The sequence below is a fragment of the Nerophis ophidion genome, linkage group LG03 (assembly GCF_033978795.1).
Source record: "Nerophis ophidion isolate RoL-2023_Sa linkage group LG03, RoL_Noph_v1.0, whole genome shotgun sequence".
NCBI classification, from domain to species: domain Eukaryota; kingdom Metazoa; phylum Chordata; class Actinopteri; order Syngnathiformes; family Syngnathidae; genus Nerophis; species Nerophis ophidion.
The window spans coordinates 4,395,743-4,539,921 of record NC_084613.1 but is presented as its reverse complement, the minus strand read 5'-3'; the positions used below and the strand labels follow the sequence as shown (position 1 = coordinate 4,539,921).

General features: G+C 40.5%; 8 protein-coding genes across 16 annotated transcripts in view; 6 read left to right on the top strand and 2 right to left on the bottom strand.

Annotated features, from left to right (window-relative positions):
* Window positions 1-7,197, top strand: part of LOC133549016 (uncharacterized) — a 15,458-nt gene extending 8,261 nt beyond the window's left edge. Inside the window, exon 2 of the mRNA XM_061894075.1 lies at window positions 4,212-7,197. The gene's annotated coding sequence lies outside the window, so the exon portion shown is untranslated. The remainder of the gene's footprint in view (window positions 1-4,211) is intronic.
* LOC133549014 (zinc finger protein OZF-like) lies at window positions 931-11,946 on the bottom strand. Its single transcript, XM_061894071.1, has 3 exons — window positions 11,547-11,946; window positions 6,874-7,056; window positions 931-4,452 (listed from the first exon to the last, which is right to left on the bottom strand). Exons 1-3 carry the CDS (start codon window positions 11,668-11,670, stop codon window positions 3,533-3,535), a joined length of 1,227 nt encoding a protein of 408 aa, XP_061750055.1. The 5' UTR covers window positions 11,671-11,946; the 3' UTR covers window positions 931-3,532.
* Window positions 11,947-15,358: 3,412 nt separating this feature from the next.
* LOC133549010 (oocyte zinc finger protein XlCOF6.1-like) lies at window positions 15,359-25,198 on the top strand. 2 transcript variants are annotated; one of them, XM_061894060.1, is made up of 3 exons: window positions 15,359-15,793; window positions 17,748-17,957; window positions 23,908-25,198. In XM_061894060.1, exons 1-3 carry the CDS (start codon window positions 15,670-15,672, stop codon window positions 24,987-24,989), a joined length of 1,416 nt encoding a protein of 471 aa, XP_061750044.1. In that variant the 5' UTR covers window positions 15,359-15,669; the 3' UTR covers window positions 24,990-25,198. The 2 variants fall into 2 exon arrangements, with proteins under 2 accessions (XP_061750044.1, XP_061750045.1); XM_061894061.1 differs by lacking the exon at window positions 17,748-17,957.
* A 4,429-nt stretch (window positions 25,199-29,627) lies between these two features.
* Window positions 29,628-41,111, top strand: LOC133549004 (gastrula zinc finger protein XlCGF57.1-like). 5 transcript variants are annotated; one of them, XM_061894042.1, is made up of 8 exons: window positions 29,628-29,690; window positions 30,000-30,098; window positions 31,889-32,415; window positions 34,763-34,864; window positions 34,986-35,094; window positions 36,029-36,193; window positions 37,554-37,736; window positions 38,813-41,107. In XM_061894042.1, the coding sequence occupies exons 3-8, from the start codon at window positions 31,966-31,968 to the stop codon at window positions 40,177-40,179; spliced, it is 2,376 nt and encodes a 791-aa protein (XP_061750026.1). In that variant the 5' UTR covers window positions 29,628-29,690; window positions 30,000-30,098; window positions 31,889-31,965; the 3' UTR covers window positions 40,180-41,107. The 5 variants fall into 5 exon arrangements, with proteins under 5 accessions (XP_061750026.1, XP_061750027.1, XP_061750029.1 ...); XM_061894043.1 differs by lacking the exon at window positions 29,628-29,690 and having other exon boundaries at window positions 29,697-30,098; window positions 31,889-32,138; window positions 32,202-32,415; window positions 38,813-41,109; XM_061894045.1 differs by lacking the exon at window positions 29,628-29,690 and having other exon boundaries at window positions 29,697-30,098; window positions 31,889-31,989; window positions 32,202-32,415; window positions 38,813-41,108.
* Window positions 41,112-50,594: 9,483 nt separating this feature from the next.
* Window positions 50,595-61,040, top strand: LOC133548700 (trypsin inhibitor ClTI-1-like). The gene is made up of 4 exons (XM_061893670.1): window positions 50,595-50,737; window positions 58,843-58,901; window positions 60,679-60,788; window positions 60,917-61,040. Exons 1-4 carry the CDS (start codon window positions 50,695-50,697, stop codon window positions 60,960-60,962), a joined length of 258 nt encoding a protein of 85 aa, XP_061749654.1. The 5' UTR covers window positions 50,595-50,694; the 3' UTR covers window positions 60,963-61,040.
* Window positions 61,041-68,044: 7,004 nt separating this feature from the next.
* LOC133548680 (zinc finger protein 391-like) lies at window positions 68,045-86,594 on the bottom strand. Its single transcript, XM_061893651.1, has 7 exons — window positions 86,547-86,594; window positions 86,177-86,248; window positions 81,802-81,886; window positions 78,580-78,762; window positions 74,243-74,425; window positions 72,028-72,210; window positions 68,045-71,852 (listed from the first exon to the last, which is right to left on the bottom strand). The coding sequence occupies exons 1-7, from the start codon at window positions 86,592-86,594 to the stop codon at window positions 70,849-70,851; spliced, it is 1,758 nt and encodes a 585-aa protein (XP_061749635.1). The 3' UTR covers window positions 68,045-70,848.
* Window positions 86,595-89,468: 2,874 nt separating this feature from the next.
* On the top strand, window positions 89,469-132,223 carry rnf17 (ring finger protein 17). 2 transcript variants are annotated; one of them, XM_061894008.1, is made up of 38 exons: window positions 89,469-89,595; window positions 90,745-90,857; window positions 92,029-92,126; window positions 92,228-92,291; window positions 96,040-96,129; window positions 96,206-96,309; window positions 98,870-99,038; window positions 100,937-101,013; window positions 101,077-101,151; window positions 101,231-101,484; window positions 103,308-103,391; window positions 103,740-103,898; window positions 103,980-104,151; window positions 107,703-107,844; window positions 107,920-108,107; window positions 108,173-108,302; window positions 108,381-108,543; window positions 108,656-108,771; window positions 108,859-108,976; window positions 111,772-111,889; window positions 112,164-112,379; window positions 112,623-112,770; window positions 112,844-112,956; window positions 113,044-113,134; window positions 117,506-117,627; window positions 117,820-117,970; window positions 118,040-118,151; window positions 122,799-122,962; window positions 126,686-126,805; window positions 126,880-126,960; window positions 127,038-127,154; window positions 127,215-127,271; window positions 127,352-127,462; window positions 127,530-127,650; window positions 131,261-131,396; window positions 131,463-131,649; window positions 131,738-131,840; window positions 131,926-132,223. In XM_061894008.1, exons 1-37 carry the CDS (start codon window positions 89,529-89,531, stop codon window positions 131,831-131,833), a joined length of 4,644 nt encoding a protein of 1,547 aa, XP_061749992.1. In that variant the 5' UTR covers window positions 89,469-89,528; the 3' UTR covers window positions 131,834-131,840; window positions 131,926-132,223. The 2 variants fall into 2 exon arrangements, with proteins under 2 accessions (XP_061749992.1, XP_061749993.1); XM_061894009.1 differs by lacking the exons at window positions 92,029-92,126; window positions 92,228-92,291.
* Window positions 132,224-136,044: 3,821 nt separating this feature from the next.
* Window positions 136,045-144,179, top strand: part of LOC133548999 (zinc finger protein 501-like) — a 14,030-nt gene continuing 5,895 nt past the window's right edge. Inside the window, exons 1-2 of one of the 3 annotated variants that reach the window (XR_009806017.1) lie at window positions 136,045-136,166; window positions 141,887-142,069. Coding sequence is in view for 2 of the 3 variants with exons in the window: in XM_061894006.1 (XP_061749990.1) it covers window positions 136,402-136,525; window positions 141,887-142,069 (307 nt within the window). In the remaining variant the exon portion in view is untranslated. The other 2 variants (XM_061894007.1, XM_061894006.1) reach the window with 2 other exon arrangements.

The following is a 144,179-nucleotide window of genomic DNA, read 5'->3' as shown; positions in this document are numbered from 1 at the left end:
GAAAAAACAGACGCTAAAATGAAGAATTAAATTAAAATGTATTTATTATTCTTTACAATAAAAAAATAATACAAAATTACTTGAACATTGATTTAAATTGTCAGGAAAGAAGAGGAAGGAATTTAAAAGGTAAAAAGTTATATGTGTTTAAAAATCCTAAAATCATTTTTAAGGTTGTATTTTTTCTCTAAAATTGTCTTTCTGAAAGTTAGAAGAAGCAAAGTAAAAAAATAAATGAATTTATTTAAACAAGTGAAGACCAAGTCTTTAAAATATTTTCTTGGATTTTCAAATTCTATTTGAGTTTTGTCTCTCTTAGAATTAAAAATGTCCAGCAAAGCGAGACCAGCTTGCTAGTAAATAAATACAATTTAAAAAATAGAGGCAGCTCACTGGTAAGTGCTGCTATTTGAGCTATTTTTAGAACAGGCCAGCGGGCACCGCGTTGGTGACCCCTGTTCTAGATCAACATTAAGTCATTCTGTCAATATAACGTTTCTAAAAATTTAAGTTGTATGCTCTTTTTGTCAAAGAAAACCCTGTTTTTTATGGAAAAAAACACAAAATATGCAATATTTTCACCCAATAAAATTTTTAAGTGGAATATTTGAGATTATATAATAATTGTAGCCTTAAAAAGGTCAATAACTCATAACACCATTGATTTTAATTCATTATTATTTTTGGAGCAATGACACTTAAAAACAAATCACACCAAAATTATTGGGGATCCAAAAGGGTTCTACTCATTAAAGTGTTAAAAAATATATATTTTTTTTTACTGTTTACTTTTAACATAATAATCTCGAGATCATCTTCAGATCTATCCGTTAATTATAAGTTGTATTGTTGTTTATGTTTTTTGTTTGGTTTTTTTTTGGCCCTTATTTATCAAAAAACAACAACAACAAAAAAAGCTAAAAAAAAATGTATGGCAAACACAAAAAAATGCCTAATTTCCCCCAAAAGATCTCAAAATTGAATATTTAATGTGACGTAATTGGAGCCTTGAATAGGTCAATAATTAATGACATTGATTTTGATTCATTATTATGTTTTAAAGACAGAAACAGCCCGCGTGGCAACTTTGTGTTATTAGAGTAAACATTGCAACATTTTCTTGTTACATTTCACCTGTTTGCTCTTTTATACCACTTTTTATGTTTTTTATTTTTTCAATCGTATTTTTAAAACGTGCCGTGGGGCCGTTAAAAAATGACCTGCGGGCCGCACTTTGGACACCCCTGCCTTCATATAAACATCCCAATGACATTGCAAACTTGTATTCTTGGGGATCTCCATCAATTTAGTAACAGATCATCAAAGAGTACAAATGCATTTCTTTTAATATGCATAATAACAAAAAGGGTACTATTAAAAAAATGGATAGATGTTGATAGTCCAACTCATACTGACTGCTATACACTGATGATATCAGTAGAAAAAACTGCATTTAGTTTAGATAATAATGAGTCATATATTGGAATATGGGATCCATTATTTAAATTTGTTTTGAGTATTAAATAAACCAAAATATGACTTATTATATCTTTGTGTAAAACAGTGTGTTGTCAAGCTTATGAGATGCAATGCAAGTGTAAGCCACTGTGACACTATTGTTCAGTTTTTGTATTAATGTTTTTAATGATAATATCAATGAGGGATTTTAAATCCCTGCTGTTTTAAAATTGTTTCTAATATTGATAACTGTCATGTCTGTGTGATCATGTTTTGTTTTTTGGACACTCAGTTCCTGTTTTTGCACTTCCTGGTTTGTTTTGTTACCATAGCAACTCATTAGTTTTCACCTTGTCCATACATCACGCACCTGTCTAACGTTTTGCACTCGCACACCTGTTTTCACTGATCATGTCACTGCTATTTAAGCCTGTCTGTTTCTGTTCTCCGTCCTGGCAACATCACCTCCTTCACACCATCTATCACATGGGTGTCAAACTCTGGCCCGAGGGCCAAATCTATATAATTTCATTTGGCCCTTGAGGTAATATCAAATTAAGATTAGAGCTGTCCCGCCGGTATTATACAGCGGCGATTCCTCTGTAACACTGCATTCACCGCTGATACTCATACTTGCCAACCCTCACGATTTTCCCGGGAGACTCCCAAAGTTCAGTGCCCCTCCCGAAAATCTCCCGGGGCAACCATTCTTCCGAATTTCTCCCGATTTCCACCCGGACAACAATATTGGGGGCGTGCCTTGAAGGCACTGCCTTTAGCGTCCTCTACAGCCTGTCATCACGTCCGCTTTTCCGCCATACAAACAACGTGCCGATTCCAGTCACATAATATATGCTGCTTTAACACACACAAGTGAATGCAACGCATACTTGATCGACAACCATATGGGTCACACTGAGGGTGGCCGTATAAACAACTTAAACACTTTTACAAATATGCGCCACACTGTGAAGCCACACCAAACAAGAATGACAAACACATTTCGGGAGAACATCTGCACTGTAGCACAACATAAACTCAACAGAAGAAATACCCAGACCCCCTTGCAGCACTAACTCTTCCAGGATGCTACTATATACACCCCCGCTACCACCAAACCCCGCTATCCCAATTTTTTTTTCCTTTTTATTTGATATGCCATTGATATTTTTTACTCATTATCATAATTTGAAACTCGATTTTGTATGTGACTATAAAGCTACATAATCCTTGCTTGTTCAATATTCAATGCGAAACTTGTTTGGGTCCCTATTAAAAGGTTAATCTGTTCAACCTTGGCCCGCGGCTTTGTTCAGTTTTAAATTTTGGCCCACTCTGTATTTGAGTTTGACACCCCTGATCTATCACCTACTGTGCCTTCCATGCCGATGATCCAGGTTACTTTCTTGTTCAAAGTAAGTTTTTTGTTATTCATGCCGTAGTGCTAGTTTTTGTTTTCATAGTCAAGTTTGTTCTCCGCCATTGTGTGCGCCTTTTGTTTGTTCCTGTTTTTTAAATAAAAAGATGTCTCTACCTTCACGCCGTTTCCACTCCATTCGCTTTGCACCTCGGGAAAACAATCCTCGCCCCGGTCAAGACTAGGACTTGGGCGAGGATTGTTTTCACTGACATGATCAGTGAAAACAGGTGTGCGGGTGCAAAACGTGAGACAGGTGCGTGACATGAGGACAAGGTGAAAACTAATGAGTTGCTATGGTAACAAATAGAACCAGGAAGTGCAAAAACAGGAACTGAGTGTCCAAAAAACAAAACATGATCACACAGACATGACAATAATATTCATTTTTTGTTTCACTACTTTTAGATTGTACCGTGTCATGTTTGTGTGTCCTCAATTGCTATTTTTATTGCTATTCTGAATGTTGCTGGGTCAGGTTCGGTTTTGGAATTGGATTGCATTGTTATGGTAATGTTGGATTGATGAATAAATTCATTAAAATATAAAAAAAAGAACAAAAAAGGAAACTTATGTTCAACGTAGCCTTAGATTTTTTTTTGTTAAAATAAAGCCAATAATGAAAAAGAAGAAAGGATTTTACCACAAACTGAGCAACTAAAGGGTTCTTCTCCTTTTGTGTGTCAGCATGTGTTGTGTCAAATTGTCACACCGAGAAAATGTGTGCGAACAAAGTGAACAGCCGTAGGGTTTTTCCCGCGTGTGCGTTCTCATGTGTGATACCATGTTGGACTTCTGGGAGAACTGTTCGGCGCAAACGGAGCAACGAAAAGGTTTTTCACCTGTGTGCGTTCTCATGTGTGATGCGATGTTGGACCGCTGAGAGAATTGTTTGCCACAAACCGAACACTTGAAAGGTTTCTCGCCATTGTGTGTTCGCATGTGTACTATCAACGTGTCACGCCGACTGAAGGTTTTTGCGCAAAATGAACACGAGTGCGGTTTTTCTCCCGTGTGCGTTCTCATGTGTGACGTCATATGGGACTTGACAGCAAATCCGTCGCCGCAAATTGAGCAACGAAAGGGTTTTTCCCCTGTGTGCGTTCTCATATGCCGAGTCAAATCAATCTGCGAGAATTTTTTACCACAGACTGAGCAAATGAGGAGTTTTTCTCCTGTGTGTATCCTCATGTGTCGATTCAAAGTGCCCTTTTGAGTAAATCTCTTATCGCAGACTGAGCAGGTCAGGTATTCTTCACGTGTTTCCTTTTCAGAGCATTCCGAGTGTTTGTTGTCAGTGGGAGTCCTCAAATCGCTTTCACACTTTGTATTGCAGCTCCACGGTCCTCGGATGTTGTCCCTGTCTCCGTCCTCAGAAGAGTGTGACGTTGTGTCGTCACCATCCGATAGCGGCGCGAGGAGGTCGTCCGCTTCGATCTTCACAGAGACACCAGTCAAGTGCAACTTAGTGAGATCTTGAACATGTGAGGGCTGTGGATCCTCCTGCTTCAAAGTGGCGCTCCCCACCTGCAGTTGAGAGAGACGGTCATCTCGACGGCCAATCAACTGCTGGACGTCTGCAGGACACAAACAAAACAAACACACTTTACGTCAAATATTACAAACCCCGTTTCCATATGAGTTGGGAAATTGTGTTAAAATGAACAGACTAACTCCATCCATTTTTTGCATGATTTGCAAATCCTTTTCAACCCATATTCAGTTGAATATGCTACAAAGACAACATATTTGATGTTCAAACTGTTAAACATTTTTCTTTTTGCAAAAAAATCATTAACTTTAGAATTTGATGCCAGCAACACGTGACAAAGAAGTTGGGAAAGGTGGCAATAAATACTGATAAAGTTGAGGAATGCTCATCAAACACTTATTTGGAACATCCCACAGGTGTGCAGGCTAATTGGGAGCAGGTGGGTGCCATGATTGGGTATAAAAACAGCTTCCCAAAAAAATGCTCAGTCTTTCACAAGAAAGGATGGGGCGAGGTACACCCCTTTGTCCACAACTGCGTGAGCAAATAGTCAAACAGTTTAAGAACAACCTTTCTCAAAGTGCAATTGCAAGAAATTTAGGGATTTCAACATCTACGCTCCATAATATCATCAAAAGGTTCAGAGAATCTGGAGAAATCACTCCACGTAAGCGGCATGGCCGGAAACCAGCATTGAATGACCGTGACCTTCCATCCCTCAGACGGCACTGTATCAAAAACCGACATCAATCTCTAAAGGATATCACCACAAGGGCTCAGGAACACTTCAGAAAACCACTGTCACTAAATACAGTTTGTCGCTACATCTATAAGTGCAAGTTAAAGCTCTAGTATGCAAAGCGAAAGCCATTTATCAACAACATCCAGAAACGCCGCCAGCTTCTCTGGGCCCGAGATCATCTAAGATGGACTGATGCAAAGTGGAAAAGTGTTCTGTAATCTGACGAGTCCACATTTCAAATTGTTTTTGGAAATATTCGACATCGTGTCATCCGGACCAAAGAGGAAGCGAACCATCCAGACTGTTATCGACGCAAAGTTGAAAAGCCAGCATGTGTGATGGTATGGGGGTGCATTAGTGCCCAAGGCATGAGTAACTTACACATCTGTGAAGGCACCATTAATGCTGAAAGGTACAAACAAGTTTTGGAACAACATATGCTGCCATCTAAGCGCCGTCTTTTTCATGGACGCCCCTGCTTATTTCAGCAAGACAATGCCAAGCTACATTCAGCATGTGTTACAACAGTGTGGCTTCGTAAAAAAAGAGTGGGGGTACTTTCCTGGCCCGCCTGCAGTCCAGACCTGTCTCCCATGGAAAATGTGTGGCGCATTATTAAGTGTAAAATAGGACAGCGGAGACCCCGGACTGTTGAAGGACTGAAGCTCTACATAAAAGAAGAATGGGAAAGAATTCCACTTTCAAAGCTTCAACAATTAGTTTCCTCAGTTCCCAAACGTTTATTGAGAGTTGTTAAAAGAAAAGGTGATGTAACACAGTGGTGAACATGCCCTTTCCCAACTACTTTGGCACGTGTTGCAGCCATGAAATTCTCAGTTAATTATTATTTGAAAAAAAAAAGGAAATGTATGAGTTTGAACATCAAATATGTTGTCTTTGTAGTGCATTCAACGGAATATGGGTTGAAAAGGATTTGCAAATCATTGTATTCTGTTTATATTTACATCGAACACAATTTCTTGTGCAGCCGAGTAGTCATGTTGGCATTTTTTTTTCCATAACTTAAGTTGATTTATTTTGGAAAACCTTGTTACATTGTTTAATGCATCCAGCGGCGCATCACAACAAAATTAGGCATAATAATAATGTGTTCATTCCCCGACTGTATATATCGATATCGGTTGATATCGGAATCGGTAATTAAGAGTTGGACAATATCGGGGGGAAAAAAGCCATTATCGGACATCTCTAGTTGTAGTTTTAGAAACTGTAGACTACATTGAAGCTGCACTTTACTTTATTAATAATATTTATTTGAAAAAAATAATTTAATTTATATGCTACATGTTATCCATCCATCCATTTTCTACCGCTTATTCCCTTTTGGGGTCGCGGGGGGTGCTGGTGCCTATCTCAGCTACAATCGGGCAGAAGGCGGGGTACACCCTGGACAAGTCGCCACCTCATCGCAGGGCGCTACATGTTATGTTCCTTTAAAATAGATAGTTATAACTGATTTTTTTATCTTCTTTTCAATAAAAACATTTCAAAAAAGCATATTTTAGAGCTGTAAGTATACAATCATTTATTATGAATAACTTAAGAATTGTATTAGGATGTTCTTATGGCTTGTGCAGCCCTTTGAGACACTTGTGATTTAGGGCTATATAAATAAACATTGATTGATTGATTGAAAGAATGGGCTGGTAAATATCCAACACTTTGCGGGTGTTGTTGATATTTACCAGCCCATTCGTTATGTTGTTCATAATTGACTAAATGATATCTGGATGTTGTGCTTACTTGGACTGTGATGAAGCTGTGAGGACTCAGGTGGTTTCTCCTCATGGTCTTCGGTCTTCACAGAGACAACAGTCAGTGGAAACTTGGTGAGATCAGCCTCCTCCTGTCCAAGAAGACACTCTTCCTCCTGAGTGATCCAGAGCTCCTCCTCTTCCTCTTTAATGTGGGGGGGCTGCTGGACATCTGTTGGATGAATAAGTAAAATTAAGATAGAACACAAGTAGTTATTTACTGACGCTGTTAACGCAATGAGATTATTTGCAGTTATAAGTACAGTCCTGGTCAAAAGTTTACATACACTTGTAAATAAAATGATGTCATGGCTGTCTTGAGTTTCCAATCATTTCTACAACTCTTATTTTTTTGTGATGGAGTTTTTTTTGTCTTTTCTTTTTTTTGAGCAATGGCAAAAAAATTAAAATAAAGAAAGACAAAAGAAGAAAAAAAACAGCCTGCATGGCAGCTTTGTGTCAACATTGCAACTCCATCCATCCATCCATCCATCCATTTTCTACCGCTTATTCCCTTTCGGGGTCGCGGGGGGCGCTGGCGCCTATCTCAGCTACAATCGGGCGGAAGGCGGGGTACACCCTGGACAAGTCGCCCCCTCATCACAGGGCCAACACAGATAGACAGACAACATTCACACTCACATTCACACACTAGGGACCATTTAGTGTTGCCAATTAACCTATCCCCAGGTGCATGTCTTTGGAGGTGGGAGGGGCCTAACCCCAGGTGCATGTCTTTGGAGGTGGGAGGGGCCTATCCCCAGGTGCATGTCTTTGGAGGTGGGAGGAAGCCGGAGTACCCGGAGGGAACCCACGCATTCACGGGGAAAACATGCAAACTCCACACAGAAAGATCCCGAGCCTGGATTTGAACCCAGGACTGCAGGACCTTCGTATTGTGAGGCAGACGCACTAACCCCTCTGCCACCGTGAAGCCCATTGCAACTCATTTCCCTTTTTTGAAGTGTTCTTTTTTATTTTTGCAATAGCATTTCCAGAATGTGTGGTGGGCCGATAAACAATTAGTTGCGGGCCGCACTTTGGACACCTCAGCTTTACCACTTTCGACGTGTGTTGGGGGTCATTGTCCTGTTGGAACACCCGACTGCGCCCAAGACCCAACCTATGAGTTTAACAAATAGTTTTTAACAAAATAGTTATTAAAAATAAATTGTTAGATTTTAACAAATCTAACAAATTGTTCTTAAGGTAATTTGCATTTGCTTTTTCAATGTGTATTGCACTTCTGTTTTAAATGTTGTTTTTTAATTCTGTCCTTTGCCTCTATTTCTTTGTAGTGTACAGCACTTGGTTCTTCAACTGTGGTTGTTTTTAAATGGCTTTATAAATACATTTGGTAGTTGGTATTTTAGGTTGTCCTGAAGAATTTGGAGGTAATCTTCTTTTTTCATTGTCCCATTTGAAGCAGCAGTTCCATTGGCAGCAAAACAGGCCCAGAGCATAATACTACCACCACCTTGTATGACAGTAGTATTGGTGTTCCTGGGATTAAAGGCCTCACCTTTTTCTCCTCCAAACATATTGCCGGGTATTGTGGCCAAACAGCTCAATTTTGGTTTAAGGCAGGGGTAGGGAACCTATGGCTCTAGAGCCAGATCCGGCTCTTTTGATGACTGCATCTGGCTCTCGGATTAATCTTAGCTGACATTGTTTAACACGATAAGTAATCAATAATTCCGCTGGTAATCACATTGTTAAAAATAACGTTCAAATTACAAAACATTCTCATGCATTTTAATCCAACCATCCGTTTTCTACCGCACCTGTTCAAGAAGTCGCATTATTGGTAAGAAGTGATATATATTTATTATTGGTTAGCTTTAATAACAATGTTATTAAAAAGAATAAGAGACTTATTATACCATATTTTTTGGACTATAAGTCTCAGTTTTTCATAGTTTGGCCAGGGGTGCGACTTATACAAAGGAGCGACTTATGTGTGAAATTATTAACACATTACCGTAAAATATCAAATAATATTATTTAGCTCATTCCCGTAAGAGACTAGATGTATAAGATTTCATGGGATTTATGGATTAGGAGTGACAGATTGTTTGGTAAACTTATAGCATGTTTTATATGTTATAGTTATTTGAATGACTCTTACCATAATATGTTTAATAAGTTTAACATAGCAGGCACCTTCTCAGTTGTTTATTTATGCCTCATGTAATATAATTATTCAGCCTGTTGTTCACTATTCTTTATTTATTCTAAATTGCCTTTCAAATGTCTATTCTTGGTGTTGGGTTTTATCAAATAAATGTCCCCAAAAATGCGACTTATATATGTTTTTTTCCTTCTTTATTACGCATTTTCGGCTGGTGCGATTTATACCCCGGAGCGACTTACACTCCGAAAAATACGGTACTCTAAAAATGTTGGTCTTAAAAATGCACACATTTAGTTGTATTCAGTGTTAAAAAATATTATACGGCTCTCACGGAAATACATTTTGAAATATTTGGCTTTCATGGCTCTCTCAGCCAAAAAGGTTCCCGACCCCTGGTTTAAGGCATCACAAAAAATCCCTTCAACTTCCCACAAAAAAACAGATTTACTGCCTGGAAATTGGAATATAAAGACAATATAATATACACCCATAAACGTGGATGCATAGGAAAAAGTGCAATATATTTATGTGTACAGTAATCTATTCATATCTGCACCTTATTGCTATTTCATCCTGCACTAACATGAGCTAAAGCAACAAAATGTCGTGCTCATCTGCACTGTAAAGTTCAAATTTGAATGACAATAAAAGGAAGTCCCTAAATCTAGCAATATCTCTTTAAAGCACAGCACCCACATTCACTTGCATTGCTTCAAAACTACGGAAAGTAGCAATGTCCAAAAACATGACAGAGACGAAGCAGAAGAACGAAGAACAGACATGGCGACCACGAGTAAGAGGAAAAAGTACGCTTGCAAGTTCCAAAATGATTGGAAAAATTTTTTTTTAGTTCATCCAGGACAACTCGAAGGGGGAGGGGTATGCTTTTGTAGATCAGACTTCTGCATTGAACACGGTGGCCGAACGGAAATATTATATATATATATATATATATATATATATATATATATATATATATATATATATATATATATATATATATATATATATATATATACTAGGGCTGTGAATCTTTGGGTGTCCCACAATTCGATTCAATATTGATTCTTGGGGTCACAATTCGATAATTTATCGATTTTTTCGATTCGATTCTCGATTCAAAAACGATATTTTTCCGATTCAAAATGATTCTGCATTCATTCAATACATAAGATTTCAGCAGGATCTACCCCAGTCTGCTGACATGCTAGCAGAGTAGTAGATTTAAGCTTTTATAATTGTAAAGGACAATGTTTTATCAACTGATTGCAATAATGTAAATTTGTTTTAACTATTAAACAAACCAAAAATATGACTTATTTTATCTTTGTGAAAACATTGGACACAGTGTGTTGTCCAGCTTATGAGATGCCATGCAAGTGTAAGCCACTTGTTCTTTTTTATTATTTTTTATAAATGTCTAATGATAATGTCAATGAGGGATTTTTAATCACTGCTATGCTGAAATTATAACTAATATTGATACAGTTGTTGATAATATTCATTTTTGTTTCACTACTTTTGGTTTGTTCTGTGTGGTGTTTGTTTCTTTATTGCAGTTCTGAGTGTTGCTGGGTCAGGTTCGGTTTTGGAATTGGATTGCATTGTTATGGTATTGCTGTGTAATGTTTTGTTGGATTGATAAAAAAAAATGTAAAAAAGATGAATACATAAATAAATTTTAAAAAAGTTTTTAAAAAATTTGATTTTTAAAAAATAAGAATCGATTCTGAATCGCACAACATAAACGATTCGTGTTCGAATTGATTTTTTCCCACACCCCTAATATATATATATATATATATATATGTATATATATATATATATATATATATATATATATATATATATATATATATATATATATATATACACACACCCCATCTCCTGAATTCAGAGGTCTCAAGGTTGGCAAGTATGCCTGATTTGTACTGCTTTTGTACTTACTTTGTATATTAATATTTCTTGATTGTTTGTAAATGTTGCTGTTTATAAATAATTATTAGATAAAATTAAAAAAAATAAAAACCTATGGATTATATCAATTACAATGTAAAGTATTATTAAGTGATTGCGTGTGTTTTGTGTAAACAAGTTCTTACACGTTGTTACAAACTAAGATGAACATCAACCTCTCATAAATGTTGTTTTTGAAACCGTCTCTCTTTGATTGATTGATAGATTGATTGAGACTTTTATTAGTAGATTGCACAGTACAGTACATATTCCGTACAATTGACCACTAAATGGTAAGACCCCCATAAGTTTTTCAACTTGTTTAAGTCGGGGTCCACGTTAATCAATTCATGGTACAAATATATACTATCAGCATAATACAGTCATCACACAAGTTAATCATCAGAGTATGTACGTTGTATTATTTACATTATTTTCATGAACAATATCAAAATAAAGCAGTGCATCCTCCTCACAAGATAATTCACCTTCCCACAGACAATATATTAAGGAATATTGTCAATAATCAAATATAATGTTAACACACTTATAAAAGTAAGATGTGAACATACCTGATGTGTGTAACACAACTTGATGTTTCATGAAAACAGCGTCCAGTAGTTGATGTTGTCGCTCCTTCTCCTTTTTTATTGTTGATATGTCCTTCCCGTACTCTGCCATCGTTCTTTCGCACATTCTCACGCAAACACAGCACTTTACACTCACGTAATCTCTGTCAAGTGATGTGTTTTGTTAACTTCCGCGTCTCTTTGTTAGCGGCTAACAAGGCTAAGCTAACTCACGAGCTAAGCTGGCAGAAATGCGGCCAAGTTTGCTCGGACTGATGTATAAATATATAAGCACTTGAAAACAGACTTTGCTCTAGTAAACGACATTTATGTGTACATGTCGGCACAAATTAGGAACACGGAACTGTAATACTACAAGAACGTCTTCATGGCTAGACGCCATTTTGCTTTTTCTTTGTTTTGTTTCGTCGGGGTCATTCAGACGCAGCATTGGCTGCTGTGACGCGAGAAATTAGGCCGCCATCTTGAAGTGGTGACGAGGGAAGCAGCCTAAACTGACATTCGACAGGTTTGAGTTTGATTTTATTTCGAACATGCATGCATACAACATGACAAATCACAATTGCCAGTTTCTCTTTTCAACATGTTCGGAAAGGAGTAGGAAGAAGCAGAGTTTATTTAATCCGACCCGTTTTCTTTTACATAACAGTTGCTAAAACTTTTGTTCACTTCCTGTTCTCAATTTATTCACAATATACTCCATAAATCCATCCATTCATCCATCTTCTTCCGCTTTTTTATTGTACATAACAGTTGCTAAAACTTTTGTTCACTTCCCGTTCTCAATTTATTCACAATATACTCCATAAGTCCATGCATCCATCCATCCATCTTCTTCCGCTTATCCGAGGTCGGGCCGCGGGGGCAGCAGCCTAAGTAGGGAAGCCCAGACTTCCCTCTCCCCAGCCACTTGGTCCAGCTCCTCCCGGGGGATCCCGAAGCGTTCCCAGGCAAAAAAAAATCAATGGGATGAAAGTAACTGTTGCTATATTTTATAATTATTTCACCTTTCTAGGTTTTCTTAAACCTTTACAAAGAACCACATGTCTTCGACTCATCACTGAGCTTTTTCCACCATTTAACTCCTAAAATTGAAATACTTTTGTATTTTACATTCCTTCTTACTTTACCTATTTCAAAACTCAATATCCCCCGTAAATTATAGTTTTTTTCCTCTTAATTTAAATACACTAAGAATACAAGCTGGAAGGCTGTTGTTCTTTACTCCAAACATCATTTCCATTGTTTTGAAAATTTTAACACGGGCCAGCTTGAAACGACTAAAGCAGTAGTTCTCAACCTTTTTTCAGTGATGTACCCCCTGTGAACATTTTTTTTAATCCAAGTACCCCCTAATCAGGGCAAAGCATTTTTGGTTGAAAAAAAGAGATAAAGAAGTAAAATACAGCACTATCTCATCAGTTTCTGATTTATTAAATTGTATAACAGTGCAAAATATTGCTCATTTGTAGTGGTCTTTCTTGAAATGTTTGGAAAAAAAGATATAAAAGTAACTAAAAACTTGTTGAAAAATAAACAAATGATTCAATTATAAATAAAGATTTCTACACATAGAAGTAATCATCAACTTAAAGAGCCCTCTTTGGGGATTGTAATAGAGATCCATCTGGATTCATCAACTTCATTCTAAACAATTCTTCACAAAAAAATAAATTTTCAATATTTATGGAACATGTCCACAAAAAAATTTAGCTCTCAACACTGAATATTGCATTGTTGCATTTCTTTTCACAGTTTATGAACTTACATTCATATTTTGTTGACATATCCAAAAATACCGCTTATACCCTTTGGAGTCGCGGGGGGGGGGGCGCTGGTGCCTACCTCAGCTACAATCGGGCGGAAGGCGAGGTACACCCTGGACAAGTCGCCACCTCATCGCAGTTGTTGAAATTATATAAATATATTTATAGAGGATTTGGGAATTTTTGCTATTTTTAAAAAATCTCACACACCCCTTGGCATACCTTCAAGTACCCCCAGGGGTACGCGTACCCTCATTTGAGAACCACGGGCCTAAAGGGCCGCATGTGGCCCCCAGGCCTGCTTTAATGCATAGTCCAGGGGTCACCAGGTCGCCCGTAAGGACCAGATGAGTCGCCCGCTGGCCTGTTCTAAAAATAGCTCAAATAACAGCACTTACCAGTGAGCTGCCTCTATTTTTTAAATTTTATTTATTTACTAGCAAGCTGGTTTCGCTTTACTCGACATTTTTAATTCTAAGAGAGACAAAACTCAAATAGAATTTGAAAATCCAAGAAAATATTTTAAAGACTTGGTCTTCACTTGTTTAAATAAATTCATTTATTTTGATACTTTGCTTCTTATAACTTTCAGAAAGACAATTTTAGAGAAAAAATACAACCTTAAAAATTATTTTAGGATTTTTAAACACATATACCTTTTTACCTTTTAAATTCCTTCCTCTTCTTTCCTGACAATTTAAATCAATGTTCAAGTATATATTTTTTTTATTGTATAGACCAGGGGTAGGGAACCTATGGCTCTAGAGCCAGATGTGGCTCTTTTAATGACTGCATCTGGCTCTCAGATAAATCTTAGCTGATATCGCTTAAGACGATATGCAATGAATAATTCCGCTGGTAATCGCAGTGTCAAAAATAACGTTCAAATTATAAAACATTCTCATGCATTTTAATTCAACCAACCATTTTCTATCGCACCTGTTCAAGCAGTATTATATTTATTATTGGTTAGCTTTAGAATAACAATGTTATTAAAAAGAATAAGAGACGTATTATACTCTATAAATGTCGGTCTTAAAAATGCACGTTGTAAGTGTTAAAAAAATAGTATATGGCTCTCACGGAAATACATTTTGAAGTATTTGGCTTTCATGGCTCTCTCAGCCAAAAAGGTTCCCGACCCCTGGTATAGAATAATAAATACATTTTCATTTAAATCTTCATTTTAGCTTCTGTTTTTTCAACAAAGAATATTTGTGAAATATTTCTTCAAATTTATTATGATTCAAATTCAAAAAAACTATTCTGGCACATCTAGAAAATCTGTAAAATCACATTTAAATCTTATTTCAAAGCCTTTTAAATTTATTTTAAAATTTTTGTTGTGGAAAATCTAGAAGAAATAATGATTTGTCTTTGTTAGAAATATAGCTTGGTCCAATTTGTTATATATTCTAACAAAGTGCAGATTGGAATTTTAACCTATTTAAAACATGTCATCAAAATTCTAAAATTAATCTTAATCAGGAAAAATGACTAATGATGTTCCATAAATTCTTTTTTTTTAGTTTTTTCAAAAAGATTCGAATTAGCTAGTTTTTCTCTTCATATTTTTCGGTATTATTTTGAATTTTAAAGAGTCGAAATTTAAGATAAACTGACTTTAAAAATTTAATTTAAATTATTTTTTTTCCCCCATTTTTTCCTCTTTTAAACCGTTCAATTAAGTGTTTTTTTTTTTTCATCATTTATTCTCTACAAAAAACCTTCCGTAAAAGAAAAAAATGTACGACGGAATGACAGACAGAAATACCCATTTATTTATATGTATATATATATATATATATATATATATATATATATATATATATATATATTAAAGGTAAATTGAGCAAATCGGCTATTTCTGGCAATTTATTTAAGTGTGTATCAAACTGGTAGCCCTTTGCATTAATTAGTACCCAAGAAGTAGCTCTTGCTTTCAAAAAGGTTGGTGACCCCTGTTATTGTTGGTCCACACTCCATATCAGAGGGTGGCGGTAATGCGCACTATAAGGCTGATGATTACCAAACGCCATTAAACCAACGAAGAAGAGGAAAAAGCCTGTCGGAGAAAGAAACACACAAAATGGCGTTTGATGGACAGGAGTTGTGTTCTTTATAGTTCTGTGTTGTTAATCATTGCCTGCATGTGCGAATACATGTCATTTCATAGAGTTACCGTTTGTTTGTATCCGGATATTTTAATCTGAGCAAATATTGCCGCTTCTTGCCTGCTTAGCTTAGCTTGTTAGCCACCAACTAAGAGACGCAGAAGTGATCAACACGTCGCTAAGCAGAGATCAAGTTTAAGTGTAAAGTGTTGGGATTGTGTGAAAATGTGCGAAAGAACGAAAGCAGAGTACCAAGACAAACTTTCTCCAACAAAAGAGGAGAAGGAGCGACAACATCAACTACTGGACGCTGTTTTCAAGCAACATCAAGTTGTGTCACACAGAACAGGTTTGTTTACTTCCTTTTATTAACGTTATATTTACTGCTTTGTTTTTTTTATATTGTTCATCCAAACGGGACAGTTTCAGACACACTATTTAAAGGCCTACTGAAAGCCACGCAGTCTGATAGTTTATATATCAATGATGAAATATTAACATTGCAACACATGCCAATACGGCCTTTTTAGTTTACTAAATTGCAATTTTAAATTTCCCGCGAGGTATCCTGTTGACACGTGCTTGTGACGTTATTGGTTGGAGCGAACATATTAGCCCAGCACCACACACGGCTAAAAGTCGTCTCTTTTAATCGCAAAATTACACAGTATTTTGGACATCTGTGTTGCTAAATCTTTTGCAATTTGTTCAATTAATAATGGAGACGTCAAAGAAGAATGCTGTTGGTGGATTGCAGCTGCCTTTAGCAACCGAAACACAGCCGGTGTTTCTTTGTTTGTTGTGAAGCTTTACCACAGAGCGGTCAAGCGATCATGTTTCTCGACGTCAACCTGCAAGTTTTTGGATGGGAAAATTCTGATATTAAGTCTGCTCTTACCGGAGACTTGCGTCCAAAGTTTTTTTTTTTGCTTTGTGCTATGTATTAACCAGGGGTCTCAGACACGCGGCCCGCACCTTAATATGAAAATTTGTCGGGGGGGTGGGGGGTGGTAGTGAGGGTGTAAAATGTAGCCAGGAAGAGTTAGGGATGCATGGGATTCTGGGTATTTTTTCTGTTGTGTTTATGTTGTGTTACGTTGTGGATGTTCTCCCGAAATGTGTTTTTTTATTCTTGTTTGGTGTGGGTTCACAGTGTGGCGCATATTATTAAGAGTGTTAAAGTTGTTTATATCACAACCCTCAGTGTAACCAGTATGGCTGTTGAACAAGTATGTCTTGCCGTCGTTTGAGTGTTGAGTCAGCGGCCACACACAAGTTGTGGCCGGCCGGCACTCAGATAGCATAGTATTAAAGCGGACGCGACGACATGGTCGAGAGGACGTTTAAGGCATTGCCATCACGGCACGCCCTCAATATGGTTGGCCGGGTGAAAATCTGAAAATGTTATCCTGGGGAGATTTCTGGGAGAGGCACTGAAATCCGGGAAATCTCCTGGAAAAATGGGGGGTTAGGCAAGTATGCAGCTGAGCCACATCCGAGTGATCCAAGAGCCGCATGCGGCTCCGAAGCCGCGGGTTGCCGACCCCTGATTTAGAGAAATGGGGTGGAGGGGGGGGTTGAGGGGTCGGGGTGTATATTGTTGGGTCCTGGAAGAGCTAGGGCTGCAAGGGATTTTGGGTATTTGTTCTGTTTTGTTTATCTTGCGTTACGGTGCGGATGTTCTCCCGAAATGTGTTTGTCATTCTTGTATGGTGTGGGTTCACAGTGTGGCGCATATTTATAACAGTGTTAAAGTTGTTTAAACAGCCACCCTCAGTGTGACCTGAATGGCTGTTGACCAAGTATGCCTTGCATCCACTTGTGTGTGTGTGTGTGAAAAGCCGTAGATATTATGTTTGTATGGAGAAAAAGCGGACGTGACGACAGGTTGAAGAGGACGCTAAAGGCAGTGCCTTAAAGGTTGATATCAGCACTTCAGTCATCAACAATTGCCTCATCTGAGAAGTGGACATTGAAACAGTTTAGTTCTGACTTGGTAGGATATGTACAGTAGGTAGTGGATATGTGACTTTTTAAGAATTTTTTGGGTCAATGCTGGCTTGTACCGAAAGGTTTTCAAATGACCCCTTTAAAAAAAAAATAAATCCATAACACATTTGTCACTGTACTGCTTTTAAAGTCATTTTAGTGGCTGGTAGAAAGAAACTTGGTTTCCCCTGGTTGTTCAGCTACATACTTTTGATACAAAACACGCAATAACACAAATTAACTTAGTGTGTTTACAGTTTCAGTGAAAAAAATATTTTCTATTCTCCCATAACATTATTTATTTACCCAACAAGACGCCCAGCAGCCTCCCCACTTTAAAGAGGACGAGGAGGAGTCACAGCCACCCCATTTTGAAGAAGAAGAGGAACTCTGGATTGCCCAAAAGTGTCTTCTTGGGCAGGAGGAGGCTGATCTCACCAAGTTTCCACTGCCTGTTGTCTCTGTGAAGACTGAAAACCATGAAGAGAAACCACCTGAGTCCTCACAGCTTCATCACAGTCCAAGTAAGCACAACATCCACGTATCATCAATACAATGTTTGTACCTCATGTTCATCCAGAGCAGGGGTGTCAAACTCAAACACAGAGTGGGCCAAAATTTAAAACTGAACAAAGCCACGGGCCAAGGTTGAACAAGTTCCCCTTTTACAAACCCCGTTTCCATATCAGAAACAATTTGAAATGTGGACTCGTCAGACCACAGAACACTTTTCCACTTTGCATCAGTCCATCTTAGATGATCTCGGGCCCAGAGAAGCCGGCGGCGTTTCTGGATGTTGTTGATCAATGGCTTTAACTTGCACTTACAGATGTAGCGACCAACTGTATTTAGTGACAGTGGTTTTCTGAAGTGTTCCTGAGCCCTTGTGGTGATATCCTTTAGAGATTGATGTCGGTTTTTGATACAGTGCCGTCTGAGGGATCGAAGGTCACGGTCATTCAATGTTGGTTTCCGGCCATGCCGCTGACGTGGAGTGATTTCTCCAGATTCTCTGAACCTTTTGATGATATTATGGAGCGTAGATGTTGAAATCCCTAAATTTCTTGCAATGTCACTTTGAGAAAGGTTGTTCTTAAACTGTTTGACTATTTGCTCACACAGCTGTGGACAAAGGGGTGTACCTCGCCCCATCCTTTCTTGTGAAAGACTGAGCATTTTTTTGGGAAGTTGTTTTTACCCAAGATCCAGAATGTTACATTCTCTCTCAGGGTGGATATATACTTGCTTTTTAACACGACCATCTCCATAAAGTATGCTTTCTTAAGCATCAAAGGTGCAACTACTTGGTTTTCACCAAGCGACCTCCCTGACCCCCTGACCTTACATGGTCAGCAAACATTCAATATAGCTACGGTTTATTTACCTTAAGCGGCGTATTTTAACGGTTTAGCGGTAAAAATGTCAGAAATCATAAAAAAAAAAACATCTAAATGTGAAGAAATATTTTTCATAAAATGTTAAAGTTTAACATGACTAAAGCGAACTTTTCAGACTAGCTGGTGGACCACTTTTCCTTCTACACTCACACGGAGTAGAGGTCCAAAAGATTGGTATACTTCAAGGTTAGTACCATCTAGGGTTGAACCATCTGTTTTAAATTATAATTAAAAAAAAATAATTATGATATTAAGAGATAATCGTTAAATGAACATTCCTTTTTAATATGTCTTGTGCCTCCAAGCTAGGTATTTGTTTATAGAGATGTCCGGTAATGTTTTTTTTCCCTGATATCTGATATTCCGATATTGTCCAACTGTTAATTAGCGATTCTGATATCAACCGATACATACAGTGGTGGAATTAACACATTCCATCCATCCATCCATCTTCTTCTGCTTATCTGAGGTCGGGTCGCGGGGGTAGCAGCCTAAGCAGGGAAGCCCAGACTCCCCTCTCCCCAGCCACTTCGTCTAGCTCTTCCCGGGGGATCCCGAGGCGTTCCCAGGCCAGCCGGGAGACATAGTCTTCCCAACATGTCCTGGGTCTTCCCCGTGGCCTCCTACCGGTTGGACGTGCCCTAAACACCTCCCTAGGGAGGCGTTCGGGTGGCATCCTGACCAGATGCCCGAACCACCTCATCTGGCTCCTCTCCATGTGGAGGAGCAGCGGCTTTACTTTGAGTTCCTCCCGGATGGCAGAGCTTCTCACCCTATCTCTAAGGGAGAGACCTGCCACCTGGCGGAGGAAACTCATTTGGGCCGCTTGTACCCGTGATCTTATCCTTTCGGTCATGACCCAAAGCTCATGACCATAGGTGAGGATGGGAACGTAGATCGACCGGTAAATTGAGAACTTTGCCTTCCGGCTCAGCTCCTTCTTCACCACAACGGATCGGTACAACGTCCACATTACTGAAGATGCCGCACCGATCCGCCTGTCGATCTCACGATCCACTCTTCCCCCACTCGTGAACAAGACTCCTAGGTACTTAAACTCCTCTACTTGGGGCAGGGTCTCCTCCCCAACCTGGAGATGGCATTCCACCCTTTTCCGGGCGAGAACCATGGACTCGGACTTGGAGGTGCTGATTCTCATTCCGGTCGCTTCACACTCGGCTCTGAACCGATCCAGTGAGAGCTGAAGATCCCGGCCAGATGAAGCCATCAGGACCACATCATCTGCAAAAAGCAGAGACCTAATCCTGCGGCCACCAAACCGGAACCCCTCAACGCCTTGACTGCGCCTAGAAATTCTGTCCATAAAAGTTCTGAACAGAATGGGTGACAAAGGGCAGCCTTGGCGGAGTCCAACCCTCACTGGAAATGTGTTCGACTTACTGCCGGCAATGCGGACCAAGCTCTGACACTGATCATACAAGGAGCGGACCGCCACAATAAGACAGTCCGATACCCCATACTCTCTGAGCACTCCCCACAGGACTTCCCGAGGGACACGGTCCAATGCCTTCTCCAAGTCCACAAAGCACATGTAGACTGGTTGGGCAAACTCCCATGCACCTTCAAGAACCCTGCCCAGAGTATAGAGCTGGTCCACAGTTCCACCACCAGGACGAAAACCACACTGTTCCTCCTGAATCCGAGGTTGGACTATCCGGCGTAGCCTCCTCTCCAGTACACCTGAATAAACCTTACCGGGAAGGCTGAGGAGTGTGATCCCACAAATGCATCGCAACAAAATTATGCCTAATTTTGTTGCGATGCATTAAACAATGTAACAAGGTTATCCAAAATAAATCAACTCAAGTTATGGAAAAAAAAATGCCAACATTGCACTGCCATATTTATTATTGAAGTCACAAAGTGCATTTTTTTTTTTTAAACATGCCTCAAAACAGCAGCTTGGAATTTGGGACATGCTCTCCCTGAGATAATCCTGATACTCACTACAACAACACTTTGACTTTCACAAAGTGCATTATTTTAATGCACTTTGTGAAAGTGCGTTAAAATCGTCAGACGGAGACGATTTTATTTATTATTTGGGCCCAAAATTGTGACGCTTGGGTGGCATCATGGTGAAGTTTGCGTTCTCTCGTGGGTCCAGCGGAGATGGAACACAGCGTGAAAGTAGGAATGATAATTTATTGGTACACTAAAGAACACTATTAAAACAAACTAAGAACAAAGGCACTTGCACAAAGGCACTAGACCAAACAAACAGAAAGCGCTAGCATGTAAGCTAGGGACATAAACAGGGCGGGAATAGCGTGGAAGCTAACAAGTATCAAAAGTTGGTTACCACAATGCGGGAAGAGCGACGTCATCTGTTGCATGGAAGCAAATAAGTGTCCGAGAACGAATGGCAAACAAAGGAAGTCTTAAATAAGGAGATAATCACAAATCAGGTGCGCGACGACAAACAAGACACAGGTAACACTAATGAGTTACTATGACAACAGAAACAAAACAGGAAGTGCCACCGGGAACTAAGGACGTCAAATAACAAACAGAAAACCGAACCCAAACCAGAACATGACATGATCCAAGTCGTGGATCATGACAAAAATGGCTCTTTCAACGTTCTGTGTTGCCTACCCCTGCGTTAGTGGAAACGCAGCAAATGAGTGAAAGCGAGAGAAACGTTGCCATGGAGACGAGGGTTTTCTGACGTGCCCGGCAGCAGTCACACCACCACACCTGTCCGTCGGTAATAACAGTCCCCGATAACATGGACCAATTCAAACCGTTGTTTGTTTTTTTGTTATTTAATTTGCATTGCCTCACATTACTTAATTCACATTTTGTTCATTTGTATTTTGATATTATTTTGTGTTGAAAATAAGAATAAAGACATTTAAAAATATTTTTTTAAAGGGGAACATTATCACTATTTCAAAAGGGTTAAAAACAATAAAACTCATTTCCCAGTGGCTTGTTGTATTTTTTGAATTTTTTTTCAAAATTTTACCGGTCTCGGAATATCCCTAAATAAAGCTTTAAAGTGCCTTATTTTTGCTCTCTGCGAAGACACTGGCCATTTCCCTGTGACGTCACACAGTGCTGCCAATGTAAACAAACAATGGGAATACCACAGCAAGATATAGCGACATTAGCTCGGATTCAAACTCGGATTTCAGCGACTTAAGCGATTCAACAGATTACGCATGTATTGAAACAGATGGTTGGAGTATGAAAGTATTGAAGAAGAAACTGAAGCTATTGAGCGAATAGCTATTGACGCTATTCGTAGCCATAGCATGGCCGAATAGCTGCGTTAGCATCGCCGGTAAAATGTGCGGACCAAACGATCAGGACTTTCGCATCTTGTGACACTGGAGCAACTTAAATCCATCGATTGGTAAGTGTTTGTTTCGCATTAAATGTGGGTGGAAGGAAACGTAATATAGTTGCAAATGCATCTGCAGGTTATCCATACATCTCTGTTCCATGTCTGCTTTAGCACCGCCGGTAAATAGCATGTTAGCATCGATTAGCATAGCATGTTAGCATCGATTAGCTGGCAGTCAACATCAACAAAACTCACCTTTGTGATTTCGTTGACTATCGTTGCAAATGCATCTACAGGTTATCCATACATCTCTGTTCCATGTCTGCTTTAGCGCCGCCGGTAAATAGCATGTTAGCATTGATTAGCGTAGCATGTTAGCATCGATTAGCTGGCAGTCAACATCAACAAAACTCACTGTGGCTCCAAAATGACAACACTGGCTCGGTTTCTTAAATACGGGCTCTTTACTTGAGTTTTAAGCCGTGAAAACTACAGGACAAGACATGAAATGCAATAGTTTTAGAAATAGTTCAGTCCCAGGCAAACAAGGTGCCAAACAAAAATAGCTACCTCGTGGCTGCCTGCCACTTCGGAGGTTCTTGGGCAGCAAACACTCCAGTGTTGTGCAACTACATGAGCGTACAAAAAAAATCAAACCAATGCACTCCACAAAAATACAGAAGATTACAACACAATATGACAAATACCTTGTTCAGCTAGCCAAATGTTCCCCACTGCTGCTGATGGCCCAAAGTCCTTTGCATGTCTGCAACTCCTAACAGCACACCAAATCTCGCGAGAATAGCGGTGTGACAAAGAAAATAAATTGCCATTTTTATAGTACACCCAATGTGTCTTATTTACAAAAATATAAAATGACTTCAGAACCATAATAATTTACAACAAAAAATATTAAGTGTAAGTTTTCAACAACACTTACACTCACCTTTGTGATTTTGTTGACTATCGTTGCAAATGCATCTACAGGTTATCCATACATCTCTGTGCCATGTCTGCTTTAGCACCGCCGGTAAATAGCATGTTAGCGTCGATTAGCGTAGCATGTTAGCATCCATTAGCTGGCAGTCAACATCAACAAAACTCACCTTTGTGATTTCGTTGACTATCGTTGCAAATGCATCTGCAGGTTATCCATACATCTCTGTGCCATGTCTGCCTTAGCATCGCCGGTCAAATGTGGAGAAAACTCCAGCACATTCAATGGGGGTCTGGCGGCAGACACTTTGGCATCTTGGGGCCAGTGGTGCAACTTGAATCCCTCCCTGTTAGTGTTGTTACACCCTCCGACAACACACCCACGAGGCATGATGTCTCCAAGGTTCCAAAAAATGGTCAAAAAACGGAAAATAACAGAGCTGAGACCCGGTGTTTGTAATGTGTTGAAAATGAAAATGGTGGGTGTGTTACCTCGGCGACGTCACATTCTGACGTCATCGCCTCCAGCGCGATAAACAGAAAGGTGTTTAATTCGCCAAAATTCACCCATTTAGAGTTCGGAAATCGGTTAAAAAAATAGATGGTCTTTTTTCTGCACCATCAAGGTATATATTGACGCTTACATAGGTCTAATGATAATGTTCCCCTTTAAGAAATCTTTTCTTGCGGCCCAGCCTCACCCAGACTCTGCATCCAGTGGCCCCCAGGTAACTTGAGTTTGAGAGCCCTGATCTATACATTGGCTCGTTAATACAAACTTGTGAAACCAATAATCATATTTAACAACAATTCTTGTTTGTCCTGCAGACATCCAACAGCTGGTTGGTCGCCGAGAAGAATGTCCCCCTCGGTCGATGGAATGGAGCCCCCCTTTGAAGCACATTAAAGAGGAAGAGGAGGAACTCTGGATCGCTCAGGATCTAAGGCAGGAGGCTGATCTCACTAAGTTTCCACTGACTGTTGTCTCTGTGAAGACCGAAGACCATGAAGAGAAACCACCTGAGTCCTCACAGCTTCCTCACGGTCGAAGTGAGGAGGTCAGAGTCGTGGAATCTTCCGGCAGCAGCTCACCACAACACATGACAGCAGAAGCTGATGGAGACCACTGTGGGAGATCTCAAGCAGGCGAGCTCTTAGCTCCACTGTCAGATGCTGACGACACGACGTCACACAACAATGTAAACATGGAATCCCACATGAGAACGCAGACAGAAGAAAAACCTAGTTGCTCACTTTGTGGCAATACATTCTCTCGGAAGTCCACTCTAAAGCATCATATGAACATGCACACGGGAGAAAGACCTTTCAATTGTTCCGTCTGTGCAAAAGGTTTCATTAGAAACTGGGATTTGACGCGGCACATGCGGGGACACACGGGGGAAAAAAGTTTCTGTTGTTCGGTTTGCGGTAAAACCTTCTCTGACAGCAGCGCTATAAAAATGCACATGAGAACGCACACGGGCGAAAAACCCTTCGTCTGTTCGGTCTGCACGGAAGTCTTCTTTCAAAGCTCTCATTTGACTCAACACATGCAGACGCACACGGGAGAAAGACCATTCAGTTGTTCAGTTTGCGGCAAAAGATTCTCTCACCAGCGCAGCATGCAAGCGCACATTCGATTGCACTCGAGGGAGAAACCCTTCAGTTGTTTAGTTTGCGCCAAGGGCTTTGTTAGAAACATCGATTTGACTCGGCACATGCGGACACACACGGGGGAAAAGCATTTCAGTTGTTCAGTTTGCAGTAAAAGATTCTCCAACCAAAATATTTTGCAAATACACATGAGAACTCACACGGGAGAAAAACCTTATAGTTGTTCAATGTGCGGGAAAAGATCCTCAAACAAAGGTAATATACAAAGACACATGAGAACTCACACAGGACAATAACGTATCCTTTTTTGAATGGACTTCTACACAGTCACTCATGGTCTACTGCAGGACTTTTCTAAAAGCAGGACTTGACCTCGCTCTATTCTTCCTTCTCTCTCTCTCTCTCTCTCTCTCTCTCTCCATATTCTGCTTTTAAAGATGCTGGATTTTGCCTGTGGAACACAAATGTTGGAATTATTTTCCCCGAATAAAACTACTGAACTCTACCTCGGACCGTTTCCTTTGCTTCATTTTGGATTTTGAATTTGGGACTTGGCCTTTCAACAGGACTTTCAGCTCTGGGAATATATTTTCCCTCTGTAAAAGCATCAAGCTGGAGCGGCATCGGAAATGTAAGTTTTGGGGACCGAGGGCAAATAATTTCATTCAGACAGAGGACTGGTTCGATATATCGTGGGTTTGTGTCTGTGCGATATAGAAAATGACTATATCGTGATATTGGAGTATACGTTCTCACGCAGTTGCTTTTGACTGCGGGCATTACACTGCAGGCTCTTCTCACTCTTTCTTGTCTCTCCTTCTCACAGAGATATAAAAACAAGCGCACCTTCTTACATACGTCACATGCGCAACGTCACACGCTCCCGTGGAGCAGAGAGATAGCGACATGGTAACGTTAGCCGTGATGCTAACGGTGAGGTGCGAGTGGTAATATGAGAGAGAGAAGGTGCGAATCTGGTAACAAATGAAGGAAGAATTAATTCCCAAGAAAAACAGCACGGGGTCCATCATTTGGCGGTGGTTTGTCTTCAAGCAGGGAATATGTCCAACATTAATGAGGCAAAAGCCTTGCTACAAAAAGTAGCCGCACTGCTAATCTGTAGCATCATTTAAAAAATGACCCGCTAGAGCAGGGATGTCAAACTCAAATACAGAGTGGGCCAAAATTTAAAACTGAAAAAAGCCCCGGGCCAAGGTTGAACAAATTAACCTTTTAATAGGGACCCAAACAAGTTTTGCATTGAATATTGAACAAGCAAGGCTTATATACATACAGTAACTTTATAGTAACATGCAAAATCGAGTTTCAAATAATAATAATAATAATTATTAAAAAATATCAATGGCATATCAAAATAAAATTTAAATAAAAATGTAATGTCTCTTTTGTATTTTCAGCCTTCTGAGGTAAATATCAAATTATATTGTAGCGTGCCGAAAGAGTTAGTGCTGCAAGGAGTGCTGGGTATTTGTTCTGTTGTGTTTATGTTATGTTACAGTGCAGATGTTCTCCCGAAATGTGTTTGTCATTCTTGTTTGGTGTGAGTTCACAGTGTGGCGCATATTTATAGTTCTGCCTATATGTGGAATGTGTGGCTCAAAGAGAGCGCCCGTGTTTTATGTCTTTTTAGTATGCTTGTCCATGAATCATGGTGACATTATAAATGATTCTGATCACATTTAAAACATTATATGACATGAATTAATGGTGGTAATAAAATGTAATGCTACAATTAATAAGTTAGGATAAAATCACAGTGTTTGATAATATGTTTCAGTTTCAGTTTATTTTCAGTCTAACAAAATCATATTCAAACATGGATCACGATTCAAAAATGAATAACATGACTGAAACAAGCAGAAGCAAAAAAGCTTATATGCCCAACATAAAAATGTTTACATTCAATTAAGTTACCTTTTCTAATAATTTTGTAATACAAAAATAAAGATAGTCATTCAGCATTTACATTTAAGTTGCCCTTTAACAAATAATACAAAAATATGTACTTACACACATGCACTTTTTTGTAAATAGATAAACATACATACCTTCTAAATACAACATTTAACCAAACAAACATACATTTCTGGTTCACATAACTTTTTAAAATACATTGTGACATGTTCTTTTTGAAATTAAATACTGAGTCACTCATTTTTATTTCTTTACCAACAGAATTCCACAAATTAACACCGAGAACAGATAAACATCTACATTTAACAACTAGTCTTGCTTTTGGTAAAATAAACTTAGATTCATCTCTTAAATTGTATTTGCTGGTTTGTAGAGAGAAGTATTTTTGAATTCCTTCTGGAAGAGTATTTATTTTTGCTTTGAACATTATCTGGGTTATTTTATATTAAACAATATCTTGAAATTTCATAAGTTTTGATTTAACAAATAATGGATGGGTGTGGTCATAATATCCTGCTTTGTTTATTAGCCGTACAGCAAAACAATATCATTAATTCTGGTTTTAAAAGTGGTTCCCCAGAGTTCTACACAGTATGTCATGTATGGAAATATCAAAGTATAATAAATTGTTAACAAAGAATTATAATTAAGTCATTCTTTAGTTTTATACAAAACACCAAGTGTTTTTGATATTTTTGTTTTTATATAATTTACATGTTGTCTCCATGATCATTTATAGTCAATTATAACTCCCAAAAACTTAGTATCAAAGACACGCTCAATTTTATCTCCATTTATTTTAATATTTACTTCGTTAGATACCTCAGTTTTGGTTCCAAATATCATAAATTTAGTTTTAGCAATATTAAGTGATAATTTATTCATATCAAACCAGTTTTTAAGCACTGTCCTTTCTTGTTCTATTTTTACCAAAAGTTCATTAACATTTTTTCCAGAACAAAGGATGGTTGTGTCATCAGCAAACATAAAAAATGTTAAGAAACTTGATGCATCACAAAAATCATTAATGAAAATTGTAAATAACTTAGGACCAATTATGTCATACCATGGTTAACAACATTATGGTTCAGTTGATGAATTCATGTCTATTATTTACATTATGATGATTCAAGATAGATACATTGTTTGTTATGTTCATGTTTACTTTTAGGTTATTACCTGCTACTGTTGCTGCAATAGTACTAAAAAAAACAAGCAAAGAAAGCACAGCGACTGCGAGTAATTCCTTTCATCAGAGGACCAATAAGGAAACAACTGAACAATCATTATATCGTTTTTATTTGACAGTTACTGAAATATGTTGTGACATCATGCACAAAAGTGCACTTTTTTTGTTTTAAACTATATTGTAGTGGTGTTCTGTACAAAAAATGCACTTTAATTTAGTGTTGTTTTGATATGTCATCTTAGTGACATCATGCACAAAAGTGCACTCATAGCTTGTTTTAAAATGTCTCTGACAATCTTGCACTTTCTGTTTTGGAAATGACATGAATGTTTGTGCCACTGCCACGGCACACCAGACTGTATCTCAAGGTTCCGCGGCACAGTGGTTGAAAAACACTGGTGTACGCGTGTGTCTGTCAGTACAACAGCCAATCAAATTTCATCCACGTTATTTTCGTCCCACAGAATTCATCCAATCAAACAACGCGCCAGTGAGGCAAAATGATGCCAAAAGTAGTTTCGTTCGGGTATTAAAACTACAACTTGGTCAAAAAAAAAACGAACTCCAGTATGCAAAGCATGCGGTTCGAAGATTACAGACGGAGATGCGATAACTTCCAACTTCGTTCGACATTTGAAGTTGCACAAAGAAGTGTAAGTTTTGAAAGTAAGATGACGTTTATTGGCTAAGTAACGCAACTTTTATTTGATGTTTAGTTAAATCAGTGAGGCTGTAAACTTACTTATAACCACAGACATCTTATAACTAGACGCAGCATGGAGCGCGACTGCGTACTGGCGCTGACGAGACGCGGGGCCGCCATCTTGGAGTGGTGATCGGCTCCACTCAGTGCAATTCATTTGTCAGGAGCAATGAATTGTCAGTGCATTTAATGCATCTTACCTCACTGAATACCACTCATTTTCACCCCCTTTTTTAGCTATGATAAAAGACACGTGTTTTATTATTCATAGTGTGCTCAACAGTAATATAATATGCTATAAGTGAGCAGACTTCCGAGATCAAAACTGGGAATATAATCCCAGAGAAGGGGGAAAAAAACGGTCAGATATTTTTAAATTGAAGAAACAATATGATTAGGTCATATATACACGCCTATATTCTACATAAACAATACATTAGATATGAATTGATTAACGTGGACCCTGACTTTAACAAGTTGAAAAACGTATTGGGGTGTTACCATTTAGTGGTCAATTGTTTGGAATATGTACTGTACTGTGCAATCTACTAATAAAAGTTTCAATCAGTCAATTCAATCAATCAATGCAATGTGGTGTTGGTGAATGGAACGAGACACGATGACGTCACACGTGTGCTCACATGGATTCAGGTTTGGACGTTTTGGTCCAAAACATCAACGTCTTCATCATGCAGGAAATGGGGGCGGTATCCAGGCAAGGTGGGCGGGGCCTGTGAATTAAGTCAACCAAATATCTAACTCAACGACAAGTAGATATTATCACGTTTTTTTTTTTGTTTTTTTGTTTTTTAATTTCAGCTAATTTTGCAAAAGTAACTGTTCAAACAATGGCGCCACCATGTGGCGGAGTTTATGTATTTCAGCTGTGGGAGGCGCTCTGGGACGGATAAAAGTGACGGCGAGTCAGCCATAACACCAGCGTTATTATATAATTAAATGTGTGTCGGTAACCAGGTGAATTAAAAACTGGTTTTCCGACCAAAACCAACAACAAAACACTTTAATAAAAATAAAAATGTGTAGCGATGTCCCCCTCCCAGATATGTCGTACTGTCGCTTTAAGAAAAGCGCCATCGCGCAGACCCGGAGGGCGAGTTTTGGCGTTCTCGCGAGATTTGACAACAAGCGCGCGAATAAAACAGGACGAGGGTAAGTAAGAAAATGGCGTTTGATGAAGAAGACGTTATTGTAGTCTTTAAAGTCCTGCGTTCTTAATCTGTTGGAGTGTGTACACTTATGTCGTTTAATGGAGTAAACATCGTTCATGATAGTTTGTGTTTGGATACGTTAGTCTTCTTGTGCTAGCTTAGCGCTAGTTAGCTTAGCTTGCTAGCTGCTAACAAAGAAACTCGTAGGTTATTCCATCCATCCATTTCTCTACCGCTTGTCCCTTTTTGGAGTTATTATAAAGATTGAATGTGAGTGTAAAGTGTCGTGATTGTGTGAACATGTGCGAAGGAATGATGGCAGAGTACGAGGAGGAACTTTCTTCAACCAAACAACATCAACTACTGGACGCTGTTCTCAAGAAATATAAACGTGTCTTACTCAGTACAGGTTTGTTTACTTCTTACTCTCACCTGTTTGCTCACTTTATGTTTATTTATCAACACAATTCTTGAATAATTATGTCTTTTGAAGGATGAATTGTTTATTGTCTTGTGAGGATGATGCACTGCCTTGTTTTTACTGTGTTCATGAAAACAAGACATTTTCAGGAGACAAATCGTTGTTTATTTAAAGCAGGGGTCGGCATCCCAAAATGTTGAAAGAGTTTTGATTGATTGATTGAAACTTTTATTAGTAGATTGCACAGTACAGTACATATTTCGTACAATTGACTACTAAATGGTAACACCCCAATAAGTTTTTCACCTTGTTAAAGTTGGGGTCCACGTTAATCTTTTCATGGTACAAATATATACTATCAGCATAAAACAGTAATCACAGAGTATATACATTGTATTATTTACAATCTGGGGCATGGGCGTGAAACTCTGGCCCGTGGGCCAAATTTGGCCCTTGAGGCAATATAGAATTAGCAATAGAGCTGGCCCGCCGGTACTATACAGTGGCGATGCCGCTGTAACACCGCTAATACTCATACTTGCCAACCCTCCCGATTTTCCCGGGAGAAGCCCGAAGTTCAGTGCCCCTCCCGAAAATCTCCCGGGACAACCATTCTCCCGAATGTCTCCTGATTTCCACCTGGACAACAATATAGGGGGCGTCACGTCCGCTTTCCCTCCATACAAACAGCGTGCCGACCCAGTCACATAATGTAAGCGGCTCGTATGCACACATAAGTGAATGTAAGGCATACTTGGTCAACAGCCATACAGGTCACACTGAGGGTGGCCGTATAAACAACTTTAACACTGTTACAAATATGCACCACACTGTGAACCCACACCAAACAAGAATGACAAACACATTTCGGGAGAACATCCGCACCGTAACGCAACATAAACACAACAGAACCAATACCCAGAACCCTTTGCAGCGCAAACTCTTCCGGGACGCTACAATATACACCTCCCGCTAACACCAAACCCCGCCCCTCCAACCCATTGTTATTTTATTTTTAAATTCATTAGCCTGTGGGAAAAGTTAATGTTGATATTTACCTCCTGCGATGAGGTGGCAACATGTCCAGGGTGTACGCCGCCTTCCGCCCGATTGTAGCTGAGAGAGGCACCAGCGCCTCCGAGACCCCGAAGGGAATAAGCGGTAGAAAATGAATGGCTATTTACCTCAGAAGGCTGCAAATAGAAAAGAGGTATTACATTTTTTTATTTAAATTGTATTTAATATACCATTGATGTTTTTTATTTGTTTTTTGAAAGTTGCTTTTGCACTGTTATGTTATATAAGTGTTGCTTGTTCCATATTCAGTGTTAAAGCAAATCAATGCAGCAAACTGAGCAATAATTAGTTTTATTCATGCACTCTCTTGCTACTTGAAGGCTTGAATTTTTGATTCATTCCTTATTATTTTATTTTCAAATGTATTATTAGCCTGTGGAAAAAGTTAATGTTGATATTTACCCCAGAGTAATGTTGATTTTGCACTATTATTTAAGCATTGTTACATAATCAGTGTTGAAGCAAATCAGTGTAGCAAACTGAGCAATAATTAAAGGCCTACTGTAACCCACTACTATCGACCACGCAGTCTGATAGTTTATACATCTTTAGCTTACTAAAGTGCAATTTTAAATTTTGCGCCGAAATATCTTGCTGAAAACGTTTTGGTATGATGACGCCTGCGCGTGATGTCACGGATTGTAGAGGACATTTTGGGACAGCATGGTGGCCAACTATTAAGTCGTCTGTTTTCATTGCAGAATTCCACAGTATTCTGGACATCTGTGTTGGTGAATCTTCTGTGTTGGTGAATCTTCTGCAATTTCTTCAATGAACAATGGAGACAGCAAAGAAGAAAGCTGTAAGTGGGAAGCGGTGTATTGCGGCCGGCTGCAGCAACACAAACAGAGCCGGTGTTTCATTGTTTAAATTCCCGAAAGATGACAGTCAAGCTTTACTATGGAACAGAGAGGTCAAGCGAACACGGTTGGATTGGACCACACACACAAAGTACAGTGTATTATGCAGCAATCATTTCGAAAGATCGTGTTTTGAAGAGGGTCCATTCCTAAGGGCAGAGATGGGCATCGCCACCACCCGTCGACTGGTGCTGAAGAAAGGTGCGGGGCCAACTATTTTCAACATACCACGGCCAGGCATCAGTGGGAGTGTCACTGTCAGTGCTCCCAGTGCCAGTACTTCAACAAGTTCAGACCACCCCACCCCCTCCACAAGTGGACAGACCGTGCACATGAGGTCTGCATTTAACAAAAGGAGAAGGAAGATGGTAAGGATCTTGATTTCCAGTTTCCATAGTCATACTCACAGGCATAGTCATAGACTACTCCATGAACAATGAAATAAATTAACAATAAAATAGTCTACATATAATTATTGCATGTTTTGGACACTCGGGTGAAGAGAGAGGCGGCGCTTTCTACCTATCACCACCCGGAAGAACATTGAACATGTCACGAGGGAGGTGCGGGACATTGAGTCCGAGTGGACCACGTTCCGCACCTCTATTGTCGAGGCGGCTGATTGGACTTGTGGCCGCAAGGTAGTTGGTGCCTGTCGGGGCGGTAATCCCTGAACCCGTTGGTGGACACCAGCAGTGAGGGATGCCGTCAAGCTGAAGAAGGAGTCCTATCGGGTTCTTTTGGCTCATAGGACTCCAGAGGCAGTGGACGGGTACCGACGGGCCAAGCGGTGTGCAGCTTCCACGGTCGCGGAGGCAAAAACTCGGACATGGAAGGAGTTCGGGGAAGCCATGGAAAACGACTTCCGGACGGCTTCGAAGCGATTCTGAACCACCATCCGCCGCCTCAGGAAGGGGAAGCAGTGCACTGTCAACACCGTGTATGGTGCGGATGGTGTTCTGCTGACCTCAACTGCGGATGTTGTGGATCGGTGGAAGGAATACTTTGAAGACCTCCTCAATCCCACCAACACGTCTTCCTACGAGGAAGCAGTGCCTGGGGAATCTGTGGTGGACTCTCCTATTTCTGGGGCTGAGATTGCTGAGGTAGTTAAAAAGCTCCTCGGTGACAAGGCCCCGGGGGTGGATGAGATCCGCCCGGAGTTCCTTAAGGCTCTGGATGCTGTGGGGCTGTCTTGGTTGACAAGACTCTGCAGCATCGCGTGGACATCGGGGGCGGTCCGCGCTGGATTGGTAGACCGGGGTGGTGGTTCCTCTCTTTAAGAAGGGGGACCGGAGGTTGTGTTCCAACTTCCGTGGGATCACACTCCTCAGCCTTCCCGGTAAGGTTTATTCAGGTGTAGTGGAGAGGAGGCTACGCCGGATAGTCGAATCTCGGATTCAGGAGGAACAGTGTGGTTTTCGTCCTGGTCGTGGAACTGTGGACCAGCTCTTTACTCTCGGCAGGGTCCTTGAGGGTCCATGGGAGTTTTGCCAACCAGTCTACATGTGCTTTGTGGACTTGGAGAAGGCATTCGACAGTGTCCCTCGGGAAGTCCTGTGGGGAGTTTTCAGAGAGTATGGGGTATCGGACTGTCTGACTGGGGCGGTTCGCTCCTTGTACGATCAGTGCCAGAGCTTGGTACGCATTGCTGGCAGTAAGTCAGACACGTTTCCAGTGAGGGTTGGACTCCGCCAAGGCTGCCCTTTGACACCGATTCTGTTCATAACTTTTATGGACAGAATTTCTAGGCGCAGTCAAGGCGTTGAGGGGTTCCGGTTTGGTGGCCGCGGATCAGCTCTCTGCTTTTTGCAGATGATGTGGTCCTGATGGCTTCATCTGGCCGGGATCCTCAGCTCTCACTGGATCGAGTATCAGCACCTCCAAGTCCAAGTCTATGGTTCTCGCCCGGAAAAGTGTGGAGTGCCACCTCCGGGTTGGGGAGAAGACCCTGCCCCAAGTGGAGGAGTTCAAGTACCTAGGAGTCTTGTTCACGAGTGAGGGAAGAGTGGATGGTGAGATGGACAGGCGGATCGGTGCGGCTTCTTCAGTAATGCGGACGTTGTATCGATCCGTTGTGGTGAAGAAGGAGCTGAGCCGGAAGGCAAAGCTCTCAATTTACCGGTCGATCTACGTTCCCATCTTCACCTATGGTCATGAGCTTTGGGTCATGACCGAAAGGACAAGATCACGGGTACAAGCGACCAAAATGAGTTTCCTCCGCCAGGTGGTGGGTCTCTCCCTTAGAGATAGGGTGAGAAGCTCTGCCATCCGGGAGGAACTCAAAGTAAAGCTGCTGCTCCTCCACATGGAGAGGAGCCAGATGAGGTGGTTCGGGCATCTGGTCAGGATTCCACCCGAACGCCTCCCTAGGGAGGTGTTTAGGTCACGTCCAACCGGTAGGAGGCCACGGGGAAGACCCAGGACACGTTGGGAAGACTATGTCTCCCGGCTGGCTTGGGAACGCTTCGGGATCTCCCGGGAAGAGCTGAACGAAGTGTCTGGGGAGAGGGAAGTCTGGGTTTCCCTGCTTAGGCTGCTTCCCCCGTGACTCGACCTCGGATAAGCGGAAGAAGATGGATGGATGGATAATTATTGCTTCAAGTTCTAGTCAAGTTCTTCTGCAGTATAAAGTATCGTACATTTACTGACATTACTGTCAATAGTGTCAATAGATTACAATAGACAATAATATCAAGTATTGTACATTTACAGACAATAGATCAGATCATGGCCAGTACGACTACGGCATCAGTGGTGGATGAACCAATGGCAATGGCACTAGATTTGCCTGATGAGGAGGGCGATCAAGATCAGGTTGGATTTGTTTTCCAAATCAATGTTCAAATGGATTACAGTTCAAGCCCAATAGAGAAAGTATTCATCATTTATGTAAATGAGGTATCCATATTACATGTAGCTGTTTCTCCATTTCCAGGGAAGTAAACAAGGATGCCAGAGGGACTGGGTACCGATTGGGACAGCACCAACGCCAATGACTAGTAGCAGGAGCACCCGAACAGGGAAAAGACATCATAGATCAAAGGGTATGTCTATTTCGGTGATAAATAAATAATGATAAATGGGTTGTACTTGTATAGCGCTTTTCTACCTTCAAGGTACTTAAAGCGCTTTGACACTACTTCCACATTCACACACACATTCACACACTGATGGAGGGAGCTGCCATGCAAGGCGCTAACCAGCACCCATCAGGAGCAAGGGTGAAGTGTCTTGCTCAGGACACAACGGACGTGACGAGGTTGGTACTAGGTGGGGATTGAACCAGGGACCTTCAAGTTGCGCACGGCCACTCCTCCACTGCGCCACGCCGTCCCTGAACATGATTCTGCACATCACAGTACACATTGCACAGCTGCCTGGACATAGAAATATTCATAATATTTGTAAATCAATTCATATTATTGACACCTGCAATCTGCATACTTGTGCAATAATTAATATTATCTTTGTCTTGTTGTGGATCTTATTAATCCACATGCATAGTTTTAGTATTGCCGGTATATGGAGCTGTGGCCCATAGAAATAATGGGTCATTAATTAGGTTTGACATTGTGTCAATGATAGATACTTAGTCTATAGATAGTCCTGGGCCTGGGGTGTAAGTTGTAACATTAACAGTAACAGTGCAAGACTAGGCCACAAGCTAAAACTAGTCTATAAATAAATAACATTTTACCATTCTGTATTCTGAAGGCGATATATGTCGTGCGCTACTCCAGCATCAATATCAGCAGCGTCCTCCTGACCGTCAGCGTCGGGTTCAAAGCAGTTTGGCTCTATCTCTTGTTGCGGTTGGGCCAGGCCGAGTGGTCCTCCCACACCCATGGCGTCTCTCACAGCATTTTCCCTATCTGAATCGCTCCAACTGCCCTCTAGTCCTTCACTCTCACTTTCCTCATCCACAAATCTTTCATCCTCGCTCAAATTCAAATGTTTGTTTTGTTTTGTGTCCTGTAGACATCCATCAGCTGATTGGACATCAAGAAGGATGTCTCCTTCCTCTGCAGGGGGGCGGCTTCACTGTGGAGCGCGGCTATCCACAGCCACCCCGCGTAAAAGAAGAGGAGGATCCACAGCCCCTTGATATTAAAGAGGAAAAGGAGGATACACAGCATCCCCAAGGTATGGAACAAGAGGAACAAATGCAGTCCTCCTACATTCAAGAAGAAGGGGAGAGAGAGTGTCTTCTTGGGCAGGAGGAGGCTGATCCCACCAAGTTTCCATTGACCGTTGTCTCTGTGTATTGTGGATCTAACATAATAGTGTGAGAGTCCAGTCCATAGTGGATCTAACATAATAGTGTTAGAGTCCAGTCCATAGTGGATCTAACATAATAGTAAGAGTCCAGTCCATAGTGGATCTAACATAATAGTGAGAGTCCAGTCCATAGTGGATCTAACATAATAGTGAGAGTCCAGTCCATAGTGGATCTAACATAATAGTAAGAGTCCAGTCCATAGTGGATCTAACATAATAGTGAGAGTCCAGTCCATAGTGGATATAACATAATAGTGAGAGTCCAGTCCATAGTGGATCTAACATAATAGTGAGAGTCCAGTCCATAGTGGATCTAACATAATAGTGAGAGTCCAGTCCATAGTGGATCTAACATAATAGTGAGAGTCCAGTCCATAGTGGATCTAACATAATATGTGAGAGTCCAGTCCATAGTGGATCTAACATAATATGTGAGAGTCCAGTCCATAATGGATCTAACATAATAGTGAGAGTCCAGTCCATAGTGGATCTAACATAATAGTGTGAGAGTCCAGCCCATAGTGGATCCAACATAATAGTTTGAGAGTCCAGCCCATAGTGGATCTAACATAATAGTGAGAGTCCAGTCCATAGTGGATCTAACATAATAGTTTGAGAGTCCAGCCCATAGTGGATCTAACATAATAGTGAGAGTCCAGTCCATAGTGGATCTAACATAATAGTGAGAGTTCAGTCCATAGTGGATCTAACATAATAGTGAGAGTCCAGTCCATAGTGGATCTAACATAATAGTGAGAGTCCAGTCCATAGTGGATCTTACATAATAGTGAGAGTCCAGTCCATAGTGGATCTAACATAATAGAGAGAGTCCAGTCCATAGTGGATCTAACATAATAGTGTGAGAGTCCAGTCTATAGTGGATCTAACATAATAGTGAGAGTCCAGGCCATAGTGGATCTCACATAATAGTGAGAGTCCAGTCCATAGTGGATCTAACATAATAGAGTCCAGTCCGTAGCAATTAGCGTGATGGAGGAATGCACAGTGCAGGGTTGAAATTCTACTGAATTTGCAAGATCTAACATGTTGCATTCAATGTTTATTCCCATTAATTCCCTTTAATTCCCATGGAAAATTTTCAACTTTGAATATTCCCGGAATTTTGCAACCCCAATGAGAACACAAGTAATCACATTGTGTTAACAGTTTAAGTCAAAAACTGCTTTTATTTTCGCTTAATATTATTTCTTTATTTACCCCACAGACGTCCAGCAGCCCCCCCACATTAAAGAGGAAGAGGAGGAGCTCTGGATCACTCAGGAGGAAGAGTGTCTTCTCGGGCAGGAGGAGGCTGATCTCACCAAGTTTCCACTGACTGTTGTCTTGGTGAAGACTGAAGAGCACGAAGAGAAACCACCTGAGTCCTCACAGCTTCATCACAGTCCAAGTAAGCAGAACATCCAGATATCATCGAATCCAATGTTTGTAACTCATGTTCATCCAGGGTCCACCATTCTCTCTCAAGGTGGAGATATACTTGCTTTTTTACACAAGCATTATAAAAATGCTTCATTAATCAACAACACGGTGGGCTTCACGGTGGCAGAGGGGTTAGTGCGTCTGCCTCACAATACGAAGGTCCTGCAGTCCTGGGTTCAAATCCAGGCTCGGGATCTTTCTGTGTGGAGTTTGCATGTTCTCCCCGTGAATGCGTGGGTTCCCTCCGGGTACTCCGGCTTCCTCCCACCTCCAAAGACATGCACCTGGGGATAGGTTGATTGGCAACACTAAATTGGCCCTAGTGTGTGAATGTGAGTGTGAATGTTGTCTGTCTATCTGTGTTGGCCCTGTGATGAGGTGGCGACTTGTCCAGGGTGTACCCTGCCTTCCGCCCGATTGTAGCTGAGATAGGCGCCAGCGCCCCCCGCGACCCCGAACGGGAATAAGCGGCAGAAAATGGATGGATGGATGGATGGATAATCAACAACAATGAAATTGCTGGGTTGCAACAATGTGACCTAGAGGCCGTGTCAAATGAAGGTTAACATTCATCTGTGGTCCTCTCCAAGGTTTCTCATAGTCATTCACATTGACATCCCACTGGGTTGTGAGTTTTTCCTTCCCCTTATGTGGGATCCGAACCGAGGATGTCGTTGTGGCTTGTGCAGCCCTTTGAGACACTTTTGATTGAGGGCTATATAAATAAACATTGATTGATTGATTGAACTTGCTTTAACATTATGCCGGGACTTTAAGGTTTCTTTTTTTGCTTTTGGTTTCTTGTGAGTGGTTCAGTTCTTTCTCTTTTGGAATGAACCTCCTTTCTGTTTCTCCTACTTGATTCCTCCCACGATTTGCACAGGATTTGGTCAATTGCATTTAAATTTTTTTGTCCTTCAGGTGTGCGATCAGCTCTCTTGTTAGTATGTCAGGTTTAACTGCAGTTTATTTTGTGTTTGTTTATCAGAAAATTTTCTGGTGCAACTTTTCTAAAGCATGTGTTTGTCCTTTTGTGCTCTGCAGATGTCTGTGAAGAAGGTCTTCTCCCTGAGCAGCAGGAGTGGACCTCCAGGATGAAGCCGGAGGAGCCACGGCCCCCACACATCAAAGAGGAAGAGGTGGAGCCTCAAGACCCACACATGAAAGAAGAAGAGGAGGAACACAGCATCAGTCGAGAGGAAAAGCACATTGAAGAACTGGAGAAAGCTGGTGTCCCCAAGAAGCCATTGACTGGTGTCACTGTGAAGAGTAAAGACAAGTTCAAAGGTGATATCAAGACACGTCACACACACTTTCAATGCTCTCACTGTGACAAAACTTTTACTCGCCAGCATAGTATGAAAAGTCACATGAGAACGCACACTGGAGAAAAAGATGTTCTCTGTTCAATCTGCGGTAAAAGTTATGCACAGAGTGATTTGAAAAAACACATGAGAACACACACCGGAGAAACCCCTTTCATCTGTTTGATCTGTGGTAAAAGTTTTACACAAAATGGGAATCTGAAAACACACATGAAAATTCACGCTGGAGATAAAGACTTTTCCTGTTCAATCTGTGGTAAAGGTTTCATACAAAAAGGTAATTTGAAAACACACATGAAATCACACAATGAGGAAAAAGATTTTCCCTGTTCAATCTGTGGTAAAGATTTTACAGTAAAGTGTAATTTGATAAGACACATGAGAACGCACACTGGAGAAAACCCGTTTTCCTGTTACCACTGCACAAAAAGCTTTTCGGAACATTCAACACTCGTACAGCACATGAGAGAACACAACGGAGAAAAAACATTCACGTGCTCTTACTGTGACAAAACGTTTCAACGGGCTTGTCATCTGAAAAATCACACAAGAATACACACAGGCGAAAAACGCTTTTTCTGTTCAATTTGTCATAAGTGTTTTCGGGATAATACAGACTTTCAAAGACACATGAGAACACACACCGGAGAAAAACCTTTCGAGTGCTCCTTTTGCGGAAAAAGATTCTGTGACAAGGAAAGTTTGAAAATACACACAAGAATACACACTGGTGAAAAACCTTATGCCTGTTCAAGGTGCAACAAAAGATTCTCTGTGCGATCAAGCCTTCTAGTGCACATGAGAACACACACTGGAGATAAACCATTCATGTGCTCAATTTGTGACAAAAGATACCTGCGAAAGGCAGACTTGGTAATACACACAAGGACGCATACTGGTGAGAAACCCTTTATCTGTTCGGTGTGTGGTAAATGTTTTGCACAACATCCCTGTTTGAAAAAACACATGAGAATACACTCTGGGAAAAAAACATATCCCTTGGCAAGGTGCAACAAAGGTTTTACTAAACGTAAATCACTTGTAAGACACCTGAGAACACACACAGGAGAGAAAGTACCGGAGTAAGAAACAATTTGAAATAACGCTGACGTTCTAACAACATCACCACTTGTAACGTGTGTGACACAATCATGTCATAATGCTTCCACCATTTTTAGATCACGTTTTCTTTGTTTTGTATTTTACTTCCAGTCAAGTACATGTATTATTATAAGCTCTCCCTACTCCTTTTTTGGACATATTGTCATGTGAAATTGTGAATATGTGATGTATACACTGTAGATACAGTATATGCATGTTCACAATAAAATAATACCAATATCAAACAGCTGCAGTATTCAGAGGATTCATTTCAAATCCAAAAATGTTTTTAATTGATTGAAGCTTTTATTGGCAGATCGTCAGGGAAGAGATGGATGAAAGGGGGGGGGGTGAAGATGTGAAAATAGATGCTGAAAGACTTGACTTTTCAAATCATAATGCAAAAGGACAAGAAGTCCAAATATAAATTAGTGAAAATCAAAATATGAGAAGCAGCATTCAGGAGCAAATATTAAAAAGTCAAAGATTGTTCAGTTTTGTGCAGCTGACATTTTAAACTGGAGGACTTTGACCGGACTGGAAAGTCAACTCATTTGAAGAAAGAAATGAAACCATATTCCCCCCATATTGCTTGTTCCATATTCGGTGTTTAAGAAAACTGAGCAATAATTAACATTTTATTCATGCACTTTTTCTTGCTACTTCAAGGCTTGAATGTTTGATTCAGTCATTATTATTTTACTTTCAGATGTATTATTAGCCCGTGGAAAAAGTTAATTTTGATGTTCACCTCAGAAGGCTGCAAATGGAAAATTGGCATTCAATTTTTATTTACCTTTTATTTGATATGCCATTGATATTTTTTAACTATTATTTGTTGAAAGTGGACTTTGCATGTCACTATAAAGTTATATAAGCCTTGCGTGTTCAATATTCAATGCAAAACTTGTTTGGGTCCTTATTAAAAGGTGAATTTGTTCAACCTTGGCGGCTTTGTCCAGTTTTACATTTTGTCCCACTCTGTATTTGAGTTTGACACCCCTGCTTTATAGCACGAGTGTCGCCAAAAATTCCCAAGTAATCTTAATATTTCACTAAAACCACAGTGTCCATGAAATAATACATTTTACTACAGTGGAACCCCAATTTATCATTAAATCAATGTTTGTTTGTATAGCCCTCAATCACAAGTGTCTCAAAGGGCTGCACAAGCCACAACGACATCTGCGGTACAGAACCCACATAAGGGCAAGGAAAAACTCACAACCCAGTGGGACGTCGATGTGAATGACTAAGAAAACCCTTGGAGAGGACCGCAAATGTGGGTGACCCCCCCCCCCCCTGCACGCCCTTCCAGGGGAGACCGAAAGCAATGGACGTCGAGTGGGTCTAACATAATATAGTGGAAGTCCAGTCCATAGTGGATCTAACATAATAGTGAGAGTCCAGTCCATAGTGGATCTAACATGATAGTGTGAGAGTCTAGTCCATAGTGGATCTAACATAATAGGGAGAGTCCAGTCCATAGTGGATCTAACATGATAGTGTGAGAGTCTAGTCCATAGTGGATCTAACATAATAGTGAGAGTCCAGTCCATAGTGGATCTAATATAATAATGAGAGTCCAGTCCATAGTGGATTTAACATAATAGTGTGAGAGTCCAGTCCATAGTGGATCTAACATAATAATGAGAGTCCAGTCCATAGTGGATCTAACATAATAATGAGAGTCCAGTCCTTAGTGGATCTAACATAATAGGGAGAGTCCAGTCCATAGTGGATCTAACATAATAATGAGAGTCCAGTCCATAGTGGATCTAGCATAATAATGAGAGTCCATTCCATAGTGGATCTAACATAATAGTGAGAGTCCAGTCCATAGTGGATCTAATATAATAATGAGAGTCCAGTCCATAGTGGATTTAACATAATAGTGTGAGAGTCCAGTCCATAGTGGATCTAACATAATAATGAGAGTCCAGTCCATAGTGGATCTAGCATAATAATGAGAGTTCAGTCCATAGTGGATCTAACATAATAATGAGAGTCCAGTCCTTAGTGGATCTAACATAATAGTGAGAGTCCAGTCCATAGTGGATCTAACATAATAGTGAGAGTCCAGTCCATAGTGGATCTAACATGATAGTGTGAGAGTCTAGTCCATAGTGGATCTAACATAATAGTGAGAGTCCAGTCCATAGTGGATCTAATATAATAATGAGAGTCCAGTCCATAGTGGATTTAACATAATAGTGTGAGAGTCCAGTCCATAGTGGATCTAACATAATAATGAGAGTCCAGTCCATAGTGGATCTAGCATAATAATGAGAGTTCAGTCCATAGTGGATCTAACATAATAATGAGAGTCCAGTCCTTAGTGGATCTAACATAATAGTGAGAGTCCAGTCCATAGTGGATCTAACATAATAGTGAGAGTCCAGTCCATAGTGGATTCAACATAATAGTGTGAGAGTCCAGTCCATAGTGGATCTAACATGATAATGTGAGAGTCTAGTCCATAGTGGATCTAACATAATAGTGAGAGTCCAGTCCATAGTGGATCTAATATAATAATGAGAGTCCATTCCATAGTGGATTTAACATAATAGTGTGAGAGTCCAGTCCATAGTGAATCTAACATGATAATGAGAGTCCAGTCCATAGTGGATCTAGCTTAATAGTGAGAGTCCAGTCCATAGTGGATTTAACATAATAATGAGAGTCCATTCCATAGTGGATTTAACATAATAGTGTGAGAGTCCAGTCCATAGTGGATCTAACATAATCGTGTGAGAGTCCAGTCCATAGTGGATCTAACATAATAGTGAGAGTCCAGTCCATAGTGGGGCCAGCAGGAGACCATCCGGATCGGAGACGGATTCGCAGCGCAGAGATGTCCCAAACCGATGCCGAGGCGAGCAGTCCACCCCGGGTCCCGACTGGACCCGGGGTGGACTTCATCCATGGCCACCGGACCTGTGCCTGGAATTTTAAACAAGGAAACACCGTGTGTTTGTGTGGCTAAAAGCTTCCCACCTACGTATTTCTTCTTTGACGTCTCCAATATTAATTGAACAAATTGCAAAAGATTCAGCAACACAGATGTCCAGAATACTGTGTAATTATTCGATTAAAGCAGACTACTTATAGCTTGGATCGAGCTGGAAAATAATGTCCGCTACAACCCGAGACGTCAAACGCACGCGTCATCATACGAGTCATCATTCCGCAACGTTTTCAACGCGACACTTCGCGGGAAATTTAAAATTGCAATTTAGTAAATTAAAAAGGCCGTATTGGCATGTTTTGCAATGTTAATATTTCATCATTGATATATAAACTACGTGGTCGGTAGTAGTGGCTTTCAGTAGGCCTTTAACTTGCACTTACAGATGTAGCGACCAACTGTATTTCGTGACAGTGGTTCCCTGAAGTGTTCCTGAGCCCATGTGGTGATATCCTTTAGGGATTGATGTCGGTTTTTGATACAGTGCCGTCTGAGGGATGGAAGGTCACGGTCATTCAATGTTGGTTTCCGGCCATGCCGCTTACCTGGAGTGATTTCTCCAGATTCTCTGAACCTTTTGAAGTGAAGTGAAGTGAATTATATTTATATAGCGCTTTTTCTCTAGTGACTCAAAGCGCTTTACATAGTGAAACCCAATATCTAAGTTACATTCAAACCAGTGTGGGTGGCACTGGGAGCAGGTGGGTAAAGTGTCTTGCCCAAGGACACAACGGCAGTGACTAGGATGGCGGAAGCGGGAATCGAACCTGCAACCCTCAAGTTGCTGGCACGGCCACTCTACCAACCGAGCTAAACCGCCCCAACATTTAAACCAATCCAACGTTCAAACTATTCCTACATTCATTCTACATCCTGTCAGCATTTCAGTTCAACTTCAGCATTGGAGCGTTCACACCCAATTCCTCCAGGAATTGCCTCATCTGGTTTAATCAATCACTGAGACCATTGGAAACTTTGCACAAACAATCGCTCAAAATCCTTGACCGAAAACCACAACACCACCATCACTGTTTAGTTCTCCAAAAATATTGATTGTTAAACTTAGCTGACATTTAAAGATTAGCATCAATACGAATGGCCCATCGAATCCTAAATAACAATGCACCGGCACCACTTAAGCACTTTGTCCAGTTTACATCTGCCGTGACAACTAGAAACACTCAAACCTCCACCAGGGGGCAGTGTAGCGTACCCAGATGTAAAACATCTTTTGCAGCCTTTTCATATAAAGCCATAAAGGAATGGAACCACCGCACAACAAACTTGAAAAAGCTTAACAGATAACTCTTCATTTGCAATTGAAGTTAAAAAGTGAAGTGAATTATATTTATATAGCGCTTTTTCTCTAGTGACTCAAAGCGCTTTACATAGTGAAACCCAATATCTAAGTTACATTTAAAGCAGTGTGGGTGGCACTGGGAGCAGGTGGGTAAAGTGTCTTGCCCAAGGACACAACGGCAGTGACTAGGATGGCGGAAGCGGGGATCGAACCTGCAACCCTCAAGTTGCTGGCACGGCCGCTCTACCAACTGAGCTATGCCTACTATAAAAAGTGGCCTTGGACCAATCAGAGCTGCTCACACGGTCAATAAGGTGGCCACCATGTTGGACACATCAACTTAATGTGTAGTATATTTATCCATGACAGCATTTTTGTTGTAAATTGTGAGGTGTGTGTGTTAAAATCATGTTGTTGTTTTTTTACAAATGATGACAGATGTGAACAAGAGCATGTATTGTTTTTGTGTGACGATGTAAATGAGATCAATCAATCAATCAATCAATCAATGTTTATTTATATAGCCCCAAATCACAAATGTCTCAAAGGACTGCACAAATCATTACGACTACGACATCCTCGGAAGAACCCACAAAAGGGCAAGGAAAACTCACACCCAGTGGGCAGGGAGAATTCACATCCAGTGGGACGCCAGTGACAATGCTGACTATGAGAAACCTTGGAGAGGACCTCAGATGTGGGCAACCCCCCACTCTAGGGGACCGAAAGCAATGGATGTGGAGCGGGTCTAACATGATACTGTGAAAGTTCAATCCATAGTGGCTCCAACACAGCCGCGAGAGTTCAGTTCAAAGCGGATCCAAGACAGCAGCGAGAGTCCCGTCCACAGGAAACCATCTCAAGCGGAGTCGGATCAGCAGCGTAGAGATGTCCCCAACCGATACACAGGCGAGCGGTCCATCCTGGGTCTCGACTCTGGACAGCCAGTACTTCATCCATGGTCATCGGACCGGACCCCCTCCACAAGTTGTGTGGTCCTCTGTCCTCTGTTGTCCTCTGTGTTTTTTATACGCTTTTATTTTTATTTTACTGTTTTAATTGAGGTGGCGACTTGTCCAGGGTGTACCCCGCCTTCCGCCCGATTGTAGCTGAGATAGGCGCCAGCGCCCCCCCGCGACCCCGAAAGGGAATAAGCGGTAGAAAATGGATGGATGGATGGATGTTTTAATTGATTTTACCCTTTAAAATAGTTTTTAATCATATTTGTTTTTATATTGTTTTTATTGGTTTTATTTTTATTCATGTTTTGTTTTGTTCAGTCATTGGTGGAGCATAATATTGTTTTTAACATGGCTGTGCAGCACTTTGGAAACGTTATTGTTGTTTAAATGTGCTATATAAATAAAGTGGATTGGATTGGATTGGGGACATAGGAGAAAGAAAAGAAGCAGCAGATCAACTGGTCTAAAAAGGAGGTCTATTTAAAGGCTAGAGTATACAAATGAGTTTTAAGATGAGACTTAAATGCTTCTACTGAGGTGGCATCTCGAACTGTTACCGGGAGAGCATTCCAGAGTACTGGAGCCCGAACGGAAAACGCTCTATAGCCCGCAGACTTTTTTTGGGCTTTGGGAATCACTAATAAGCCGGAGTCTTTTGAAGGCAGATTTCTTGCCGGGACATATGGTACAATACAATCGGCAAGATAGGATGGAGCTAGACCGTGTAGTATTTTATACCTAAGTAGTAAAACCTTGATGTGTTTGTATTGTATATAAAGTATGTGTACATGAAAGGGAATTTTATGACTTTTCTTAATTCGATTACGTGCTATGGTGTGATTTTATTGTCATCATTTTACGGCTTGATTTTTGTATCCCTTTAATTTAGGTAGCCAGGGACTGCAGATGGAAATGAGCTATTTAGCTATAATCTCAACACCAAGCCAAACTGGAGTCAATGAAGAGAACGTCGTTGTAAGCTTGACTATTTACTTTTGACTTTTGGTGAAAAACTGAAAAGAACAAAGAGACACAAACACACTTACTGCCTCTGTACATATTTGTCTACAATGACATATAAAATGTAACGGTAATGTCCCAAAATGTCCAGCAGAGGGAGACTCCCGTCTGCCTGAATGACTTGAAGACATTGTATCCAATTCGACAATTATATTCAACTTATCGGCACTCACGGTGGCAGAGGGGTTAGTGCGTCTGCCTCACAATACGAAGGTCCTGCAGTCCTGGGTTCAAATCCAGGCTCGGGATCTTTCTGTGTGGAGTTTGCATGTTCTCCCCGTGAATGCGTGGGTTTACTCCGGCTTCCTCCCACCTCCAAAGACATGCACCTGGGGATAGGTTGATTGGCAACACTAAATGGTCCCTAGTGTGTGAATGTTGTCTGTCTATCTGTGTTGGCCCTGTGATGAGGTGGCGACTTGTCCAGGCTGTACCCCGCCTTCCGCCCGATTGTAGCTGAGATAGGCGCCAGCGCCCCCCGCGACCCCAAAAGGGAATAAGCGGTAGAGAATGGATGGGATGGATTATCGGCACTATTACACTTTTTTAACATGTCTCACATGTTGTTAACTTATTAAAGACAACTTACGCCAGGGGTCACCAACACCAGGTCGCCCGTAAGGACCAGATGAGTCGCCCGCTGGCCTGTTCTAAAAATAGCTCAAATAGCAGCACTTACCAGTGAGCTGCCTCTATTTTTTAAATTGTATTTATTTACTAGCAAGCTGGTCTCGCTTTGCTGGACATTTTTAATTCTAAGAGAGACAAAACTCAAATAGAATTTGAAAATCCAAGAAAATATTTTAAAGATTCGGTCTTCACTTGTTTAAATAAATTAATTAATTGTTTTACTTTGCTTCTTATAACTTTCAGAAAGACAATTTTAGAGAAAAAATACAACCTTAAAAATGATTTTAGGATTTTTAAACACATATACCTTTTTACCTTTTAAATTCCTTCCTCTTCCTTCCTGACAATTTAAATCAATGTTCAAGTAGTTTTTTTTTATTGTAAATAATAATAAATACATTTTGATTTAATTCTTCATTTTAGCTTCTGTTTTTTCGACGAAGAATATTTGTGAAATATTTCTTAAAATGTATTATGATTAAAATTCTTAAAAAATATTCTGGTAAATCTAGAAAGTCTGTAGAATCAAATTTAAATCTTATTTCAAAGTCTTTTGAGTTTCATTTAATTTTTTTGTTCTGGAGAATCTAGAAGAAATAATGATTTGTCTTTGTTAGAAATATAGCTTGATCCAATTTGTTATATATTCTAACAAAGTGCAGATTGGATTTTAACCTATTTAAAACATGTCATCAACATTCTAAAATGAATCTTAATCAGGAAAAATGACTAATGATGTTCCATAAATTCATTTTAAAAAATTTTCAAAAAGATTCGAATTAGCTAGTTTTTCTCTTAATTTTTTTCGGTAGAATTTTGAATTTTAAAGAGTCGAAATTGAAGATAAACTATGTTTCAAAATGTAATTTTCATTTTTTTCGTGTTTTCCCCTCTTTTAAACCGTTCAATTAAGTGTTTTTTTCACCATTTATTCCCTTCAAAAAACCTTCCGTAAAAGGAAAAAAAAATGTACGACGGAATGACAGACATCCATCCATCCATTTTCTACCGTTTATTCCCTTTTGGGGTCGCGGGGGGCGCTGGCGCCTATCTCAGCTACAATCGGGCGGAAGGCGGGGTACACCCTGGACAAGTCGCCACCTCATCACAGAGCCAACACAGATAGACAGACAACATTCACACTCACATTCACACACTAGGGACCATTTAGTGTTGCCAATCAACCTAATGACAGCCAAAAATACCCATTTTTTTATATATATAGATTGATTTATTAAAGGTAAATTGAGCAAATTGGCTATTTCTGGCCATTCATTTAAGTGTGTATCAAACTGGTAGCCCTTGGCATTAATCAGTACCCAAGAAGTAGCTCTTGCTTTCAAAAAGGTTGTTGACCCCTGACTTACGGCAATGCTTCTTCGCCGCTTTGTGTGGGATGGCAACATAAATTACTACAGAAGACCGCAACATGTATGACTTGCTTTCGAACGAATACCGGAAGTCAACCAACAGGAAGTGACATCATCTAACTGCTGTTTACCGATTATAGCAGGGGTGTCCAAAGTGCGGCCCGGGGGCCATTTTAAGCCCGCAACTAATCCTTAACCGGCCCGCCACACATTCTGCAAAAATTGCAAAATTGATAGTATTGCAAAAATAAAAATAAAAACATTTTAATAAAAGTGGAATGAGGTGAAATCAAATGAGAAAAAGTGGCAATATTGACACAAAGCTGCCATGCAGGCAGTTTTTTTTCCCCGTCTTTAGTTGTTGTTTTTTTCCATTGCTCAAAAAAAAAAAAAGGACAAAAAATTCAATGTTATAAAGAATTATTACTTAAACATTATCGCTTAAAAAAAAATGTATGTGGAAAAAATATTGCATATGTTGTGTGGTTGCCATATAAAAACATCAAAGTTTGGACAAAAGAGCATAAAACAAACAAAATAATAATTCAGACATAAAATCGACAGATATATCGGAAGTTGATTTTGAAATTTAAGTGTTAAAAGTGAAAAAACTACTAAAAATGCATCACTTTATTAGTCGGGAACCTTTCAGATCTCAAATATATTTAGTGGGATTTTATTGAACTTTTCACTGTGATTACTCAAAAATATTAAATAATTAAAATCAATGGTGTCCTGCATTATTGATCTTTGAGGACTTTAATTGCTAAATAAAGGAACTCTCCTGAAGGAATCAATAAAGTACTATCTATCTATCTATCTATCTATCTATCCATCTATCTATCTATCTATCTATCTAAATACTGCATATTTCAGTTTTACTATAAAAAACAAAGTTATCTTTGACAGAAAAGGCATAAAACCTTATTTGTTTTACTTTATATCAACCTCAAGTTGATATCAATCAATCAATCAATCAATGATTATTTATATAGCCCTAAATCACTAGTGTCTCAAAGGGCTGCACAAACCACAACGACATCATCTGTAGAGCCCACATAAGGGCAAGGAAAAACTCACACCCAGTGGGACGTCGGTGACAATGATGACTATGAGAAACCTTGGAGAGGACCGCATATGTGTTATTTTGACGAAAATGATCAGTTATTATTGCAGTACTCTTAAATTTGTTCAAAGTACTTATACACCCGGTGATATCTTTGGATTAAAAAAAATAATAATAATGATAAAATAAAGAGGCCCACTGTTGGAAAGCCATCTATTTTAATTAAGGTGTTGAAAAGGCCGCTGTATTCTGTTCAACGGCCTTTGAACGCGCCATAAAAACACCTCGGTGATATAGAGATTTACTGTAAGGATTAAATAAAAAACAATAATAAAAATGTGACTTGTTTTTAACATTTTAGTGACTGAGACCCTCTATGCTCCCCAGGAGCCCTAAGGATAAAAAAAAAAATCCATATATTTTTGTTATGGTTTGAAAATGAAAAATATCAAAATGGCCCCCGCATGTTTACATTTTTCCGTGTGTGGCTCTCTGTGGAAAAAGTTTGGACACCCCTGGATTATAGTGTACAACTTTAGCTCCAAATTAAAGCACTGCAGTCACTAATACAAAAATATTATCAAGTAATGATGTAAATAATATCAAGAATTGACTTCAGGACAAAACACTGGTGCAGAACATATCTGTCTTTCAGCTTAATGATTCTGTGCATTGGAGCTTCAAATAAAGTCTCAACTAATCATTTACATGACAGCTGCTATTCTTTCTGGCATGGGCATCTGCCACTCAAAGTTGGCACAGGTGCCTGCACACCAAACACATAAATGAAGTGAAGTTCAAGTACCAAATGTACTGAATAAGCCCCAGAATTGAATATTAGTAATAATTGCATCCAGTTGCTTCAAACAACCACACTAAAATAAATCTAAGATTGACAGCTGCTTGGTGATTTTTTTTGGATTTTTTTTTTATCAGACATTGAATGAAAGTGTTTTTTGTGTGTTTTGTTATTCCCAAAAGTCTAGTGACTGTACTGTATGTAAAAAACCTGCAAAAGGTCTCCTTGTATTAAGTTAGATATTTGGTTCTTTTTTCAGAAGCCCCGCCCACTTGGCCTCAATACCTGACACCTGTTCACACTTGATTAACGAGAAAACAGCCGCCTGTTGTGGAGCACATAAAGGCAGAAAAAAGTCCAGCAAGTCCCACACGTCAGAGAAATCATGAAGTTGTTGATGGTGATCGTGTTCGTGCTGCTGCTTTCTGGTGAGTTCCTTCAGGAGTTGTTTGATGATGTCATCTGTGATGTGTTTGTGTTTTATGAACGTGGGAATTTACCAGATGCTACTGTTTGGGGGCTCCGAGTTTCAGTTTAGTATCGGTCTACCGTGAAGATTCCTGAATGTGGATTGGGGAATCTTTGTGGGCAATCTGTTACCTCATGCACAAAACATGCTGGGAATTGAACTTCTGAAATGTAGCCACTTGGGCAACTTGAACATAATTGTATACATTTTGTTTTCAAACTACAGTCGTACTTCAGTTAATCAAGCCTGCAACTCAAACACTTATATATCAAATCAACTATGCTCTTTGAAATGAATCAAAATCAATTGTGTGGTGTTCGGGTCTGTGGGACCTGTAAGCGGTAGCAAATGGATTAAAAGAAAAATGATACCTTTTTTTTTTCAAACTTAGACTCACTGACTTTGGCTCATTTTCTGTGAAGAACATATATCAGAATACATATTTTAATGACCATACAACCTCCCTACAAATTTAAATTTCTTATAAGATGTCTGGGTCCAATGGACCCGGGAGTTGTAGAAGTGTGGAAATTAATGTTCTGTGTAACACACAGGAGGACAGAGTGTAGGTATACAGAACATCAGAGGGTCAAATGTGCGAGAAAATGAGAGCAGACAGTGTTTACAATGCTGCAACAAAATCATAATAATACAAAGTCAAAATACTAATACAAAATCAAAATAATACAAAATAAAAAGTCAAACATTTACTTGGCAAAATAATGAAAAGTCGATTCACTCCAAAAATTTCACTATTTTACAAGAACAAAAAAATTGGCAATGTGATAAAAGCCAGCGTTTGTGGGTCTGATGGACCCCTTGCATTTTGTGTCTCTTAATGCCTCACAATCACACACTTGTGTTAATACTGATCATGTTTATTAGGATAAGGTAAACATCTGTTCAGTATTTGAAAAGTATTTTAAAATTTGTGATATTCTGACACGTTGGAATTTTTAACAGTCGCAATTTTTTACAAGAAAAGCTTAAAATGTTGGCAATTTAATGAAGTCCTAATTTTACTCGACAAGTCACAATTTTATAGCAAAACTTTAAAATGTTGGCAATAAAATAATACAAAATATTAATACAAAATAATAATAATAAAAAAATAACAATCAGAATATTACTTGGCAAAGTAAGTCATTTTACTTAAAAATGTCACTATTTTTAAAAAAACGAAAAAAATTGGCAATGTTGTGATAAAAGCCAGCGTTTGTGGGTCTGATGGACCCCTTGCATTTTGTGGCTTTTAATGCCTGACAATCGCACACTTGTGTTAATACTGATCATATATTTATTGGGATAAGGTAAACCTCTGTTCAGTATTTTAACATAAAAGTATTTTAAAATTTGTGATATTCTGACACAAGTTGGAATTTTTAACAGTCGCAATTTTTTACCAGAAAAGCTTAAAATGTTGGCAATTTAATGAAGAGTCCTAATTTTACTCGACAAAAGTCACAATTTTACAGCAAAGCTTTAAAATGTTGGCAAAATAATAATAAATCAGAATTTTACTTGGCAAAATAAGTCATTTTACTCCAAAAATTTCACTATTGTACAAGAACAAAAAAATTGGCAATGTTGTGATAAAAGCCAGCGTTTGTGGGTCTGATGGACCCCTTGCATTTTGTGGCTTTTAATGCCTGACAATCGCACACTTGTGTTAATACTGATCATATATTTATTGGGATAAGGTAAACCTCTGCTCAGTATTTTGACATAAAAGTATTTTAAAATTTGATATTTTGACACAAGTTGGAATTTTTAACAGTCGCAATTTTTTACCAGAAAAGCTTAAAATGTTGGCAATTTAATGAAGTCCTAATTTTACTTGACAAAAGTCACAATTTTATAGCAAAGCTTTAAAATGTTGGCAATGTAACAATAAATCAGAATTTTACTTGCTAAAATAAGTCATTTTACTCCAAAAATGTCACTATTTTTAAAGGAACGAAAAAATTGGCAGTGTTGTGATAAAAGCCAGCGTTTGTGGGTCTGATGGACCCCTTGCATTTTGTGGCTTTTAATGCCTGACAATCGCACACTTGTGTTAATACTGATATGTTTATTAGGCTGCGATGAGGTGGCGACTTGTCCAGGGTGTACCCCGCTTTCCGCCCGATTGCAGCTGAGATAGGCACCAGCGACCCCAAAAGTGAATAAGCGGTAGAAAATGGATGGATGTTTATTGGGATAAGGTAAACCTCTGTTCAGTATTTTGACATAAAAGTACTTTAAAATTTGATATTCTGACACAAGTTGGAATTTTACTTTTAACAGTCGCAATTTTTACAAGAAAATCTTAAAACGTTGGCAATTTAATGAAGAGTCCTAATTTTACTCGACAAAAGTCACAATTTTATAGCAAAGCTTTAAAATGTTGGCAATATAATACATAATAATAAATCATAATAATCATCAGAATATTACTTGGCAAAATAAGTCATTTTACTCAAAAATGTCACTATTTTTAAAAGAACGAAAAAAATTGGCAATGTTGTGATAAAAGCCAGTGTTTGTGGGTCTGATGGACCCCTTGCATTTTGTGGCTTTTAATGCCTTACAATCGCACACTTGTGTTAATACTGATCATATATTTATTGGGATAAGGTAAACCTCTGTTCAGTATTTTGACATAAAAGTATTTTAAAATTTGTGATATTCTGACACAAGTTGGAATTTTTAACAGTCGCAATTTTTTACCAGAAAAGCTTAAAATGTTGGCAATTTAATGAAAAGAGTCCTAATTTTACTCGACAAAAGTCACAATTTTATAGCAAAGCTTTAAATGTTGGCAATATAATAATAAATCTGAATTTTACTTGGCAAAATAAGTCGTTTTACTCCAAAAATTTCACTATTTTACAAGAACAAAAAAATTGGCAATGTTGGGATAAAAGCCAGCGTTTGTGGGTCTGATGGACCCCTTGCATTTTGTGGCTTTTAATGCCTCACAATCACACACTTGTGTTAATACTGATCATATATTTATTGGGATAAGGTAAACATCTGTTCAGTATTGAAAAGTTTTTTAAAATGTGTGATATTTGACAAAAGTTGGAATTTTACTCAGTTGCGATTTTTAAGAAAAGCTTAAAATGTTGTCAATTTTATGAAGTGTCCTAATTTTGCTCGACAAGTCACCATTTTTTTAGCAAAGCTTTACAATTTTGCCAATATAATAATAAATACAAAATAGTAGTACACAATTCATAATAGTAATACAAAATAATAAAAAATGATCATAATAAATCAGAATTTTACTTAGCAAAAAAATGACAAATCATTTTACTCCATAAATGTCACTATTTTACAAGAACAAAAAAATTGGCAATGTGATAAAAGCCAGCATTTGTGGGTCTGATGGACCCCCTGCATTTGGTAGCTTTTAATGCCTCACAGACACTTAAAATACTGAACAGTTTTTTTATCTCATACCAATAAGAACATACACACACCAGGCCTAGACAGGAGGACAGAGTGTAGGAACACAGAAGGGTCAAATGTGCAAGAAAATGAGAGCAGACAATGTTGCAACCTTGTGTGGGAACCGCAGGCACTGAACAGATGTTAACCTTATCCCAATTAACGTCTATTCAGTATTTTAACATAAGTGTTTGAGGCATTAAAAGCCACAAAATGCAAGGGGTCCATCAGACCCACAAACGCTGACTGAGTAACTATATGAACATTACACAAGGGTTAATAGGGGCTTGGTGCCCCACAACGTCAAAATTCAAACATGTAACATGCTTTCTATATATGTGTGTGTGTGTGTGTGTGTGTGTGTGTGTGTGTGTGAGCATGTTTTAGAAAGCATATATTAGTATAAAAGCAAGAGAATGTAGTACAAGCACGTACAGTAGTTTTTCTGTAGTAATGTGAAGCATTAGAGCGGAATTCTACGGCTTCTCCATACTTTCGTGTATAAATGTCCACCATTTAAAAAATGTCCCTGGTTGGCGTTATCGACTCATTCTTCTTCAGTATGCCTGGCCAAGTCAGTTACACATGTTTCTTTCTTTAATTCAACAAATGTCCTACTTCTTCCCTGCACTTTCCATCCAGTGGTTAGATAACAAAGTAGTGTTGCTCTTATCTACAAACTAATGCAGAAAGTCCACGTTCTGTATCCAGCCCACATGGCAAATAAATGCCTTACTTTATCTTTTTGACCATTTTCATTTCAGGATATATCTAGATTATGTAATGAAGTTGTCGTTCAGAAAACAAACATAAGGAGCTTAAAAAGTAAACACTTTTTCTGTCAGGGGGGGGGGGGGGTGTTAATCTGTGGAACAGCTTGGATGATTCCTTAAAATGTTCCATTCACACTTAAAAAAATAACCACTAAGACTAATGTCTTGGAAAAATATATCACTCTTGAATCCACACAGTATGATTAAAGGGGAACATTATCACAATTTCAAAAGGGTTAAAAACCATAAAAATCAGTTCCCAGTGGCTTGTATTTTTTTGAATTTTTTTTCAAAATTTTACCGGTCTCGGAATATCCCTAAATAAAGCTTTAAAGTGCCTTATTTCCGCTATCTTCAAAACCACTATCCATTTCCCTGTGACGTCACACAGTGCTGCCAATGTAAACAAACAATGGGAATACCACAGCAAGATATAGCGACATTAGCTCGGATTCAAACTCGGATTTCAGCCACTTAAGCGATTCAACAGATTACGCATGTATTGAAACAGATGGTTGGAGTATGAAAGTATTGAAGAAGAAACTGAAGCTAATAGCTATTGACGCTATTCATAGCCATAGCATGGCCGGATAGCTGCGTTAGCATCGCCGGTAAAATGTGCGGACCAAACGATCAGGACTTTCGCATCTTTTGACACTGGAGCAACTTAAATCCGTCGATTGGTAAGTGTTTGTTTCGCATTAAATGTGGGTGGGAGGAAACGTAATATAGTTGCAAATGCATCTGCAGGTTATCCATACATCTCTGTGCCATGTCTGCCTTAGCATCGCCGGTCAAATGTGGAGACACTCTGGCACATTCAATGGGGGTCTGGCGGCAGACACTTTGGCATCTTGGGGCCAGTGGTGCAACTTGAATCCCTCCCTGTTAGTGTTGTTACACCCTCCGACAACACACCGACGAGGCATGATGTCTCAAGGTTCCAAAAAATAGTCAAAAAAACGGAAAATAACAGAGCTGAGACCCGGTGTTTGTAATGTGTTGAAAATGAAAATGGTGGGTGTGTTACCTCGACGACGTCACATTCTGACATCATTGCCTCCAGAGCGATAAACAGAAAGGCGTTTAATTCGCCAAAATTCACCCATTTAGAGTTTGGAAATCGGTTAAAAAAATATATGGTCTTTTTTTCTGCACCATCAAGGTATATATTGACGCTTACATAGGTCTGCTGATAATGTTCCCCTTTAAGTACAAACTAAATGTGGGATACAAATGATAATGGAGGTAGAATTGTGTACATATAATTGGTACAAAGGTTGAACTAACATGGCTTAACTGTGTATATAATTGAACAGTCTTTATGTTGTGCATTTAGAATATGTTGTGCAAAGGAAGTTTTATATTTTTTGGAAGTTCATCTTGTATTTGACTGTTTGCTAGTTAGGGGTTGGGAACCTGCGGCTCTTTTGATGCCTGCTTTTGGCTCTTTGATACATTTTAGCTGGCATTGCTTAACACAGGGGTCACCAACGCGGGCACCAGGTCGCCCGTAAGGACCAGATGAGTCGCCCGCTGGCCTGTTCTAAAAATAGCTCAAATAGCAGCACTTACCAGTGAGCTGCCTCTATTTTTTAAATTGTATTTATTTACTAGCAAGCTGGTCTCGCTTTGCTGGACATTTTTAATTCTAAGAGAGACAAAACTCAAATAGAATTTGAAAATCCAAGAAAATATTTTAAAGACTTGGTCTTCACTTTTTTAAATAAATTCATTTATTTTTTTACTTTGCTTCTTATAACTTTCAGAAAGACAATTTTAGAGGAAAATACAACCTTAAAAATTATTTTAGGATTTTTAAACACATACCTTTTAACTTTTTAAATTCCTCCTTCTTTCCTGACAATTTAAATCAATGTTAAAGTATTTTTTTGTTTATATATTGTAAAGAATAATAAATACATTTTATTTTAATTCTTCATTTTAGCTTCTGTTTTTTTTTTGACGAAGAATATTTGGGAAATATTTCTTCAAACTTATCAAAATTAATACAAATAAATTATTCTGGCAAAACTACAAAATCTGTAGAATCCGATTTTAAATCTTATTTCAAAGTCTTTTTGAATTTCTTTTTAAATTTTTGTTCTGGAAAATCTAGAAATAATGATTTGTCTTTGTTAGAAATATAGCTTTGTCCAATTTGTTATATATTCTAACAAAGTGCAGATTGGATTTTAAACTATTTAAAACATGTCATCAATATTCTAAAATCTTAATCCGGAAAAATTACTGAGTATCCATAAAAAAAAATTTCTAATTGGCTAGCTTTTCTCCCTTTTTTTCGGTTGAATTTTAAAGAGTCGAAAATGAAGGAAGTGTGTTTCAAAATGTAATTTTAATTTTTTTCATGTTTTCTCCTCTTTTAAATCGTTCAATTAAGTGTTTTTTCCATCAATTTTCTTCAAAAAAAACCTTCCGTTAAAGGAAATGTACGACGGAATGATAGACAGAAATGTTTTTTATACATATAGATGTATTTACTAAAGATAAATTGAGCAAATTGGCTATTCCTGGCAATTTATTTAAGTGTGTATCAAACTGGTAGCCCTTGGCATTAATCACTACCCAAGAAGTAGCTCTTGCTTTCAAAAAGGTTGCTGACCCCTGGCTTAACACGAAAAGTAATAAATAATTCCGCTTGTAATCAGTGTTAAAAATAACATTCAAATATAAAACATTCTCATGCATTTTAATCCGTCCATCCATTTTCTACCACACCTGTTCAACAGGTCGCATTAATTGTATAAACAATTATTGGTTAGCTTCAGAATAACAGTTATTCAAAAGTATAAGATGTAATATACTCTAAAAATGTTGGTCTTACTTAAAATGCACACTTTTAGTTGTATTCAGTGTTAAAAAATATGGCTGTCATGGAAATACATTTTAAGATATTTGGCTTTCATGGATCTCTCAGCCAAAAAGGTTCCCGACCCCTGGTTTATAGAGTTAGGCGCAACTTCAGCCTCAACCAGTGGTTCTTAACCTTGTTGGAGGTACCGAACCCCACAAATTTCATATGCGCCTTCGCCGAACCCTTTAGTGAAAAATTAAATTTCTTATTTTTTTTTTTCAAATTCAAGACAAAGTTATGTTTTTTTTTATGCTAGTTCACAAAATGAAGCATGCAACCTTGTTCAAAGAACACAAACACAGTGAATGTACTCACAACAAATTATCCATCCATCCAGCGGGGGGCGCTAGTGCCTATCTCAGCTACAATCGGGCGGAAGGCGGGGTACACCCTGGACAAGTCGCCACAACAACAAATTACACACCTGCAAATTAGAGGGAACATTGTTTGGGGGTATCCACAATATGCTAATAAGGTTTTATTTACACGAGGAATTGGGTTTGTCTTGGCCTGAGGCCTACTCACCAGACCCGTAGGGTTCGATCGAACCCAGGTTAAGAACCACTGGCCTAAACCTTTTCCGTCTGCAACATTTTCAATGTAAAACTGTTTTATTTTGTTGACCACTGACCAAAGAATAATAAACCTAAGTTTGCTCTTTCATGTATAGCTACCATATATCGATTATTGGAGCCAGTGTTCTCGATACGTTCTGGTTCAACAGACTTTAACCCTGAAGCGGACTTGATGATCACTACCTACATTATGTACACCTTTGTCTTTTTCATCCATCTTGTTTTTTTTAATCAAGCGTTAAGATGTGGAACCAGAGGCGTCATAAACATATTTTTTGAATGATTTTAAATGTAAAATGTCAACAGATTTATATAAGTCAATATTTACTTGAATATGGTCATGTCAGTATCTTTAAGTACTAGTTTTTTTATGGGTTGCTTACTAATGTCTGGAATGATTTTGTTTCAGTCACAACTCAGCAAGTTGGCGCTTCAAAAGATGTACAAGTTCAAGATGAAGGCGTAAAGGTGAGAAGAAATCTCTATTTAAATGTTGGCAAACATATGGTTTCCCCTATTTGATTAAGGAGGGGTTTGAGGTCACTCTTTGGCCCGAAGGCCTTGATTACAATATATTAGAATTCATCCTTCAGTAAAAATTAAAATCTGTTTTTTTCAAGCATTCTGTCATGTTTTTAGCATTGACATTGTGAGGTCTTGTATTAGTGTTCCTGAAAATAAGACCCAAGCACATTGAAGCTTTTAGATTGCACAGTACATATTCCGTACAATTGACCACTAAATGGTAACACACCATTAAGTCATGGTACACATACTGTACAGATTTTCCCCAACTTGCATACTGTACATGTATACATGGTCAAGGTTTATCCGTTATAAAGTGCATTCAGTTAGGTCTTGGGAAAAACGTAGGCTATTTCATCCCAACAAGCCTGTTCAGATTTTCCTGCTATCCAGGGGATTTTATACACGTTTTTATAAAATCCCTAAGCGCAGGTAAACAGGCTTGTAGGGATGAAATGGCCTCCGTTTTTTCCTGTGAAGAATCCATATGTTTCAGTTCTTTCTGTACTCCATAGTCATGTTTAAAACAGCTAGTGTTTTTCCATTCGTACTCTCTTTTTTTATCTTATGTACGCAAGTAAACTGTTACATTGAAGGCTTGCACTGTTGGAGAAGGAATACGCCCTTTTGTCTTATCTGTAGTAGAACAATGAGGCCGCGTTCCTCTCCAGACAGGTGGTGGGGTTTCGTCATGTGCAAGAAGTTGGTTTCTTCCATTTGGGAGTCAGATCAACTAGAGCAGCTCATATGAATGTATTGGTTAAGTTGGTCTCCCAAAGCTTTGGAATAAATTGCAAAATACCTATTCTGTCCTGGGCGATCATTTAAACTCTGCTTATGTGTCATCAAAATATCTTGGGATTGACCAGTAATTTAATTCCCTTGGAGGAACATCTGGTCGGAGTACAACAATCCCTACAAGCCTGTTTCCCTGTGTTTCGAGGGATTTTATAAAAACGTGTATAAAATCCCCTAAAAAGCAGGGAAACAGGCTTGTAGGGATGAAATGGCCTCCGTTTTTTCCTGTGAAGAATCCATATGTTTCAGTTCTTTCTGTACTCCATAGTCATGTTTAAAACAGCTAGTGTTTTTCCATTTGTACTCGATTTTTTTTTTATCTTATGTACGCAAGTAAACTGTTATATTGAAGGCTTGCACTGTTGGAGATGGAATACTCCCTTTTCTTATCTGTAGTAGAACAATGAGGTCGTGTTCCTCTCCGGACAGGTGGGGGGTTTCGTCATGTGCAAGTAGTTGGCTTCTTCCGTTTGGGAGTCGGATCAACAAGAGCAGCCGACATGAATGTATTGGTTAAGCTGGTCTCCCAAAGCTTTGGAATAAATTGCAAAATACCTATTCTGTCCTGGGTGATCATTTAAACTCCGCTTATGTGTCATCAAAAGAACTTGGGATTGACCAGTAACTTAAATTTCCCTTGGAGGAACATCTGGTCAGAGTGCAACAATCCCTACAAGCCTGTTTCCCTGTGTTTCGAGGGATTTTGTAAAAACGTGTATAAAATCCCCTAAAAAGCAGGGATACAGGCTTGTAGGGATGAAATAGCCTAACGTGTGTGGCTACACCGGACCCCAGACAGAGTCAAAATGATTGCCCAGGCCTGCTTTTAGATGCTCATAAACTTTTCTCACCATTAGAAGGGTAAGCGGGGCGAGAGCCCTTTCAACACTGCTCACAGCTCTAATTTTTTGTTCTTGTCCAGCCTGCCTGTGAGCAGTTCAAAGAACGATTCTGCACCAGAGAGTTGGATCCAGTGTGTGGCACTGATGGAGAGACCTACCCCAATTTGTGTGTCCTCTGCCAGCACAACAGGCATGTCTCACCCTGCAGTATTCTTTTGTTGATTTACTGTACACATATTTTCCAATGTTGCAGTATTGTCTGTACGATACACAAATACTAAACTCCTATTTCATGGATTTATTTTTTTCCCCCCACAGACTGGAGGGGACACATGTGAAGGTGGCAAGGAAAGGATGGTGTTAGTAACTAAAAGTGCGCCCCTGCGCTGAGACAAATTACGTCAGCAAAACCAGAATTGGTCAATAAAAGTATGATAAACCATTTGACTGGATCTTTACAATATTTACAAGTTTCAGGTGAAAAAGGGGCCACCTGGAGGTCGATGGGTGTATTGACTTAAGATACAAATGAGAATACCATTAAAAGGGAACGGTACTTTATTTTTGGAATTGTCTAACATTCACAATCCTATAGAACAGGGGTCACCGACGTGGTGCCCGTAAGGACCAGATGAGTCGCCCGCTGGCCTGTTCTAAAAATAGCTCGAATAGCAGCACTTACCAGTGAGCTGCCTCTATTTTCTTAAAATTGTATTTATTTACTAGCAAGCCGGTCTTGCCTTGCTCGACATTTTTAATTCTGAGCAAAAAACTCAAATAGAATTTGAAAATATTTTAGACTTGGTCTTCACTTGTTTAAATTTTTTTTACTTTGCTTCTTTTAGAGACAATTTTTGAGAAAATACCTTAATTTTAGGATTTTTAAACATACCTTTTTTAAATTCCTTCCTCTTTCCTGACAATTTCAATCAATGTTAAGTACATTTTTTGTATTGTAAAGATTACATTTTAATTTAAGTCTTCATTTTAGCTTCTTTTTTCGACAAAGATTTGTGAAATATTTCTTTGAACTTATGATTAAAATGCAAAAAAAAAAATATTCTGGCAAATTTAGAAAATTTGTAGAATCAAAATTAAATCTTATTTCAAAGTCTTTTGAATTTCTTTTAAAATTTTTGTTCTGGAATATCTAGAAGAAATTATTTGTCTTTGTTAGAAATGTAGCTCGGTCCAATTTGTTATATATTCTAACAAAGTGCAGATTGGATTTTAACCTATTTAAAACATGTCATCAAAAATATATATTGTGAGAAATCCTTAAGATCAGTGTTTCCACAAAGATCAATATTATTAACAGAGTTAAATGTAAATTGAGCAAATTGGCTATTTCTGGCAATTTAAGTGTGTATCAAACTGGTAGCCCTTTGCATTAATCAGTACCCAAGAAGTAGCTCTTGCTTTCAAAAAGGTTGGTGACCCCTGTTATAGAACACATTTTTAATGGATTTTAACTAAGTCTGCTAACTGTCAATGGGAGTCACTCTTTTGCCTAAAAAGCTCTAAGAAAAACTTCTGAGGTTTTATATACTTGTGTGTATATAATACATTTATGATGTGCAGTAGCTAAGCTACATAGCTTAACATTTTCCTGTTTATTTATATAGCCCTAAATCACAAGTGTCTCAAAGGGCTGCACAAGCCACACACTGCAAAGTCGGTGTTCAAAAACAAGAAAAAATACAAAAATGAGGTTTTACATGAACTAAGCAAATGTATCTGCCAATCGAACATTTGACTTGTCAAGACTTTCCAAAACAAGTAAAATCAAAGCTGCAAGCAGCGTTGGTCGGGTCCGCCTTTGGCCGCTGCCAAGCCCTAGTCTAAGTCAGACCTACATAGAGGTCTTTGTTTCATGTTTCTACGACATTCCTAACAGAAGTTACAAGCAGTTTTGTCTGGGTTTTTTCCTAGGGGGCGCTGGAGCGCAATTTTGACTTTTGGGGTTTGTTTTTTTATTTGATGGCAATTTTCACCAGTCCTGATGTGTGTGTAAAATTTGGTGAGTTTTGAAGCATGTTAAGGGGGTCAAATTACAGATCAGCGTTTCTGGATGTTGTTGATAAATGGCGTTCGCTTTGCATAGTAGAGCTAACCTCAAACCCCAAAATACCTTTTTTTTTTTTTTAAGTATATTCTCACTCAAGTGTACTTTTCGTGGTAGAAAAAAAAATACTTTTTGCTCTATGCTGAAAAATATTCTTGAGTAAATGTTATTGCCATTATCTTGACAAATGTGCTCAGCGTTAAATTTCTTAAAACCATCAAACTTATACTAAAAAGTAATTAATGGAAACTCAACCGCTCGAGACACTCGGGGTCTCCTAGACGCTCAGGAAAATCGTATGGTCTAAAAAATGCATTTTTCCATCGAATAATGTGACATCACAGGAAGTGAAGTGAATTATATGGCGCTTTTTCTCTAGTGACTCAAAGCGCTTTACATAGTGAAACCCAATATCTAAGTTACATTTAAAGCAGTGTGGGTGGCACTGGGAGCAGGTGGGTAAAGTGTCTTGCCCAAGGACACAACGGCAGTGACTAGGTTGGCAGAAGCGGGAATCGAACCTGCAACCCTCAAGTTGTTGGCACGGCCACTCTACCAACCGAGCTAAACCGCCATCTTAAAGTCAATTAGTGCGCAAGACGTGTGAGGTTCATGGCTGGTGAGGCACTGACTTCATCACAGTCAGATTTACGAACATGAACCCTAAAGAGTATCTTATTCACCATTTGATTGGCAGCAGTTAACGTTTTGTTTAAAAGCTCATACCAGCATTCTTTACACATACAAACTGTAGCACACAAAAGCACATTTAAATAAAAATTATGGTCTTACCTTTACTTATAAATGAAGCTCCTTCTGAACAAAAGCATAACTTCTTTATAGAAGTCTTCCTTGTCTTTCTGTCTCGATGGAGATCACTGTCTGCATACTTGAGACCTCCGATTTCGGAGGGTGGAGGGGGTGGTCGGGGGTGGGGTGAAGGTGTGGTTGGGGCGGGGGGTGTGGTTAAGAGGGGAGGAATATATTTACATCTACAACTCAAGTATTTCATATATATTTCATATGTATGAAATACTTGAATTTCAGTGAATTCAGCCTCGCTTTTACCACCAGGCTGTTAGGCTGCTTAACCCCCCCCCCCCCCCCCCCCCCAACCCCCAATCGTCAGCCCGATCCAACAGGCTGTCAGGACTTTGAAATCCCCCTCCCAGGAATAACCTGACCTCTAAACCCCATGACCCACAGAAAAAGGACTATGCAAAATTGCACACATCTGCTAAGTACATCATAAGTATTTGCACTACTGATGAAACACTCATTGTTTACAGCAACATCCTATTTAAAAACAACAGGAACTATATATATTGGACCTTTAGTAGGTAGACATATTCACGTTGCTCTTTATCAATCAATCAATGTTTATTTATATAGCCCCAAATCACAAATGTCTCAAAGGACTGCACAAATCATTACGACTACAACATCCTCGGAAGAACCCACAAAAGGGCAAGGAAAACTCACACCCAGTGGGCAGGGAGAATTCACATTCAGTTGGACGCCAGCGACAATGCTGACTATGAGAAACCTTGGAGAGGACCTCAGATGTGGGCAACCCCCCCCCTCTAGGGGACCGAAAGCAATGGATGTCGAGCGGGTCTAACATGATACTGTGAAAGTTCAATCCATAGTGGCTCCAAGACAGCAGTGAGTCCCGTCCACAGGAAACCATCTCAAGCGGATCAGCAGCGTAGAGATGTCCCCAACCGATACAGGCGAGCGGTCCATCCTGGGTCCCGACGAGCGGTCCATCCTGGGTCTCGACTCTGGACAGCCAGTACTTCATCCATGGTCATCGGACCGGACCCCCTCCACAAGGGAGGGGGGGACATAGGAGAAAGAAAAGAAGCGGCAGATCAACTGGTCTAAAAAGGAGGTCTATTTAAAGGCTAGAGTATACAGATGAGTTTTAAGATGAGACTTAAATGCTTCTACTGAGGTAGCATCTCGAACTGTTACCGGGAGGGCATTCCAGAGTACTGGAGCCCGAACGGAAAACGCTCTATAGCCCGCAGACTTTTTTTGAGCTCTAGGAATCACTAATAAGCCGGAGTCTTTTGAACGCAGATTTCTTGCCGGGACATTAGTTTTCTTTTTGTTTTTGTCTACGCATGGGAGAGTGTGAAACATAATTTCGATTCCTTTGTATGTCTTTCGTGTAAAGAAATTGACAAAGCTGACTTGACTTGAATTCTAGCTATATATGCATATGAAATAGTTGAATTTCAGATGGCACCTATAAAAACACAGTTCTAACTGTACTGTGCTTGCTGGTTACTAAAAAAAACAAAAAACACTTTCACTATTTGAGTAACCTTTGTTCTGCCATTTATTTCTTTTATTTTGCTCGTCGACTGTGTAATATATTGGGTTGGAGTCAATAATCAGGTGAGGTGATGAAGTTACGTCTCTTGACTGTCGGCTTCAGAACAGACACACACACTAGCCGTCAGGTGCCTAACACCACGTAAATCGTTGGCCAATCAAAAAGCAACCCCAATGTGATCCAATGGTCGGATCATCACCATGTTATTTTTGTTCCATTTTTATATCACTCTGCGGTTTGACATACTTAGTTCCTGTTTTGTTCGTTTCCATGGTCACTCGTTAGCTTCAGCTGCTAGTCTCTTTTCCAGCACACCTGTCCTTACTAATCACCACCTGTTTATAAGCCAGCGTTTTCTGTTCACTGATTGTCGGATCTTAGTTTGTTTTCACAACGGTACGTCTGCATTTCTGGTTTGCTTACACACTAGTTTCCTCTGATCATTCCTATGTTTAGTCACGCTATTGCCTTGTTTTATTCCAGCTCTCATGCTGAAGATTTGTTTTTCTGTTTTTTGTGTGCCTTCGAGACAGATTTAGTTTGTCTATTACTATTCCTGGCTTTTATGCTAGCGTCCTTTTGTTTGTTTTATTCTACTAGCTCTAGCATTTTTGTTATATAGCTCTTTTTGTTATTTAAATAAATCTGTTTTAGACCAGTTGATCTGCCGTTTCTTTTCTTTTTCTCCTATGTCCCACTCTCCTTTGTGGAGGGGGTCCGGTCCGATCCGGTGGCCATGTACTGCTCGCCTGTGTATCGGCTGGGGACATCTCTGCGCTGCTGATCCGCCTTAGCTTGGGATGGTTTCCTGCTGGCTCCGCTGTGAACGGGACTCTCGCTGCTGTGTTGGATCCGCTTTGGACTGGACTCTCGCGACTGTGTTGGATCCATTATGGATTGAACTTTCACAGTATCATGTTAGACCCGCTCGACATCCATTGCTTTCCTCCTCTCCAAGGTTCTCATAGTCATCATTGTCACCGACGTCCCACTGGGTGTGAGTTTTCCTTGCCCTTATGTGGGCCTACCGAGGATGTCGTGTTGTGGTTTGTGCAGCCCTTTGAGACACTAGTGATTTAGGGCTGTATAAGTAAACATTGATTGATTGATTGAAATAAATCTGTTTATCTTACCTTTGCTGTGTTCAATTTCGACGCATTTTTTCCCAAGATGGCGCTGCTGTAGTGGCTGCTGTAGGCAGGAGCTCTGTGCTCTTGTGTCATCCTTTTGTGTTTCCCTCTTGTTTTCATGTGTTATATTTTTTTGCCTTTTGGTCCGGGACCCTTTGGGACTGTGTGACAAGGGGTGGCACTTTCGTGACCTCTGTGGTGCTTTTTTTGTGGACTTCTGGATCTGCCTCCCGGGAGCCTTTTGGCCATGGAGACCAGCTGCTGGGTCTCTGCTACACCAGAGTCTGTTTGGATGTACTGGAGGAGGTGCGGATGAGGGGACAGGACTGTGGAGCTAGCACTGAGCTACTGGGACGGAGAGGCTTCGCGGTGTCTTGGCTGGGTGAGCAGGTGTCGGACACCTCAGTCACCTTGGACGTATCCTCGCTCATCCATGCGGACTGGACACTGGCCGAGAGTGGAGTCGGCTGTCTTGGTTGCTTTGTTGGGTCTGCTCCTGTCTCTGGCCATGCTCCCTCCACCCCAGCGGACGATGGCGTGGAACACCGCAGAGGCCACCACAGTGGATATGTTTCTTTTACTTTTTATTCATAGCTGTATGTAGAAGTGTCTGGTTGTATCTGCTGCTTTAATGTCTTTAATGTCCTCTGTGTTCTTTGATGTTTGTTTCCCTCTTACACACATGGAAGAGGGATGTGTACCATGGCTATGAGTTGTTGTTTTTGTTTTTTTCCCCTTGGCCTCAGTCTGCACCCCCACTCCAGGGCCTAGGCTAAGACCGATTTTTTAATTTAGAAGCATTAGTAGAAGCATTTAAGTCTCATCTTAAAACTCATCTGTATACTCTAGCCTTTAAATAGACCTCCTTTTTAGACCAGTTGATCTGCCGCTTCTTTTCTTTCTCCTATGTCCCCCCCTCCCTTGTGGAGGGGGTCCGGTCCGATGACCATGGATGAAGTACTGACTGTCCAGAGTCGAGACCCAGGATGGACCGCTCGTCGGGACCCAGGATGGACCGCTCGCCTGTATCGGTTGGGGACATCTCTACGCTGCTGATCCGCTTGAGATGGTTTCCTGTGGACGGGACTCTCACTGCTGTCTTGGAGCCACTATGGATTGAACTTTCACAGTATCATGTTAGACCCGCTCGACATCCATTGCTTTCGGTCCCCTAGAGGGGGGGGGTTGCCCACATCTGAGGTCCTCTCCAAGGTTTCTCATAGTCAGCATTGTCGCTGGCGTCCCACTGAATGTGAATTCTCCCTGCCCACTGGGTGTGAGTTTTCCTTGCCCTTTTGTGGGTTCTTCCGAGGATGTTGTAGTCGTAATGATTTGTGCAGTCCTTTGAGACATTTGTGATTTGGGGCTATATAAATAAACATTGATTGATAAACATTGATTGAATTTTATTTTAATCTTCTATTCCCCCCCCCACCCCCCCCTTGTTTACCTGTATGTCATCTTTTTTGTAAGGGGCGCTGGAAGCCGGCAGACCCGTCAGCGATCCTGTTCTGTCTCCCTGTAATGTTTGTCTGATCTTGAATGGGACTGTGCTGAAAATTGTAATTTTCCTGACGGAATAAATAAAGTACTATCCTATCCATCTATCCTCGAGGGAATTGAACCCACGATGCCGAACAGGCGTAACAATAGCCAACATTCACCAGGAGATGGCAACAGACAACATAGATCACTCCATTACAGACGGCGTTCCCATGGCTGTAATTTCCTCGTCCTTCTGCTTTGTCTCCTTGTGTGTGCAGTTTTTTATTCAAATCCGTAGACGTAACATAATTAGGCAGGCAAGCTGTTTATATTGTGGGAAAGTGGATGTGAAAACATGCTGTCCCCACTCAGGTCTGCGTTGCAACGAACAGTCTTACCTCAGAAGGTACTGACAGAATCAATTTAATACGAAAAAACTTTTTTATTGTTACATTAGTTGGCCATTTTTGTATTATAAAACGATTACAGAGATGGTTTCAGTAAATACAACCAAAAATGACACTGGAGAGACTGCAGATTACATACATGCACTGATCATGACTAATAGTCATTATCTCCACAGTTCATGTCTCCCACGTGTTTAACATTAAACAGTAATCATATGTCGGAGTATACGGATTCACTCATGTGATCCTAACAGGGTTTATTTAGGTTTTTATATATACAGGGCAGGGTGAAAGGTCATCTAAAAGTATCAAATATTACAAAGATAAATGATTAGTACTCTTCACGGTGGTCTTTATTTTCACCGAATGTCAGTATAACTGTCAAAGGTAAGTGTGATGTGTTCCTGTAAAAGTATTCTTCTCTCAATTATGAACTTCACTGAAAATATCAAGTTATCTTTAATGGATCACTGTATTTATTATCATAACTTTATGCTTGATAAATGTTGATATAAATTGTCAATTGTGCTGAAGTGGTATTTTTGTATGTGTGCAAGCTGGCAATCCAAAAAGATTGCCAGTTGTCTTTATCAGTGTTGTGTCCAGACTGGGCCTGCTGACGGCCAAGGTCGAACAGCGGCGGCGTGACGCAGACAGAGCAGAGACAAGGTGATATGACCGGCGTCAACTAACTTTCATTTATTCTATAATCATATATTGTGTTTAACTGGAGTTGTTGAGATGACCCCCTTCCCTCAGCGACAGCTTCAGTGATGTAATGGGGACTTTCCTAATAAATAGAGGAGGCACGCGGGCTTGACTTTTAGAACCGAGCTTGGATGTGTAACTAGAACACAGCCCAAAACACGTGTCTCCTCATGAGCTAATTTAACTTGGTTTAATTGAACTGATTAGATGTCATCAGTGTTTGGACATGACAGTGTGAAATCTGTTCAAAAACAATATACAAACCCTGTTTCCATATGAGTTGGGAATTTGTGTTAGATATACAACCCATATTCAGTTGAATATGCTACAAAGACAACATATTTGATGTTCAAATTGATAAACATTTCTTTTTCTGCAAATAATCATTAACTTTAGAATTTGATGCCAGCAACACGTGACAAAGAAGTTGGGAAAGGTGGCAATAAATACTGATAAAGTTGAGGAATGCTCATCAAACACTTATATGGAACATCCCACAGGTGTGCAGGCTAATTGGGAACAGGTGGGTGCCATGATTGGGTATAAAAACAGCTTCCCAAAAAATGCTAAGTAATTCACAAACAAGGATGGGGTGAGGGTCACCACTTTGTAAGCAAATTGTCGAACAGTTTTTAGAACATTTCTCAACGAGCTATTGCAAGGAATTTAGGGATTTTACCATCTACGGTCTGTAAAATCAACAAAAAGTTCAGAGAATCTGGAGAAATCACTGCACGTAAGCGATATTACGGACTTTTGATCCCTCAGGCGGTACTGCATCAAAAACCGACATCAGTGTGTAAAGGATATCACCACATGGGCTCAGGAACACTTCATAAAACCACTGTCAGGATCTACAGTTGGTCGCTACATCTGTAAGTGCAAGTTAAAACTCTACTATGCAAAGCCAAACCCATTTATCAACAATATCCTGAAACGCCGCCGGCTTGGCTGGGCCCGAACTCACTTAAGATGGACTGATGCAAAGTGGAAAGGTGTTCTGTGGTCTGACAAGTCCACATTTCAAATTATATTTGGAAACAGAGGACGTGGTGTCCTCCAGAACAAAGAGAAAAATAACCATTTGGATTGTTATAGGTGCAAAGTTCAAAAGCCAGCATCTGTGATGGTATGGGGGTGTATTAGTGCCCAAGGCATGGGTAACTTACACACACCATTAATGCTGAAAGGTAAATACAGGTTTTGGAGCCACATATGTTGTCATCCAAGCAATGTTATCATGGACGCCCCTGCTTATTTCAGCAAGACAAGTGTTACAACAGCGTGGCTTTGTAAAAAAAAAAAGAGTGTGGGTACTTTCCTGGCCCGCCTGCAGTCCAGACATGTCTCCCATGGAAAATGTGTGGCGCATTATGGAGCTTAAAATATGACAGCGGAGACCCCGGACTGTTGAAGGACTGAAGCTCTACATAAAACAAGAATGGGAAAGAAATCCACTTTCAAAGCTTCAACAATTAGTTTCCTCAGTTTGAGTGTTGTTAAAAGAAAAGGTGGTGTCACACAGTGGTGAGCATGCCCTTTCCCAACTACTTTGGCACGTGTTGCAGCCATGAAATTCTAAGTTATTATTTGCAAAAAAAATTAAATTTATGAGTTTGAACATCAAATATGTTGTCGTTGTAGCATATTCGACTGAATATGGGTTGAAAAGGATTTGCAAATCATTGTATTCTGTTTATATTTACATCTAACACAATTTTCAAACTCATATGGAAATGGGGTTTGTATTTAAATATAAATATTTGGCCTAAAAACAACTAAATTGGGTTTTGTACTTCGTAACATTAAATGGGCCGGCTGAGTTTGCACCGAAGTGCTTCGTGGGGCTGATCTTGACCTTGGAGAAGCCCTGCAGGAGACCATTAGGGACTAATAAAATGATTCTCCTGTGTGCGTTTGCATGTGTCTTTGCAGATTGCGTTCGTCAGTGTAACTTTTACCACACACTGAACAGCTGAAAGGTTTTTCACCTGTGTGCGTTCTCATGTGCCGAGCCAAATAAGGGTTTTAACAAAACTTTTATCACAAACCGAACAACTATAGAGGTTTTCCCCCTGTGTATATTCTCATGTGTAATTGCATATCGCTTTTTATTGAGAATTTATTTTTGCAAACTGAACAACTGAAAGGTCTTTCTCCCCTGTGTGTGTCCGCATGTGCTTCTGCATCTCGCGCTGGTTCGAGAATCTTTTGACACACACCGAGCAACTGAAAAGATTCTCTCTTGTGTGAGTCTGCATATGGCGTCCCAAACTACAGTTTCTAACAAAGCTTCTGGCGCAAACGGAACATATATAGGTTTGTTTTCCTGCGTGTGTTTTCATATGTATTTGCATACTTCTTTTGTCATAAAACCTTTCGGCGCACATTGAACAACCGACGGGTTTTTCTCCTGTGTGTTTTCTCATGTGTATTTGCATATTACCTTTGTCATAAAATCTTTTACCACACAGTGAGCAACTAAAAGGTTGCTCTCCCGTATGTTTCCTCAGGTGCGTTTGCATATTACTTTTGTTAGAGAATCTTTTCGCGCAAATTAAACAACTGAAAAGCTTTTCCCCTTTGTGTGTTTTCATGTGTATTTGCATATTGTTTTTTTTAGCAAATGTTTTACTGCAAAGTGAACAACTGAACGGCCTTTCTCCCGTGTGCGTCTTGATGTGTTGCTTCAGATGAGAGCTTTTAAAAAAGCGCTTCGCACAAACTGAACAACTGTGAGGTCTTTCTCCCGTGTGCGTCCGCATGTGCTGCTTCAGATGAGAGCTTTTAAAAAAGCATTTCGCACAAACGGAACAAACAAAGGATTTTTCTCTCGTATGTGTTTTCACGTGCGATTTCATATTTACGTCAAAGTCCGACGTTGTGTCGTCACTATCTGACGATAGCGGGGCTATGAGGTTGTCCACCTCATGGTCTTCAGTCGTCACAGAGACAACAGTTTGTGGTAACTTGGTGAGATCCGCCTCCTCCCGCCCAAGAAAACACCGCTCTTCTTTAATGTGGGGGGGTTGTGGATCCTCCTGCCTCAAAGTGGAGCCCCCTTCTAATGACTGACGGGGAAATTCTTCTTGATGACCAATCAGCTGCTGGCGATCTGCAGAACAAGTAAGACTTATTGTCAAATATGATGACGGTTCAGCAAGTTTTACTCATTGAGTAATGTTGTGAATGTAGAGCTGAAAAGCAAAAACCTTCACCCATAACAATTGTCCCTGGATGAACATCCGTGACAAACTTGACATTAGATGATATATAGATGTTGTGCTTACTTGTACTGTGATGAAGCTGTGAGGACTCAGGTGCTTTGTCTTCATGGTCTTCAGTCTTCACAGAGACAACAGTCAGTGGAAACTTGCTGAGATCAGCCTCCTCCTGCCCGAGAAGACACTTTTTCTCCTGAGTGATCCAGAGCTCCTCATCTTCATTTTTAATGTGGGGGGGCTGCTTGACGTCTGTTGGGTAAATACAAAACCAGTGAAGTTGGCACGTTGTGGGAATTGTAAATAAAACAGAATACCGTATTTTTCGGATTATAAGTCGCTCCGTAGTATAAGTCGCACCGGCCAAAAATGCATAATAAAGAAGGAAATTAACATATATAAGTCGCACTAGAGCAGGGGTAGGAAACCTATGGCTCTATAGCAGGGGTGCCTATTGCGTCGATCGCGAGCTACCAGTCGACCGCGGGGGGTGTGTCAGTCGATCTCCAGCCAGGATTTAAAAAAAAAATAGACCTAAAAATGAGTGATCATCAATCTTCACCAAGACGTCACTTAAATGACATTCACGGCACCCGAGGGTCTTGTGAGATGACGCTGGCTGCTGCAAGATCATTATTATGAAAATATGACCGAGAGGAAGGCGAGAAACACTTTTTATTTCAACAGACTCTCGCGCCGTACCTTCCGTCAAAACTCTAAAGGCCGACTGCACATTTCCTATCTTCACAATAAAAGCCCTGTTTCATGCTGCCTGCGCTAACTAAATACAGAGTCTCGGAAAACTGGCGTGCACAAGCGATCCCTCAGAAAGCTGGCGTGCACATCACTTGTGCACGCCAGCTTTCCGAGACTCTTATTTTGTTAGCGCAGGCAGCATGAAGCAGGGCTTTTATTGTGAAGATAGGAAATGTGCAGTCGGCCTTTAGAGTTTTGACGGAAGGGACGGCGCGAAAGTCTGTTGAAATAAAAAGTGTTTCTCGCCTTCCTCTCTGTCATTTTTTCATAATAATGAACTGGCAGCAGCCAGCGTCATCTCACAAGACCCTCGGGTGCCGTGAATGTCAATCAAGCAAGCTACGGATTTTGCCGCCAATGTTTTTCTTGTAAAGTGTATGGAAGCTGGATGAATTAGATGCCAAAATCCAACCACTTTCATGTGGTATTGTACAGAAAGGACAACTTTTTTTCTCCTCCATTCAAAAATGTGGGCGTTATCATCATTACTGTCTGATTCCAATCAATGCAAGTCATCAGAATCAGGTAATACACCAACTTATATTTTTGTCTTTGTGAAAGAAAGACATCTATATGTGTTACACATGCTTGTATTATCATTAAACACATTTAACTTGTTTACAAAAATGTCTCTTTCATAAATAAATAAATATAAATGATATATATAAATGAGGTAGATCCCCTCGAGTTGGTCAATTGAAAAGTAGCTCGCCTGCAGAAAAAGTGTGGGCACCCCTGCTTTAGAGCCAGATGTGGCTCTTTTGATGACTGCATCTGACTCTCAGATAAATCTTAGCTGGCATTACTTAACACGATAAGTCAGTGTATTTCAACCTTTTCTGAGCCAAGGCTAATTTTTTTCATTGAAAAAATTCCGAGGCAAACCACCAGCAGAAAACATAAAAAAATTGATTGATATGAATTCAAACCATAACCAACCATGCATCACTATAGCTCTTGTCTCAACGTAGGTGTACTGTCACAACCTGTCACATCACGCCGTAACTTATTTTGAGTTTTATGGTGTTTTCTTGTGTCTTGCGCTCCTTTTTTTGGTGGCTTTTCTTCTTTTGTTGGTATTTTCCTGTAGCGGTTTCATGTATTCCTTGAATGCTATTCCCCGCACCTGCTATGTTTTCGCAATCAAGACTAAGTTGTGCGGACGCACTCCTTCTTTGTGGGGACATTGTTGATTGTCATGTCATGTACGGATGTAGCTAATGTTACCATGTCGCTAACCTCTCTGCTTTGTGGGAGCGTGTGATGTTGCACATGTGACGTGTGTAAGAAGGTGCGCTTGGTTTACGTTTCTGTGAGAAGGAGAGACAAGAAAGAGTGGGAAAAGCCTGTAGTGTAATGCCCGCAGCTAAAAGCAACTGCGTGAGAACGTATACTCCAATATCACCATATAGTCATTTTCTATATCGCACAGAGTCAAACCCGCGATATATCGAGTATATCATTATGTCGCCCAGCCCTACATCAGTTACAAACATTGTATTAGATGATATCTGGATGTTCTGCTTACTTGGACTGTGATGAAGCTGTGAGCACTCAGCTGGTTTCTCTTCATAGTCTTCAGTCCTCACAGAGACAACAGTCAGTGGAAACTTGGTGAGATCAGCCTCCTCCTGCCCAAGGAGACACTCTTCATCCTGAGTGATCCAAAGGTCCTCTTCTTCTTCTTTAATGTGGGGGGGCTGCTGGACATCTGTTGGTAAATAAGTAAATAGGATTAAGAGAGAATATAAATAGTTTTTGACTGACAATATTAACACAATTAGATTTGTTTTGTGTTAAAAGTCTGTAACTAAACACAAGAAAATCCATCCATCCATCCATGTTCTACTGCTTGTCCCTTATGGGGTGGCAGGGGGTGCTGGAGCCTATACCAGCTGCACAGGGGTGGGAGGTGGGAACACCCCGGACAAGTCTCCACCTCATCGCGGGGCCAACACAGATAGACAACATTCACACACTAGGGACCATTTAGTGTTTACAGTCAACCTATCCCCAGGTGCATGTCTTTGGAGGAAGCCGGAGTACCCGGAGGGAACCCACGCAGTTAAGGGGAGAACATGCAAAAACTCCACCCAGAAAGATCCCGAGTGCGGGATCGAGCTTCGTATTGTCAGGCACACATACTAACCTCTGTTCCACCGACAGGGGTCGGGAACCTTTTTGGTTGAGAGAGCCAAAAAGCCAAATATTTTAAAATATATTTCCGCAAGAGCCATATAAAACATTTTTTAACACTGAACACAACTAAACACGTGCATTTTTAAGTAAGACCAACATTTCTAGAGTATAATAGGTCTCTTATTCTTTGTAATAACATTGTTATTCTGAAGCTAACTGTGGAGGGGGTGTGGCCTGCGGGCCTGCAGCGACAGGTGCGTAGAAGGCCCACCTGGGCCTTGTTATCTAATCACCTGTCGCTCTGTTATGAGCAGCAGCCAGGAGGAGAGACTGGGTTGGGGCTGGAAATACTATTGCTGGAAAACAACTGAGAGATTTATTGAAAAATAAAACAATATTGTAACCCTGAAACAGGCTCTCATGTCGGTGCTTGGGGGTCTGAAGAACCCCCAGGAGGGCAAGCCCCACGCTAACCAATAATAAATAAATAACTTCTTACCATTAACGCAACTTCTTGAACAGGTGCGGTAGATAACGGATGGATGGATTAAAAATGCATGAGAATGTTTTATATTTTGAACATTATTTTTAACACTGTGATTACAAGTGGAATTATTCATTATTTATCGTGTTAAGCAACGTCAGCTCAGATTTATCCGAGAGCCAGATGCAGTCACATCTGGTTCTAGAGCCAAAGGTTCCCTACCCCTGTGCTAACATATGAAAATATTGAGTATTAAATATTAATATTACATGACCCACTAGTTGTTCCACCAGGCCAAACCTGGCCATATTCGGCCCTTTGTGCGTCCCTGTCCGGCCAATCATAAATTACAAAATAAATTTTAAAAAGTATCTATGTCAAGTGTGCAATACAACTATGCTGCTTTTATTTTGAAAAGCCTTATTTGTATTACTTCCAATCACAAATAAAATAAATAAACATCTGTCGTGTGTGCAATACAACTATGCTGCTTTTATTTTGAAAAGTGTTATTTATGGGCGTATGTCCGTGTGTAACCTGTGAGGGAAGATGCACAGCGACAAGTGATGCCCGGTTACCACCGAGATGTCAGCTCACGCTACAAAAATAAAAGTTGATGACGAATGCCGTGTTTCCAACAAGACATGGACTGCAAAGTATTTCTTTGCAGAGATGAAAGGTAAATCCATGAGCTTAATTTGTGGTACACAGGCTGCTGTGTTTAAAGAATATAATTTGAATCGCCACTACATGACGAAGCACGAGGGAAAATACCGGAATCTGATGAAGTGCGTGCAAGGGAGGCTGACGCGTTGATGGTAAAACCGCAAACCCAACAAGGACTTTTTGCCAAATTTCACACACCCAGATATGCAGCCGTCAGGACAAGTTTCGTCATTTCTCACAAAAATCGCCAGAAAAAGTAAGGCGCTTTCTGACGGAGAGTTTATTAAGGAGTGCTTATTGGACTCTGTTGCGCTGATATGCCCGGAGAAGAGGGGCGCATCGGATAACGTGTCACTTTCCCGACGCACTGTATGTAACGAGGCGGGTTAAGACCATCGCTGGAAACTTGGAGCTTCAGCTGAAGACCTGAACGGCCGACGTTGACTGTTTTTCGCTGGCTTTGGATGAGAGCTGCGATGTACGTGACACCGCCCAGCTTTTCATCTTCCTACGTGGGATAACTGCAGACTTTCAAATCCCGGAGTAGCTGGCAGCCATGCAGTGAATTAAAGGGACAACCACAGGTAATGACTTGTTCACAGAGGTAAATGCGTGTTTGAACATGTTAGGACTGAAATGGGACAAGCTGGCGGGCGTGACAACAGATGGTTGTCCAAATCTGACGAGGAAAAAATGTTGGACTTTTAAAGAGGATGCAGGATAAAGTGACAGAAATTGACATTTTTACATCAGGGAGTGTTGTGTAAGACAGTGCTAAAAATGAAACCATCAAAAGCAATCTGCTTTTGTATAAAGTTAAGTTAGGTTAGGTTAAATGAAATTATTATTATTATTATCATTATTATGTATCTTACGGTATATCAAAATTAATTTGACAAAAATTTTATTGAAATATTGTTTTTATTGACACTAAATTAAAGTGCGCTTTTTGTACAAAACACCACTACAATAGTTTAAAACAAATGAAGCGCACATTTGTGCATGATGTCACACAAGATAGTTCAATAACTGTCAAACAAAAATGAGCTACATAATGGGACATCAAATACTGTATGTCCTTCACTATGTGGTAGGTTCCTGCGGACGTTATCTCCTTCTCTTGTTGACTTTTTTATTTTCATGCGGTATTGATCTGGAAATGGTTGCTTCGGCATTTTGTTGGTGTGGCACCGGCCGGAGATGTTGACATGCGGAGTTTCAAGCACTTTCCAGTCTCTAGCGGGTGGCTTTTGAAATGATGCTACATTAGCAGTGCTGCTATTTTTTGTAGCAACGCTTTTGCCGCATTAATGTCGAACATATTCCCGCTTGAAGCCAAACCACCGCCAGACCCTGTGCTATTTTTCTTGGGAATAAATTCTTCCTTCATTTGTTACCAGATTCACACCTTCTCTCTCTCGTATTACCACCCGTACTTCACCACTAGCATCACAGCTAATGTTACCATGTTGCTACCTCTCAGCTTTGTGGGAGCGTGTGACGTTGCACATGTGGCGTGTGTAAGAAGGTGCGCTTGGTTTATGTCTCTGTGAGAAGGAGAGACAAGAAAGAGTAGGAAGAGCCTGTAGTGTAATGCCCGCAGCTAAAAGCAACTGCGTGAGAACGTATACTCCAATATCACCATATAGTAATTTTCTATATCGCACAGAGACAAACCCGCGATATATCGAGTATATCATTATGTCACCCAGCCCTACATTAGTTACAAACATTGTATTAGATCAGGGGTGCCCACACTTTTTCTGCAGGCGAGCTACTTTTCAATTGACCAACTCGAGGGGATCTACCTCATTTATATATATCATTTATATTTATTTATTTATGAAAGAGACATTTTTGTAAACAAGTTAAATGTGTTTAATGATAATACAAGCATGTGTAACACATATAGATGTCTTTCTTTCACGAAGACAAGAATATAAGTTGGTGTATTACCTGATTCTGATGACTTGCATTGATTGGAATCAGACAGTAATGATGATAACGCCCACATTTTCAAATGGAGGAGAAAAAAAGTTGTCCTTTGTGTACAATACCACATGAAAGTGGTTGGTTTTTGGCATCTAATTCATCCAGCTTCAATACACTTTACAAGAAAAACATTGGCGGCAAATTCCGTAGCTTGCTTGATTGACATTCACGGCACCCGAGGGTCTTGTGAGATGACGCTGGCTGCTGCCAGTTCATTATTATGAAAAAATGACAGAGAGGAAGGCGAGAAACACTTTTTTTTCAACAGACTTTCGCGCCGTCCCTTCCGTCAAAACTCTAAAGGCCGACTGCACATTTCCTATCTTCACAATAAAAGCCCTGCTTCATGCTGCCTGCGCTAACAAAATAAGAGTCTCGGAAAGCTGGCGTGCACATCACTTGTGCACGCCAGCTTTCCGAGGGATCGCTTGTGCACGCCAGTTTTCCGAGACTCTGTATTTAGGTCTATTTTTTTTAAAAGCCTGGCTCGTGATCGACTGACACACCCCCCGCGGTCGACTGGTAGCTTGCGATCGACGTAATGGGCACCCCTGCTCTAGATGATATCTGGATGTTCTGCTTACTTGGACTGTGATGAAGCTGTGAGGACTCAGGTGGTTTCTCTTCATAGTCTTCAGTCCTCACAGAGACAACGGTCAATGGAAACTTGGTTTTATGAGCCTCCACCTGCCCTAGAAGACACTCTTCATCCTGAGTGATCCGGAGGTCCTCTTCTTCCTCTTTAATGTGGGGGGGCTGCTGGACATCTGTTGGTAAATAAGTAAATAGGATTAAGAGAGAATATGAATAGTTTGTGACTGACAATATTAACACAATTAGATTATTTGTTTTGTGTTAAGAGTCTGTAGCTAAAAGCATGAAAATCCATCCATCCATTCATTTTCTACCGCTTGTCCCTTACGGGGTCGCAGGGGGTGCTGGAGCCTATCTCAGCTGCACAGGGGCGGAAGGCGGGGTACACCCTGGACAAGTCTCCACCTCATTGGGGAGCAAACACAGATAGACAACATTCACACACTAGGAACCATTTAGTGTTGCCAGTCAACCTATCCCCAAGTGCATGCCCAACCTGTCTGTGGTTGCCAGTGTTCTGTTCTACATGGTAGTGTGCTGGGGGGGCAGTACATCTAAGAAGGACAGCTCCAGACTTGAGAAACTGATCAGGCGGGCCGGTTCTACAATGGGAATGAAACTGGACTCACTGGTGAGGGTGGCAGAGAAGAGGACTGTTGACAAACTAGTGAGCATCCTGGATGATGCCAGTCACCCTCTGCATAGTGTTATCAGTAGCCAGAGGAGCATGTTCAGTTCTAGACTGCTTCATCCCAAGTGCAGGACTAATAGACTCAAGGACTCCTTTGTCCCACACGCCATTAGACTGTACAACTCCTCTCTGGGACGGGGGGTACTAGGATGACAGGGGATGCAAAACAATAACAGTGCAATACGTTTTCATAACATGGTCACTACTGCCTACTTTGTCTTGTTATATTCTTATTTTACTGTTATATTGTTAGAACAAGAAAGTTTGATCATATTACGCCTGTACTGGCTCACCTGCACTGGCTTCCTGTGCACTTAAGATGTGACTTTAAGGTTTTACTACTTACGTATAAAATACTACACGGTCTAGCTCCATCCTATCTTGCCGATTGTATTGTACCATATGTCCCGGCAAGAAATCTGCGTTCAAAAGACTCCGGCTTATTAGCGATTCCCAAAGCCCAAAAAAAAGTCTGCGGGCTCTAGAGCGTTTTCCGTTCGGGCTCCAGTACTCTGGAATGCCCTCCCGGTAACAGTTCGAGATGCTACCTCAGTAGAAGCATTTAAGTATCACCTTAAAACTCATCTGTATACTCTAGCCTTTAAATAGACCTCCTTTTTAGACCAGTTGATCTGCCGCTTCTTTTCTTTCTCCTATGTCCCTCCCTCCCTTGTGGAGGGGGTCCGGTCCGATAACCATGGATGAAGTACTGGCTGTCCAGAGTCAAGACCCAGGATGGACCGCTCGTCGAGACCCAGGATGGACTGCTCGCCTGTATCGATTGGGGACATCTCTACGCTGCTGACCCGCCTCCGCTTGAGATGGTCTCCTGTGGACGGGACTCTCGCTGCTGTCTTGGATCCGCTTTGAACTGAACTCTCGCGGCTGTGTTGGAGCCACTATGGATTGAACTTTCACAGTATCATGTTGGACCCGCTCGACATCCATTGCTTTCGGTCCCCTAGAGGGGGGGGGGTTGCCCACATCTGAGGTCCTCTCCAAGGTTTCTCATAGTCAGCATTGTCACTGGCGTCCCACTGGATGTGAATTCTCCCTGCCCACTGGGTGTGAGTTTTCCTTTACTTTATTTATATAGCACATTTAAACAAAAATAACGTTTCCAAAGTGCTGCACAGCCATGTTAAAAACAATTGTAAAAATAATAATAATAATAAAATAAAATAAAAAAAATATATATATATTATGCTCCACCAATGACTGAATAAAAACAAAAAATAAATAAATATAAAAGCAATATAAAAACAAATATGATTAAAAACTATTTTAAAAGGTAAAATCAATTAAAACAGTAAAATAGAAATCAAAGTGTATAAAAAACACACAAGACAACAGAGGACAGAGGACAGAGGACCACACAACTCACGTAGTGTTAAAAGCCAAAGAATAAAAGTGGGTCTTAAGACGAGACTTAAAACACTCCACTGTGGAAGCAGTTTGAACATGGAGGTGCAGAGTGTTCCAGAGCTTAGGGCCGACCACAGAGAAGGCCCTGTCTCCCCTGGTCTTAAGTCTGGTCTTGGGCACCACGAGCTGGAGCTGGCTCTCGGACCTCAGAGCGGGCGCAGGAATGTAAATTTGGATGAGGTCTGAGATATATTGAGGTGCCAGTCCATGTAAAGATTTAAAAACAAACAGCAATGTTTTAAAATCAATTGTAAAATGAACAGGGAGCCAGTGCAAACTCTGAAGAATTGGGGTTATATGCTGGCCTTTCCTGGCCCCTGTTAAAAGTCCTGCTGCCGCCTTCTGGACTAACTGCAACCGGGAGAGAGCTTCTTGGCTAATGCCAGCATAAAGTGCATTGCAGTAGTCCAGGCCACTTCAAATAAAAGTATGCACAACTTGTTCAAAAAGGTTAAAAGATAAAAACGGTTTAACCTTCACTAAAAGACGAAGGTGATAAAAACAGGATTTTAAAACGCCATTGACTTGTTTGTCTAGTTTAAAATGGCTGTCTATAGTGACGCCAAGGCTGGTGACTTTGGGACGCACATCATGTTGCAATGGTCCCAAGTCAGTGAGGGCCGGACCAAAGACTAAAATTTCCGTTTTTCCCTCATTCATTATTTAAAAATTCTGGGCTAGCCAAGCCTTGACGTCACATAGACAGTTAAGAAGGGTGTCAGGGGGCCGTGGCTTTTTGAAATCGGCATATAAATTTGGCAGTCATCTGCATAGAAGTGATAAAACACTCCATGTTTCTTAAAAATATCTCCAAGAGGGAGGATATAAAGAGCGAACAGGATGGGGCCTAAAATAGATCCCTGGGGGACACCACAGTAAAGGTGTACGAAAGCCTATGGTGTGTCATTAACCAGTTGTGTAATGTTCCTGTGCCTTTAAGTTCATAGGTCAATCTGTGACGTCATTTCCCCTTCAAATCACGTCTTTGTCAGACCAGCCGGTTTCAATCAATGGTGGCAGCCAGTCTTGTGTGCGTTGACGACAAAAACCACACACACACACACACATACCCACAAACCCACAAATTCATATCTACCTTTCAGCAATAAAGATGATTTAAGGATTCTCTGGCAGGAATCTGTCCATCGTGTCCCAACTCTAAAAAGAACTACTATCCCTTCCTAACACAGGCAATGACATACAAAAAGTACAAAGTTGACAACACATAATAATATAAATTAATATAGTGCAAAAGGTCATGTAAAGTATGTAATGCATGATTTTCCATTTTTTCCTGAAAGGGAGTGGGAAGAAGATCATTTATTTAATCCCACTCCCCAGTTCTCCATTCAGTGATTAATCCCATGTTTGAGGATTATAATACAAATGTTGTATCATAGTGACATTACCACAGGTAACGATAATTATTACGCTGTAACAATAATTTGCATCAACAATGTAGGAAGAATGAATATACCAACAATGGTAATAGACAAAATACCAACAATGGCAACAGCAATAATGGTAATAAAGTTAAAGTACCAATGATTATCACACACACACTAGGTGTGACGAAATTATTCTCTGCATCTGACCCATCACCCTTGATCACCCCCTGGGTTTGTTGGTAGTTTAACCCCCAATTACAACCCTTGATGGTGAGTGTCAAGCAGGGAGGTAAAGGCTCTCATTTTTATAGTCTTTGGTATGACTCGGCCGGGGTTTGAACTCCCACTCTAACCACTAGGCCACTGAGTAGACAACATAGCAATTATGGTAATTATTTGAACCAGACCCGATGTTTGTATAATAGTTTAAATCGACGAATAGTTTGGCATGGCTTGTGTTGCAAGTCTGGTTTGTTCCATAGTTTTACTCCGCATAGACACACAAAAACGTTTACGAGTGGTTTGAGGTCTCGGCAATGAGAAATATCCAAAGCCTCTCAAATTATGAGCCTGCACCCGTCTTATAAAAAAAAAAATTGTAGATTAGGCGGCAATAATTGTTATATGCTTTATATGAGATTATGAATGTATTGCAGTTAACAAATTTGATTGCATAAACAGATAGTATGTTCTAAATCAGTGGTTCTCAAATGAGGGTACGCGTACCCCTGGGGGTACTTGAAGGTATGCCAAGGGGTATGTGAGATTTTTTTTTAAATATTCTAAAAATAGCAACAATTCAAAAATCCTTTAAAAATATATTTCTGTAATAATACTTCAACAAAATATGAATGGAAGTTCATAAACTGCGAAAAGAAATGCAACAATGCAATATTCAGTGTTGGCAGCCAGATTTTTTGCGGACATGTTCCATAAATTTTGATGTTAAAGATTTCTTTTTTTGTGAATAAATGTTTAGAATGAAGTTGATGAATCCAGATGGATCTCTATTACAATCCTTTAAGTTGATGATTACTTCTATGTGTAGAAATCTTTATTTATAATTGAATCACTTGTTTATTTTTCAACAAGTTTTTAGTTATTTTTATATATTTTTTTCCAAATAGTTCAAGAAAGACCACTACAAATGAGCAATATTTTGCACTGTTATACAATTTAATGAATCAGAAACTGATGACATAGTGCTGTATTTTACTTCTTTATCTCTTTTTTTCAACCACAAATGCTTTGCTCTGATTAGGGGGTACTTGAATTAAAAAAAATGTTCACAGGGGGTACATCACTGAAAAAAGGTTGAGAACCACTGTTCTAAATAACCAACGTTGTGATTGATCCGCACTGCTCTTATCTGTAATATGATCAGAGGAAGAATTGTATTGTGGTAAGTTATCCCCCACACTTCAACATAATACGTAAGGTATGGCAGTACCAAGGTGCAGTATAGAGTACGGAGTGCATTTTCATTGAGGTATAGTTTTGCTTTGTTTATAATTGAGAGGCTTTTGGAGATTTTTGTTTTAATGTGTCTGACATGAGGTTTCCATGATAGTTTACTATCAATTATTACTCCCAAAAGTGTATTCTCATTTACGATTTCAATTTGGGTACCATCAATACTCACTTTCTGTTCAGACGTTATGTTGCGATTTGCAAACATCACTATCTTAGTTTTAATTATATTTAAGGATCCTTTATTTGTGTACATCCATTTTTTTTATTATGTTTAGTTCTGTGTTTACTGTATTTATTAGCTCATTATAGTCATCACTACGGTCGAATATATCTGTGTCAACAACAAATAGTATACATTTCATTACTTTAGTTGGAGTAAACATATCATTAACATATACATTAAACAGTTTTGGCCCCAACACGGAGCCTTGGAGGACACCACAAGCAATGCAAAGAGTATAGTAAGAGAACAGCCTACTCAGTGGCCTAGTGGTTAGAGCAGGGGTAGGGAACCTAGGGCTCTAGAGCCAGATGTGGCTCTTTCGATGACTGCACCTGGCTCTCAGATAAATCTTAGCTGACATTGCTAATCACAAAAATAACGTTCAAAATATAAAACATTCTTATGCATTTTAATTCATCCATCCTGTCAGGTTGAGTTGTTGACGAACCCCAAGATGCAGAGATGGTGGCAGGCATTGTAAAGGAAAACATGATTTAATGTCCAAAATATAAAGAAAAAACACAAACCAGGAACCAGGAACGGACTAATTGGAAACAGGAAACAGGAACCAGCAAACAGGAACTAGGAGCAAAAAGACGGACAGCAATCCACAGCATGCTGGAACAGCGACAAGTAGTAGCACAACATCGACAGGTATTAGTGACAATAATCCATCACTGACTGGAGGAGAAAGCAGGTCTAAATAGTGACAGGCTGATTGACACCAGGTGTGGCCAGGTGCCTATCAGCCACAGTTAAGGGGAAACAGCACTCAGGGAGACAAAGGAACTAAAGGCAGGAAACAAAGACAAATGCAGAGGAAAAACTAAGACATAGCCAAACTGTCAAGGACAAGCCTGACGCATCCGGTTTCTACCGCACCTGTTCAAGAAGTCGCATTAATGGTAAGTAGTAGTTTATTTATTGTTTGTTAGCTTCAGAATAACAATGTTATTAAAAAGAACAAGAGACTTATTACACTCTAAAAATGTTAGTCTTACTTAAAAATGCATGCATTTAGTTGTATTCAGTCTTAAAAAAAATATTATATGGCAATCACAGAAATACTTTTTAAAATATTTGGCTTGGATGGCTCTTTCAGCCAAAAAGGTTCCCGACCCCTGGGTTAGAGTGTCCGCCCTGAGATCGGTAGGTCGTGAGTTCAAATCCAGGCCGAGTCATACCAAAGACTATGAAAATCGGACCCATGACCTCCCTGCTTGACACTCAGCATTAAGGGTTGGAATTGGGGGTTTAATCACCATAAATGATTCCCGGGCGGGGCACCGCTGCTCCCCACTGCTCCCCTCACCTCCCAGGTGGTGATCAAGGGTGATGGGTCAGATGCAGAGAATAATTTAGTATGTCAATCAATCAATTATTTATATAGCCCTAAATCACTCGTGTCTGAAAGGGCTGTACAAACCACAACGACATAAGGGCAAGGAAAACTCACACCCAGTGGGACGTCGGTGACAATAACTATGAGAAACCTTGGAGAGGACCGCAAATGTGGGCAACGCGGCTGTGTGTGACAATCATTGGTACTTTAACTTTAGTATCAGATAAAAATTGTACCCTAAACTCCAGCCCATAAACTTTATTAGTAGATTGCACAGTTCAGTACATATTCCGTACAATTGACCACTAAATGGTAACACCCCAATAAGTTTTTCAACTTGTTTAAGTCCACGTTAATCAATTCATGCCAGCCCCCTATTTCCATATCTTTCCATTTTATCTAGAATAATTAAATGATTAATGGTGTCAAAGGCTTTCTTTAGAACCATAAAGATACCAACTGCATATATTTTATGCTCCAGTGCATTAGTAATAGAGATAGGGTGAGAAGCTCTGTCATCCGGGAGGAGCTCAAAGTAAACCAGATGAGGTGGTTCGGGCATCTGGTCAGGATGCCACCCGAGCGCCACCCTAGGGAGGCGTTTCGGGCACTTCCGACCGGTAGGAGGCCACGGAGGAAACCCAGGACACATTGGGAAGACTATGTCTCCCGGCTGGCCTGGTAATGCCTCAGGATCCCCCGGGAAGAGCTGGACAAAGTGGCTGGGGAGAGGGAAGTCTGGGCTTCCCTGCTTAGGCTGCTGCCCCCGCAACCCGACCACGGATAAGCGGAACGGATGGATGCATTAGTAATTTCTTCAATAGCTTCAGTTATCGCCATTGAGGTTGTTCGTTTGGACCTAAAGCCATTGATTATATGATGCTTCTCAAGAAAAGTTCAAGTCAAGAGTTAAATAGTTTCTCAAAGATTTTTGAGAACAAAACAAAGCAGTGCATCCTCCTCACTAGTCAATTAATTTTTCTATATACAATGTATTTAGGAATAGTGTTCATAATAAAATAAAAAGAGTAAAAAGTAAACAAACCTGTTCTATGTGACACAACTTGACGTTTCTTGTGAGCTGCGTCCAGTAGTTGATGTTGTGGCTCCTTCTCTTCTATTGTTGGTGAAAGTTCCTCCTCGTACTCTGCTGTCGTTCTTTCGCACATTTTCACACAATCCCAACACTTGACACTTAGACTTGATCTCTGCTTAGCGACGCGTTGACAACTTCTGCGTCTCTTTGTTAGCGGCTAACAAGCTAAGCTAACTAGCACGCTGAGCTAGCATGAGGAGCTTTAAAGTGCGCTCGGACTAATGTATCCGCATGGAAACAATTATTAACGACGTTTTCTCTTTTAAAACGATTAAGAAGACAAAACAATAATGCCCACGTTTAGGCCTTCTCCTCAAACTCCATCGTTGCTCCGTCTTCGTTCTTTCGATGACCCGCTGACTAGCATTTTAGGCACATCGCGCTCTTTACAGGTTCTTAACGAGACACTCCTCGTTCGGTCTTGTGATATCTTAATTCATCAACTCAATACCAGATAAGAGCCTTCAGTTTTTAATGCCGATGGACACTTCCCAATGTGTCCGTTTAACGACGGACACGTTGTCAGGTTACGCAGCATGGAGCGCTACTGCGCACTGGCGCTGACGAGACGCGGGGCCGCCATCTTGGAGTGGTGATCCGCTCTACTCAGTGCAATTCATTTGGCAGCAGCAATGAACTGTCATTCATCTTACCTCACTGAATACCACTCATTTTCACCCCCTTTTGTCATACGTATAGCTATGATAAAATACACATGTTTTATTATTCATAGTTTGCTTAACAGTCCCACCCCCAGGATTGTAAATAATGTAAACAATTCAATGTATACTCTGAATTGTGTGATGACTGCATTATACTAATAGTAAATATTTGTACCACGAATTGATTTACGTGGACCCCGACTTAAACAAGTTGAAAAACGTATTCGGGTGTTACCATGTCAATAGTACGGAATATGTACTAATGACCACTGCAATCTAATAATCAATCAATCAATCAATGTTTACTTATATAGCCCTAAATCTCTAATGTCTCAAAGGGCTGCACAAACCACAACACAAACCACTACGACATCCTCGGTAGGCCCACATAAGGACAAGGAAACTCACACCCAGTGGGACGTCGGTGACAATGATGACTAAGAACCTTGGAGAGGACGAAAGCAATGGATGTCGAGCGGGTCTGACATGATACTGTGAAAGTTCAATTCATAATGGATCCAACACAGTCGTGAGAGTCCAGTCCAAAGCGGATCCAACACAGCAGCGAGAGTCCCGTTCACAGCGGAGCCAGCAGGAAAACATCCCAAGCGGAGGCGGATCAGCAGCACAGAGATACACAGGCAAGCAGTACATGGCCACCGGATCGGACCGAACCCCCTCCACAAGGGAGAGTGGGACATAGGAGAAAAAGAAAAGAAGCGGCAGATCAACTGGTCTAAAAAGGGAGTCTATTTAAAGGCTAGAGTATACAAATGAGTTTTAAGGTGAGACTTAAATGCTTCTACTGAGGTAGCATCTCGAACTGTTACCGGGAGGGCATTCCAGAGTACTGGAGCCCGAACGGAAAACACTCTATAGCCCACAGACTTTTTTTGAGCTTTAGGAATCACTAATAAGCCGGATTCCTTTGAAGGCAGATTTCTTGCCGGGACATATGGTACAATACAATCGGCAAGAGAGGATGGAGCTAGACCGTGTAGTATTTTATACGTAAGTAGTAAAACCTTAAAGTCACATCTTAAGTGCACAGGAAGCCAGTGCAGGTGAGCCAGTATAGGTATATATGTATGTATATATGTATATAAAGGTATATACAGTATAGGTATATATGTATGTATATATGTATATAAAGGTATATACAGTATAGGTATATATGTATGTATATATGTATATAAAGGTATATACAGTATAGGTATATATGTATATATATATGTATATAAAGGTATATACAGTACAGGCGTAATGTGATCAAACTTTCTTGTTCTTGTCAAAAGTCTAGCAGTCGCATTTTGTACCAACTGTAATCTTTTAATGCTAGACATGGGGAGACCCCAAAATAATACGTTACAGTAGTCGAGGCGAGACGTAACAAACGCATGGATAATGATCTCAGCGTCTTTAGTGGACAGAATGGAGCGAATTTTTGCGATATTACGGAGATGAAAGAAGGCTGTTTTAGTAACGCTTTTAATGTGTGACTCAAAGGAGAGAGTTGGGTGGAAGATAATACCCAGATTCTTTACCGTGTCGCCTTGTTTAATTGTTTGGTTGTCAAATGTTAGAGTTGTATTACTAAATAGAGGTTGGTGTCTAGCAGGACCGATAATCAGCATTTCCGTTTTTTTGGCGTTGAGTTGCAAAAAGTTAGCGGACATCCATTGTTTAATTTCACTAAGACACGCCTCCAGCTGACTTTTTTTTTCTTCTTCTTTGTCATGAAAAAGGGACATTTTTGTCATTAAAAAGGGAGGGTTTTTGTGGTTGGTGCACTATTTGTAAGTGTATATTGTGTTTTTTATGTTGATTTAATTAAAAAAAAAAAATAAATAATAATAATAATTTTTAAAATAAAAAATTCTTCTGCAGCTCGGTACCAATCGGGCCACGGCCTGGTACCGGGCCGCGGCCCGGTGGTTGGGGACCATTGGATTACAGGACACTGCTTTTGATTGATAGATTTTTATTTCAAATATGCAAAAAAAAAACAAGAACAAGCCTGATCCAATACAGAGCTGTAGCCTTAACAGCCATTATCCATCCATTTTCTACCGCTTATTCCCTTTGAGGTCGCGGGGGGTGCTGGCGCCTATCTTAGCTACAATCGGGCGGAAGGCGGGGTACACCCTGGACAAGTCATTACAGCCATTATAACAAAATTAAAACAATGGAGAATAAAAAACAACAACAAATGAGCATTGGACTTAATTTATTTATTTATTTATTTTACATATCTGAAAAGGAGTGAGAATAAATTTACACTTTTTTTCACCCCAATAAAAATGTATAATAGACTTAAAAATCAGGTGTATTATACATTTCTTGAAGTGTAACAATAACCGTTGATCGTGTGGCTGATGCCCATTTTTCCCAGGCGTATTTGAAGTAAACATGTCCAAACTAAATTAGCTGAGCACAAGTGAACTTTAGTTACAGCAAAAAAGCAGGTAAAAGCTTTCTTTACCGATATTAATGTGAAATAATATGGCATAACACGACTCGCGAGTTATAATTGAAGACAAATAATAGGACCTGCTTGAATGGATGTGGGTCACGTGACGAATGAGGCCATTTTGTCTTCGAACAATCCCATCAACAGGTGCACTTCGCCTTCATCAAAGATGGAACACGACAACCAACCCGACGCCGTCATTTGCAACTTCTGCGGGAAGGCTTTCACGCTACCCGGTAGGATGTTTACATAACTACTATAAGTACCTAACAATAACGATAAGAGCTTTATCGTCTTTTTGCCGCGCGCTAGCTCCGAGTTGGCGTGTTTAGCTAGCGGCAAGAAGTGGTATTACACCTCGGACCTTGTTTAAACCTAATTGTTTTTTGTGAGCGATGTTTAAAAACAACATAATTTAAGGTATATTTACTAGGAGTCGGGAAATGTTGGTTTTGATCACTTCAATTAGTCACATCCAACTTTTGTTAACCAATGTGTTTTGTCAGGGGTGTCCAAAGTGCGGCCCGCAGGTTATTTTTTTAAAGGCCTACTGCAGGGGTCAAAAGCCAAATATTTTAAAATGTCTTTCCCTAAGAGCCATATAATATTTTTTTTAACACAGAACACAACTAAACGCGTGCATTTCTAAGTAAGACCAACATTTCTAGAGTATAATGGGTCTCTTATTCTTTGTAATAGCATTGTTATTCTGAAGCTAACTGTGGAGGGGGCGTGGCCCGTGGGCCTGCAGCAAACTGGGGTGTGCCAGGATCGGCCTCGAAATCAGCGAGAGCTGCGTAGATGGCCCACCTGAGCCCTGTTATCTAATCACCTGTCGCTCTGTTATAAGCAGCAGCCAGGAGGAGAGACGGGGTTGGGGCTGGAGCCAGAGCGCGAGCGAGAACGAAAGAGAACAATTCAATTGCTGGAGAGACTTATTGAAAAATTAAACAATAGTGTAACCCTGAAACGGGCTCTCATGTCGGTGCTTGGTGGTCTGAAGAACCCCCAGGAGGACAAGCCCCACACTAACCAATAATAAATAACTTCTTAACGCAACTTCTTGAACAGGTGCGATAGTAAACGGATGGATGGACTAAAAATGCATGAGTGTTTTATGTTTTGAACGTTATTTTTAACACTTATTACAAGTGGAATTATTCATTACTTATTATGTTAAGCAATGTCAGCTCAGATTTATCCAAGAGCCACATCTGGCTCTAGAGCCATAGGTTCCCTACCCCTGGCCTACTGAAACCCTGTACTTCCCACCACCCAGTCTGATAGTTTATATATCAATGATGAAATATTAACATTGCAACACATGCCACTGCAGGTGGCTTCTGTGTTGTTCTGACCCAATGTTTGTTTGTCAATGCATTTAGAAGATGAAGTTGAGGGCAATCTTCCACGTGTCTTGATATGCGGTCACATCTTTTGCACATCCTGCCTGCAGTCCATTGAATCCAGGAACGTCGTGAGGTGTCCCGAGTGTGAGGTGAGAAAGACATTAACCCGAGCATCACTTGTAGTAGGACTGGGCGATACATCGATATACTCGATTTATCGCGGGTTTGTGTCTGTGCGATATAGAAAATGACTATATGGTGATATTGGAGTATACGTTCTCACGTAGTTGCTTTTAGCTGATGGCATTTCTCACTCTTTCTTGTCTCTCCTTCTCACAAAGACATAAACAAGTGCACCTTCTTATATACGTATACGCCCTCGCAGAGCAGAGAGGTAGCAGCATGGGTAACGTTAGCTGTGGTGCGAGCGGTAATATGAGAGAAAGAAGGTGTGAATCTGGTATCAAATGAAGGAATAAATAATTCCCAAGAAAAACAGCAGGGGGTCCATTGTCTGGCGGTGGTTTGGCTTCAAGAGGGAATGTGTCGAACAGACAACCGTAATTTGTCAGTTGTGGGGCAAAAGCGTTGCTACGAAAAGTACAATTACTGCTAATATGTAGCATCATTTGAAAAGTCATCTGCTATAGAATGAAGAGTGCTTACTCCGCATGTCAACATCTCTATTCGGTGCCACACAGTATGAAAAAAATAGTCCACAACAAAAACGTCCGCAGTAACCTACCACATAGCAAAGGACGAACACTATTTGATTTCCTATTATGCAGCTCATTTTTATTTGACAGTTATTGAAATATCTTGTGTGACATCATGCACAAAAGTGCGCTTTATTTGTTTTAAACTATTGCAGTGGCGTTCTGTACAAAAAGTGCACTTTAGTGTTGTTTTGATATGTCATCTTAGTGACATCATGCACAAAAGTGCACTCATAGTTTGTTTGAAAATGTCTCTGACAATCTTGCACTTTCTGCTTTGGAAATGACACGAATGTTTGTGCCACTGCTTAATAACTGTTTAATAAATACAGTTTTGACTTAGTTGTGATTTCCCTCTTTGCATGGAAGTTTAAAAGTAGCATATATTAATGTAGTATGAAGAAGAATGTTTTAATGTAGACACATAGAATCATTATACTGCTGGGATTATATGTATCAAGTTTGAATTCAAGGCTAAGGCAAAATATGGAGATATATATGGTGTATCGCAACATGGCCTAAAAATATCGAGATATTAAAAACAGGCCATATCGCCCAGCCCTAACTTGTAGACAACTTTGCTCATGAAATTCTGTCTTTACAGGTGGCGTCAAGCCTTCCAGAAGAGGGCGTGTATGGGCTTCAGGAGGACACACGAATTATTGGCCTCATCTACACTATTAAAATGAACAAGACGAGAAGGTGAAATGCTGTTGTCAACATGCAGGCAACGATTTGTCTCAACGCTACAGGTTTTTATGAGGGACATGATCTTCGTATATTAAAAGCCAGACGTCTGACAGGTCAAAGTGTCGCAGAAGAAAATTGGTCTCCCCAAACGTTGATGGCAGCAACGATGTTCAGCAGGTAAGTTTGGCTTTGGGGAAACAGGGTCTACAATTCATGTCTGGCTCTGAATCCAACATGGAAAAGTATATGCAAATGTTGAAATAAGAACTTCTAACACTTCATATTTGACGACTAATGCCAATTAGGGCTGGGCGATATGGCCTTTTATTAATACATCGATATTTTGAGGCCATGTCATGATACACCATATATATCTGGATATTTTGCCTTAGCCTTGAATGAACACTTGATGCATATAATCCCAACTCAAATATGATGATTCTATGTGTCTGCATTCAAACATTCTTCATACTGCATTAATATATGCTACTTTTAAACTTTCATGCAGAGGGAAACCACAACTAAGTCAATTTAAAAGTGTATTTATTAAACAGTTATTAAGCAGTGGCACAAACTTTCATGTCATTTCAAAAACAGTGCAAGATTGTCAGACATTTTAAAAGAAGCTATAAGTGCACTTTAGTGCATGATGTCACTAAGATGACAAATCAAAACAACACTCAGTTAAAGTGTACTTTTTGTACAGAACGCCACTACAATAGTTTAAAACAAATAAAGTGCACTTTTGTGCATGATGTCACACATGGTATTTCATTAACTGTAAAATAAAAATGAGCTCCATAATAGGTTCCTGCAGATGTTATCTCCTTCTGTTGTTGACTTTTTTTTTTTCATACGTTGTTGATCTGGAAATAGTTGCTTTGGCATTTTGCTGATGTGGCTCCGGCCGAAGATGCAGAGTTTCAAGCACTCTTCATTCTCTAGCGCAGGGGTGTCGAACTCAAATACAGAGTGGGCCAACATTTAAAACTGAACAAAGCCGCGGGCCGAGGTTGAACAAATTAACCTTTTAATAGGGACCCAAACAAGTTTTGCATTGAATATTGAACAAGCAAGGCTTATAAAACTTTATAGTGACATGCAAAATCCAGTTTGAAATAATAATAATAATAATAATTAAAGGGGAACATTATCAGCAGACCTATGTAAGCGTCAATATATAACTTGATGGTGCAGAAAAAAGACCATCTATTTTTTTTAACCGATTTCCGAACTTTAAATGGGTGAATTTTGGCGAATTAAACGCCTTTCTGTTTATCGCGCTGGAGGCGATGACGTCAGAATGTGACGTCGCCGAGGTAACACACCCACCATTTTCATTTTCAATACATTACAAACACCGGGTCTCAGCTCTGTTATTTTCCGTTTTTTTGACAATTTTTTGGAACCTTGGAGACATCATGCCTCGTCGGTGTGTTGTCGGAGGGTGTAACAACACTAACAGGGAGGGATTCAAGTTGCACCACTGGCCCCAAGATGCCAAAGTGTCTGCCGCCAGACCCCCATTGAATGTGCCGGAGTGTCTCCACATTTGACCGGCGATGCTAAGGCAGACATGGCACAGAGATGTATGGATAACCTACAGATGCATTTGCAACTATATTACTTTTCTTTCCACCCACATTTAATGCGAAAAAACACTTTCCAATCGACAGATTTAAGTTGCTCCAGTGTCAAAAGAAGCGAAAGTCCTGATCGTTTGGTCCGCACATTTTACCGGTGATGCTAACGCAGCTATTCGGCCATGCTATGGCTATGAATAGCGTCAATAGCTATTCGCTCAATAGCTTCAGTTTCTTCTTCAATATTTTTGTACTCCAACCATCTGTTTCAATACATGCGTAATCTGTTGAATCGCTTAAGTCGCTGAAATCCGAGTTTGAATCCGAGCTAATGACACTATATCTTGCTGTGGTATTCCCATTGTTTGTTTACATTGGCAGCACTGTGTGACGTCACAGGGAAATGGCCAGTGTCTTCGCAGAGAGCCGAAAATAAGGCACTTTAAAGCTTCATTTAGGGATATTCCGAGACCGGTAAAATTTTGAAAAAAACATCAAAAAATACAACAAGCCACTGGGAACTGATTTTTATTGTTTTTAACCCTTTTGAAATTGTGATAATGCTCCCCTTTAAAAAATATCAATGGCATATCAAATAAAATTTAAATAAATATTGAATGCCTCTTTTCGGCGGAGGGGTTGAGGTGGATGGGGTTTGGTGATAGCGGCGGGTGTATATTGTAGCGTCCCGGAAGAGTTAGTGCTGCAAGGCGTTCTGGGTATTTGTTCTGTTGTGTTTATGTTGTGTTACGGTGCGGATGTTCTCCCAAAATGTGTCATTCTTGTTTGGTGTGGGTTCACAGTGTGGCGCATATATGTAACAGTGTTAAAGTTGTTTATACCGCCACCCTCAGTGTGACCTGTATGGCTGTCGACCAAGTATGCCTTGCATTCATTTGTGTGTGTATAAGCCGCATATATTATGTGACTGGGCCGGCACGCTGTTTGTATACAGCAGGGGTCGGGAACCTTTTTGACTGAGAGCCATTAAAGCCAAATATTTTAAAATGTATTTCCGTGAGAGCCATAGAATAGTTTTTTAACACTGTATATAACTAAATGCCTGCCTTTTTTTTTTTTAGTAAGACCAACATTTTAGACTATTGTAGGTCTGTTATTATTTTTAATTAACATCGTTATTCTGAAGCTAACCAATAATAAATAAAATACTTCTTACCATGAATGCAACTTCTTGAACAGGTGTGGTAGAAAACGGATATTTTGACACTGTGATTACCAACGTAATTAGGTAGGTAGGTAGGTATTGTTATTGTCCAAGAACAACAAAACTTTGTTAATTGACTGATTGATTGTATTAGACAAACAAACAGTGTTCGGTTCACAGAACAGCTATGGGAAAAAAACTATAGAGCAAAGCATATATACGTATCACAACATACAACTCCAGACTTGCAACATAGGGGAGGGAGTGGGGGCTACGGTGGCGGGCTGCAGCTCTTCAGGCACTGCCCAGCCGTCCATCACCCCTCAGGGGTTCGCGTCAAGGGCGTTGGATAAATTATTCATTACTTATCGTGTTAAGCAATGTCAGCTAAGATATTTCTTGAGAGCCAGATGCAATCATCAAAAAAGCCACATCTGGCTCGAGAGCCATAGGTTCCCTACCCCTGGTATAGAGGAAAAGCGGACGTGGAGACAGGTTGTAGAGACCGGCAAAGGCAGTGCCTTTAAAGCCCACCCCAAATATTGTTTTCCGTGAGGAAATTCGGGAAGGGCACTGAACTTTGGGAGTCTCCTGGGAAAATCGAGAGGGTTGGCAAGTAAAAGTGGTGAATGCGGTGTTACAGCGGCGGGCCAGCTCTAATGTTAATTTGATATTGCCTCAAGGGCCAAGAGTTTGACACCCATGCTCTAGCGGGTGACTTTTCAATTGATGCTACATTAGCAGTGCTGCTACTTTTTGTAGCAATGCTTTTGCCGCATAAATATTGAACATATTCGCGCTTGAAGCCAAACCACCGCCAGACCCCGTGCTGTTTGTCTTGGTAATTAATTCTTCCTCCTTTTGTTACCAAATTCGCACCTTCTTTCTTTCGTATTACCACTCTCACCTCACTGATAGCATCACAGCTAATGTTACCATGACGTTGCACGCGTGACGTATGTAAGAAGGTGCGCTTGTTTTACGTCTCTGTGAGAAGGAGAGATAAGAAAGAGTGCATGTAGTGTAATGCCCGCAGCTAAAAGCAACTGCGTGAGAATGTATACTCAAATATCACGATATAGTAATTTTCTATATCGCACAGAGACTAACCCGTGATATATCGAATATATTGGTATATCGCCCAGCTCTAATGCCAATGGTGAATTTTTTTTTTCAGCCAGCGGACCTCGAGGCAATCGAGAGGGCTGTGGACCAAGCGTTGGCTACAGCCGCAGAACGTCTGGCCAAGCTGGAGCACCTACACGAGGTAAAATATCCACTTTCACCAGGTTGAGGACTTGAGTAAAAAACACTGAGGTGCAATTGTGTTTCGATCTGTGCAGACTTTGACCACAGGCCTTGCTGAGCAGGTGAAGCGAGAGCGAGCAAGACTGGCGATGGAGATCAACCTGGCTGCCGACAAGGCTCTGTATGCCACCCAGAAGTGGTACGACATTGAATGGCGTTTTGTAACATGGAGTCAGAGACTGTGTTCCAAATCGCGCATATCCACATTTTGAGTGCATCCCCACTCGGGATGCAATGATAAACCGTAATAATGGTAACCGCGGTAAATCTCCCGAGGGTTTGAATTACCATTTTAAATTAAAATGATCCAAAAAAGGTAATTGATAACTGCACTTTGATAAACTTACGTATGGACTGATGCCAGCTTGTCAGCTTAAAGGCCTACTGAAAGCCACTATTACCGACCACGCAGTCTGATAGTTTATATATCAATGATGAAATATTAACATTGCAACACATATATATATATATATATACACACACATATCCACATATATTTCATTTCATTTTTATTTATCTCATTCATTGATGTGCATTTAGAACGATAAATAATTATATCACAATTATACAATTTAAATTCACACAATACCTGAGAAGGAGCAGGATGAAGAAAATCTTATAATTTCCTGCCCCCTTTGACATAATACATCATCTTACTTCATGAATATCATTTAAGCCGACACATATATCCAAATGTAATGAAACAATCAAAAACAAAAAACACAAGAAAAACACAACAAGTGCAAAACTTCATAAAGTATAAACCAAACCAAGAAAATAATAGTAATAATATAATATACACCTCATGGAATGATACAGAGCAAATACAAAACCAGACAAAAAATAAGTAAAATAATAAATAAAAAACAAAATGTAAACACTTATGGCTGTCCATATGATCTTATTGTTCTATTTTTTTCAATTGGAATATATTTTTACAGTTTTTTATCTCATTGTAAAGACAATTCCACAATTTTACCCCCACCACTGATGTACACATTTGTTTTAAAGTTGTCCTTGAATATTGTTGTTTGAAATGACCTTTTCTTCTATGCCCTGTATTCTCAGAAGTGATGACAAACATTTTTTGTAAATTTGCTGGTAATGTTTTACTTCTAGCCTTAAACATGACACACAATGTCTGTAGCTTTACTAGCTCCTGTAGTTTCAATAGTCCAGAGTTAATAAATAAAATGGTTAGTGTGTTCTAAGTAATCTACTTTATGAATAATCCTTATAGCTCTTTTCTGTAATTGATACAATGCCTTTATGTTACTCTTATAAGTGTTCCCCCACACTACCACACAGTAGCTGATATATGGCAATATAAGTGCACAATACAATATGCGCATTGCCCTATAATCTAACATATATTTTTATTATAGTGCGCAAGTGTGTGTATATATATATATATATACACACACTTGCGCACTAATTGGCTTTAAGAGCGCGCACTCTGCGCGATGATGTCATGTTATCGATGGGAAAATGCATTTTTAGACCATATGATTTGCCTGAGCGTCTAGAAAACCCCTAGAGTAACAAGCGGTTGCCTTGTGGCCTTTCCATTAAGAACAATAAATTAGTTTTTAGTATAAGTTTGATGGTTTCAAGAAATGTAATGCCGAGCGCATATCTTTATGTCAAAATAATCAATCAATGTTTACTTATATAGCCCTAAATCACTAGTGTCTCAAAGGGCTGCACAAACCACATTACAAACCACTACGACATCCTCGGTAGGCCCACATAAGGGCAAGGAAAACTCACACCCAGTGGGACGTCGGTGACAATGATGACTAAGAACCTTGGAGAGGAGGAAAGCAATGGATGTCGAGCGGGTCTAACATGATACTGTGAAAGTTCAATCCATAATGGATCCAACACAGTCGCGAGAGTCCAGTCCAAAGCGGATCCAACACAGCAGCGAGAGTCCCGTTCACAGCGGAGCCGGCAGGAAACCATCCCAAGCGGAGGCGGATCAGCGGCGCAAAGACATCCCCAGCCGATACACAGACAAGCAGTACATGGCCACCGGATCGGACCGGACCCCCTCCACAAGGGAGAGTGGGACATAGGAGAAAAAGAAAAGAAACGGCAGATCAACTGGTCTAAAAAGGGAGTCTATTTAAAGGCTAGAGTAGAAAAAGAAATAGCATTTACTTAAGAACATTTTTCAACATATTAAGAAAAAACGTCTCATATTTGTTTTTTCTATCAAGAAAAGTGCACTTGTTATTTGTGAGGATATACTTATTTTAAAGTATTTTGGGGTTCTTTGAGGTTAGCTAATTCGACTTGTTTTGGAAAGTCTTGACAAGCCACATTTTCTTGTTCTATTGGCATATAATTTTGCTTAGTTCAAGTAAAATACCCCTCATTTTAGTATTTTTTTTTTCTTGTTTTTGAAGACTGACTTTTTGCAGGCATTGCCATCTTAGCAGCGGTAGAGGACAGGCTACCTTGAGTGGTTTCAGTTCAAAACAAGGAAAGGAAAGGAAAGGAGGATGCAATTCATATTGGGATGGTCATTAAGCGACAGTAAGCCAGCACGAGACTAAAAGTGTGCACCCTCAGGAACTAAGTACACAGTGTTCACAGTATACTTATTGAAGTGGAAGTGTGGGGTTTAAAACAGCTGGAGGTCCTGTTCACAATAATTAATAATGTATTAAGTAGTGGTATTTTTGTGTCCATAGGCGAGAAGTAGAGCTTAGTCAGTTGAACAAACTGGAAGCTCACTTCTCCAGCAGCCAGGCGCAGGTCTACAGCATCAAGGAGCAGATCACTTCCCTGACCAACGCCATGCACAAAGCCAAGAAAGTGTTCCGCGTGCCCTTCTTGAAAGAATACTGTGACTTGGACAAGGTGCGCCATTTTTAATTCATCCTCATGTTCGCTATTCAAATTTGTTCCATGTCCATCAAAACGCATGTTTGATTCTTGTGGAGACAAACAAGGAATCTCAACTCTTTATTGCCCCAATGGCACAACTCTCATACTTACCTCTAACTCAGACCCTCTTCTGGGTCCCATCTACAACGCATAGCCTTCTGGGTAATGTAGTATATAAACATTTAAGTCCACACCCGCATCCTGACTGCCTAGTTTACATTGACAGAGATGTGGACAAGTGTCTCAAAGGGCTGCACAAGCCACAACGACATCCTCTGTTCAGATCCCACATAAGGGGAAGGAAAAACTCACAACCCAGTGGGATGTCAAGGTGAATGACTATGAGAAACCTTGGAGAGGACCGCAGATGTGGGTAACACTCCCCTCTCTAGGGGAGACCGGATGCAATGGACGCCGAGTGGGTCTAGCATATTATTGTGAAAGTCCAGTCCATAGTGGATCTAACATAATAGTGAGAGTCCAGTCCATAGTGGATCTAACATAATAGTGAGAGTCCAGTCCATAGTGGATCTAACATAATAGTGAGAGTCCAGTCTATAGTGGATCTAACATAATAGTGAGAGTCCAGTCCATAGTGGATCTAACATAATAGTGAGAGCCCAGTCCATAGTGGATCTAACAGTAGTGAGAGTCCAGCCCATAGTGGATCTAACATATTAGTGAGAGTCCAGTCCATAGTGGATCTAACATATTAGTGAGAGTCCAGTCCATAGTGGATCTAACATAATAGTGAGAGTCCAGTCCATACTGGATCTAACATAATACTGTGAAAGTCCAGTCCATAGTGGATCTAACATAATAGTGAGAGTCCAGTCCATAGTGGGTCTAACATAATAGTGAGAGCCCACTCCATAGTGGATCTAACATAATAGTGAGAGTCCAGTCCATAGTGGATCTAACATAATAGTGAGAGTCCAGTCCATAGTGGATCTAACATAATAGTGTGAGCCCAGTCCATAGTGGATCTAATATAATAGTGAGAGTCCAGTCCATAGTGGATCTAACATAATAGTGAGAGCCCAGTCCATAGTGGATCTAACATAATAGTGAGAGTCCAGTCCATAGTGGATCTAACATAATAGTGAGAGTCCAGTCCATAGTGGATCTAACATAATAGTGTGAGAGTCCAGTCCATAGTGGATCTTACATAATACTGTGAAAGTCTAGTCCATAGTGGATCTAACATAATAGTGAGAGTCCAGTCCATAGTGGATCTAACATAATAGTGAGAGTCCAGTCCATAGTGGATCTAACATAATAGTGAGAGTCCAGTCCATAGTGGATCTAACATAATAGTGAGAGTCCAGTCCATAGTGGGGCCGGCAGGAGACCATCCCGAGCGGAGATGGGTCAGCAGCACAGAGATGTCCCCAACCGATGCACAGGCGAGCGGTCCACCCCAGGTCCCGACTCTGGACAGCCAGCACTTCATCTATGGCTACCGGACCTGTTAGAAAAAAAAAGAAACGGCAGATCAACTGGTCTAAAATGGGGTATATTTAAAGGCTAAAGTATACAAATGAGTCTTAAGATGGGACTGAAATGCTTTTAGCATGTAGAAGCGTCACCACCATGACGTCAGCCGAAGACATCCAGAGCGGATTACTCAAAATGGCCATCTGAGATTGTTGCATTTTTGTGATGTTCAGACGGTATTTTCATATACTTTGCAGATTAGAAATACAATTGGTTATGTTTTGAAAAAGTCTGCTTGTTTTTTCATTGTACATTTATTTTAATAACCCATTCATAAAATCACAAAACATAGCATGTTTTAGAAAAAGCTGTCGCAAAAATCAGACATTTTTGGCTATAAACATTTTTTTCAAAAAGGCGATATCCCTTGACAGATTTTGGAGACTCTGCAGGCCCCCGTGGACCACCAGTCCTTCAGTACCAAGTGCCTCACCATGAGCTCTGGATTGAGGTTTGTCCCAATAGGACAGTTGGACATTCATGCAACTATAATATTTCTCTGTGTTTGGTGTAGTGTTATTTTCAGGTCATTTCATGAGGCTCAGAGCGTGGCCTTGTCCATGAAGATAGACAAGATCAAGCCAGAGCCGTAGGTCAAACGCACCATTTTAATTACGCATACATTGTTTGTGCTGAGCTCTTTTTTTTTTTTCTTTGTTTGCTTTCAGCCTGCCTGTTATGGCGGCACCACACTACCAAGACGGTGATGTCACCAGGTGTGCTGAGGCATTAACAGGCACCCAACACAGTCGGAGCAGACCAAAAAGCCCTCAGAAGCCAGGAAGGAGGTCACCGTCCTATCGCCGCTCCTCTCCCAGCCCTCCGCGTCGTAGCAATCTTTTTTGCCCCAACTCCTCCGTCTCAAGACAGTCCACTCCTGACGTTGTCATTGAGGAGCTTATAGTAGAGGAGGAACAAAATAGTATGTGTACATTTTACTTTGTATCCATCTATTGTCAGAGGTGGGTAGTAACACGCTACATTTACTCCGTTCCATCTACTTGAGTAACTTTTGGGATAAATTGTACTTCTAAGAGTAGTTTTTATGCAACATACTTTTACTTTTACTTGAGTATATTTATAAAGAAGAAACGCTACTTTTACTCCGCTCCATTTATCTACAATCAGCTCGTTACTCGCTACTTTTTTTTTAATCGATCTGTTAATGCACGTTTTGTTTGTTTTGATTTTGTCAGACACGCATTTAAAGTAGGAACTACGCATGCCTGCGTTTCACCAATCAAATGCAGTCACTGGTGACGTTGGACCAATCAAACAAAACCAGGCGGTCACTTGATCGTCACACGTCGAATCCGACCTAAAAAGTTGAAAAACTTATTGGGGTGTTACCATTTAGTGGCCAATTGTGCAGAATAGACAAAGACATGCACCTGGGGATAGATTGATTGGCAACACTAAATTGGCCCTAGTGTGTGAATGCGAGTGTGAATGTTGTCTGTCTATCTGTGTTGGCCCTGCGATGAGGTGGCGACTTGTCCAGGGTGTACCCCGCCTTCCGCCCGATTGTAGCTGAGATAGGCGCCAGCGCCCCACGCGACCCCAAAAGGGAATAAGCGGTAGAAAATGGATGGATGGATGTGCAAAATATGTACTGTACGGTGCAATCTACAAATAAAAGTTTCAGTCAATCAATCAAAAGTGTAAAGGAAAAAAGACACTTTTTATTTCAACCGTACTTCCCGTCAAAAGCCTAAAGACTGATCGCACAGTTCCTGTCTTCACAATAAAAGCGCCGCTCCATCGCGCCTGTGCTAACAAAATAAGAGTCTCCGAAAGCCAGCGCAAACAAGCTAGCAAGCTACGGAGTTTGCCGCCAACGTATTTCTTGTAAAGTGTATAAAAACGAATATGGAAGCTGGACAAATAAGATGCCAAAAACCAACGACTTTCATGTGGTATTAGACAGAAAAGAGGAACTTTTTTTCTCCTCCATTTGAAAATGTGGACATTATCAGCACTATACTGTCTGATTCCAATCAATGCAAGTCATCAGAATCAGGTAATACACCAACTTATATTCTTGTCTTCATGAAAGATAGGAATCTATATGTTAAACATGCATGTATATTCATTAAAACACCTTTAACATTTCAACAAAAACGGCAAAATAAAAAACTATAAATTATATACTGTATATATATATATATATATTCATATATATATGATGTGTGTGTATGTAAATATGAGGTAGATCACCTCGATTTGGTCATTTATTAAGTAATTGATTAACGTTGAAAAACTTATTGCGGTGTTACCATTTAGTGGTCAATTGTAGGGAATATGTACTGTACTGTGCAATCTACTAATACAAGTTTCAATCAATCAATCAATAAATGCCTACTGAGGCTATGGTGCTGTTAAGTTATTGTGGCTCAATTTGCCTAATTTTTTTATTTTAATGTATTATTTAATATATATTATTGTTTTAGTTGCTTAAGAGATATTCCTGGCTATGAATTGCTATTTTTATGTTTTTGTGCATTATCTGTTGCCGTAATCATTAAACGAACAGGTTACTCATCAGTTACTCAGTACTTGAGTTGTTTTTTCACAACATACTTTTTACTTTTACTCAAGTAAATATTTGGATGACTACTCCTTACTTTTACTTGAGTAATAAATCTCTAAAGTAACAGTACTCCTACTTGAGTACAATTTCTGGCTACTCTACCCACCTCTGTCTATTGTACCCATCTTAGTCTCTTTTTACTACTTTTTCTCTAGTTGTCCCGCCCACTGGGCCCGAGCTGGCCAATGACAAGCGGAGGACGCGAAAGAGAGGAAACGTGTTTGACAGTGGGAGAAACGGTAACAGCATGTGGTCGTATAGAGTTGAACAAATATGTCCAACTCTGTTTCCTCATGATTGAAAATGGAGTTTAATTGAACATTTAAATAAGCCATAACACCTTTTATGTACTTACATTTTTTAAATACAAAACATTACAAGAACTGTAATGGACACGGTGCCAAATGTGCGGCAAGAGATTACAATTTACTGGACAGGCGGTTCGCTTCACAATAATATTATTTGCTGCCTACGTTTTACGTCGATTTAGCCCAATTATACTGAGCAGCCAGGACCTAGGCAGATGGACACAATTTTCATATCCCGATCTATGGTTGCTATTGTACGATTTGTCCTCTTCTCTTCAGTCAATCAATTGGTGGTGGTGACACACGTGGTCAATCCCTGTCACTTCTACGTGCACTACGTGGCGGAGAAGTGGGAAAGCGACCTTCTTTCCAAGAAGATCAATAACTTCTGCGCTCGAGACGATAGCTATTTCACCTTCAGTGACAGAGTGGAAAGTGGTGTGTGGGGTTTTTTTTTTTGTCACTCAGCCTTATTAGTGTATGAGCTATGGTGAGTAACATATATTTGTTTCATTAAAGGCTCTGTAATATTTGCAAAGGGCAAAGAGGATCTTTGGTGTCGGGCCAGTGTTCTTGAGGTCTACCAAAATAATTGCGAGAAGATGGTGAAAGTCTGTCCTGTCTTCCAGCTTGCCAGTGTGCAAGTCTTCTTCATGGACTACGGATTCACAAAGAACATCAACGTCGAAAGGTGGGCAAAACAACACAGTGTGGGAAATGTTTTCTTGTATAAAAATCAGTAAGGGCTGTTCGGATACAATACTGATATTACAGCCTTGATTATTGACCCGATACAATATACACAAGAATCATACTTACTTGTATTAATTTGTAGTGTGGAATGTTAGAAAATGTTTGATTTAGTGAAATGAGTCAAACAGAGAATTGTGGGTATTAGAAACACTAACATATGTATTATTAAACGTCTGGAATTAATTTACGCTGTCTTTAAGACTAGGTTCAGGCCCCTTCTGCACTAAACCCGCCAAGGTTATCCCGGGTAAATCCCACCTAACTTCATCCTTGTCCACACACACAATGGTCGTTTAGGACCCCCTTATCCCCTCCGTCCGCCGGCGCAAGGCAACCTAGTACGCATGCGCAGAAAATGCGCACGTCTTGCACGTTCTTCAATTAAATTGATGTTATCCGAACAATATCCAGTGTTTTAATATTTCAATTAACCGGAATCCGGTGTGCTGTGGGGCCCTATTGTAGTGAATCACACCTGAGCCATCATAAATTAATCAAATCTTTAATAGACATGTAAAAGTAAATAATGTGACAAAGATCATTTGACAACAATCAATTTAGGGAACTAGATATCTCGTCAGGACACTTCTCATACATTTTGCCTTCACCTTCATTGTTGTTGCGTCTGACCAGTCTTCCCTCCCAGGGAATTAAAGTCACTCGTTAATCCCAAATTCTTTCAGATGACATATATGCAGAGTAAGAAGGACCATCAAGACAGAATAGGAATATTATCAAGTTTTACTGAAGCTTCAGGAGACCAGCCCACACCAATACATTCATACAGGCTTCTCAAATTGGTCTAACACTTAAACGGAAGAGCCAACTTCTTGCCCATGAAGAAAGCCCCCACCTGTCCGGAAAGGAACACAGCCTCATTGTTCTACTACAGATAAGACAAAAGGGAGTATTCCATCTCCTACAGTGCAAGCTTTCAAGGTAACACATAGTTTACTTGCGGACATAAGATATAGAATAGAGTACAAATGGAATAACACTAGCTGGGTTCAAACATGATTATGAATACAGAAAGAACTCTTAAACATATATGCATTCTCCACAATGGCCATTCGTTTTTGGTGACTTTTGAGTCCGCGACATACATGGCGAACAATAGCCGATAGTCTGCTTTGCCAGTCCAAATGCATTCAATGTTTTCCGTAGTCTTCACTCGACGGCCAGGTAAATACCACGCACACACTACCTTTTATTATTACATCCACGGTAGCCCACGTTCTCCTTGTCTCCCCTTCGTCAAATGCACAAAGTTTTTCGGTAAGTAGAATCACAGCTGAACCGGACATTCAATAGTTCTCTTGCCGTCTGAGATGTGTAGTATCTGAAATGGCTGCAATCGCACGTTTCATTGACTTAACGCAGTGATACCGGGCCGCAGAATAATTATTTATTAATTATTATTATTTTTTATTTTTTTTAATTAAATTTTTTTATTAATACTTTTTTTTTTTAATTAAATCAACATAAAAAACACAAGATACACTTACAATTAGTGCACCAACCCAAAAAACCTCCCTTTTTCATGACAAAGAAAAAAAAAAAAAAGAAGGGGATTATTTTATTTTATTTTATTATTTATTTTATTTATTATATAATTGTAGCCTTAAAAACTCAATAACTGATAACACCATTGATTTTAATTTATTATTATTTTTGAGCAATGACACTTAAAAACAAATCACACTGTAAAATTATTGGGGATCCAAAAGGGTCCTAATCATTAAAGTGTTAGAAAATAAATTACACATTTTTTTTACTGTTTACTTTTAACACAATAATCTCGAGATTAACTTCAGATCTATCAATCAATTATAAGTTTTATTATTGTTTATGTTTTTTGTTTGTTCATTTTAGGCCCTTTAAAAAAACAGCTGTTTTTTATATGGCAAACAAAATATGTAACATTTTCCCCAAAAAATATGTCAAAGTGGAAAATTTAAAGTGACGTAATTGGAGCTTTCAATAGGTCTTTAATTCATAATCACATTGATTTTGATTCATTATTTTTTTTTTAAAGAAAGAAACAGCCAGCATGTTTTATTGGAGTAAATATTGCAACATTTTCTTGTTACATTTCACCCGTTTGCTCTTTTATATCTCTTTTTACATTTTTTAAAAAATTTCAATCATATTTTTAAAATCCATCCATTTCCACCGCTTATTCCCTTTGGGGTCGCGGGGGGCGCTGGTGCCTATCTCAGCTACAATCGGGCGGAAGGCGGGCTACACCCTGGACAAGTCGCCACCTCATCGTAGGGCCAATGTGCCGTGGGGCCGTTAAAAAATTACCTGCAGGCCACACTTTAGACACCCATGCCTTAAACCAGGGGTCGGGAACCTTTTTGGCTGAGAGAGCCAAGAAGCCAAATATTTTGAAATGTATATCCGTAAGAGCCATATAATATATTTTTTAACACTGAACACAACTAAACGTGTGCATTTTTTTTTAGAAAAAACAACATTTCTAGAGTATAATAAGTCGCTTATTCTTTGTAATAACATTGTTATTCTGAAGCTAACTGTGGAGGGGGCGTGGCCTGCGGGCATGCAGCGAAGCCTAAAACAGACTCTCATGTCGGTGCTTGGTGGTCTGAAGAACCCCCAGGAGGGCAAGCCCCACACTAACCAATAATAAATAAATGACTTCTTACCATTAACGCAACTTCTTGAACATAAAAAAGCATGAGAATGTTTAATAATTTGAACGTTATTTTTAACACTGTGATTACAAGTGGAATTATTCATTACTTATCGTGTTTGGCAATGTCAGCTCAGATTTATCCGAGAGCCAGATGCAGTCATCAAAAGAGCCACACCTGGCTCGCGAGCCATAGGTTCCCTACCCCTGCCTTAAACGATCGATTCGGTACTAAACAATGGTTTCGTGTGGCTGACACAATGCTTTGGCTAAATAATTATTTGTTGAAGGGGTTGTCTGGCTTAGTGTTGACATAGCCTCAGACTGTAGGTCAAAGTGGCCCAAATCTGATTTTTTCTAAATCTGATTTTTTTCCAACTGACTGGTAACTCTGCAGGTAAAATGTGATTTTTTTCAGACTTCTCTGCCTTGGGTACTTTGTATGTATACGTCATGTGCAATTATAATCATTTGATACTTATTTATGTTGACAAATGTGCTGTTTTACACTGCAATATTGTTCAATGATTATTACATGTATCCAGCTGGTGTGCTATTGTGTGCTTAGCTGCTGTGTCGCTGCTATCTCCTAGTAGCCTATAGCCGAGTATGTTGACCTTTTGACTAAAATTGAAGAAATTGTGTGCTTATTGTAGGACATTTAGATGTTAACTGGCTGTCCAGCTTTGCACAAGTATACACATGGCATTTTTCCCACCTCTAATATCAATATTGAATGCAAACATCCCTAATAGTGAATATAAGTATTGGGATACCTAAAGCAAGTAGAAAAACTTGCATGTTTGATGATTAACAGCAAGCCCTTTTTGCAGGGAGGTGGCGAGCCCAGGGCCCTCTGTTAACAACTTGAATAATCAACTGAGGAAAGTGAACGAGGCCGTGTATGCAGAGTTGAGCCGCTTTTGTCCTCAGGCAATACGGTGTTCCTTCAAGGACCTTGTCCCCTACGACCTGGTGAGACCACCAGCCTCTGTGGATGTCACGAACACATTATTTACACACGTGTGTGTCTGTGTGTGTTTTTTCCAGACAAAGGGCTGGAGCCAAGAGGCTCAGGTTGAGTTCTGCAGAATTGTGGGTTCTGCAGCCGTGGAAATGCATCCATTGGGTCAAGACAAAGACTTTCTGCTGGTGGACTTGAAGAAAGCTCCAATGGACCAATGCAGTGACGTTGCTATTTCTGTCCGAGAATACCTGGTGTTTGTGGAAGTGGCCAGGTAAGTGACTCATGGCTATATTCCATGTTTTTGTCCCATTTCAGTTTGTTTCTGCGGGCTGGCAGGTTTTATTGTGCGGTTAAGACTGGCAGGAGGCCACTCAAGTACTACCCTGCCGTGTATCCCCAAATTCTCACCAAGCACAACGGCGTGGTCTCACACATTAGCAGCCCCGGTGACTTCTACATTCAGCTGGTACCTGCCGTGAACGAACAGGACAATCGCACATGCTTTTCGTCCGACCTGAAGAGTGCGTGTCCTCATTCTCACCAGGCCGACGGCATGGAGTCCTTGTTGCTGTTAACCAAGCTGCAGGATTGTTACAATGCTGAGGTGCCAGCTGGAGAAGACCACCTCCTCATTTACTGTCCTGTCATTGGACAGGCTTGTGTGGCCCGTTTTGAAGACACCTTGTGGTACCGAGCTGAGGTCATAGGTGAGGCTGTGGCATAACTCGCATCGTCAAATGGGGTCCTAAACGAGAGCTGTACATGCAGGCTTTGCCACTTATATGTCTTTGTGTGTGTGTGTGTGTGTGTGTGTGTTAGGTCATCCGGGAGGTAGAAAGGTGGAGGTCCGCTACACTGACTTTGGAAACCAGGCAACAGTGTTGGTTAGTGACTTGAGGAAGATAAAGGATGAGTTCTTCTCCCTGCCAGCCTTGGTAAAAACACAAATGTTTTTCTTCGGTGTAAAAACTCTTCTTGTCAGCCTCCAGTCAGCAGGATGTGTTGTTGTTGTTGTCTTGAAGGCGATCCACTGCTGCCTGGCAGATGTGCTCCCGCTGTCTGGAGAGACGTGGAGTGAAGGCTGCATCAGTCGCTTTGTCAGCCTGGTTCATCACAAACTCTTTGTTGTTGTGGCGACAGGTCGATTGTGTGCTTTTACTTAGGGCTGGGCGATATATGGCCTTTTTTTAATATCTCAATATTTTTAGGCCATATCGCGATACACGATATATATCCCGATATTTTGCCTTAGCCTTGAATGAACACTCGATGCATAGAATAGAATAGAATAGACTTTATTGTCATTATATTTGCATACAACGAGATTAAAGACTCCAACTTAAGGTGCGGTTGTGGGAACAAATATGGGGTAAAATAAATAACACAAAGGAAAAACTAACAATTGAAATAAACAGACTACTATCCAATAAAAATAAGCAATCCTGTACAATATTCAAAACACTAGAAATACAAAATACTGTACAGTATATAGAACAAGACAAGAGTACCGAAGTAATAAATAATCAGTGTCGGACGTATTGCACTCGAAGGGTAGCATTGCACAATAGGGTATTAGGGCAGGATATTGAACAGGGGTGAATTATTATCATTATAAGTTCGAGTTCAACATGGTGACAGCTCTGGGGAAAAAAGCTGTCTCTGAGCCTGTTTGTTCTGGCTCTGATGCACATAATTACAGCAGTATGATGATTCTATGTGTCTACATTAAAACATTCGTCTTCATACTGCATTAATATAAGCTACTTTTAAACTTTCATGCAGAGAGGGAAATCACAACTAAGTTAATTGACCAAAACTGTATTTATTAAACAGTTATTAGCAGGTGACTTTTCAAATGATGCTACATATTAGCAGTAATGCTACTTTTGTTAGCAACGCTTGTGCCCCACACTTGGCAAATTAAAGTTGTCTATTCGACACCTTCCCGTTTAAAGCCAAACCACCGCCAGACGATGGACCCCCTGCTGTTCCTTTTTTTCTTTGGAATTAATTTTTCCTTCATTCGCACCTTCTTTCTCTCGTATTACCACTCGCACGGCTCTGCTAGCATCACAGCTAACGTCATCCAGTCTACTAATGTGGAACGCGACTCAAACAAGTTGAAAAACTTATTCGGGTGTTACCATTTAGTGGCCAATTGTACGGAATATGTACTGAACTGTGCAATCTACTAATAAAGGTATCAAGCAATCAATCAATCAAAACCTCTCTGCTCCGTGAGGGCGTATACGTATGTGACGTATGTAAGTTTGTGCGCTCTGTGAGGAGGTACAAGGAGTGGGAAGAGCCTGTAGGGCAGGGGTAGGGAACCTATGGCTCTGGAGCCAGATGTGGCTCTTTTGATGACTGCTTCTGGCTCTCAGATAAATCTTAGCTGACATTGCTTAACACGATAAGTAATGAATAATTCCGCTGGTAATCGCAGTGTTAAAAATTACATTCAAAATATAAAACATTCTCATACATTTTAACCCACCCATCTGTTCAAGAATTCGCATTAATGGTAAGAAGGATTTTATCATCGGTGAGCTTCCGAATAAAAATGTTATTAAAAAGAATAAGAGACTTATTATGTGAAGATCTGTCACTTCATTTCTGTTTTTGCTTCTATGTTTTGTATTTACTTCCCATCAGTGCTTTTATTTTGTTGCCATTTCCTGTTTGTCCCGCTGAGTGCTGTGTTTTTTTCCCCTCAACTGCTGCCAATCAGCATGTTTCTATTTATGCTTATCTTGCGCGTTCCTCAGGGCTCAAAAATCGACTATTGTTTAGAACTGTACATGCAAGACTGCTTCATTCTCCTCTGTTGGTGATATTAAAGCATCAATCAATCAATGTTTACTTATATAGCCCTAAATCACTAGTGTCTCAAAGGGCTGCACAAACCACTACCACATCCTTGGTAGGCCCACATAAGGGCAAGGAAAACTCACACCCAGTGGGATGTCGGTGACAATGATGACTATGAGAACCTTGGAGAGGAGGAAAGCGATGGATGTCGAGCGGGTCTAACATGATACTGTGAAAGTTCAATCCATAATGGATCCAACACAGTCGCAAGAGTCCAGTCCAAAGCGGATCCAACACAGCAGCGAGAGTCCCGTTCACAGCGGAGCCAGCAGGAAAACATCCCAAGCGGAGGCGGATCAGCAGTGCAGAGAATACGTTACAGTAATCGAGACGAGACGTAACAAACGCATGGATAATGATCTCAGCGTCCTTAGTGGACAGAATGGAGCGAATTTTAGCGATATTACGGAGATGAAAGAAGGCCGTTTTAGTAACGCTTTTAATGTGTGACTCAAAGGAGAGAGTTGGGTCAAAGATAACACCCAGATTCTTTACCGTGTCGCCTTGTTTAATTGTTTGGTTGTCAAATGTTAGAGTTGTATCATTAAATAGAGGTCGGTGTCTAGCAGGACCGATAATCAGCATTTCCGTTTTTTTGGCGTCGAGTTGCAAAAAGTTAGCGGACATCCATTGTTTAATTTCATTAAGACACGCCTCCAGCTGACTACAATCCGGCGTCTTACTACTACTGCTGCCATGCGAGTTTGTGACATATTATACTCTATAAATGTTGGTCTTACTTAAAAAGGCAGACATTTAGTTGTATTCAGTGTTAAAAATAATTATATGGCTCTCACGGAAATACATTTTAAAATATTTGGCTTAAATGGCTCTCTCAGCCAAAAAAGTTCCCGACCCCTGCTGTAGTGTAATGCCCGCAGCTAAATGCAACTGTGTGTGAACGTATACTCCAATATCACGATATAGTCATTTTCTATAACGTACAGAGACGAAACCACGATATATCGAGTATATCGATAAATATCGCCCAGCCCTACTTTTACTTTAATGTATGTGTGTAACAACCGGGTGACGGATCGCTTTCTCCTTGTCTTTTTTTCCAGAAAAATCCCCTAAAAGCAAACCTCTGCCGGTCAAACTGTATGAGAACGATGAGACCGACTCAAGTGCCGACATAGCTGAGGTGCTAATTGCAGAGCAGCTAGCCTGCTCCAAAGACGGGTAGGATTCAAATATGAAACCCATTTGACCTGCAATCACTTTCCATTGAGGGCGTACTACTGGCTAATTCTACTGGACCTATGCGCCATTCCTACCCCTTCTCACTAATTCACTGATTCCGTTTGCTTGTCCTCTTCGGTTGTTAATGATAAACTGATGCGACCGCATATTTGTTTTGAGAAGTGGCCAGTTCGGCGAGAACTATGTGTATGTGCACACTGAATGGGCCCATGTACTGTTCGTACGCTCTAAGTAAAATCCCTCCTTCCTGCAGGTTCAAGTCCAGCGACACAGAGGTCCCTGTGAACGACGGGGCCATCTGGGACCCGCCACTGGATGCGTCTGGTGGCAATGCTACGGAATGCTTTGACTTGAAGTCTCAGCTCAGCCTCTCCAAAAGCCTGACGGACTTGAAGGTCCGAGTGACCCACGTCTCCTCGCCGAGCAGTTTCTACGTCCACCTGGCACAAAGTGACGCTCAGCTCAATAGGTCTAGAAGTGAAACGCAAACCCAATATTTTTTTTTTATTAAGCGGAAAAAATATCTAGCTAAGTGACATACAGTAGCAGCAATGGTCACCTGTTGCTAGGCAGATTTGGCTACTGTTTGATGGTAACGGTGCTAAAATTGGTACAGTTGACATATCAGGTGCTTTGGTACTCTTTCCAACTTGTAGCAATGGAAAGTCCAAGTAAATGCTGCGAGTACAATGAAAAACTGTTTGTCTTCCAGGCTGAGCGAGCTTCTAAAGGAGGCGTGTGAGCTTTTGGAGCCTGAAGCAGCAGCGTGGAAGCCCGACATGACGTGCGCGGCTCACATTAATGGAGTTTGGGAACGAGGACAGATTTGCTCCGATGTCACGTCCAGCAGCTGTGTGGAGGTTTTATTCAGTTTAGTTGAAAACATCGACTATCTCACCGTCACTCATGAACATGTCTGTTGCCTGGCAACAGGTAAAGCGCTGTGACCACGGCAACAAGGTAAAGTTGGATGTAAACAACCTGCGACCACTGCCGTCCTCATTAGCGGGTTCCTTTGCACTGGAGTGCTCGCTGACTGACGTCAGGTGAAACACACTCTCACACACACACACACACACACACACACACACACAGTGAACATTTTCAGATGTTTTTCTACACACTCCCATTAGGCCAGCAGGGGGTCAACTCACCTGGACCGCCACAGCGTGTGACTTCATGTCAAACTACCTGTCAGGAGCCTCCACTCTCATTACCATCCAGGTTTGAGGAACATCAACTCCAAGACACTTTTATGCTACATGTTCAGGCTACTCCGTTACACCTTCATGTAGGGCTGGGCGATATGGCCTTTTTTTAAATATCTCAATATTTTTAGGCCATGTCACGATACACCATATATATCTGGATATTTTGCTTTAGCCTTGAATGAACACTTGATGCATATAATCAAAGCAATATAATTATTCTATGTGTCTACATTCAAACATTCTTCTTCATGCTGCATTAATATATGCTACTTTTAAACTTTCATGCAGAGAGGGAAATCACAACTAAGCTAATTTAACAAAAGTGTATTTATTAAACAGTGGCACAAACATTCATGTCCTTTCCAAAACAGAAAGTGCAAGATTGTCCGAGACATTTTAAAACAAGCTATGAGTGCACTTTTGTGCATGATGTCACTAAGATGACATATCAAAACTACACTAAACTAAATTGCACTTTTTGTACAGAACGCCACGACAATAGTTTAAAACAAATAAAGTGCACTTCTGTGCATGATGTCACACAAGATATTTCAATAACTGTCAAATAAAAATGAGCTGCATAACAGGAAATTAAATAGTGTATGTCCTTCGTTATGTGCTAGGTTACTGCGGACGTTATGTCCTTCTGTTGTTGACTATTTTTTTCATACGGTATAGATGTGGAAATGGTTGCCTCGGCATTTTGTTGGTGTGGCACCGGCCGGAGATGTTGACATGCAGAGTTTCAAACACTCATCATTCTCTAGCGCAGGGGTGTCAAAACTCAAATACAGAGTGGGCCAAAATTTTAAACGGAACAAAGCCGCGGGCCAAGGTTGAACAAATTAACCTTTTAATAGGGACCCAAACAAGTTTTGCATTAAATATTGAACAAGCAAGGCTTATATAACTTTAGTGACATGTAAAATCCAGTTTCAAACAATAATAATAATAATAATTATTTAAATTTTAAAATTTAAATGAAAATTGTATGCCTTTTTTTCTATTTGCAATCTTCTGAGGTAAATATCCATTTTTTTCCACAGGCTAATAATACATTTGAAAATAAAATAACAATAATGAATGAACCAAACATTCAAGCCTTGAAGTAGCAAGAGAAAATAAAACGTTAATTATTGGTCAGTTTGCTGGAAGCTTCTCGGAAGAGTTAGTGCTGCAAGGGCTTCTGGGTATTTGTTCTGTTGCGTTACGGTGCGGATGTTCACCCGAAATGTGTTTGTCATTCTTGTTTGGTGTTGGTTCACAGTGTGGTGCATATTTGTAACAGTGCTAAAGTTGTTTATATGGCTACCCTCAGTGTGACCTGTATGGCTGTTGACCAAGTATGCCTTGCATTCACTTGTGCGTGTGTGTGTCTGTAAAAGCCACAAATATTATGTGACACGCTGTTAGTATGGAGAAAAAGCAGACGTGACGACAGGTTGTAGAGAACGCTAAAGGCAGTGCCTTTAATGCACGCCCCAATATAGTTGTCCAGGTGGAAATCGGTAGAAATTCGGGAGAATGGTTGCCCTGGGAGATTTTCGGGAGGGGCACTGAACTTCGGGAGTCCACCGGGAAAATTAGGAGGGTTGGCAAGTATGAGTATTAGCGGTGAATGCGGTGTTATACAGCGGCACCGACGCTGTATGACACCGGCGGGCCAGCTCTAATGCTAAATTGATATTGCCTCAAGGGCCAAATTAAATTACATAGCGGGCCAGATTTGGCCCGCGGGCCAGAGTTTGACACCCATGCTCTAGCGGGTGACTTTTCAAATGATTCTACATGTTTTATTTTTCCTGAAGGAACTCTCCTTAAGGAATCAATAAAGTAATATCTATCTATATATTAGCAGTAATGCCAGACGATGGACCCCGTGGTGTTTTTCTTGGGAATTAATGCTTCCTTTATTTGTTACCAGATTCGCACATTTTTTCTCTCGTATTATCACTCGCACTACAGCTAACGGTACCATGCTACTACCTCTCTGCTCCGCGAGTGCGTATACGTATGTGACGTATGTAAGAAGGTGCACTTGTCTCTTTGAGAAGGAGAGACAAGAAAGAGTGAGAAGAGCCTGTAATTTAATGCCCGCAGCTAAAAGCAACTGCGTGAGATATATGTCACGATATAGTCATTTTCTATATCGCACAGAGACTAACCCGCAATATATCGATATATCGCCCAGCCCTACCTTCATGCTATTCCGTGACACTTTGATGCCACTCCAAGACACTTTGATGCCACTCCATGATACCTTTATGCTACTCTAATGCTACTTTCGGACACTCTCATGCTACTTTCAGACACTCTCATGCTAATTTCAGACACTTATTCCAGCATCCGAAAACAAAGCAGCGAGCCGAGCGTGGGAAATGCAACTCTTCGCTAAAAAAAGTGAAATATATTTATATAGTGCTTTTCTCCAGAGACTCAAAGCGCTTGACATAGTGAACGAGACAAACAAGGCGCAACAACAAAAGCTTTCTGTGGTGGAATCATTTACACAAGGTACCATGTATGACTAGAAAGGAGAACAATGTGCAAAGCGATCACTAAAGGTCGCCCGTAAGACCAGATGAGTCGCCCGCTGGCCTGTTCTAAAAATAGCTCAAATAGCAGCACTTACCAGTGAGCTGCCTCTATTTTTTCAATTGTATTTATTTACTAGCAAGCTGGTCTCGCTTTGCTCGACATTTTTAATTCTAAGAGAGACAAAACTCAAATAGAATTAGAAAATCTAACAAAATATTTTAAAGACTTGGTCTTCACTTGTTTTAATAAATTCATTTATTTTTTTATTTTGCCTCATAACATTCAGAAAGACAATTTTAGAGAAAAAATAAAACCTTAAAAATGGTTTTCAGGATTTTTAAACACATATAGCCCTTTACCTTTTTAGATTCCTTCCTCTTCTTTCCTGACAATTTAAAATTTAAAGCTCACCAGGCTGCACAAAACTTTTGGTGCCTTGTGAAGACAGAAAAGTACAGTGGTGTATGCGCAGCAGCTATGAAGGTTGCAAGCCTGTTTGGTTCAACGTATCTTTGTGAATCAGCCTTTTCTGACATGAACTTCATCAAGAACAAACACAGAACACGCCTCACTGATGCACATCTGCAAGACTCAGAGTTGCAGTGTCAAGTTACACAGCAGAGTGGTTAACAGCATGCAATGCCAGGCTTCCCACTGACTGACAAAGAAACAGATAACAGATTTGGTGTCCAGTTCAAAGTGTGACATGATTTATTTAAAAATTTGAGAGTTGACTTTTGTATTTTACATCTGTTATTATTTGTACAAACATGGTGCAAAGTAATTCATGGTTTGTTAAAAAATGTTAGTGGCTAGCTAGTTAAAATGGGATATTGGGATTTCACAAGACTGTCTTGGAAGTGATCATTTGAAAATGTTCGATTTGAAAAATGTGCACTTAGTGAAAATATAAAAATAAAGTGTTGCATATTGATATTTATCTGTTTCTATATATATTTATTGTGAGAAATCATTAAGATGATCAGTGTTTCCACAAAGATAAATATAATTAATTATTAATAATAAAATATAGTTAAAGGTAAATTGAGCAAATTGGCTATTTTTGGCAATTTATTTAAGCGTGTATCAAACTGGTAGCCCTTTGCATTAATCAATACCCAAGAAGTAGCTCTTGGTTTCAAAAAGGTTGGTGACCCCTGGTTTAATGCATCCAGCAGGTCATCACAACAAAATTAGGCATAATAATGTGTTAATTCCACGACTGTATATATCTGTATCGGTTGATATCAGAATCGGTAATTAAGAGTTGGACAATATCGGAATATTGGATATTGGCAAAAAAAAACATTATCGGACATCTCTAATCTAAATATTTTACTTGTTTATTTACATACCATGTACAATACTACCTTTTTATTTGCAAAATTATTTTAATTAAGACAGAAGTTTTAAGTTTGCACTTTATTAATCTCAATGGAGGATGTTTTTTATTCGCATACAATGCTCCATTTTTGTTTGCAGAAGTATTGCCTCCCAGAAGAAGTTCTTTGAAAATAATTGCATAAAAAGTGCAGTTTATATCTGGCCTAAAAAGAAAAACATACAAATTATAATTTTTGCTAAGAGTAGGATGCAGTGTCATTTCAAACTAGTTCATGATCCGATAAAGGGAAAACTTGTTTTGAATTATCACTGTCATTTGTACTGGTAAATCAAATTTGTCGTGACAAAGTAAGAGATTTTATTTTAGCCTACTTTAATGCTACCACTTCATGACACTTTCATGCTACTTTCATGCTACTTTCAGACTTTTGTACCACTCCTGGACACTTTCATCTTTGATTTCTGCTGCTGTGACACGCTTCTCGTGTTCTCTCCTTGTCAGGATCTTAGGGATCAGCGTCCATCACCCGTCACTTTGCATTGCACCAACAAGATGGGAGACTTGGTCAACTTCACAGACTTTCTGGCCAGCAAGGGTCTCGCCCTAAAGGAGAGGAAAGCAGCGTAAGTGTGTTCAAGCTAGCAGTTATAAATGAATGATTGAACCCACAAAGCATTCTAAAAATTATTTCAGTAACTTTGAAAGATGAAAAACCTTCAGTTAGGTTGTCTGTAAGTGTACATTGAAGATGTTGAAATGAAGCCTTTGATGCCTCCTGACGTGACGTCATGTGATGTTTGCGTATGTTTTTGCAGCGCTAAAAAGGCACACGAAGAGTCTTCAAGTGCAGTGAAAACGCCACCTTCACCAGCATATTCTTTAACGCCTATGCCCCCTGTTTCGTCTGCGCTGACTCAGGCGGTTGCCCCACGGCCCGCCATGCGCACCATCAGGCCCACCGAGAAGGTGATCCCACAGGGACACAGCTGCATTTGACTTACTTCTGATCACATGGCTTCCTGTTTGCACATGCAGGTAAAAACGGAGCTGTACAAAGCACCTGAGCTGCCTTGCCTGGGCCACAATCACATGACCATCTCTGCCATCAAAGAGGACGGCCTGATCTACGCCAGAACCCAGAACGCAGGTATGTGCCTGTTCTGTCTCGTCATGCTGAGACACGATGACTTAGGCCCAGTCCCAATGTTCAGCCTCACTCACTACCACTAGCCCCCACTCACAAAGGACACAATAAGGGGTAGGGCTTTGTAATCTTACCTAGAAATTGTGACACCGCTTGCTACGTCACTGCATATTTAAGTTGGGGCACGTAAGCGACTACGTAAAGTTTGCACCTGCGTCCCTTTTTTGGTACCAGAACTGGTACCAAAATGTATTAAATATGTATTTTCATACTTTTCAAAATAAAAGGGGACCACAAAAAATGTCATTATTGGCTTCATTTTAAAAATAAATGTTATGATAAAACTTATCCTTAAACATGTTTTTTATTGCACACAAAGAACAGTTTTAGATGATGGGAATTCAAAATAAAGGCATTAAAGGGGAACGTTATCACAATTTCAAAAGGGTTAAAAACAATAAAAATGAGTTCCCAGTGGCTTGTTGTATTTTTTGATGTTTTTTTCAAAATGTTACCAGTCTCGGAATATCCCTAAATAAAGCTTTAAAGTGCCTTATTTTCGGCTCTCTGCGAAGACACTGGCCATTTCCCTGTGACGTCACACAGTGCTGCCAATGTAAACAAACAATGGGAATACCACAGCAAGATATAGTGACATCAGCTCGGATTCAGACTCGAATTTCAGCAGTTTAAGCGATTCAACAGATTACGCATGTATTGAAACAGATGGTTGGAGTATGAAAGTATTGAAAAAGAAACTGAAGCTATTGAGCGAATAGCTATTTACGCTATTCATAGCCATAGCATGGCCGAATAGCTGCGTTAGCAACGCCGGTAAAATGTGCGGACCAAACAATCAGGACTTTCGCATCTTGTGACACTGGAGCAACTTAAATCCGTCGATTGGTAAGTGGGTTTTTTTAGCATTAAATTTGGGTGGAAGGAAATGTAATATAGTTGCAAATGCATCTGCAGGTTATCCATACATCTCTGTGCCATGTATGCTTTAGCACCGCCGGTAATTAGCATGTTAGCATCGATTAGCGTAGCATGTTAGCATCGATTAGCTGGCAGTCAACATCAACGAAACTCACCTTTGTGATTTCGTTGACTATCGTTGCAAATGCATTTGCAGGTTATCCATACATCTCTGTGCCATGTCTGCTTTAGCACCGCCGGTAAATAGGATGTTAGCTCCGATTAGCGTAGCATGTTAGCATCGATTAGCTAGCAGTCACGCCGCGACCAAATATATCTGATTAGCACATAAGTCAACATCAACAAACTCACCTTTGTGATTTAGTTGACTTTATGGTTGCAAATGCATCTGCAGGTTATCCATACATCTCTGTGCCATGTCTGTCATCGCCGGTAAAATGTGGAGACACTTTGGTACATTCAATGGGGGTCTGGCGGCAGACACTTTGGCATCTTCGGGCCAGTGGTGCAACTTGAATCCCTCCCTGTTAGTGTTGTTACACCCTCCGACAACACACCGACGAGGCATGATGTCTCCAAGGTTCCAAAAAATAGTCAAAAAAACGGAAAATAACTGAGCTGAGACCCGGTGTTTGTAATGTGTTGAAAATGAAAATGGTGGGTGTGTTACCTCGGCGACGTCACATTCTGACGTCATCGCCTCCAGAGCGATAAACAGAAAGGCGTTTAATTCGCCAAAATTCACCCATTTAGAGTTTGGAAATCGGTTAAAAAAAGTATATGGTCTTTTTTCTGCAACATCAAGGTATATATTGACGCTTACATAGGTCTGCTGATAATGTTCCCCTTTAAACACTGAGCTTTTCTTTTCAATTGTACATATTACATAGCCTGCCATAATCTAGAATTAGGTAAAATAGAATAGAAAGCTTTATTAACATTGTATAAAACGCAGGGTTTCCCCTACCTGTAAACAATCGTGGCACCACGCCACTGTAAAATTACTCCGATGGTTTGGCTTCAAGCGGGAATATGTCGAACAGACAACCGTAATTTGTCAAGTGTGGGGCAAAAGTGTTGCTACAAAAAGTAGCACTCCTGCTAATATGTAGCATCATTTGAAAAGTCACCCGCTAGAGAATGAAGAGTGCTTGAAACTCAGAGAAAGCTCACCGAAAGCTTTTGTTGTTGCGCCTTGTTTGTCTCGTTCACTATGTCAAGCGCTTTGAGTCTCTGGAGAAAAGCAGTATATAAATATAATTCACTTTTCTTCGCTCGGCTCACTGCTTCGTTTTCAGATGCTGGAATAAGTGTCAGAAATTAGCATGAGAGTGTCCGAAAGTAGCATGAGAGTAGCATAAAGGTATCATGGAGTGGCATCAAAGTGTCACGGAGTAGCATGAAGGTAGGGCTGGGCGATATATCGCGGGTTTGTCTCTGTGCGATACAGAAAATGACTATATCGTGACATTGGAGTATACGTTCTTACGCAGTTGCTTTTAGCTGCGGGCATTACACTACAGGCTCTTCTCACTCTTTCTTGTCTCTCCTTCTCAAAGAGACTTAAACAAGTGCACCTTCTTACATACGTCACATACGCATACGCCCTCGCTGAGCAGAGAGGTAGCAGCATGGGTAACGTTAGCTTTGGTGCGAGTGGTAATATGAGAGAAATAAGGTGCGAATCTGGTAACAAATGAAGGAAGAATTAATTCCCAGGAATAACACCGTCTAGCGGTTGTTTGGCTTCAAGCGGGAAGAGGTCGAACATCCTTTCATTTTCTTCCGCTTATTCCCTTTGGGGTCGCGGGGGGCGCTGGTGCCTATCTCAGCTACAATCGGGCGGAAGGCGGTGTATAACCTGGACAAGTTGCCTCCTCATTGCAGAAGATGTCGAACAGACAACTGTAATTTGTCAAGTGTGGGGCAAAAGCATTGCAATAAAAAGTAGCATTACTGCTAATATGTAGCATCATTTAAAAAGTCACCCACTAGAGAACGAAGAGTGCTTGAAACTCTGCATGTCAACATCTCCGGCCGGTGCCACACCAACAAAATGCCGAGGCAACCATTTCCAGATCAACACCGTACGGAAAAAATAGTCAACATCAAAAGGAGATAATTTCCGCAGTAACCTACCACATAGCGAAGGACGAACACTATTTGATTTCCTATTAGGCAACTCATTTTTATTTGACTGTTGTTGAAAAATCTTGTGTGACATCATGCACCTAATTTGTTTTAAACTATTGTAGTGGTGTTCTGTACAAAAAGTGCACTTTAATTTAGTGTTGTTTTGATATCATCTTAGTGACATCATGCACAAAAGTGCACTTATAGCTTGTTTTAAAATGTCTATGACAATCTTGCACTTTCTGTTTTGTAAATGACATGAATGTTTGTAGATGCATTTGCAACTATATTACGTTTCCTTCCACCCACATTTAATGCGAAACAAACACTTACCAAACGACAGATTTAAGTTGCTCCAGTGTCAAAAGATGCGAAAGTCCTGATCGTTTGGTCCGCACATTTTACCGGCGATGCTAACGCAGCTATTCGGCCATGCTATGGCTATGAATAGCGTCAATAGCTATTCACTCAATAGCTTCAGTTTCTTCTTCAATATTTTCATACTCCAACCATCTGTTTCAATACATGCGTAATCTGTTGAATCGCTTAAGTCGCTGAAATCCGAGTTTGAATCCGAGCTAATGTCGCTATATCTTGCTGTGGTATTCCCATTGTTTGTTTACATTGGCAGCACTGTGTGACGTCACAGGGAAATGGCCAGTGTCTTCGCAGAGAGCCGAAAATAAGGCACTTTAAAGCTTTATTTAGGGATATTCCGAGACCAATAAAATTTTGAAAAAAACTTCAAAAAATACAACAAGCCACTGGGAACTGAGTTTTATTGTTTTTAACCCTTTTGAAATTGTGATAATGTTCCCCTTTAATAAATGTTTAAAAAATACACGTTTGTTAAATTACCTTAGTTGTGATCTACCGAGGATGTCGTTGTGGTTTGTGCAGCCTTTTGAGACACTGGTGATTTAGGACTATATAAATAAACATTGCTTGATTGATTGATTGATTTCCCTCTCTGCATGAGAGTTTAAAAGTAGCATGTATTAATGCAGTATGAAGAAGAATGTTTGAATGTAGACACATAGAATCATCATACTGCTGGGATTATATGCATCAAGTGTTCATTCAAGGCTAAGGCAAAATATGGAGATATGTATGGTGTATCGTGACATGGCCTAAAAATATCGAGATATTAAAAAAAGGCCATATTGCCCAGGCCTAATTCATCGTGCTTCGGTTGATGAATAAACACCATCGCCGACCGTTGTCTCCGGTGACTTTTTTAAAGAAATTTAACGTTAATATTTTCACACTCTCAAGCTTTTCGTCGGTATTTTACCCTCATGTTAGCTAGCATGGTTTATTTCACACTAACGTATAATATATAACTTATGCAGAAATTGTGGAATTTTCTCTGGCCCTGCCTGGGTGAGTCAGCGTCGGAAATCCCTCGCTCTGAAGGGCTAAATTCATACCCCTTATCCCTCGTTATGCCCGCTACCCCTATATGCAAAGAGTATTTGGGACACCACTACCTTTACGGGAACATCCAAAATGTAGGGATATGGCTAAAAAGTCGGGCAAAGGGGTGTATTGGGACTGGGCCTCAGTTGTCTTTATCAGATTGTCAGTTGGAGCAGCTGAGGGACAAGATACAGCAGAGCATGAAGACGCTGCCCAATCAGAAGCGCTACACCTGGAAGACGGTCAAGGGCTGCGCCGTCATTGGCCCTGACATGCTCTGGTATCGAGGACAGATGCTGGAAGTCACGGGAGGAAATGTGAAGGTAGGAGACAAATATGTTAAATTATCGCATTACCATGAATTAATTTACGTGGAAAAACTTATTCGGGTGTTAACATTTAGTGGTCAATTGCACGGAATATGTACTGTAATCTGCAATGTACTGATAAACGTCTCAATCAATCAAAAAGCATCACCTGGATCTGATGATCCCAAGTCAGTTTTTTCATCTGGTTTTGACTCACTTTCACCTCCTTGCACGGATTCACTTGAAGGTCCTGAGTTCCTTTCACTAACTGGTCCTTGGTCAGTTGGACTCACTGGTGCCAGGTCAGTCAGCTTCTCTGTTAGCTGGAGTCTAACTTGACTTGCCGGTTGTGGATAAGTTTTATCAGCCGCTTTTACTGACTCATTGGCCTAGTAGAGTGAGTGTCCGCCCTGAGATCGGTAGGTTGGGAGTTCAAATCCCGGCCGAGTCATACCAAAAACTATTAAAAAAATGGGACCAATTGCCTCCCTGCTTGGCACTTAGTATTAAGGGTTGGAATAAGGGGTTAAAGGGGAACATTATCACAATTTCAAAAGGGTTAAAAACAAAAAAAATCAGTTCCCAGTGGCTTGTTGTATTTTTTGAAGTTTTTTTCTAAATTTTACCAGTCTCGGAATATCCCTAAATAAAGCTTTAAAGTGCCTTATTTTCGGCTCTCTGCGAAGACACTGGCCATTTCCCTGTGACGTCACACAGTGCTGCCAATGTAAACAAACAATGGGAATACCACAGCAAGATATAGCGACATTAGCTCGGATTCAAACTCTGATTTTAGCGACTTAAGCGATTCAACAGATTTCACATGTATTGAAACAGATGGTTCAATCAATCAATCAATCAATGTTTATTTATATAGCCCCAAATCACAAATGTCTCAAAGGACTGCACAAATCATTACGACTACAACATCCTCGGAAGAACCCACAAAGTTGGAGTATGAAGTATTGAAGAAGAAACTGAAGCTATTAAGCGAATAGCTATTGACGCTATTCATAGCCATAGCATGGCCGAATAGCTGCGTTAGCATCGCCGGTAAAATGTGCGGACCAAACGATCAGGACTTTCGCATCTTTTGACACTGGAGCAACTTAAATCCGTCGATTGGTAAGTGTTTTTTTCGCATTAAATGTGGGTGGAAGGAAACGTAATATAGTTGCAAATGCATCTACAGGTTATCCATACATCTCTGTGCCATGTCTGCTTTAGCACCGCCGGTAAATAGCATGTTAGCATCGATTAGCGTAGAATGTTAGCATCGATTAGCTGGCAGTCAACATCAACAAAACTCACCTTTGTGATTTCGTTGACTATCGTTGCAAATGCATCTGCAGGTTATCCATACATCTCTGTGCCATGTCTGCCTTAGCATCGCCGGTCGAATGTGGAGACACTCTGGCACATTCAATGGGGGTCTGGCGGCAGACACTTTGGCATCTTGGGGCCAGTGGTGCAACTTGAATCCCTCCCTGTTAGTGTTGTTACACCCTCCGACAACACACCGACGAGGCATGATGTCTCCAAGTAAAAAAAAACGGAAAATAACAGAGCTGAGACCCGGTGTTTATGTGTTGAAAATGAAAATGGTGGGTGTGTTACCTCGGCGACGTCACCGCCTCCAGCGCGATAAACAGAAAGGCGTTTAATTCGCCAAAATTCACCCATTTAAAGTTCGGAAATCGGTTAAAAAAATAGTTGGTCTTTTTTCTGCACCATCAAGGTATATATTGACGCTTACATAGGTCTGCTGATAATGTTCCCCTTTAAATAACCATAAATGATTCCCGGGCGCGGCACCGCTGCTGCCCACTGCTCCCCTCACTTCCCAGGGGGTGATCAAAGGGATGGGTCAAATGCAGAGGACAAATTTCACCACGCCTAGTGTGTGTGTGACAATCATTGGTACTTTAACTTTAACTTAAAGTCCATTCAAGGAGTAGTTGCTAGGTCAGCTAGGCTGATTTCTGATAGCTGAGAATCAGTAGACCAACTGGTAGAATTGTTCCCATCAGGAATGTATGCTATGATCCTATCTGTCTTGGCCCTGCAATGAGGTGGTGACTTGTCCAGGGTGTACCCGCCTACCGCCCGAATGCAGCTGACATAGGCTCCAGCCCCCAAACCACAAGCACAACCAGAATTATTCCGTACATTAGGCCCACCGGGTTATAAGGCGCACTGTCGAGTTTTGAGAAAATTAAATGATTTGAAGTGCGCCTTATAATCCGAAAAATAGGGTACTAAGAAATGTCCTTCCTTTGCCGTAATGGAAGTGATTATTAAAGGCCTACTGAAAGCCACTACTACCGACCACACAGTCTGATAGTTTATATATCAATGATGAAATATTAACATTGCAACACATGCCAAAAAACGGCCTTTTTAGTTTACTAAATTGCAATTTTAAATTTCGCGCAAAGTATCCTGTTGAAAACGTCGCGGTATGATGACGCGTGCGCGTGACGTCACGGATTGTAGCGGACATTTTGTTCCAGCCCGATCCCAGCTATAAGTCGTCTGCTTTAATCACATAATTAAAGAGTAGTCTGGACATCTGTTTTGCTGAATCTTTTGCAAATTGTTCAATTAATAATGGAGACGTCAAAGAAGAAAGATGTAGGTGGGAAGCGGTGTATTGCTGCTGCCTTTAGCAACACACACAGCTGGTGTTTCCTTGTTTACATTCCGGAAGGTGACGCTTTACTATGGAACAGAGCGGTCAAGCGAACATGGTTCTCTACCACATGGCAACCGGCAGGTTTCGGTGAGAAAATTGTGGTAAAAAGTCGGCTCTTACCGTAGACATGAGCGGAGCTTGCGTCGTTCCTCTTGCAACTGTGAAAGAGCCAGCTGTGGACTCTCTTTCTTCCTCCCTCCGACCGGCCGCCCCCGAACGTGGGATGCTTCCACCGTGGAGGAGGGGAAAATAAAGCTCAGCCCGGCCCGACCGGCTGCCTTCGCTTCGCCTCGTCGAGAAACGTGGCTTCCCTCAGAGACACTGGCTGTCACCACACCCCTCCGACTTTCAGGTACGACTATATAATCTCACTAAAACACTAGTAACACAATAAGCAGATAAGGGATTTTCCTAGTAAATGTGTCTAGTAACATCTGAATCGCTCACCCTGTCTTTTTTTTTTTTTTTCTAGTCCTTCACTCTCACTATCCTCATCCACGAATCTTTCATCCTCGCTCAAATTAATGTGGAGATCGTGGCTTTCTCGGTCCGGATCGCTCTCGCTGCTGGTGGCCATGATTGTAAACAATGTTCAGATGTGAGGAGCTCCACAACCCGTGACGTCACGCGCACATCGTCTGCTACTTCCGGTACAGGCAAGGCTTTTTTATCAGCCACCAAAAGTTGCGAATTTTAACGTCGATGTTCTCTACTAAATCCCTTCAGCAAAAATATGGCAATATTGCAAAATGATCAAGTCTGACACATAGAATGGACCTGCTATCCCCGTTTAAATAAGAAAATCTCATTTCAGTAGGCCTTTTAACAACTTAGGGGAGCACCTGAAAGGCATAATTCGACAAAGGCGATCACATCCTTTTTCATAAAAATTGATCGATACTGATCGGCAGCCGATGGATGGACACATCCCTACTGACACTGTCGGATCTGTAGATGGGTTTAACTGTTTGGTCGTGCTGGTAGTGAGCCAGTTTGACCTGGACTAGAGTCGATTGGGTGACAGAATGTGAGTGGGCTTGCAGGTGCAGTACGTAGATTACGGCCTGGTGGAGAACATCCCAGTGGTCCACGTGTATCCTCGTCTGCTGTGTGAGCACGTTCCTCAGCTTTGTATGGCCTGTAGGCTGCACGCCATCAGCCCTGTAAGACTCTGGTAGTACTTATAACAGTTCTGGTCTTAGTCCATGTCCATATCATACCGCACACTCGTCCTCAGGTTGGTGGCAGCTGGCAACAGGATGCAGTGGAGCTCCTCAAGGAGATGCTCCTGTATCGCCGTGTGGATGTGCACGTGCTGGTCAGAGACACACCCATAACACACGCTTGCACACACGATGGCTGGCAGTGTTGAGTGCGTTTGTTTGCGTTTGTCAGGAGGTGCCCGCTGACCCCAGACAACCTCTGACAGTTGAGATCTTCATAGATGGACTGAGCCTCAACGACATCCTGTGTCACCACAAACACGCCTTGAAGGACTCCACAAAACTGAAGGTGTGTGTTTGGGTGTGTGCACGCCCGCGTATCATCTAAATGTCTCCTTGTCCTCTGCAGACGCCGCCTCTTCCGCCGGCGGTCTCCATTTTGGACGTGTGGGACATCGACACAGAGGTGCTCGTGTAGCAATGAGACGTTTTGGACACGCGTCCATCATGTTAGCAAGTGAGAAGCTTCAGCATGTTTGTCTTCAGGGTCTGGAGGGCCTTGAGGAGGTAATGCTGGGACCTTTCACGGAGCCCACCCTGCCACAGGAAGATGAGCTGCTAAAGGTCCGAGTGAGACACCTGCAGACCCCCAACGAGGTAGCAACCATGAAATGTCCTTCTAAAGATGCCATGGAGACATTCTGATGGCGTGGCCGTCCTGTAGTTGTTCCTGTGCATGGAAGACACGACTAAGCTGGCGGTGGATGGTGAAACTCTGGAGGAGCTTCTGAGCAACATCAACGCCAACACTGAGAGTCTGAGAGAACTTAGCAACTTTCCACTTGGTAAGCAAATAGGTTTTCCACCTTAATGCTCATCAAAGTCTATGGGACCCGTTTTCATTTTTTATTAAAAGAAAAATGATACAATTAATTATTTTTTTTTAAACTGAGACTCACTGACTTTGGGTCATTTTCTGTGAAGAACATTTACCAGAATACATATTTAATGACCACACACACCATACACCCCTCCTACACATTTCTATTACATATAAGATGTCCGAGTCACTGGACCCGGGGATAATAGAAGTGTGGAAATTGATGTTCTGTGTACCACACACAACCACACAGCAGGCCTAGACAGGAGGAGGACAGAGTGTAGCTACACAGAACATCAGAGGGTCAAATGTGCGAGAAAATGAGAGCAGACAGCGTTGACAAACAATGTTGCAACCTTGTGTGGGCAACGCAGGTGCAGAAACACAAAAAAAGAATCCCTGTGGGATGCAGAAACTGGCCGAGACATTTTCCATGCAACGTTCATATTGTTACTCAGCCAGCGTTTGTGGGTCTGATGGACCCGTTGCATTTTGTGGCTTTTATTGCCTCACAATCAAACATGTTAAAATACTGAACAGATGTTTGTTGGGATAAGGTATAAAAAATATTTGGGTTCCGGGGGGAGTATGGTTGCAAAGCTGAAACTTAAAGGAATTGACGGAAGGTCACGACCAGGAGTGGAGCCTGCGGCTTAATTTGACTCAACACGGGGAACTTTACCTGGCCAGGACACGGAAAAGATTGACAGATTGATGGCTCTTTCTTGATTCTGTGGGCGTTTATTGGGATAAGGTAAACATCTGTTCAATATTTTAACATAAAAGCGTTTGATTGTGAGGCATTAAAAGCTACAAAATCCAACGGGTCCATCAGACCCACAAACGCTGGCTGAGTAATAACAATATGAACATTACACAAGGGTTAAAAATGGGACTGGGCGATATATCGATATACTTGATATATCGCGGGTTTGTCTGTGCGATATAGAAAATGACTATATGGTGATATTGGAGTATACGTTCTCACGCAGTTGCTTTTAGATGCGGGCATTACACTACAGGCTCTTCCCACTCTTTCTTGTCTCTCCTTCTCACAGAGACTTAAAACAAGAGCACCTTCTTACATACGTCACATACGTATACGCCCTTGCGGAGCAGAGAGGTAGCAGCATGGGTAAAGTTAGCTTTGGTACGAGCGGTAATACGAGAGAAAGAGGGTGCGAATCTGTTAACAAATGAAGTTAGAAATAATTCCCAAGAAAAACAGCAGGGGGTCAATCGTCTGCCGGTGGTTTGGCTTCAGGTGGGAATATGTCGAAAAGACAACCATAATTTGTCAAGTGTTGGCCAAAAGCATTGCTACAAAAAGTAGCATTACTGCTAATATGTAGCATAATTTGAAAAGTCACCTGCTAGAGAATGAAGAGTGCTTACTCCGCAGGTTAACATCTCTGTTCGGTGCCACACGCCCACACCATCTAAATGCCCAGGCAAACATTTCTAGATCAACACCATATGAAAAAAATAGTCAACAACAAAAGGAGATAATGTCCGCATTAACCTACCACATAGCGAAGGACATACACTATTTAATTTCCTATTATGCAGCTCATTTTTATTTAACACTTATTGAAATATCTTATGTGACATTAGGGCTGGGCGATATTGCCTTTTTTTAATATCGCGATATTTTTAGGCCATATCGCGATATACGATATACAGTATATTACGATATTTTGCCTTAGCCTTGAATGAACACTTGATGCATATAATCACAGCAGTATGATGATTCTATGTGTCTACATTTAAACATTCTTCTTCATACTGCATTAATATATGCTACTTTTAAACTTTCATGCAGAGAGGGAAATCACAACTAAGTCAATTGAACCAAAGTGTATTTTATTTACTTAGTAAGCAATGGCACAAACATTCAAGTCATTTCCAAAACATAAATTGCAAGCTTGTCAGAGACATTTTAAGTGTCAAATAAAAATGAGCTGCATAATAGGAAATCAAATAGTATTCGTCCTTCACTATGTGGATGTTACTACGGTTATTAAATTCTCTTCATTCTCTAGCGAGTGACTTTACAAACGATGCTACATATTAGCAGTAATGCTACTTGTTATACCAACGCTCCCCCCCCCTCCACTTGACAAATTACGGTTGTCTGTTCGACATATTCCCACTTGAAGCCGAACCATTGCCAGACGAGGAAAACCCTGCTGTTGTTATTGGGAATTAAGTCTTCCTTCATTTTTTACCAGATCCGCACCATCTTTCTCTCGTACGGCTACGTTAGCAGCTAACGTTAGCCACGCCGCTACCTCTCGGCCCTTCGAGGGCGCGTATGTGACGTGTGACGTATGTAAGCCTGCTTGTCTGCGAGAAGGAGAGACAGGAAAGAGCGAGGAGAGCCTGAAGTGTACGCCCGCAGCTAAAAGTCCTGCGTGTGAACGTATTTTCGAATATTACGATATATTCATTTTCTATATCGCACAGAGACAAACCTGCGATACGTCGTATATATCGATATATCGCCCAGCCCTATGTGACATGCACAAAAGTGCACTATTCGTTTTAAACTATTGTAGTGGCGTTCTGTACAAAAAGTGCACTTTAATTTACTGTTGTTTTGATATGTCATCTTAGTGACATCATGCACAAAAGTGCACTATTTGTTTTAAACTATTGTAGTGGCGTTCTGTACAAAAAGTGCACTTTAATTTACTGTTTTGATATGTCATCTTAGTGACATCATGCACAAAAGTGCACTATTTGTTTTAAACTATTGTAGTGGCGTTCTGTACAAAAAGTGCACTTTAATTTACTGTTGTTTTGACATGTCATCTTAGTGACATCATGCACAAAAGTGCACTATTTGTTTTTAACTATTGTAGTGGCGTTCTGTACAAAAAGTGCACTTTAATTTACTGTTGTTTTGACATGTCATCTTAGTGACATCATGCACAAAAGTGCACTATTTGTTTTAAACTATTGTAGTGGCGTTCTGTACAAAAAGTGCACTTTAATTTAGTGTTGTTTTGATATGTCATCTTAGTGACATCATGCACAAAAGTGCACTATTTGTTTTAAACTATTGTAGTGGCGTTCTGTACAAAAAGTGCACTTTAATTTAGTGTTGTTTTGATATGTCATCTTAGTGACATCATGCACAAAAGTGCACTCATAGCTTGTTTTAAAATATCTCTGACAATCTTGCACTTTCTGTTTTGAAATTACATGAATGTTTGTGCCACTGCTTAATAACTGTTTAATAAATACACTTTTAGTTGTGGTTTCCCTCTCTGCATGAAAGTTTAAAAGTAGCATATATTAATGCAGTATGAAGAAGAATGTTTTAATGTAGACACATAGAATCATCATACTGCTGTGATTTTATGCATCAAGTGTCCATTCAAGGCTAAGGCATATATATGGTGTCTCGCGATATGGCATAAAAATATCAAGGTATTAAAAAAAGGACATATCGCCCAGCCCTAGTTAAAAGCGTCACAGTGATGACAAAGAAGTGTGATGACAACCAAAGACATGCAATTTGACCACTTGGTGGCAGTACAGCCCTGATGGTTTGTTCTTGATGGTTTCAGGTGGTCCATGTCTGGCAGAGTACAGCAATGGAAGTTTTTACCGAGCCAAGATCATCGACATCATCAGTTCTGACCCGGTCATGATCCTGGTCCAACATGTGGACTTTGGTTCTTACGACACGCTCCCCACCAGCAAGTAAGAACTTGGCAAACGCGGCCTTGCTTCTGCTGCTCCACCAATAACCGCTCTCCTTCCTGCCAGACTGCGCCAGATGCCTGCCGAGCTGCTGCGATTTCCCGTCCAGGTCTTCAAAGTCCATGCCGCCGGCTTTAAAGCCCCGAACGTCGGCGTGGAGGACGAGGTTCTTCCTTACAGTCCAGAGTGGAGTGTGAAGGCCACGCTGGCCATGATCCAGCTGCTGCACGGCAACCTCACAGCATCTGTGGTGGTAACTTGTGTCCTTGTGTGCAATACCATCAAGCTCCTGCAGATGGGGTTGGTTGCTTCTCACCTTTTCTTCTGCTGCTTTCATTCAGACTCGGGTACCAGAGCTCTCAGTGTTGCTTTACAACGACGACGACAACTTGGTCTTTTTGTCTCTGGTGGAAAGTGGCCTTGCCGAACTCGACTGAACATCAAGTTAGTTACTTTTTACTCATTTTTTTATCATTTTAATATTTAATTCTGTCTTGTTAGATGATCATTTTTCATCTTCTCTCTGCAGGTTCACCACACGTTCTTGATTTTCCTTTCATTTCTACCGCAAACAAATTTCCCGTCTTTAATGTTTTCATGTAAAGATATTTTTGATTGAAGCAGTTCTGAAATGTTTCAATGAAGCAGTTTCATTGAAACATGTTTTCAGTAAAGCGTTTTCTTTCGGGGGTTTTTTTGCTAAAGCTTTTTAGGTTTGGGGGAGGTTCTCCAAAGTAAAGTTTGCTTCCTTTGCTATTGTTTTATCAAGTTTTTGAGTCATTGTTCGTATGATTCACATTTTTGTGTTAATAAATTCTGTTCTTGAATGCATCTCAACCTGTGATTATCTAAACCAGGGGTGGGCATTACGTCGATCGCGATCGACTGGTCGATCTCGGAGGGTGTGTCAGTCGATCTCAAGCCAGGCATTAAAAAATAGACATAAAAATGAGCAATCATCAATCATACCAAGACTTCACTTTCGTCAGTTGTTTGACATTCTCGGCACCCGAGGATCTTGTGAGATGACGCTGGCTGCTGCGAGCTCATATTTAAGAAAAAAATCACTAACAGGGCGGACGCAGAGAAACACATTTTATTTCTAGAGACTCCGTACCTACTGTCAAAACTCTAAAGACCGACTGCACAGTTCCTGTCTTCACCATAAAAGACCTGTTTCATCCTGCCTGTGCTAACAAAATAAGAGTCTCCGAAAGCTAGCGTGCACAAGCTAGCAAGCTACGGAGTTTGATGCCAATGTATTTCTCCCCCGCCCTCAGCGACCGCTTTCTCACTTGCTTGCCCACCCGCACACTCACTGACGTCACTCACCTGCTGCCAGACATTAAAGGGCCACACACATATGCTACTCTCATAACAAAGTGTTTAAAAACGAGTATGCAAGTTGGACAAATGAGATGCCAAATCCAACCACTTTCATGTGGTATTGGACAGAAAGGAGGACCTTTTTTTTTTCCTCCATTTGAAAATGCGGACGTTATCAGCACCACTGTCTGATTCCAATCAATGCAAGTCATCAGAATCAGGTAATACACCAACTTATATTCTTGTCTTCATGAAAGAAAGGAATCTATGTGTGTTAAACATGCTTGTATTATCATTAAACACCATTAACTTGTTAACAAAAATGTCTCTTTCATAAATAAATACATATAAATTATAAATAGGAATGAGGTAGATCTCCTCGACTTGGTCAATTGAAAAGTAGCTCACCTGCAGAAAAGGTGTGAGCGCCCCTGATCCAAACGATTCAATGGAGAGGGAAAAATAGTAATTTATCTACAAAATCTAAAGCTAAGAAATACCTAATAGCAACTTAATGGTATTTATCAAGTAATGACATTTTGGTTGTTTATTTTCTTATATTTGGATACATTTCTTAGGTTAACTTATACTATAACGCGCTTCTAATTCGACTTTTTCGAGTAATACCAATAATGTTTATTTTTGATGCTTCACATTTAAGCCATCTTAGCCTAGCTCCAAATACACCACCACTTCTACTCAGTGAATAAACGATCAGTATGGCTTTGTGTGCCAAACGCACGCTTTTCTTGGAGTTAAAGTTAAAAGTTAAAGTACCAATGATTGTCACACACACACACACACTAGGTATGGTGAAATTGGTCCTCTGCATTTGACCCCTCCCCTTGTTCACCCCCTGGGAGGTGAGGGGAGCAGTGGGCGGCAGCGGCACTTTTGGTGATTTAACCCCCAATTCCAACCCTTGATGCTGAGTGCCAAGCAGGGAGTAATGGGTCCCATTTTTAGTCTTTGGTAAGACTCGGCCGGGGTTTGAACTCGCAACCTACCCATCTCTAACCACTAGGCCACTGAGTTGGTTGGAGAAGCCGTTACTGCTAAAGGGAGGTGTCTGCCAATTAGAGCACAGCAACAAGGTAACTTTCGATGGCGCGGACACGCCTGTTAGTGTAGGCCAGGGGTCTCAAAGTGGCCCGCGAGACGTTATTTTGCGGCCCGCACCTTAATGAGAAAATGTAATGTTGGTGCGGCCCGCAAGTTTTATATGAATGCCGCTTTATAGCGTCATACTTTTGAATTCTCGATTTGTCCAGAAAGCTCCCAATGTCAGTGACTCTTGTTGCGTTCTGACCCGTTCTTCCTTCGGTCAACGCCCCCAGATTGTTTGCTGACACATAAGCTGGTTTTAAATCAATCAGAGACAGAGGTTGCTCATTTTTTCTATTTTATTACCAAAGCGCCTTGGGAGATCAATCCAGATACAACATTTCAAAGCTCGGTCAAAATTGATCTAATCCTAAAATGGCAGTTTCTCCCTCCTCACTCACTCTCACCCGCCCCTCTTCTTCTCCTCCCTACTTCGGACAGTTGAGATAACAGATTGTTATGTCTTCATTCACACATTCCAAATTCAAGGTCTATGTAAAAGGCTCACACTTTAGCTGTTCTAAAATCTGACTAGGAAATAAAAAGACAACCAAATCCAACACTCTCCAGGGATAATCATTCTCTCAAATTTCACCTTAACAACAATATTAAGAGGGCACCGTGGGGGCACTGCCTTAAGCATCCTCTTCAACCTGTACAAACAGGTGCCGGCCCAGCCTCATGTTGTAGCCAATATTATTAGACGCAGTAAGCGACTGCAAGACATAGTTGATCAACAGCCATACAGGTTACACTGAGGGTGGCCGTATAAACAACTTTAACTCTGTTACAAATATGCGCCGCACTGTGAAGCCACACCAAACAAGAATGACAAACTCATTTCTGGAGAACATCCGCATCGTCACACAACATAAACACAACAAATACCCAGAATCCCATGCAGCCCTAACTCTTCCGGGCTACAATATACACCCTCCAACCCCGCCCCCTATTGTAGCCCGGAAGAGTTAGGGCTGCATTGGATTCTGGGTATTTGTTCTGTTGTGTTTTGGATGTCCTCCCAAAATGTGTTTGTCAATCTTGCTCCAGCCCCAACCCCCGGCTCTCCTCCTGGCTGCTGCTTATAACAGAGCGACAGGTGATTAGATAACAAAGCCCAGGTGGGCCATCTACGCACCGGTCGCTGATTTCGAGGCCGGTCCTGGCACACCCAGCTTCGCTGCAGGCCCGCAGGCCACGCCCCTCCACAGTTAGCTTCAGAATATCAACGTTATTACAAAGAATACGAGACCTATTATATTCTAGTAATGTTGGTCTTACTTAAAAATGCACGCGTTTAGTTGTGTTCAGTGTTGAAAAAAAATATTACATGGCTCTTACGGAAATACATTTTAAAATATTTGTATTCTTGGCTCTCTCAGCCAAAAAGGTTCCCGACTCCTGCGCTATCCCCTACACCCCCCCCCCCCCCCCCACCTCAACCCCGATTACGTCACATCAAATATTCCACTTTAAAAAATATTTTTGGGTGAAAGATTTTGCCATATTTTGTGTGTTTGCCATAAAAAACATAGTTTTATTTGACAAAAAAGGGTGGAGAACAACCAGCAAAATAACACAATTTGGGCCACAAAATAACTTCTCTGAGACCCCTGCTATAAATAATAAAGTAGGGTTCCATCTCGGGTTCCCTCCGGATACTCCGGCTTCCTCCCACTTCCAAAGACATGCACCTGGGGATAGGTTGATTGGCAACACTAAATTGGCCCTAGTGTGTGAATGTGAAGTGAATTATATTTATATAGCGCTTTTCTCTAGTGACTCAAAGCACTTCACATAGTGAAACCCAATATCTAAGTTACATTTAAACTAGTGTGGGCGGGCACTGGGAGCAGGTGGGTAAAGTGTCTTGCCCAAGGACACAACGGCAGTGACTAGGATGGCGGAAGTGGGAATCGAACCTGCAACCCCCAAGTTGCTGGCACGGCCGCTCTACCAACCGAGCTATACCGCCCGTGAGTGTGAATGATGTCTGTCTCTCTGTGTTGGCCCTGCGATGAGGTGGCGACTTGTCCAGGGTGTACACTGCCTTCCGCCCGATTGTAGCTGAGATAGGCACCAGCGACCCCAAAGTAAATAAGCGGTAGGAAATGGATGGATGGATGGGGTTCCATCTCGGTTCACGCTCCATATCAGACGATGAAGGTAATGCGCATTATAAGGTTGCTTGCCAGCCGCCATATCAGAAAAGAACAACCACTCCTGAGCAAAAGTTGGCGGTATTGCGCCATTAAGCTGGTTGCCATCCGCCGGAAGACACGAAGAAGAAGGAACGCGGAAAAACAAAACAAAATGGCGTTTGATGAAAGAGGCCAAGACGTAGGTATAACATGTCTTTATTTTTAATAACTGCACACATGTACATACATGTTCTTTAACTGAGTAAACATTATTAATAATGGTTTGTATCTGGATGCGTTAGTCTGAGCGCACTTTGACGTTTCTCGTGCTATCGTAGCTTAGCTTGTTAGCTGCGAGCAAACCGAGGTGGAAATGATTCAACGTCGCTAAGCAGAGATCAAGTTTAAGTGTCAAGTGTTGGGATTGTGTGAAAATGTGCGAAAAAACGACAGCAGAATACGAGGAGGAACTTTCTCCAACAAAAGAGGAGAAGGAGCGACAACATCAACTACTGGACGCTGGTTTTGAAACGCATCAAGTTGTGTTACACAGAACAGGTTTGTTCTTCCTAATATTGTTATCCATCCACTTTCCTACCGCTTGTACCTTTTTTGGGGGGGGGGGCTGGAGACTATCTCCGCTGCATTCGAGCAGAAGGCCGTGTACACCCCGGACAAGTCGCCATCTTATCGCAGGGCCAACACAGACAACATTCACACACTAGGGACCATTTAGTGTTGCCAATCCCCTAGAATGTTTGATATTTGTTAGTTAAGGTGGCAGAGGGGTTAGTGCGTCTGCCTCACAATACGAAGGTCCTGCAGTCCTGGGTTCAAATCCAGGCTCGGGATCTTTCTGTGTGGAGTTTGCATGTTCTCCCCGTGAATGCGTGGGTTCCCTCCGGGTACTCCGGCTTCCTCCCACTTCCAAAGACATGCACCTGGGGATAGGTTGATTGGCAACACTAAATTGGCCCTAGTGTGTGAATGTTGTCTGTCTATCTGTGTTGGCCCTGCGATGAGGTGGCGACTTGTCCAGGGTGTACCCCGCCTTTCGCCCGATTGTAGTTGAGATAGGCGCCAGCGCCCCCGGCGACCTCAAAGGGAATAAGCGGTAGAAAATGGATGGATGTTAGTTAAGGTGGTGTCTCTCACGGGGAAGGGGCTGGGTGGGTGTAAGCAACAGTGTCATTCGGCCTGTCGCCACCATCACGTAGGCCGGCTTCGTCGCGTGAAAAAGACTACAATTTTTGGTTGTGTTTTCCGCTCCGTATGCTGAATGGCAATATACGATATATATCTCCATATTTTTTCCGTAAAAAGTAAAAACAAAACACCAAATAGTCTTCGTTACCTGAGATACAAAGTATGTCATTATTTTGACTTAGTAAATATTGACTTACTAAGACAGTGGTTCTTAACCCTGTTAGTTTCATAAGCACGTTCACCGAACCCTTCTTAGTGAAAAATAGTGTTGTTGTTTTATAAATTCAAGACAAAGTTATGTGTTTTTGGTAACACTTTAGTATGGAGAACATATTCTAAGTAACAAAGACTTAATTTAGAGTTATTTGGTTAGGGTTATAATGAGGCCATGCTGAATAAGGCATTAATAAGTACTTAATGATGACTAGTTAAGAGCCAATAGTTACTAATTTGCATGTTAATAAGCAACAATAATTAATGCTGAATATGTTCCCCATACTCAAGTGTTACCATGGTGCACAAAATGAACCGTGCATGAACATCACCTTGTTTAAAGAACAAAACCCACACAGTGCATAAACTCACAACAAATTACACACTTGCAAATCAGTGTTATTTTTTCCTGTTGCCATATGCGTAATACGCCGATAGGGAGAAGTTTTTATTGAGACGTTGAGTGTGTTTTGACCTCCGCCAAACCCCTAAGGCCGACTCAGGTTAAGAACCACAGTACTAAGACAAAATAAGAGTGCAAAAGAGTTAAAAGTGGGGCCACATGCTGACATATGCTCAACTCCATCCATCCATCCATTTTCTACCGCTTATTCCCTTTGGAGTCACAGGGGGTGCTGGAGCCTATCTCCGCTGCATTTGGGTGGAATGCGGTGTAGTGAAGTGAAGTGAATTATATTTATATAGCGCTTTTCTCTAGTGACTCAAAGCGCTTTACATAGTGAAACCCAATATCTAAGTTACATTTAAAGCAGTGTGGGTGGCACTGGGAGCAGGTGGGTAAAGTGTCTTGCCCAAGGACACAACGGCAGTGACTAGGATGGCGGAAGCGGGAATCGAACCTGCAACCCTCAAGTTGCTGGCACGGCCACTCTACCAACCGAGCTATGCCGCCCCAGGCATAGCATATTAGTGTTATAATGAGGCCATGCCGAATAAGGCATTAAGTACTTAATGATGACTAGTTAAGAGCCAAGATGTTACTAATTTGCATGTTAATAAGCAACAATTAATACTGAAAATGTTCCCCATACTGAAGTGTTACCATGTTTTATTACTGGTGCACAAAATGAACCGTGCATGAACATCGCCTTGTTTAACCTTCGTCTTGTGTTAGGGTCGGCACCGACCCGTGTTAGTTTTTAAACGCATAAAACAACCACATATATTTATTTTTCTGCATCACGGCTTTTTGACTTTGTCAGGAACCTCTATTTCAACAAAACAAAACTTTTGTTTGTTTGTTTGTCACTAACTTCTAAAATGCTCTGGTTCAAATTATCACCTTGGTGTTGTTAGGCTCGGTTTCGACCCAGTTATAAAAACATGATTATCAAGCAATTGGAGCCAAAACTGAACATATAGACAGCCAGCTCTTGTGAGCTTTCTTGTTTGACGTTGTTATCCAGTACAAAAACAAACAAAGACAGGCATGTTCAGACATGAGAGGTCAATTCCGTATAAAATTATTAAAATGAAAAAAATAAATAAAACACATTTATTTAAGAGATGTGTTCTAATACGCCTTAGCAATAATCAGGTAACAAAACAACCTTTTAATTCATTTATATGATTCTCTTGAGGTTCATTTTACCATTTTTTAAATTGAAATTGAGGTGTGTACTGACAAAAAAAGGCCCAATGGCCCACACCAAAAATATTAAAACTAATATTTTCATGGATAAGGAAGCCTAACAAGGTAACCAAGATATGAGAAACAAATCGGATGATAGATAATCGATTTTAGTGTATTATACAGCTGATTTAAGACATGGGTCAAAATCGACCCGTTAACGTAAGAGATGGTAACAGAAAGCTAACACAAGACAAAGGTTAAAGAACAAAACCCACAGAGTGCATAAACTCACAATAAATTACACACCTGCTGTTGCCATATGCGTAATACGCGGATAGGGAGAAGTTTTTATTGAGACGATGAGTCGGTTGTGTTTTGACCTCCGCCAAACCCCTGAGGCCGACTCACCGAACCCCTAGGGTTCGATCAAACCCAGGTTGAGAAGCACAGTACTAAGACAAAATAAGCGTTTGAAAAAGAGTTAAAAGTGGGGCCACATGCTGACATATGCTCAACTCCATCCATCCATCCATTTTCTACCGCTTATTCCCTTCGAGGGTCGCAGGGGGTGCTGGAGCCTATCTCCGCTGCATTCAGGCGGAAGGCGGTGTACACCCTGGACAAGTCTCAACCGCATCACAGGGCCAACACAGACAACATTCACACACACATTCACACACTAGGGACCATTTAGTGTTGCCAATCCAGTGTTTCCCCCAGAATATTTGATATTTGTTAGTTAAGGTGGTGTCTCTCACGGGGAAGGGGCTGGGTGGGTGTAAGCAACAGTGTCATTCGGCCTGTCGCCACCATCACGTAGGCCGGCTTCGTCGCGTGGAAAAGACTACAATTTTTGGTTGTGTTTTCCGCTCCGTATGCTGAATGTTAATACACGATATATATCTCCATATTTTTTCCGTAAAAAGTAAAAACAAAACACTAAATAGTCTTCGTTACCTGAGATACAAAGTATGTCATTATTTTGACTTAGTAAATATTGACTTACTAAGACAGTGGTTCTTAACCTTGTTGGAGGTACCGAACCCTGTTAGTTTCATAAGCACATTCACCGAACCCTTCTTAGTGAAAAATAGTGTTGTTGTTTTATAAATTCAAGATAAAGTTATGTGTTTTTGGTAACACTTTAGTATGGAGAACATATTCTAAGTAACAAAGACTTAATTTAGAGTTATTTGGTTAGGGTTATAATGAGGCCATGCTGAATAAGGCATTAATAAGTACTTAACAATGACTAGTTAAGAGCCAACATGTTACTAATTTGCATGTTAATAAGCAACAATAATTAATGCTGAATATGTTCCCCATACTCAAGTGTTACCATGGTGCACAAAATGAACCGTGCATGAACATCACCTTGTTTAAAGAACAAAACCCACACAGTGCATAAACTCACAACAAATTACACACCTGCAAATCAGTGTTACTTCTGCTGTTGCCGTATGCGTAATACGCCGATAGGGAGAAGTTTTTATTGAGACGTTGAGTCGGGTGTGTTTTGACCTCCCCCAAACCCCTGAGGCCGACCCAGGTTAAGAACCACAGTACTAAGACAAAATAAGAGTGCAAAAGAGTTAAAAGTGGGGCCACATGCTGACATATGCTCAACTCCATCCATCCATTTTCTGCCGCTTATTCCCTTTGGAGTCGCAGGGGGTGCTGGAGCCTATCTCCGCTGCATTCGGGCGGAAGGCGGTGTAGTGAAGTGAAGTGAATTATATTTATATAGCACTTTTCTCTAGTGACTCAAAGCGCTTTACATAGTGAAACCCAATATCTAAGTTACATTTAAAGCAGTGTGGGTGGCACTGGGAGCAGGTGGGTAAAGTGTCTTGCTCAAGGACACAACGGCAGTAACTAGGATCGAACCTGCAACCCTCAAGTTGCTGGCACGGCCACTCTACCAACCGAGCTATGCCGCCCCAGGCATAGCATATTAGTGTTATAATGAGGCCATGCCGAATAAGGCATTAAGTACTTAATAATAACTAGTTAAGAGCCAAGATGTTACTAATTTGCATGTTAATAAGCAACAATTAATACTGAAAATGTTCCCCATACTGAAGTGTTACCATGTTTTATTACTGGTGCACAAAATGAACCGTGCATGAACATCGCCTTGTTTAACCTTCGTCTTGTGTTAGGGTCGGCACCGACCCGTATTAGTTTTTAAACGCATAAAACAAGCACATATATTTATTTTTCTGCATCAAGGCTTTTTGACTTTGTCAGGAACCTCTATTTCAACAAAACAAAATTGATATTAATCGGGGAAAATTTCTAATGATGTTCCATAAATTCTTGTTTTTAATTTTTTCATAAAGATTCGAATTAGCTAGTTTTTCTCAATTTTTTTCAGTTGAATTTTGAATTTTAAAGAGTCAAAATTGAAGATGAACTGTTTCAAAATTAAATTTTCTTTTTTTTTTTTTCATGTTTTCTCTTTTAAACTGTTCAATTAAGTGTTTTTTTCATCATTTATTCTCTACAAAAAACCTTCCGTAAAAGGAAAAAAAACTGCGACGGAATGACAGACAGAAATACCCATTTTTTATATTTATATAGATTTATTTATTAAAGGTAAATTGAGCAAATTGGCTATTTCAATTTTCCTGAAGGAACTCTCCTGACGGAATAAATAAAGTACTATCTAATCTAATCTAATTTCTGGTTATTTAATTAAGTGTGTATCAAACTGGTAGCCCTTGGCATTAATCAGTACCCAAGAAGTAGCTCTTGGTTTCAGAAAGCTTGGTGACCCCTGCCATAAACAAATAATTATAATTTTTTTTTAAACTTGGGACTTCCCGCGGGACGGATTTTGGACGCTGACGGGCCGCAGTTTGGGGACCCCTGGTCTAAATCCTTTTTACTTATTTACCCAACAGACGTTCAGCAGCCCCCCCACATTAAAGAGGAAGAAGAGGAGCTTCGGATCACTCAGGAGGAAGAGTGTCTTCTTGGACAGGAGGAGGCTGATCTCACCAAGTTTCCACTGACTGTTGTCTCGGTGAAGACCGAAGAGCATGAAGAGAAACCACCTGAGTGCTCCCAGCTTCATCACGGTCCAAGTAAGCAGAACATCCAGATATTTCATTCTCAGGGAATTGATTCGATCACGACTGGACTGTTCAGTTTGTCTAAAAGACGTTTGGCATCTCATCCAAGTAGGTTTCATCAAAGCTCAAACACTTCAAATCTTGAATCAGTAATTCTTGTATTGTTCGATCAAAATCTCATAAAAAGTTTCAAATACATCCTTCAAAGGTCTAAAATACTGATTAACAATATCTTTGTTTGAATTATATGCATAAACTAACTAGGTGCGGTGCCGTGTATGTTACAGCATAGTTTAGCTGGCGGCGGATATTACCGAAGAATAGCAGAGATGTTTGTGTTCAAACCCCGTTTCCATATGAGTTGGGAAATTGTGTTAGATGTAAATATAAACAGAATACAATGATTTGCAAATCCTTTTCAAGCCATATTCAGTTGAATATGCTACAAAGACAACATATTTGATGTTCAAACTGATAAACATTATTTTTTTTTGCAAATAATCATTAACTTTAGAATTTGAGGCCAGCAACACGTGACAAAAAAGTTGGGAAAGGTGGCAATATATATTGATAAAGTTGCAGAATGCGCATCAAAGATTTATTTGGAACATCCCACAGGTGTGCAGGCTAATTGGGAACAGGTGGGTGCCATGATTGGCTATAAAAACATCTTCCCAAAAAATGCTCAGTCTTTCACAAGAAAGGATGGGGCGAGGTACACCCCTTTGTCCACAACTACGTGAGCAAATAGTCAAACAGTTTAAGAACAACCTTTCTCAAAGTGACATTGCAAGACATTTAGGGATTTCAACATCTACGCTCCATAATATCATCAAAAGGTTCAGAGAATCTGGAGAAATCACTCCACGTAAGCGGCATGGCCGGAAACCAACATTGAATGACCGTGACCTTCGATCCCTCAGACGGCACTGTATCAAAAAGCGACATCAATCTCTAAAGGATATCACCACATGGGCTCAGGAACACGTCAGAAAACCACTGTCACTAAATACAGTTGGTCGCTACATCTGTAAGTGCAAGTTAAAGCTCTACTATGCAAAGCGAAAGCCATTTATCAACAACATCCAGAAACGCCGCCGGCTTTTCTGGGCCCGAGATCATCTAAGATGGACTGATGCAAAGTGGAAAAGTGTTCTGTGGTCTGACGGGTCCACATTTTAAATTGTTTTTGGAAATATTCGACATCGTGTCATCCGGACCAAAGGGGAAGTGAACAATCCAGACTGTTATCGACGCAAAGTTGAAAAGCCAGCATGTGTGATGGTATGGGGGTGCATTAGTGCCCAAGGCATGGGTAACTTACACATCTGTGAAGGCACCATTAATGCTGAAAGGTACATACAGGTTTTGGAACAACATATGCTGCCATTTAAGCGCCGTCTTTTTCATGGACGCCCCTGCTTATTTCAGCAAGACAATGCCAGGCCACATTTAGCACATGTTACAACAGCGTGGCTTCGTTTAAAAAAAAGAGTGCGGGTACTTTCCTGGCCCGCCTGCAGTCCAGACCTGTCTCCCATGGAAAATGTGTGGCGCATTATGAAGCGTAAAATAGGACAGCGGAGACCCCGGACTGTTGAAGGACTGAAGCTCTACATAAAACAAGAATGGGAAAGAATTCCACTTTCAAAGCTTCAACAATTAGTTTCCTCAGTTCCCAAACGTTTATTGAGTGTTGTTAAAAGAAAAGGTGATGTAACACAGTGGTGAACATGCCCTTTCCCAACTACTTTGGCACGTGTTGCAGCTATGAAATTCTAAATTAATTATTATTTGCAAAAAAAAAAAAGTTTGAGTTTGAACATCAAATATGTTGTCTTTGTAGCATATTCAACTGAATATGGCTTGAAAAGGATTTGCAAATCATTGTATTCTGTTTATATTTACATCTAACACAATTTCCCAACTCATATGGAAACGGGGTTTGTACATATGTGTGTGTGTGTAATATATATATATATATATATATATATATATGTGTGTGTGTGTGTGTGTGTGTGTGTGTGTGTGTGTGTGTGTGTGTGTGTGTATATATATATATATATATATATATATATATATATATATATATATATATACATATATGGAGAATTGCAATTTT

What these genes read in the sequence shown, in the direction of transcription:
- rnf17 (XM_061894008.1), top strand. Translation starts at nt 89,529, where the DNA reads ATGGAACACGACAACCAACCCGACGCCGTCATTTGCAACTTCTGCGGG. An exon ending in TCACGGGAGGAAATGTGAAG is followed by an intron (nt 122,963 to 126,685) that starts GTAGGAGACAAA and finishes GTGGGCTTGCAG; the next exon opens with GTGCAGTACGTAGATTACGG. An exon ending in ACCTGCAGACCCCCAACGAG is followed by an intron (nt 127,463 to 127,529) that starts GTAGCAACCATG and finishes GCCGTCCTGTAG; the next exon opens with TTGTTCCTGTGCATGGAAGA.
- LOC133548680 (XM_061893651.1), bottom strand. Translation starts at nt 86,594, where the DNA reads ATGCTAGTCAGCGGGTCATCGAAAGAACGAAGACGGAGCAACGATGGA. An exon ending in ATCATCTTTATTGCTGAAAG is followed by an intron (nt 78,763 to 81,801) that starts GTAGATATGAAT and finishes ATTTACCAACAG; the next exon opens with ATGTCCAGCAGCCCCCCCAC. An exon ending in ACAGCTTCATCACAGTCCAA is followed by an intron (nt 74,426 to 78,579) that starts GTAAGCAGAACA and finishes ATTTACCAACAG; the next exon opens with ATGTCCAGCAGCCCCCCCAC.
- LOC133549004 (XM_061894042.1), top strand. Translation starts at nt 31,966, where the DNA reads ATGGAGACAGCAAAGAAGAAAGCTGTAAGTGGGAAGCGGTGTATTGCG. An exon ending in ACAAAAGGAGAAGGAAGATG is followed by an intron (nt 32,416 to 34,762) that starts GTAAGGATCTTG and finishes GTACATTTACAG; the next exon opens with ACAATAGATCAGATCATGGC. An exon ending in AAGACATCATAGATCAAAGG is followed by an intron (nt 35,095 to 36,028) that starts GTATGTCTATTT and finishes TGTGTCCTGTAG; the next exon opens with ACATCCATCAGCTGATTGGA.
- LOC133548700 (XM_061893670.1), top strand. Translation starts at nt 50,695, where the DNA reads ATGAAGTTGTTGATGGTGATCGTGTTCGTGCTGCTGCTTTCTG. An exon ending in TTCAAGATGAAGGCGTAAAG is followed by an intron (nt 58,902 to 60,678) that starts GTGAGAAGAAAT and finishes GTTCTTGTCCAG; the next exon opens with CCTGCCTGTGAGCAGTTCAA. An exon ending in GTCCTCTGCCAGCACAACAG is followed by an intron (nt 60,789 to 60,916) that starts GCATGTCTCACC and finishes TTCCCCCCACAG; the next exon opens with ACTGGAGGGGACACATGTGA.
- LOC133549014 (XM_061894071.1), bottom strand. Translation starts at nt 11,670, where the DNA reads ATGTGCGAAAGAACGATGGCAGAGTACGGGAAGGACATATCAACAATA. An exon ending in AGTTGTGTTACACACATCAG is followed by an intron (nt 7,057 to 11,546) that starts GTATGTTCACAT and finishes TTCATCCAACAG; the next exon opens with ATGTCCAGCAGCCCCCCCAC. An exon ending in ACAGCTTCATCACAGTCCAA is followed by an intron (nt 4,453 to 6,873) that starts GTAAGCACAACA and finishes TGTGTCCTGCAG; the next exon opens with ACGTCCAGCAGTTGATTGGC.
- LOC133549010 (XM_061894060.1), top strand. Translation starts at nt 15,670, where the DNA reads ATGTGCGAAAGAACGAAAGCAGAGTACCAAGACAAACTTTCTCCAACA. An exon ending in AGTTGTGTCACACAGAACAG is followed by an intron (nt 15,794 to 17,747) that starts GTTTGTTTACTT and finishes TTACCCAACAAG; the next exon opens with ACGCCCAGCAGCCTCCCCAC. An exon ending in ACAGCTTCATCACAGTCCAA is followed by an intron (nt 17,958 to 23,907) that starts GTAAGCACAACA and finishes TTTGTCCTGCAG; the next exon opens with ACATCCAACAGCTGGTTGGT.